The following is a 144,179-nucleotide window of genomic DNA, read 5'->3' as shown; positions in this document are numbered from 1 at the left end:
GGAGCTTAGAGCCGAGAAGGAACTGAAGTAAGCATAATGTTACCAGGGTGCAGCTTGCAAGGAGAGAGTGGGTTATAGAATGGAACGGCAGTTAGGAAGAGGCTGGATCATCATGCAGGTCCTATAGGCCATGTTTAAGACTTTGGTAGCTATCATGAGGATAATGGGTAGCAACTGGACAGCTTTAAACAAAAGAATGGTAAGATAGACATGCATTGTTAAAATGATCACTGTCTAAAGTGCAAAGGCTGTGATAGAAGTGGGTGAGAATGGATGTAAAGAAACCAGACAGGATGTACTGCAGGAACCCAGGCAAAAGCGGACAGCAGCCTGAGCAAAGGATAGTGGTATCAGAAATAGAAAAAGATGGATGGACTCAAGGGATAGTTAGGAAATAAATCAGTAAGTCTTGGCAATTGATTAAGTTAAGTAAGAGTGATGGAGAGAGGGATGTCAAGGATGACTCTAGCGTTTGGCTTATCCAGGTAGGTGGATGGATGGTGGTACCATCCACCAAGACAGGAGAAGCTGAAGGAGTAATGGGCTGTGCGTGCATGTATGGAGTGAGGAGGAGATGGATCATAAGTGTAGTTTTCTCATGTTGAATTTAAAGTGACTTAGAGATATCCAAATGCATTTGTCTCTCCTAGGCACCTAGGTAAATGGGGCTAGAGCTCTGTGGCATGTTGAATTTTTGTTTCCAATTCTTCACTCACTTGCAATAGAATTTTACACTCACAGTCTTTGCCATGTAACTTTGCAGTGCCTCTTACTAGTGGGAGGAGTGTGTTTCCCCACCTGTTGATTTTAAATTTGGCCCTGAAACTTACTTTGGTCAGTAGAAGATCAGTGGCCAAGATGCAAACAGAGACTTTTAACATGCTTTCATGTTTGGCTTGTCCTCTTGTGATCTTTCATGAGAAGAGCATGCTTTAGCAGGCCACTGCCCCTCCAGCCCATGCCTTAGAATTAAGAGGCACTGTTGACCCAAACACAACCTGGAGCTTGGGTCTGGCCTAATCCAGCTGAGCAGTGCCTTGCCTCGCTGATCTGCAGACCTGTGAGCATTGTCATAAACCACTAAGCTTCTGAAGCTATTCATTCCGCAGCAGAAACCAAGGAATATAGCTCAAAGGAAAGGACCAGACAAGGACATACTTTTGTGAGTCACTGATGTGGAAATGGTAACTACAACTTGTGTCGTAAATGAGAACTTTCAGGGATCAGAGCCATTACACAATTTTAAAACAAATCCACTTTGGATAGGGCTGGGCTAATTTTTCTTTGACCATCCCTCTGTCCTCTGAGCCAGGTAGTGCATCTCATCTGAATACCTTTAACCCTGTCTTGCATGGCACTGCAGTCGGGCCTGCTAATCAAAGCCTCAGGCTTCAAACTTGTGTCACTGCCTGCACACCCAAACTCTGTCCTCTACCCATCTTATGGCTTAGACATCTATGGCGCATTCTGATTTGGTATGTCTTTGAGTAGAGATGACTTATGCCTCTTGAACATTTGCTTTTTAAATGTAAATTTCAATGCCCTTGGGCCAAAGCTAGCTAGCTATCAGGCTATGTGGAGTTAACAGCTTTGCCAAAGAAAGCCTCTGTCTACATCACAAGGGTGACTGCCTGCAGCCATCAATGTAGAACATCATTCGACTCTCTCGAAATGCCAGTGAGAGGACTTGAAACAAGATCTTTTTTTTTTTAGTATTTTTATTTTTATAAGTTCTGGGGTACATGTGCAGGATGTGCAGGTTTCTTACATAGGTAAATGTATGCCATGGTGGTTTGCTGCACCTATCAATCCATCATGTAGGTATTAAGCCCAGCATGCATTAGCTATTTTTCCTAATGATCTCCTTCACCCAACACCACCCCAACAGGCCCCAGTGTGTGTTGTTCCCCTCCCAAAACAGGAATCTTTTGAAGACTCCATTTAGATTTCTTGACAGGAAGAAGAAAAGGTGGAAATCTATATTATGTATGTTGATTCCTGGTTCCTCCAATTAAGGAATCCACATGGTCGCTCCAGTTTAGAGTTATCTCCGATTCTCATCCTTTCTTCCTGTCTCCTCATTATTTTTTCTTTCTCTCTTTTTCATTTCTCTCTCTCCACTCAGGCTGCATTCATTAAGCTCTCTTTGCTTAGGTTTGAATAAAATGAGCACATTGAAATATTTAGGTGATTTCCTTTCCCCTTTCCCTGTGCTAATTCCTTAGCCAATTCACTACCATAATAGAAGTTTATTTTCATTTTTCCCATTTCTCTGTTCTGTGTGTTTGAAGAATTCTCTCGCATATTCATTACATCTGGTAATGTAACTCTCTCTATTCCGTAAATGATTCCCTTCATCTTTCAGGGAATATCGAATGAATGTTTTTTCCTTCCCTGTTTGAAATCAATCTGCAGTGATATTTGAGTTCTATGTGGATCTAATGGAAAAGATGAGGAAAAAACCCACAGCATCCACATCCCTTATGGTTACCATTCAGGCCTCTTCACTAAGTGTTTTAAAGAGCACACAGGCAGGAGTTAGAAGGCCTGAATTCCAGCTCCAGCTCTTACACTGGGTAGCTGCATCACGCTAGATTGTATTCTCCTTATCTTTTTTGTTTTATTTTGTTTGGAGATGGGGATCTCACCCTGTAACTCAGCTGGAGGGCAGTGGTGTGATCATAGCTCACTGCAGCCTCCAACTCCTGGGCTCAAGTGATCCTCCCGCCTCAGTCTCCCAAGTAGCTAGGACTACAGGCACAATTTTTAAATTTTTTGTGGAGATGGGTGTCTTTCTATGTTGCCTAGGCTGGTCTTGAACTCCTGGTCTCTAACAATCCTCTCACCTCAGGCCCTGGAGTTGCTGGGATTTACAGATGTGAGCCACCATGCCTGCCCCTTCTTCCCTGCCTTTAAAATGGTGATAATATTATGCTAATTACCTTACCTGACTATTGACCTAATTAATCTGAGTAAGAAATATTTTAAATATGATTAAATATTGAAAGCTGTAGCAGTTAGGAATATATTTGGTAGTAGAAACAAACTAATCAACTCACAGTAACTTTAACAGTTGGGGTTATTTTTCTCTTAGAACAAGAATAAAGTAAGTGATTACTTTGGTGGGTTCAGTGGATCAACAGTCTTTGTCTTCATCAGGAGAGCAAAAATTGCCCCAGAACATACTCCTAACAGATTTGCACTTGTTTTTCATGGCTGGAAGTGAGTCATAGGGCCACACTTAGCTCAAGAGAGACTGGAAAAGTGAGTATTTGGAGGTCAGTGGGTGGTAAAAAGAAGGGTGTTGAAAATATTTTGGGGATAATCATTTAGAATTATCTGCCTCGGGAAGTGTTGAATTAAAATCATATTAATTAATACACCTACAACCTTCCTTTGGAGGGAGATGCAGTGTTTCCAGAGGCCTCAAACTTCATTTTCTCAGAGAAAGCAGAAGCCCAAGAGGAGAGCCAAGTGCCTGCTGTGCCTTTTCCTTGGGGCTGTATCTTCCCTAGCTCTAGATTGCTGGTCCTAGGGAATCAGGCCACTCAGTTGACTCCATCAGTGGAAATTCTCAACACAGAATACTCCTCTTCCACTGGGAGATGTTTCAACCTGCCAATAAAAATGCAGACTCTCAAGTCATGGGGCACAGGTGGAATTCTGACTTCTCTTTCCTAACTGTTGATCTCGGACAAGTTTATGGTTAAAACATTCACATTGCTAATTTGAAAATGAGAATAACAATGCTACTTATCTCTTTTCTATGGCAGGGAGGATTAAATGGAAAGCGGTAAATACAGCGGCTACCATATGTAACCACTCAGTAAATGGTAGCTGCTATTATTAACATTAGTAGTTGCTATGGACTGAATCTCTGTGGCCCCCCAAAAGTGATACGTTGAAACCTAATCCCCAGTGTGATGGTATTTAGAGGTAGGGCTTTTGGAAGTGATTAGGTCATGAAGGTGAGGCCCTCATAAATGGGGTAAGCACAGTTTATAAAAACAGACTCGCCGGGCAGGGTGGCTCACGCCTGTAATTCCAGCACTTTGGGAGGCCGAGGCAGGCAGATCACGAGGTCAGGAGATGGAGACCATCCTGGCTAACACGGTGAAACCCCGTCTCTACTAAAACTACAAAAAATTAGCCGGGCGTGGTGACCGGCGCCTGTAGTTCCAGCTACTCGGGAGGCTGAGGCAGGAGAATGGCGTGAATCCGGGAGGCGGAGCTTGCAGTGAGCTGAGATGGCGCCACTGCACTCCAGCCTGGGCGACAGAGTGAGGCTCTGTCTCAAGAAAAAAAAAGAAAAAAAAAGAGACTCTCGAGAGACCCCTTGCCCTTCAACCCTGTGAGAACCAGTGAGAAGATAGCTGTCTGTGAACCGGAAAGCAGGCCCTCACCATACACAGAATCTGCAGGCACCTCAATCTTGGACCTCTCAGCCTCCAGAACCGTGAAAAATAAATGTTTGTTGTTAAAGCAACCCCGTCCAGGATATTTTTGTTATAACAGTCCAAACAGACTAACGCAGTAACCATAAACAGTAGCACTTTTTAAATGTACAGATTTTCCAACGCTATGTCAACATTACTCCAAAAGGTTAGTTAACAACAAAAATTATATGAATAATGATTTCTTTCTATTTGCATCTAAAATTAAACCACATGAGCTTATTGGAATTCATCCTGGAATCTCTGTAATTGTTAGTATTTGAATGACAAGCTCTCCCATACATTTACTAAAGTTTGTAAAGAAAACTCTGCCATTCCGGAGTATCATGCTCTGTCCCCGTGACCTATCTAGTAAGTTCATTACTTGTCTGTAGTAGTTTCTTGCCAAATTCAATTTGCAAAGACAAAAGCATCATAGCCATTTCTTTTAATCTTGTTTGTAATATTGCTCATTAAATAGAAGATATATTATGCCAGATCTTGCTCATTTCAAAGCAAATTATAGAAGGTGACTAAATTGTGCACCAAGAGAAAGAGTCCAGTGTTTTACCAGCAAGGCCACAAAATCAACATTTGCTTTTTGACAAGCCGAGAGATCCAAAAGAATCTTGATTCTGACTCTTCTGAACCTTAATGCTGTCTGTCATATACCACAATGTTCATCAATTATTTCTTTGTGAAAGAATGACTAATTATTATGCCTATATGGGGATCATTTGCATATTCAAGCTCAAGTGTTTTATGGAAAAAAGAATGTCGACTTGTTGTGAGGGCAAACTCCTTCCCTCCAAATTAAAATACTTCTTTTTACACACGGTTACATTAGGCTTGCTATTGAAACCCAGGGAGAGAGAAAATATAATTCAGGAACTGAGTCCAAATCTATTTTCCCATTTCCAAGAAAAAGGAAAACAGTGTATTTTTCATGTATTTTAGACTAAATTTTTGAAAAATGTGCCATTCTGCTGCCATTGTTCATAGGGGAAAATGATCCGGATACAATTGGCCTAATCAACTCTTAATCTGAGAACATGAGTGGATGATTACACCTAGTGTTACCCACACAAGCAGCTGCTGACATCAGGGTCCTTTTGAAAACGCTGCACCTGAGATTGATGCCAGGTAGATCGCACTGGGGATTTCAGACTCCAGAATTGAAAAGAAGCTGAGCATCTGGTGGATCCATCCGCTGAGCCAAAAGGATGCTCTCTACAGATGAATGAGTGTTAAGACAGCTGTCCTTCCTAGACCATGAGCAGCTGCTGGCCAGGGTTGCTGCCTGCCAAAAGCGTGGAGTTGGGAGAAACCAGGAGTCAACCACAGCTACCACAGTCTAATGAGTTAGTTTGACATCAGGGACATACTAGGAGGACTTGCTGCTGCCACAAGCTTGCACACGACTCTTCTCAACTGCAGGAGAAAACCAATATGATGCCAGGCTAGAAGAAGCAGCATCACCATCAGCCTGGTCACATTCTACTTATAGCCCACTGCCTCTGATAGCATAAAGCTAGATCTGCCCTGGGCTGCTGGTAGGATAAAGCTAGACCTGCCCTGCACTGCCAACAAAGGCTTCCTGAAAGCCATACATGGCATGCAGAGGAGAAATACGGAACATCTAAGCAAATATAGAGGAGAGGGCATTTCTGAAAGACACTCATGAGTCAGGCCCACAGGCTTAAAATACAGTGATACTTGCACTGGTTTCTTACGGCTGTTGTGACTTAGAACAACAGACATTTTTTCTCCCATGGTTCTGGAGGCTGAAAGTCTGAAATCAATGTGTTTTCAGGGCCATGCTCTCTCCGAAGTCTGTAAGGAAGAATCTTTCTTTGCCTCTTCCAGCTTCTGATGGTTTCTGACATTCCTTGGTTTGTGGGAGCCTAAATTCTGTCTCTGCCTCTTTCTTCATTCATATGGCCCCTTCCCTGGGTCTCTGTGTGTTTCTCATAGTCTTCTTATGATGTCACCAGTTATTGGAGGGTGGACCTACCCTACTCCAGTATGACCTCATCTTAATTTGATTAGGTCTGCAAAGTCCGTATCTCCAAATAAGATCACATTTACTGGCACGGGGAGTTAGAACTTTAACATACCTTTTTAGTGAACACAATTCACACCACAACACGGGCACATGAAGAGGGAATAGGAAGTGTCTAGATGAATGTAGGGGAGAGGCATTTTCCTTCTCGATATTCACTTAGACAGAAAGAATGTCATGATTCAAGCCGAAGGGCTTGAAACGCCGCGGTGCTTCTGTAGAAAAACAGCAATGCCTCACTCCTCACTCCCGCAGGATGCTTTATTTCCCCTGTGGTAAGACCAGAAACACTTAATGATTATTTGCTCCTTGTATGGGTAGAAGGGTCTCTTGTGTAAGTATAACACATCAGCCCACCCCTAAAATTTGCAGGGCTCAGGATAAGAACACAAATGGAGACCCAACTAGCATATGTCCAGTTATTTCAAAGTTATATTTCATGCTACAAATTATTAAGCCAAATATGTTCTGTTCTCCTATTTTGACAAATACATCTTCATTGCTACAAATTTTTTATAGGAATTGGAAAGCTGTGGTTTTTATTTAACTGAAAGTTGGCAAATATCAGATGGTCTGTCTGGGTATTCTGTTGAAAGGCTGGTGATGCTAGGATGAGTAATAAAATAAAGACATACAAAGTTCATAAATTATTATATAATTATTTCACAGAATTTACTGTCTTGCCTTTATTTCAGAAAATGTACTAATTATGTTGTTGTTGCCAGGGGCAATGGCTCACGCCTGTAGTCCCAGGACTTTGGGAGGCCGAGACGGGTGCATCATCTGAGGTCAGGAGTTCGAGACCAGCCTGGCCAGCATGGTGAAACCCCCTCTCTACTAAAAATACAAAAAATTTGCCGGGGCTGATGGCACATGCTTGTAGTTCCAGCTACTTGGCAGGATTCGGCAAGAGAATCCCTTGAACCTGGGAGGCAGAGGTTGCAGTGAGTTGAAACTGCGCCATTGCACTCCAGCCTGGGAGTCAAAAGCAAAACTCCATGTTAAAAACAAACAAAAAAAATTGTTATCAAGCTTTTCACATAATTCATATTTTATAGGTAGTATTGCCAAATTAGACCAAATTGTTTGAATTACTATTGTTCTTAGGTAGTTTTTAGAAACTTTAATCTTGAGAAATTTTGCTTTGCCAAGGCAAAAGTAACTGGTATTTTCATCAAAATGCTTAAAGCAATACTTAGATTCAGATATGAACCATGAGTTTTATAGATCATGTTCAAATATTATAATTCATTTATATGTGAAAATTTACCATTATCACAGAAAGAGCTATAATATATTTAATTTTATCATAAAAAATGCTGTCACTTATGTCACAGTTTTGACATTATATAAAAGAGTATAAAAAGCCATTTTACCTTTTTTAAGTTCTTATTTCAATTATTTCAATACTGGGATAATTACTAAAAAACTAAAAATAGTAGCATGTTATAAGATTTGTTTAAATCTCTCTCTAATCAGGACTATATCTTAATCTACACAAGCTAGAAAATAGTCTTCTTAAAAATTAGTTTCAGGATTATTTGCACACATTATTTATTGCTCCTTAGAGTCATTTTTGTTTCCAATTTCTAATTTTCTTTTCTTTTCTTTCTTTTTTTTTTTTGAGACGGAGTCTTGCTCTGTCGCCCGGGCTGGAGTGCGGTGGCCGGGTCTCAGCTCACTGCAAGCTCCGCCTCCCGGGTTTACGCCATTCTCCTGCCTCAGCCTCCCGAGTAGCTGGGACTACAGGCGCCCGCCACCTCGCCCGGCTAGTTTTTTGTATTTTTAGTAGAGACGGGGTTTCACCGTGTTAGCCAGGATGGTCTTGATCTCCTGACCTCGTGATCCGCCCGTCTGGGCCTCCCAAAGTGCTGGGATTACAGGCTTGAGCCACCGCGCCCGGCCCCAACTTCTAATTTTCTTATATTTTATTGATATGTCATTTTTGTTGTGTAACTCACATGTAGTTTCTATTACTTATAAAAATATATTTTATAATTAAAATACTATGATATGTTATATACATATAATATGCATGTGTGTTAAATCTTTTAAAAGTAAAACAAGACTAAATTTGTTTAGGGTTTTGTAAACTTTTTCTAGCATTATTAATGCATCCATCCATTTATACCAAATAACTATGCACAAATTATACCAATTATAAAATTTATACTAATTATAAATTACTTTGATTTTCTGTGACGACTACAATTTTCTTTTCGAGCATCTTTTGCACCACTCTCTTGGTGCAACTTGTATTTCTTTATGTGTCCAAGAGATGCTGTAAGGTTTAATCAAAACATTTCATATTTTAAATGAACCAGAAAATATTACATATAATCTATATACTATTCCCAATAATGTCATGGATAAGGGCACAGTAAAGGCCATGCCTCCTAGTAATGAGCACAAAAGAATTACACAAAAGAGTGCCAAGTACAAAGATAGATTTGGAGCAAATCCTTGGCTTGTGCACCTTTACCTTTATCAGCCATGTTAGCACCATTTTCGGAGGCTTGTCATTGATAACTTTTATTTTGAAAGAGAGATCTGTTAAAGAACACAAAATTATAGCCAGATAGGAGAAATAAGTTCTAGTGTTCTATAGTACTGCAGGATGATTATAGTTAAAAATTATAGTTTCAAATAGCTGAAAGGAAAACATTGAACATTCCCAACATAAAGAAATGACAAATGTTTGGGATGATGAATATGCTAATTACCCTGTTCTGATCACTCTGCATTACATGTATTGAAGCATCACTACATACCCCAGGAATATGTACAATTATTATTTATCCATTAAAAATATAAAACAACATTTAAAAAACAAAGAAAAGCTGTTTTTAATATTTGTGTTTTATTGATTTTTATTACTATTTGTATAAAATTAAAACTTAAGAATTCTAGCTTTCAATGTCCTTTTGTTTGCTAATGTAAAGAGGTGATATCAAATTTCTGGCATTAGATAGATATATAATATGTATTATGCATATTATATATAATGTGTATAATATATGTACTGTATATTATATATTTTATATGTGTGTGTATTTATACACTTATTGAATTATTATATATTACAAAATGTTCCTCAGTTACCATGTGCACTGTAGCACAGTGTTAATTAATGGATTCTGCCTGAATCACAAATTAGAACACGAAGAGAAATAAGAAAATGGATGCCGAACACTACTATGAAAAGAGACTTTGTTAGACAAAAATCTGGAGCACTCATAATATCAGAGAGGGAAGATTGGGTAAATTAACTAAATTGCCTTTTCTCTTATCAAGTGGTCCTGCCACCCAAATCCTCCTCAAACTCCAAATTAGTGTCTGTTTCCAAAATTGGCAGTGACTAAACCCACAAATCTTCAAGTAACTATTCCTTCAAGGATATAGGGTATATAATTTGGCGTCTCAGAGACTTGATGATGTGGGTCCTCTAACATACAGAGCCCAAGGCAGAAGCCCCTCCTACCCAGAGCTTAGGGCAATGCTGCAAAAAGTCAGTTCCCTGGGACTGGGACTTTTTTCAGTATAGCTCATGGCTCACTGACTCAGTATCATAGGAACTTAATGGAAAAAAGTGGCCATTCTAAACATATTCATGAAATAGGACCTCTCCACAGCATATGAGTATGCCTATACATAACTATACTGGTAAAGTGAGTTTTAAAAGTTCATGTGTATGCTTATTAAAATCACTTTGTGATGATGATGGTGATATAAATAATAATTTTTAAAAAGACAAGGGGAAGAACGGCAGCTACTGCTTTTCAGATAATTCCTACGTACCAAATATTGTGCTATATACTTTCTGCAAATTATCTCATTTACATTTATTATCCTTATTGTACAGCTGAAGAAATGGAGAACCAGAGAAGTTGCGTGACTTATACAAAGTCACATAGCTGATAAGTATTAGGAGCAGATTTGGATCACAGGTTAGTCTGACTATATAAAGTTCATGTTCTTAACCATTGTATTCTTGCACAGTATTTAATTTGACAGAGCAAGACAACATGAATCATGACTCTATTTTCCTCTATATTTTAATTATTAAAATGAAAATCATTTACAAGTAATAAAAGACAACATTCTCATGTTAAAAGGTTCAAGTAACACAAAACTATAGAAGTCCAAAAAAAAAAAAACAAAACAAAAAACTAAGGTCTTCTTTTACCTTTCACTAGAATTCTTTTCTTTTTTCCAGGTAACCACTGGATGTAGGTATAGCTTCCTTTACATAAATTAAGCAAAAAAATTATGTATTATTCTGTGACTTGCTTTTTTTTAAATGTAGTAATGTGCCATGAGATATTTTTACATTTGAATCTCTACATGTATTTCATTGGTTTCAGGTGGCCCAGCATTTTAACTATTCCTATAGTTCTGGAATTTAGACCATTTCTGCTTTTTGCTTTTAAAAAGTGCTGCACCAAATAGCCTTATATATATGCCTTGGTGTGTACATTGCCTTTGAATAGGATTTGAATTGCTAGGTTACAAAGTATACTCTTTTTCAACATTTTGGTAGAAATTTTGGTTGCATCTGCCAAATTGCCTTCTAATGCTACTTATTTATACTCACACCAAGAGTATACATAACTTTTTCTGCCATGGGAGATAATTTTATTTAAGGGGGTATATTTGGAACTCCGTAGCTAAACCACCACTAACTGTACCCAAATGGTGACCAAAGTTTATACAAATCTGTTTAAAATCCAGCAATGAGTGGATAAATGAACAATAAACTATTTTTCCATAAGCAGAGGTACACCTCTCTCTGCATAAATCTTTTCTACAACGTACTGTCTGCAACTTTTTCTTCCTCATGAGAAACAAAACCATCAATCAATTGCACATTCAATGTAAATTGGGTTTTTTCAGGTTTTGGGGTGATGACAATAAAACCTGCATTAGTACTGTGCTTTTAATTTTCAAGCTACTTTTATAAATCTCATTTCCTCCATGAAGTCATAGGATTTTTAAATATAAAAAAAATCTGACAAAGTTTTATTGGATTTGGTTGTGTATAAGGGTAGATACTGAACTTTCTCCAGGTTGGAATGTGACCTCAAGAGCAGGGACTCTTGTGTTTTGCTCATCATAGTCTGCTCGTGTCTTTGCACTGTGTTTGACATTTAGGTGACAAGTAAATGAAGTAAAAGAGCCTGGTTCAAGATTTCCCTTGGTAGAATAGGAAACAGTGCTAGAGAGTTTGAGTTTCTTAAGCAAGGACATGAAGTTTATTAATGGTGTAATCGGAGTCTTGGCAGCCACGGTTTGCTGTGCTTTGCTGTGGCACACAGCTTTGGTCACATGTGGCTCTTCACTCACAGCCGAAACGTGCCTTGATCAATTGGTTCTTAAAAGTGAGTGCTCCTCTGAGTATACTTTTTACTGTGTGCTGAATGCAAAGTAGCTATTTGGTCCAATTTTCCTCCCTAATTTACAATCATCTCCCCCACCAAAAACCACCGCCACTGTTTCATCTAGTAAGATAAGTAGAGAAAGTACACACTCTATCTGTCTAGGCATCCAACTGGATTTCCCTGTAGTCTCATTTGGCACACCTCATTGTTTTACAGCTTCTCTCCTCTCCTTTACCACAGTGCTTTCAATTTTCTTTCTGGCATTTCATGCAGATTAGAAAAGACTACATACACAGACCTGAAATTTCTAATTTATTTAGCCAAGGAGTCTGACATTAAGGGAAGCCAGGCAGCAGTATGGAGCAGAATCAGATACAGCCTGTCTAGGAGAGCTTCTCTCTGCAGCTTGGACTCACAGATGGTGCAGAGCTGCTGGTGACACTCTCTGACCTGGTTAGTAATCCTGAGCAGAAAACACCTTGAATATTTGCTTTCTTACTGCCTTTTAAACTTGGGACTTCCATTGCCCAGTCCACAATCCTGGCATTCTTGTTTAAAAGGTTCAGACTGAGCTGGTTCTGGAGCCAAATGCATCATCATATAGGCCACACCCTTCTCTGAGGAAGGAAAGCAGCATCTGTGCTTGACAGCCCTAGCACTGTGTCTCTGACCCTGTCTTCCGGTGATCTAGAGGGCTTAATCTTTTTTTTTTTTTTTTTTTTTTTTTTCTGAGAAGGAATCTCGCTCTGTCACCAGGCTGGAGTGCAGGGGTGGTATCTCAGCTCACTGCAACCTCCACCTCCCAGGTTCAAGTGATTCTCCTACCTCAGCCTCCCAAGTAGGTGGGACTACAGGCACACGCCACCACACTCAGCTAATTTTTGTATTTTTAGTAGAAACGGGGTTTCACTGTGTTGCCAGAATGGTCTTGATCTCCTGACCTCATGATCCGCCCTCCTCTGCCTCCCAAAGTACTGGGATTAAAGGCGTGAGCCACCATGCCCAGCCAAGGGCTTAACCTTTACACCTCCCAAGTGCTAAAGCAGAGGGCCAGGCTCAGTGACACCTACAATTATGATAAAGACATGGCCTCTGGCCTAGAAAGGAACATTTTGGTAGGTAGAGTAGGTCATGTCTTCAAATAATAGGACAAACCAGTACGTGATCAACATCTTAAGAGAGAAGTTCTAAGCATTCTAAGAGAAAATAATTAATTCTATCCAAGGTGGCTGAGGAAAAGACAAGCCCAGAAGCCAGAGAAGGTATTTGTCAGCCCATTACCACATGCCCACACCCAAACAACCAACATGATCTACTCACACCATCTCTTTCATGGGAATAGTGCTTTCTACTGACTGCTAGCTAAGCTCAAAGGGATGCTCCAAGTTAAAAAGAACAAGTTCTTCCAAGGGAACATGTTATAAACTCATTCACAGTTCAATCACAGGAAGACCCCAGCACTCTGACTAGTATTATCTCCAGGAGTTAAGAAAAGATGTCTGCAATTCAAGCCAATTCAAATTACTTATTACAGGTTGAGCATTTATTTAGCAAAATCATGGTTTCTCTAAAATGGCACTGTCCCTGTCATGGATTTCAGAGTGATTTGTTATATAGTTGGGTTGCTGTGGCTTTTAGCATGGCCCTAAACATATCTAGTAATTTTGTAGTTAAAATATATATAAGGTAGAATATATAAAATATGCATATATTTAAACATATATATATGTTTACATTACATATTTTATACATATACATATTATATATACACACACATATATAGATAGATATAATAGGTTAAAATACCATAGAGAAGCAAAGAGGAACTAATGGTGTTCATGAATTATCTATATATAAAATACCTCAAGGGCTGGGTGCGGTGGCTTACACCTGTAATCCCAGTACTTTGGGAGGCTGAGGCAGGTGGATCATGATGTCAGGAGTTCGAGACCAGCCTGGCCAGCATGATGAAACCCCGTCTCTATTAAAAATACAAAAATTAGCCAGGCAAGGTGGTGCATGCTTGTAATATCAGTTACTTGGGAGACTGAGGTAGGAGAATCGCTTGACCCTGGGCGGCAGAGGTTGCAGTGAGCCGAGATCGCGCCACTGCACTCCAGCCTGGGTGACAGAGCTGTCTGAATAAATGAATGAATGAATGAATGAATGAATGAATGAATGAATGAATAAATAAATAAAATATACTTCCAGTAAATTATTGGTAAGACTGGTTGTTTATGGCAGTTCTTAGGTAGTTGTGTATGTGATTCCCAAGAAGTAATATAGAAGTCGAGGACAGTAATGATATGAAAAAGGTGGCATTTCAAATCAACTGTGACAGGTATTAAAACAGGGGGTATATATTTGAAAAAAATTAGATTCCCACCTGTTACCATGTATCGAAATAAATTGTATATGTATTAAGTGTCTAAGGAATAGACCAACTTAACATGTAGGTTTGTTTCTATACTGAACATAGAAATCTATACTCAACAACTGCAGAATGTACATGAAACATTCACCAAGATGAAACATTGTATGCAAGGCCATAAAATAAGGCTCAATTGATTTCACCTTAAGAAGCTACAAAAAGAAGAGAAAGTCAAATCTAAAGTAAGTAAAAGACGATAATAAAGATAGATAAAAGCTAAGGAAATAGAAAACAAACAATATGAAAAGTTACCAAAATAAGAAGTTCACTTTTAGAGAATATTAATAAAATTCATAAACCTTTAGCAAAACTGGATCAAGATGAAAAGAGATAAAACACAAATTACCAATTTTAGGAATAAAGAGGGAATGTTATGACACAGCTTGCCAACACTGAAGAGATAAAAAGAGGATGTTAAGAACAACATAATACCAACTATTGAATAACACATGAACTGGAGAAATATGTTTTAACAACACAACTTATGAAAATGTGCTGAAGAAATAGAAAATTTGAATAACATTAGATTTATTTTTAAAATCATGTGTAATTAGAACATTCTCACAAAGAAAACTCTAGGATTAAATGGCTTCATTCACTGAAAAGTAAAAACTCCCTGAGAAAAGTTAAAGAAGCCTTAAACAATTGTGTGAATATAACATATTCATAGACTCAGAGGCTCAATATTGTTAAGATATCAATACTTCCCAAAGTTTGAATTTATTTATAAATTTAATGCCTTCCGAATCAAAATACTACCAGTTTCTTTTAATAGAAAATGACAAGCTAATTTTAAGATTTATAGAGAAATACAAAGGACTTTGAGTAGCCAAGATAATATTGAAAAATAATAAAGTTGGAAAACTTTTACAATATGATTTCAAGACTTGCTATAAAGCTACAGTGATCAAAAACTTGGTTTGCTGGCATATAACTAGATATATAGGCTAATAGAACAAAATCAAGACCTGAACATATTGATCAGCTCACTGATTTAAAACAAAAAAGTATAAGGGGGAGTGACTACTTAATGGACATGAGGTCTCCTTTGGGAGCAATGGAAGGTTTATGGAGTACATATAGGTGATGGTTGCACAACAACAGGGAGGCACTGACTGTCACTGGACTGTATGTTTTTAAATGGTTAATTTTATGTTATGTGAATTTTACCCTAACAAAGACAGAAGGGTATCAAGCAATTCATGGGGGTATTGTCAACAAAATGGCACTAGGATCAACATAACAGGATATCCATTCTAAATTTAAAAAGAATAAAAGAACTTTGAAACTTTACCCAATGGCATTCATAAAAATCAATTCAAAATGAGTCATAAAGCCATATGTATAATCTAGAATTTGGATGTGTTAAAGGAAAGCAGAAAAAAAATGTCTACATGAATGTAGGGTAGACAAAAATTGTTTTAGACAGGACACAAAAATTACTAACCATGTTTTGAAATAGAAAAATTATATTTTATCAAAATGTAAAACTTCTTGTTCCTCAAAAGTTACCATTAAGAAAATGAAGAGACAAATCACAGACTAAGATTTTCTTAAATGGTCTATTTGGCAAATGATTTATATCTGGAATATAAAAAGAACTACAAATTAATAAAAATTAATCATAAAATAATACAATAAAATAAAAAACATTTAAAGTAGATAAAACTCTTGAACAAGGACTTCACAAAAGAAGATATATGGATAACCAACAGCACTTAAAAATGTTCAATGTCCCTGTATTCCTGTGGATAATAATGTAAACTTAATCATGAGGGGAAAAAAAACAGACCTACTTAAATTAAGGGACATTCTATAAAATAATTAATGGTAATCTTCAAAAATGTCAAGGTCATGAAAGTCAAGGAAAGACTGAAGGAAGGTAAACAGATATCACAACTAATTATGACATGTGACACTGAACTGGATCCTTTTGCCATAAAGAGCATTGAGACAATCGTTGAAATGTGAACGGGGTCTTAGATTAGATGGTGTGATGGTCAATTTTACGTGTCAATTAGAATGGGCCACAGGATGCCCAGATATCCTGTAAAATGTTATTTAAGGGTGTTTCTGGAAGAGATTAGCAATTGAATAGATGGACCAAGTAAAGCACATGACCCTCCCCAATACGGGTGGGTACCATCCAGTTTGCTGAGGGCCTGAATGAACAAAACGTGAAGGAAGGTCAAATTGTTTTTTATTTGACTGCTTGAGCTGGGACGTTGATCTTCTCCTACCCCTGATGCTCCTGGTTCTCAGGCCTTCAGACTCAGACTAGAATCCACATCATCAAACCTCTGGTTCTCAGGTCTTCAAACTATACCAGCTTGTGGACAGAAGACTGTGGGACTTAGCCTTCAAAGTCATGGGAGTGCATACTTTATAATAAATCCCTTTACATACATGCACATATCCTATTTGTTCTGTTTCCCTGACCTAACCAACATATACGGTCTTGATGCACTGATGTGGATTACCTGATTTTGATTATTTTATTGCATAACATCCTTGTATGTTGGAAATTCACACTAAAGTATTCAGAGTTATGGAGGATTGGGTCAGTAGTTAACTTTCAAGTGGTTAGTAAAATAAGTTCTTCATTTTGTGCTTGCAGCTTCTCTGTAGGTTTGTGGTTGTTTCAAAAAATATTTTAAAAGACAACTATGTAAAAGTATAGGATATAAAGTATGTTCCAAATGTGAAAATATAAAACAAAATTATGTATTGTTTTATGTAGATAAAGGAAAAAGAAATAGGTCTGTAGAGCTTTAGATGAAGAGTGGTTACATTTGGGAAAGACAGTTGATTGGGGAAATTAGGAAATATTCTAGTTTGTGATTCCAAATCTTTCTATGTTGTTTGACAAATTTATAGAATGATAATATAGTCATATATTGCTTATATGAAATGAAAAAGAGGAGATAAAACCACCACTGCTTTCTGATTATGTGATTTTAATATTTGGGGAGTTTAAAAATAAACTAGAAAACTACTACAAGCAGTAAGAGAATTCAATAAGGTAGCAGATTATAAAATTAATACACAGAAATCAATAGATTTCATGTATACCATGAAATCAGAAAATGTACAAGTTGGGAAATGTCATAGAAGACAAAAATCTCATTCTAATTGCAATAAAAATGATATAATGCTTAGGAGTGAAAATAACAAGAACTATATAAGTCCTATGTGAGGCAAGCATTTCAGAAGTTTCAGAAGGTCAGGAGACTTAAGCAAATAAAAAGATATTCTTGAATGAAAGACTCATCACAGAAATGTTACTTTTCCCTAAATTAATTTAGAAATGTAATACCAAAAGTACAACAGGATACTTTTAAATAACTTAAAAAAGGTGATTCTAAAACTCTGAAAAAGAAGAGTATTGGAAAGGGCCTAGCACTACCAGATGTTAAAATCGATGATAAATTCTCCATAATGAAAACAGTGTGTTATAGGTGCAAGATTAAGCAGAGTAAGCAATGCACAAAAGAAATACTCAGAGACAGACCTAAATTAAGGTGGCGTCTGAAATGCTACCTGACAAGGCTGACAAGCTGGACTTTTCAATAAACGATGATGGAAAAATTAGCCACATTAAGAAAGAAATAATGTTGATCCAAATCTTACATTCTATAATATGAAAAATTTTAGAGGATTCAAATAATTGAATGTCTTTTTTGAAAACTAAAGATACTAGAAGAAAACTTAGCAAAATCTTTTATAACCTTGGAGTATGGTCTATGACTCAAAATCTAAACTCTATTAAAGTAAAAACAGATAAATATATATGTTCACACCCATAAAAATAAAATCTTGCTCTTGGTAAAACAAAAACAAAAACATAAGCAGAGTCAAAATATAGGTGAATAACTGGGAAAAATAATTACAATTTATATTAGAAACATAGTACTAATTTCCCTAATATACAGAGAGCTCCTAGAAAATAATAAGACTAAGATCCATAATTTAACAGTAAAAGGAGAGAAAAGATGAATAAACTTTTTAGGGGAAAAATATACAAATGATATTTAAATGAAAAAATACTACGCTTTATTCATAATAATAGAAATACAAACTAAAACACTACTTTCCTCTTATTATATTGGCAAAAAGCTCAATCATTTTACAGCACATTTTGTTGATGATGCTGTGGAGAAATGGCATTTTCATTCCATACTCAGTAGGAGCACAAACTGGCTGTGTGGAGGCAATGTGGCAGTAACTATGAAAACTGCAAATATATTTACTATTTGATTCAGCAACTGTGTTTCTGAGAATTTATCTTAATATACAGTCCGCATACATAGACATAATGTCAATGTTATTCACTACAACATTATTTATAATAGCAAAACATTTGTCTTATGTTATCAGTAGTCATCTTACAAAAAATATTATAAACTTGAAAAGTCATCAGTCAGGGTTGGTAAAGTATCTCATGTTACATTCTTACAATGGAACACTTACATTATTAAAAAAAAAAGGGGGGGGTAGGGAGGGTGACAGAAAGCTACTGATATATAAGATACATTTTTTTAAAAGCAAGGCCTATAACGGTGAATAAGAAAAGGAAAAAAATAAAGAATAGATATTTTTACTTGCTTACATTGATGTAAAGATATTCTGGAAGAAGATACAATAAACCATTGAAAGGATCATTAGGTTTAGATGGAGATGGGGTGGGAGAAACTTTTCTCTATATAACTGATCTTTTAAACTCCATGAGATATGGGGTTAACTGACAAGAAATTGGCAATATTTAACTATTTCTGACCTACAAAAATGTCTATTTTTAATAGTTACTATTACAGTAGTCCCTCACCACCAGCTCACTTATCTGCGGTTTTGCTTTCTGTGATTTCAGTTACCTGTGGTCAACCTCAGTCCAAAAATATTAAATGGAAAATTCCAGAAATAAATAATTCATAAGTTTTAAATTGTACACCATTCTGAGCAGTTTAATGAAATCTCACACCATCGCACTCCAGCCTAGCTGGGATGTGAATCTTCTCTTTGTCCACTTTATCTGTGCTGTAGATGCTCCCACCCATTAGTTACATAGAAACCATTTCAGTTATCAGATATGCTGTCCCAGTACTGCAGTTCTTATGTTCAAATAAACCTATTTTACTTAATAACGGCAATGGTAGTGGTGCTGGCATATTGTTATAATTGTCCTATTTTATCATTTGTTATTATTGTTAATCTCTTATTGTGCCTAATTTTTTAAAATTTTATTTATTTTAAGTTCTGGGATACATGGATGTGCCCATTTGTTACATAGGTAAACGTGTGCCATGGGGGTTTGCCGCACCTATCAACACATCACCGAGGTATTAAGCCCCACATGCATTAGCTCTTTATCCTGATGCTCTCCTTCCCTGCCTCTCTCACCCCCGACAGAGCCCAAGTGTGTGTTGTTCCCCTCCCTGTGTCCATGTGTTTTCATTGTTCAGCTCCCCCTTATAAGTGAGAACATGCAGTGTTTGGCTTTCTGTTCCTGTGTTAGTTATCCTCAGCAAACTTACTATGCCTAATTTATAAACTAAACTTTATCACAGGTATGTATGTATAGGAAAAGAAGAGAATATATAGAGTCCAATACTATCTATGGTTTCAAGCATCTACTGGGTGTCTTGGAACATATGACCCTTAAGGATTCTGAAGATATGAGAGAATATTGGAGAACATGGGAAATGCTAGGTTTATTGAAATGTTGTAATCTATCAATTACATTAAGAAATCAAAATTTAGAAAAATGCTATTTGAGGAATCGATACCTTCCTTTGGTAATGTATACTATCCATTAACACTGGATAATGTTAATTCATTAGCTTTCTCTTTTTGCCTTGGCTAACTGGAATCTCCAAAACATCTTATTTAATGATTGTCACATTTTGTCTTGGTTTTTGTTTTAATTTTTCAAGTTTCTATAGTATTGTAAAGTTTATTTGTAAAAGGTGTGGTATAAAAATAATTGTAGTTGGTGTAACTGGTGATCTTCCCTATCTAAGTAAATGGAGGACCTAAATAGTAGTGAGATGTAATTTGATAAATTAAGCCTTGAGTTCAGACAGTAACTTAAGAGGAAGAGAAGGGCACTGAGTGTGTTATCAAAGAGTCAAGAAAAACACAAAATTTTGTTGTCATTTGGACCATTGAAGATATATCCCTGGTTAGAGTAAGTGGAGGAAGACTCAGGAAATGAACTATTAAGGAGAACCCTGGGGATGAAGTGAGGAATATGCATTAAACACAGATAAAAATACAGATTAAATCTCAATTTCAGGTGGCTGGAGAGATATACTATCTCATCCAAGGGTTTTCAAACTTTTCTGCACCATGAATGAATATTTTCTCAAAATGACATTTCAAGCAGGATTACATTGGTACCTCTCCCAGAAGCAGAGAGATAAACTCCAGTTCACTACAAGAGAAACTTAAGAAATACTTCCCTCTTACTCTAAGTTCATGATAATTCACTTCTATTGGTCTGAAATAAGTGACTTGCAAAGTCTTCTCTCCTAGTAAATGTGATGTTCTGATTTCACCATTGGTTGCAACCCATCCTTAGATCCCAGTGGTCTCTAGGCAGAAGCTGTCCTCTTGTTTGATGTTGTCAGCAGTCATTTTGTCAAGGTAGAATGAGTCCCACCTTATCCTCCCAGTAGAGAGGATAAGAATTACCAGGTATCAGGAGGCTGAGGCAGGAGAATGGCATGAACCTGGGGAGCGGAGCTTGCAGTGAGCCGATATCGTGCCACTGCACTCCAGCCTGGGCAACAGAGCGAGACTCTGTCTCAAAAAGAAACAACAACAACAACAACAACAACAAAGAATTACCAGGTAATTTCTCTCTTTCCAGCTTTTCTTGAATGTCAACAAAATGCAGGAGAAGTGTGGCCAGGGAGAAGAATAAAGAACAGGGAAATTGAGGGGAAAAAAGTAAGGATCAGCTAAAAAAAAAAAAAAAAAAAAAAAAAAAAATAGGTTTGAACACTGTAAGCAGAAGGTCACTTAAACCAAGGCAATTTTGGGAGAGGTTCTGAGCATCTTTTTCATAGAACAGACTCAGAATCCTAAGAGGTAAAAGCATTGACCAAGAAGATAGGAAATCACTAAACTTAAATGTAGATGAAATATGGAGGTAAATGTTTTATTATACCAATAGCTCCAAAAGGAATAAAGATAGCCATTACTTAAAGGCCTTTCTACGAAAAATAAAATGAAGAAAAATTTTGGAGAGAAAGGGAAGAAATGAGATGCTGCCCAATTGGAACACACAAACGAGCAGATACCCGATCCAGGCAGGAGGCACAGAGATGCTGTGAGGAACACTGAATTTACCGATCAGCAAAATGCTGCAGCTTCATCTATTTGTTCTTCCGGCATTTCATTCCCCAGCTCAGGAAGTCAACTTCCTGAGAGTTGAGAAACAGAACATAGGTCATCTTATTAAAGGACAGCTTGTTTCAACCACAATGAAAATATAAATAAATAAATAAAATGATGCAAGTCAAAATTGAAATAATTAGCTCTTCTTTAAATTGATTTGAAGTTGTCCACCTTTTTCTTTACTATGTATTGAAAGTCATTTTTCTCCTAGGGAAACATCAAGGGACTTGGCCTTAGAAAGTAAGAGATTGGTAAGTGCAAAACTCTGAAAAAAGATCAGAGGAAACTACCCAATGCAGTATGACAACTGTCCCTTACATGAGAATTAATCCTATGGTAAATCAATCTATTGGGCTGGCTTGCTCTTTAGAATTCCATGAGAAAAAAAAATTACACTGGAAACCTAGTTTACTCCTTACTATTTTCAATGTGTAATTAATGACAAGATCTACAGAAGTTTACCGAGATTCTTGATGGCTAGTAACAGAATAAATTGAACACATTCTTAATAGGAGTTTGCATTTGAAATATTACCTTGTGAATATTTGCAATGTTAATATTGCATTTGTAATCACTGAAACACAGTGCACCTGGTTCTGTTTCAGAAAAAAATTTAAGCCCAACTTCTAATTAGTAAAACTTAAGTGGGATTTCCTTGGTTTACCCTAATTTTTTTTTCAGAGAGAGAGAGAGTGAATTAAGGTAAAGTGTTTCCTTAAAGCAGTAACAGAGAGAACATCACAAACTTTTATTTTGGTGTCTCAAGGTCCTATGTCCTGATTGCCCCATATTGCTAGAAGGAAACAGGAAGGCTTGAGAGGTCTCATGCTCATTTGAAAGAGAAAGTCATTAAGCACAAAGACACCCAAAGGCTTTGGACAACATCTGCTCTAGGATGCAGCTGATCCATTATGCAGAATTAAAGAGTCCATAGCTAGGTACTAAAAGCAAATAAGTCAATTTCTGAGAGTAGTCCCATCTGTGGAATGATTCATTCCAGCTTAGTAATAAACTGGGTGCTCTCAGAGCGTTAGGAGTGAACTGATGTCCCTTTCCAGAAAACCTGTCCTATCTTGCATTTTCTCACTGTCAGGGGCCATTACAGGCATTGTGAGGTTTGAAGTTTACACATTTTTAGGGGGCCTCTATAAAAAAACTAAATAATTATAAAAAATTTGTTAGAAAAGTGAAGATTTCAAATGAGAAAAGGAATTGTAATAAATTACAAACCTCGAAAAGCTGACACAGACATCACAAAATCAGTGTAAACAACACAATATTTTATTAATTGTCTGATATACACTATGTTTCTTCTTTTCCCACAATTTGTTTGGCTGCATAAAACCTTTGAACACTTCCTCATATTGACAATTTCTAATATCTCTAAAAAGGTAATGGAAACAAAATTTAGTCTGAAACACAGCTGATGAAATTTGTGTTATAGATCTGATTTTTTTAAAAAAAATTTTTGCCTTCACAACTTGTTACTGGTAATGAGATGCAGTATGTTAGGATGCATAAAACATTACTTCACATGTCATGAAGCTGTATAGCTGTTAGGAGTACTCATACAGGTTTTGTGCCCTACATACATAGAAATCGTGATAAATTTCACACAAATTCCACAAAAAAGAAAAATATGATTATGCGTTGGTAATTATATATGTGCATTTCTGAATATATTCTTACAGAACACAACTTCCATTTTGTCTAGGTATTAACGAGAACTGAATTTACCTCTTGAAATGTTACATATCTGAGAGTTGGAAGGCTTTCCCACAGGCCATTTGGCTCCATATGTTTCAAACATTGTTTCTCTATTTAATTACCCATATACTTCAATGCCAGGTGCAATAGGACATATTTATATCATGTGGAACATCTAGCTTTTCACCTTTTTTACATGGTTTCAGAGAGTTAGCATGGTGGGCAAGATTATTCCTAGAACCTGTTGTGTGCCCCACATGCACATGCGCAGATCCCACAAAACAGCAGAAATATACGTCCAACTCAGTTTCCTTAGTTGGAACTGTGGCCACTCCATTACCTCCCCAACACTAGGGGAAGAGTGACAGAAAGTTGGGGAGTGAATAGAGGCAAAAGACTTAATTGCAGTCAAAATAGTTTATTTTGTGAATCTTATGAAAATATATGAATATGCAATTGCATTACTAGAATCCCTCCCAGAGCCTTTAAAGGAGTTCATGTGTGCAGTGATGAGCCTTGAAGCTGAAGTTTCATTAGTTTCACTCTAAACCTACACTTTCATGCTAGACACAGCAGCACAGTTGGGCAATATTGGGTCTGCTCCTACCCTCCGTGCTCATGGTCATGAACTTGAGATGGGACCTCAGCACCTATTGCCCTAGAATTGCTTTATCCTCTTCCTATTCCCAATCTCAGCCTCTTTCCCTTTTCTTATGCTAGTGACATCTTCATTTTGTCTTCACACTTCCCACGTCAGAACCTCCAACTGATTGCCAGTAGCCTCAATGAAAGGCAAAAACTCTTGACTCTGAAGAACAATTTCTTGCCTGCCTTCCTTTCCCTCCCTCCCTCCCTCCCTCCCTCTCTCCCTTCCTATCTCCCTCCCTCTTTCTTCCTTTTTCTTTTATCTCTTTATTTCCTTTTCTTTTTTTTGAGACAGAGTCTCGCTCTGTCACCCAGGCTGGAGTGCAGTGCTGTGATCTCAGCTCACCACAACCCCTGCCTCCTGGGTTCAAGCGATTCTCATGCCTCAGCCTCCCGAGTAGCTGGGACTACAGGCGAGTGCCACCATGCCTGGCTAATTTTTGTTTTTACTAGAGATGGGTTTTCGCCATGTTGACCAGGCTGTTGTTTATGTTAACTACCAAGTGTCAGCTGGTGGTGGAGGGCAACTGAGAGCTATTTTCTCCAGTAGTCAGAATGTACCTGTATGTTTGCCGGTTGTGATAGCTGCATTCACAAGCCAGGCGTGGTGGCTCACGCCTGTAATCCTAGCATTTTGGGAGGCTGAGGTGGGGGATCACTTGAGGTCAGGAGTTCGAGACAAGCCTGGCCAACACGGTGAAACCCTGTCTCTACTAAAAATACAAAAATTGGCTGGGTATGGGTGGTGCTTGCCTGTAATCCCAACTACTCGGGAGGATGAGGCAGGAGAATCGCCTGAATCCGGGAGGTGGAGGTTGCAGTGAGCTGAGATGGCGCCATTGCATTCCAGCCGGGGGGACAAGAGAGAAACTCTGTCTAAAAAAAAAAAAAAAAAAAAAAGATAGCTGCCTTCACATCTACTCTATCATTCAATCCTCACAACATTCCTATGAGATAGTAAAGTTATCAACATTTTTAAAGATGAGGCAATAAACTCAGAGGATAAGTAATTCAACCAAGATTACACAGTAAGCAGTGAAGGATTCAATTGCAGACATTGATTCCCAATAGCTTTGATTAAATCAGTATGTGCTGAGAACAGGGAAATACAGCTGATTGGCTGACCCAAGTCCTAATCATCTGACTTAGACTGAGTGTCCCTTCAATATCTATGCAGCTCTCTCTAGTCACTATATGAGATTTACCAAATCCTTCCTCCAGGCACAAAACATATCTATCTGGCTCATTAAGACAGAAAGTTATGCACAGGAGGAGACTTTGCTCTATACCCCCTATTGGATTTTAAGCTTGTTGGAAATCTTGACCATATATCATCCAAAGCTCAGAAGGGGTTCAGAAATTACAGAGATGACATGGACAATTATGATTTTTCCTCAGATGCTAACAGCTCTCAGATAGTCATAAATAAAGCTGATTTGGGTTATTCAGAGAGCAGAAAAAGAACATACAAATGTCTTCTCAGAAAATAAACCTGAGACTAAGTGGAAGAAAAGGAGAAACTCTAAAAGGAAATACAGATAAAATAAACTAAGAAGTAACATATCAGGCTATAAGGATGAACATGACAACAAAAATAGCTAAAAGAAAGTTAATGAAAATTTTGAAAATGAAAAAGAAATCTTATCTTTATCACTGTTAGTTCTCAGGTAAAAAGCATTTTGATTCTGTGTTTTCATTTCGCTCTCATGCTGATTTCTTCATAGAGAAAACAGAACCAGAACACCTGTTTCCTACAACCATATATATATATATATATATATGTATGTATGTATAACTGTTACAGTAGGTAGCTAGTCAGGTAGGAGTGAGGCAGGAGAGGGTTCCCCACCAACCGCCCTACCCCCACCCCCACCCCACCACCAGAAATGTCAGAGGTGATCATCAGATGATGGTCCAGCAGTTATCACACTGGCTTTCTAAAATAACAATTGGTTGCAGCCAGTGCCAGAGGAGGCAGTTTCCTGATGGTCCAGCAGTTGTCATACTAAAATGATAATTGGTCCAGCCAGTGCCAGGGAGAAGCAATCTCCCAATAGATAAAAACACTCGAAATTGGTAATCAGCAGCTTCCAATAAAATATTCAGGAATTGGGTGAGTGGGCACAAACATGCACATTAAGAAGCAAAATGGTGGAGTATAATCTTCCAGGGGCATTTCACTGGAAATGGGAAGAATGCTTTAGGCAAGCATGCATACAACTCCAGTAAACACACTGTACATGCTTACCTCCAAGGTGTTAGCAGGTCACCGTATGGGTGACTCACCCTAAAGGAAGAATCATTGGAAAAGGGATTCAAGACCCTGGAAATAGGCCACCATATAAACTCCAAGTCAAAAGGTCAAATGGCACACTTGACCCTCACAGTGCCCGCTTGGGTCTCTTCCAAGTGTACTTTTCCTTTTTTTCCTGCTTTAAAACTTTTTAATAAACTTCTACTCCTGCTGTGAAACTTGCCTCGGTCTCTTTTTCTACCTTCTGACCCTAAGTAGACCTAATACCATAAAAACCCTAGAAGAAAACCTAGGTAGTACCATTCAGGACATAGGCATGGGCAAGGACGTCATGTCTAAAACACCAAAAGCGACAGCAACAAAAGCCAAAATTGACCAATGGGATATGATTAAACTAAAGAGCTTCTGCACAGTAAAAGAAACTAAAAAGAAACTACCATCAGAGTGAACAGGCAACCTACAGAATGGGAGAAAATTTTTGCAATCTACTCATCTGACAAAGGGCTAATATCCAGAATCTACAAAGAACTCAAACAAATATACAAGAAAAAAACAACCAACCCCATCAAAAAGTGGGCAAAGGATATGAACAGACACTTCTCAAAAGAAGACATTCATACAGCCAACAGACACATGAAAAAATGCTCATCATCACTCGCCATCAGAGAAATGCAAATCAAAACCACAATGAGATACCATCTCACACCAGTTAGAATGACAATCATCAAAAAGTCAGAAAACAACAGGTGTTGGAGAGGATGTGGAGAAATAGGAACACTTTTACACTGTTGGTGGGATTGTAAACTAGTTCAACCATTATGGAAAACAGTATGGCAATTCCTCAAGGATCTAGAACTAGATGTACCATATGACCCAGCCATCCCACTACTGGGTATATACCCAAAGGATTATAAATCATGCTGCTATAAAGACACATGCACACGTATGTTTATTGCGGCACTATTCACAATAGCAAAGACTTGGAATCAACCCAAATGTCCACCTGGGACAGACTGGATTAAGAAAATGTGGCACATATACACCATGGAATACTATGCAGCCATAAAAAAGGATGAGTTTGCATCCTTTGTAGGGACATGGATGCAGCTGGAAACCATCATTCTTAGCAAACTATCACAAGAACAGAAAACCAAACACCGCATGTTCTCACTCATAGGTGGGAACTGAACAATGATATCACTTGGACTTGGGAAGGGGAACATCACACAATGGGGCCTATCATGGGGAGGGGGGAGGAGGGAGGGATTGCATTGGGAGTTATACATGATATAAATGATGAATTGATGGGTGCTGACGAGTTGATGGGTGCAGCACACCAACATGGCACAAGTATATATATGTAACAAACCTGCACGTTATGCACATGTACCCTAGTACTTAAAGTATAATAAAAAATTAAAATAAAATACAATAAAATAAAATAAAATAAAGAATTCTTTCTTTTGAGGAGGAAAGAATTGAGGTTGCTGCAGACTGGTCAGATTCATCGATCATAACCTGGATATTTGCCACCACTAATGAAACCTACCATAACCTACTTTGATCCTACTCTCCTTTCCTCTTGTTAAAATGGACAAAAGTAACTATCCTTTCTCCTATTTACTTTATTGAATACCACCACAATGTGCATGAAACTATACACAACCCATTAGCCTGTTTCCTGTATATTTATGCCCTCCCTCTCACTTGGGTATTCCCATTAGCTTAACAATTTTTGTTTGTTATCAGAGTAGTACATGTACATAATATAAAGAGTCAAACAGTAAAACAAATGGATAGGACTGAAAGGAGAAATAAACAATTCAACAACTATAGTTGGTGAGATCAGCCTCCCTCTCTCAGTAACTGATAGAAAACAGCACACAAAAATTAGTAAAGTATAGAAGATTTGAATAGCATTACCAATCAATTGGACCTAACACACATTTGTGGCTTGCTACAGAAAACAACTGACAGTTACATTCTTTTCAATGCATTTGAAACATTTACCAAGATAAACTACATGCTGAGTACTAAAACAAGCATCAGTAAATATCAATGGCTAGAGTATATCCTCTGGCTGCCAGAGAATTAAGTTAAAAATTAAAAATGAGAGATATAGAAAAATACCAGCTATTTGGAAATCAAGCTAAAACACTTCCAAATGACTCACTGATAAAAGAAAAAAATCACAAGGAAGTTAGAAAATGGTTGAAATGGAACAATAATGAAAACACAATAAAAATAATTTGTAAGATGTCATTAAAAGATTTTCTTAAAGTTATGGCTTTAAATGCTATGTCAGGAAGGAATAAAGGTGTAAAATCTTTCACTTTTTCTTAGAGGAAAGTTATGGCTTTAAATGCTATGCCAGGAAGGAATAAAGGTGTAAAATCCATGATCTAAGCTTCTAACTTAAAAAGCTAGGAAAAAGACGGACAAATTAAACAGCATAATGAAAAAGAGGGAAATAATTAGTCAAGTTGGAAATCAATAAAATAGGTAATACACAACAGGAAAAAAAATCAAGAGATAAAAAAATTGACCTTTGAAAAGATTAAAGCTGATCAACTTTTACCAAGAGCAATCAAGAAAGGGGAAAAAAATACCAAAATTAGAAATGAAGAAGGGCTATTACTTCATGTCATACAAACATTAAAAGGTTAACAAAAAGGGAACATAATGAACAAATAACTTCATGCAAATAAGTCTGACAACATCCATAAAATGGTTACGATAGGAAATAGTAGAAGCAGCAGCTGTGGCCTAGAAATTGAAATTATCAAAGATTTGAAACTATAATAAAAATGTTGAGAATATAGTGGAAAGATGAACAATATGCATGAAAAGAATAAGAAATTTTAGTAGAGGCATTGGAACACTGAAAGAATCAGATGGAAACTCTGGAAGTAAACTCATTAGGTAGGCTTAACAGCAAACTGGACTCGATTTAGGAAATAATGTGTGAACTTGAAAATAGGTCAATAGATAATACCCACATTGAAAAACAAACCAGTTAAAGAATGAAAAAAAGAAAACCAAAACAAAACAGAGCATCTGAGATATATGAGGCAACATCAAATGACTTAATATATGCATAATTGGAGTCACAGATGGAGAGGAAAGAGTATGAAGAAGAAAAAATATTTAAAGAAATAATGACTGGAGATTTTTGAAAATTAATGAAAGACATTAACCTATACATCCAAAAAGCTCAAGAAATCCTAAGGAGGATCAATTCAGAGAAAATCATACCTGCAGTAAAACTGCTGAAAATCAAAGATAAAGAACAAATTTTAAAAGCAAATGAAGCTGGGGAAGAAAACACATATTACACACAGTGGAACAATACAAACCACCGCAAAACAAAACAAGAAACAAAAACAAAAACCACAGAGCAGGACCCAGTGAAAAAACATCTTTAAAGTACACCTATCAATTTAGCATTCAATATCCAGTGAAATGGTCATTTAAAAATGGATTCTTTCTGATCATTTTAGAAAGAAAAAATAAGCTTTAAAAAATGAAGGAGAAATAAAAGCAATTTGAGACACACAAAAGCTTCACTAGAAGAAATGCTAATAGAAATTCTTCAGGCTAAATGGAATTTATGCTAGAAGGAAATAAAGATCTGAAAGAAGGGACAAAGAGCCCTGAAAGGGTAAATATTTGGGTAAATGTAATTGACATTTTTTTGTAAAAAAAAAAAAAAAAAAGGCCAGGCGCGGTGGCACACACCTGTAATCCCAGCACTTTGGGAGGCCAAGGCAGGCAGATCACGAGGCCAGGAAATTGAGACTATCCTGGCTAATACGGTGAAACCCCGTCTCTACGAAAAATACAAAAAATTAGCAGGGCGTGATGGCGGGCGCCTGTATACAGTCCCAGCTACTCGAGAGGCTGAGGCAGGAGAATGGTGTGAACCCGGCAGGCGGAGCTTGCAGTGACCGAGATCGCACCACTGCACTCCAGCCTGGGCGACAGAGCAAGACTCCCTCTCAAAAACAACAACAAAAACAAACACTCTGTATGCATATGTTTTAAATGTACTTTAAAAACTCTTGCCTATTTTAAATTAAAAACATTTATCTTGTGTTTTATATCATGTGTAGAAGTAAAATATAAGCAGATAAAAACACAAAAAGTTGAACAGAATTAGACTGCTGGATGTGAAGTGTCGTATTAGTTGAAATAGACTATGCTAAAGGTACTGTAATCTTTAGGGCAACTTGAAAACAGATGAAAGGAATTGTAGCAAAAGTTTGAATATGCAAGATAAAACAGAAAATGTTAAAGTGCAATTCATTCAGTATAAACCAGGAGAGGAGAGAGAGGGGAATAAAAAATGGATGGAATAAATAAATATTAGATATCAAGATGGAAGAGTTAAACCAAAACTTAAAAATAATCACATTAATTGAAATGGAGTAAACACTCCAAGTGCAGAGATTTTCACACTGGATAAAAGGCAAGATTCAACTATATGCTATTTACATGAAACACACTTTGGAGAGAAGTAAACTGAAGGTAAAAGAATGGGGAAAGATAACTTTTAAAACAGTATAAAAAGCTGATGTGGCAACAGTAATCATTAAAGTAACTCTAAAATGAAGAGTATATTTCCTCAAGTATATTTTTATTAAATATCGGTACATGATAGTATGGCTTATTTTTTCTACTTTATGTAGTATTCATTTATCACTATTGATAAAGATCTTTCGTGAAAATTAAAAAAAATCAACAAATCAAGAAGACATAACAAACTTAAATATGTGTGCCCTTGATAACAAAATTTCAAAATACACACAAAGTTAACAGAACTAAAGGGAGAAGCACACCAATCCATAGATAAAGTTAGAGATTTTAACACCATTGTTCGGTAATTGCTGGAAAAAAGGAAACAAAAATGAGTAAACATATAGATTTAAATAGTACTATCAATCAGCTCTACCTAATTATCATTCATAACACACAACAATTAACTGCAGAAAACAGTTTTTTCAAATGCATATAAAACCTTCACACAGACTATATTCTGTGCCATAAAACAAGTATCAATAAATGTCAACTGATTGAAATCATACCGAGTATATTATCTGACCACCACAGATTTAAGTAAGAGATTAATAAAACTACGATACCTAGGAAAATTCTCCCAGATACAGAAGGTAAACCCATGAGCCACAGAATAAATTCCAAGGCACATTAGAAAATATTTTGAACTTGTAATAATGTACATACAACAAACAAATTATAGAATGTAATTAAGGCAGCAGCTAGAGAAAAATTAAAAACTTTACATGCTTATAAGAAAAGAACTATATAAAAATCAGTGATTTAAGTCTTCACCTTAAGAAGCTAGGAAACAAAGGGTAAGTAATAAAGCTAAATGATGACACACTGATAAAACAGAAAATGGACACCAACAGAGAAAATGAACAAAGTCTGTTTTTTTATAAATATCTAGCAAGATTGATAATTATTAATAACTGTTTTTCTAATTGTCAGCAAGGTGAACTAAAGTAAAGGACACGTCTATTTTTGTATTTTTTTTGGCATCACTGTATCTTATGCCAAATAAGGGCTCAACTGCGTAATTATTACTAACAGGAGACACTTGTCCATTCAGCCTAAAACCTTAAATCCCAAGAAGAACGGATTTGATCAAGATTTTGATGTGCTAAGTTCTTTTATGCTTGAATGTTTAACAGTTCTCACTCCTTCTCTCTCTCTCTCACACACACACACACACACACACACACACACACACACACACACACACTCGGTAAGTGTCTTTTTTTTTTTTTTAATTTTTTTAGACAGGGTCTCAATCTGTCTGGAGTGCAGTAATGTGATCTTGGCTCACTGCAGCCTTAACTTCCTAGGCTCAATCGATCGTCCCCCTTAGCTTCCCGAGTAGCTGGGACTACAGGCCCATGCCATCATACCCCCCAGTACAAAATTTCTGCAGTTTTCGTAGAGACGGGGTTTTTGAACTCCCAGGCTCAAGCGATCTGCCTGCCTCAGCCTCCCAAAGTGCTGGGATTGTAGGCATGAGCCACCTCACCCGGCTGGGAAATGTCTTTTCAAAATAAGAGGAATTTACATTATCCTAGCAATTGCATGCCACATTACTTCCAAATGATTATAAACATCTCATCAGTAATGATGGTCTGCGTAAGAATTAAATACAAACTGCCAAATCAACCACATGACCTGTATTACGTTTCCCAAGCTTGGTGTAGTCAATGATTTCACTGATTTACTGTTCTTGATTTTACCATCTTTGCCATTCTGGATAGCTTTGATATACTGACTTGCCCAGAGTGTACATTTTAAAAATATTTAACCTTTTTTCTTATTAATAATGTAATACATTGTTTTATGAAAAGCTTGGAAAATGCAGTACATTGGAACAAATGACCCCAGTACATCATCTGAAGACAAATATTATCATTATATTCTTGTCTTATATTTTCCTCAAGTATATTTTTATTAAGTATCGGTACATGATAGTATGGCTTATTTTTTCTACTTTATGTAGTATTCATTTTTTTTTTCTCCTATCTTCCAGTAAAATTTTGTGGGATATTTTCTTCCTTGTAGAGTCTGTGAGTCTCAAGAAAATTCCTAGACTTCTTCCATTTTATTTTCTGCCACTGTGTTGAGATTTTATTTCCCATCGATGGTTTCTGTCAGTACATATATCTTGTGGATTATCTCTAGATTTTCCTAGCCATTTTACCAAGCTGGCATGAAATTCTAAATTTGAGTCTCCTAGGAAGACAACTGTATAAAATTTCCAAATATAGGCCTGCTTTCTCCTATACTTGGAGCATCCATTTCCTCACTCAGATTCTACTTCCTTCCTCAAAGATTCCTTTCATTTCTTCTTTGAAAAATCTTTTACATTTTAACTTCCTATTTGGCCACTCAGCAGAACGTGACACTGTTAGACATTTCTTTTCCTGAAACATTCTCCTCTCCAACTTCCTGGAGGGAAACTTTCCTGATTTAATCTTATTATGCATCCTCTTTAGCATAATGATAAAATTTTATGTTTCTGCCCTAAGCTGCCTTCTTTTCAGCCCACATAAGCAGATTATCATTTGTGTATTGATGATTACTTCCTTTATAACTGAGATCACTTTTATGATTCACATATCCAACCCGAATGCACCATAGGAACCCTAAGTTCAACAGCCTCCAAATGATTTTTTTTTTCCCAAAAATATTCCCATTCTTGTGATTACTCAGTGAACAGAACTACACTCCACCCAGTTAGCCAAATGCAAAACCTGGAACCTGGAAGCCACTCAACTCCTCTTTCTCCCTTCTACCATAAGAAATTTATTTTCAGGTTGTTTCAATGTTTCCTCTCAACTCTCCCCCTAATGGAAAAAGCCCCCTCCAAACTATGTAAAGATTGACAGATTGTTGATCAGCATCAAATACCCCCATTTGAAATACTTCTGTCCTCCCAGGTTAAGTCAGGTTCCTTTAATAAGGTCTGTAATAAACTGTAACCCCGCCGTACTGGTTTGTTAGTCCTTTCTTCCCTTTACACAGTAGGATATAGTCATGTTCATTTTCATTTCTATAAATGTTCTATATGAACCTTAGCCTCTAAGACTTCAAATAATGGGCTGGATGACACCCTCACTAAATTGCTTAGTTTCCACTGAATCTCAGTTTAGACATCACTTTCTCAGAAAAGTCATCTGGGACTCCCACCCTCACCCCAGTCTAGGGGCTCTTGTATTCCTATCACAATTATCCCCTACTATTATATGACTGCTCTTTCTTCAAGAAAATAAACTTTATGAACACACAGACCATTTCTACTTTATCACTGTAAACAGCTCTACACAGTGCCAGGCACCCCATTTAATTAACCGCTAACATAAATTAAACTGAATTGTCTTTTTCTTCATCTCTCTATTCTTGTCCTTATAATCTGGAACATTTCTAAACCTTGTCTTCTACTGATTCAAATGTCTGCTTTATCATTTCTGGTGTTGATCAAATTTAATGCATCTAACCTTAGTACCTTTTTTCAATTGCATGTCATTCTCATTTTTCATCTTTGCCTGTTACAATGACTATCACAATTATTTTACGACTTTATAAAAACAGTCTAAAAACCTCTGCTTATGGCAATGTATCTATTTTAGAGCAGAATAGCAGAGTTCTCGGTGCACTTTTTTTTTTTTTTTTTTTTTTTTTGCTGTAATTATTATTTACCAATCCCACCTTTTTTTCTCTTTGCTTGTTATCAATTAAGGCTTGGTTTGAATCTGAGCAAATGGGTAGGATACCATAGAAATTGTTCAGGTGTTATGTCACAGGCTGGCAAAAGACTACACCTGCACCCTTTACAAAAGGAACAAGGGGGTGGGGGAAGAGCCAGGGAGAGGTGGAAAGGAAGCACAAGAGGACAACAGGAATGACAAACCTTTTGCTTGCCACTGTACACTGCAGAGGCATGCAGACCTCTCTGGTATTCCCCAACACCCCCCCCAAAAGCAAAAACATATTATGTGAAAGATTTCTACCAATGTGTCTTCTATTTAAAAACAGTGATCAAAGCAAATGCCACTCTTCATCTTTTCTTAGGAACAAATGATTCTGAGGTGGTAGACCGAGATATCACATCCCAATGTTCTCAAACTATTAAGGGGACTGGCTGCGGCAGAGTAGGAAGCAAAAGGTTACACAAAGTTCATTAGTAACATTTATAATATTATTAACCACTTATCCTACTTTACTATGCTTGCATATATGATGTTCTAAATGTTTCAACCTGCTTTTATTCTATTAGAGAAAATTCAGTGCACGTATGTGTGTCTGAGGTACATGGAAGGTTTTTCACTGTGCCTTTCTACTATCACATTGGCCATAATTTTAAAGCACGAATTGTGTTACTGTTATTAAACTGATTCAGGAATATCCTGTCCCAATTTGCTTTTTGATAGCATCACATGATTAAACTGTCTGGGATAACTGAAATTAATACGGGATAGGAATGACAGGGAAAAGGTGATCTCTAAGTGTTACATTAATCGTACGTAGCATTAGAATAAGTCATCAAGTATTGATGGTTCATACATAATAAATGCATATTAATATTTCACAGTGAAGAATGTCTTCAATTGGTTCCAAAAAATAAGAGCTTACCTATATAGAAAAGACAATTACTATGCATATCAAATACATATCAAATACATGGCTCTTTCACAAAGCATCATACCAATCTAAAAAAGAGTATGCATTTTTCAAATAAACACAAGATAAGCCAATTAATTCTGAATAAGTAGTAACAACTTTATTTTAACTCATGTTGAAATGCAAAAAATATTTTCAGCAACAAGATACAAGTATTATGTATCTTATCATTAACAACAGTTAATTAAAAACGAGCCTGAAAAGTTCAATATAAGTTTTTATACACTTGAATCTTGAAAATCAATTTCCCCAAGAACTAATCTTTAAATAATTTTTGCGGAATTTCATTTTCAAAAATGAGACTCATGTAAGTTACATCTTCATTTTTTAAAACTGAATGCAAAATTTACTGGGTTACAGTATACAATGATAAACTCTGACAACAGAAAGATTTAAATATAATAATTTTTTTTCAAACATAAAGTTCACATACTGCAAACAGAAGACACTGTGTGATTTCATTCCTAGTAAGGAGTTAGTCTTGCATATGGTAGGCACTCAATATTTGTTCAACTGGACCTAAAATTTACATCATTCCATGAACACTTAAATAAAGTAGAGCTCATTAACTTGTATAAAAAAGGTTTGTAAAATATACTTATGTGTGCGGAAAGTGCTGTCTTTATAATCTGAGAACACTAAAACAAACCCACTCACCCACCCACCTTCTTTTGTAAGAATACACTGAATATTTTTATTTTATCCATCAAAGAGCATGCATGTCCAAGTCAGAATAATTCACCTCTTCAAGTATGCTTGGCTCTAAGCCAAGTATATTTAAGTATGTTGAGTTGGATTTTCACAATCCCTGTTCTATTTTAGTAACACTGGATCATATCTATGACCCACATTTTATAAGGAATTCTGATTAAGATTTTAAACTTATGCACAAAATTTAAACGGGTAAATTATTAATTCTAATTTTGGTCATCTAAGCTCTTATTTAGATCCAGTTTTAAAAAAACCAATAATGTTCATGACAACTTTTTGAGATCTTTGTTAATATTTTAAAACAATTTTATTATAACTCATGTCCTAAAAAGGCACTGTTTTCACATTTCATCATGCAGTAAATTGATCACATTTTTGAAAATTATCATTTGCTCTGTTAATCAATTGTCCTCCAAAGTAAAGCACATTTAAATGAAATATTTCTGCTAACCTGAACTTTCAACATTTAACTGATTTCTATTTCCAGAAATTCACTCTTTTTAACATACCACACACAAGCCCCAAGCAAATAAAGGTATTTACACACACACAGACACACGCATACACACATACACACACACACGATCACATATTTCATGCAAGGTTCTCCAATTACCATTTCAAGACAATGACACATGACTATTCAAGGAGGTAACATTGGCAAGCCATATTATGGCACCTTCATTATTTGTGCTCCAAATATCAACACACATTAAAATTAAAAAATGAAAAGGCACAAATATAGTATTTCTAAGTGTTGGTCTAAACAACAGTTACTCAATGATTATTTTTATAGTATGTAACATTTTAAACCATTCACTGCTTTCTCAGAAAAAGCCCTGTTTAAGGTGACAAAGGGAAACAGGAACAGGCTAATAGTTCAAAAAGCTGGACAGAGTATCTATGTCTACTTTGAAAGTAATGTATGTAGTTTGAAATGGGGGGGGCTATTAGAGCACTCATGTCAGAATACATTAAGTGTTTTTATCATTGCCTCAAGAACCCACAATACCAAAAATATACATAATAAATAAAAAAATAAATCAACTACCATATGATTCTGTTAGTATAATGGTAGGCATTATATTATCTGAAAAGTGGACATTTCTACAAACATGGATATTCTTACAGCACAGTGTTTGACATTTTTGGTACAAAATGTGCTACCAAACTAAAAAAAAAAAATCTTTATAATAAAATCCTTAAGATTTGCAAAAAACTCTTGAGTAAGTAGAAGAAGCTGAAATGTTCATGATATGGTATTTTTACTGAAGTCACTGTGGTTAGAAATATAGATTCAAGCGAATTAATTCACAATGTGCCGGTGTGGTATGCATTGGATATAAATGGATACATCAGTACTTTTCTGATATATGACAACATAATTCTATAGCCTGAGGGAATTTTTGTTTTCTTGTAAGAGCCTCGCAAAATCTTAAATTGGAAATGTATACATATGTATGTGTGTACATGGATTTTTAAAATTGTAATATAGCAAACTTAAGAGGCTCAATCTTATGACGGATTTAAGGAAGTGAATTTCTACCTCCCATAATACCCTTACACAGGATGAAGGGTGAAGTCCATCACCAGGTAAGAATCTTTCTTCTATCCCAAGAGATTCTTTCAATTTCAAATTTAAGTTACCATGACAAAGAAAGAAACTTACATAGAAAGTAATGAAGACAGGTGAAAATACGATCTTTTTAAACTCCAGGTTGTTGTGGATAACAAAAGGTTATTTGAGTTTTTTCAATGTAAATATGAATCCAGATGAATCTGGATACATTAAAATTGCTTCAGTTAACACCTAACAAAGAGATAGCAAAAATAAGGTCTATTTGAAAACACCTCACGCTTCATTTTTTCTTTTGTCCTGAATTCAAACATTAAAGAAACAAATTATACAGATTTTTATCTGAAGAATAGTTATGCTTGCAAACATAGGTATATGCATTTTTTTCCAGTGACACACTTTTTCCCTTGTGGTCAAACATAAATCTTGCCCTTAAGAAGCACATTGTCACCACCACAGTAAGTCAGATATGGTGCCCCGACACTGACTACTTCTGCTTCTCCAGGACAATGCACCAGAATAAACCTCCCTTAAGAACACAACTATCAAACACTGAACGTGTATATGCATTTAAAGCTAAAATTCATTTATAATAAAGAACTGGCCCATGAAAAGCAGTTTATAAATAGTTTATCCTGTTCACATTATGCAGAATTTCAGTATCATCCACAATGTTAGTACAGTAACTGAAACACAATGAAGAAAAACGGGGAGTCGGGGGAGGTTCCTAGTGTGACCTGACATAGCCTAAGGGTTTTCTCCTTTTGTATGCATCTCCCACAGGCAAGTATCAGTTCACTATGTGAAGGAGAGTTGACTATCCAGGATTCATTTATTGTTCGGATGTCTTTTCCAAAGTGTGAGAAAATAGGAGTCAATTCAATAATGAATATCTGTAATCCAAACCAATTTAACTACAATCAAGGATACCTTTCTTATCTATTATCACAAACATCCCAGTTGTCTCCATCTAAAAATTTCTTTCAAAAGTTAAGACACAATTAATTATACCTTATTAATTCCCTCAAAAGCAAAAAAATATATGTACCATTCAGCATACAAAAGTTACACAGTAAAAGTGCATATATATCTTTCTTAATTGGCCCACTCATTAAATTTACATTTGGTCATCCTTACTTTTAACATGTACAGAATTCTTCATATAAATGTAGGTCAGTATAAATTAAAAAAAAAATTACTTCCACACAATACATGCTTTCTTCATGAAATCTTAACCTCAATCAGTTCTTACATCATTGTAAACTTAGAATAAACCCACAGTTTGTTGGACAGTTAACACACAAGACAAACATCACAAATGTCACTAAAAATCTGGGCCAACTCATTGCATATTTGCCCCCTGAAATGAAAAATAAATTAGAACTGAAGCAGTGTATTGCCATAACTTACCTTGAAGGTAAGAGGGTTCTCCCATATTTATAGAACTTAGACTGGAGACATTACTGGTAATCTCCAATACAAGTGCTTTTAAAGAGAACTTAGTTTTAAACTTTGAGATAGCATAGGACAAACCCTATAAAATTCATTTTTCTTTTTGCAAAATAATGGAAGATCCTTTTGAAACTTAATATCTTCAGTTATCAATATTACTGCATTATGGAGCTAGTGCAATCCTGCATAGCCTTGGTCAAAATGACAAGGCACAATAAAAAAAAAAAATTAAAGTATTATATGAACAAGAGAAGTCATTGAAGATAATTTAAGGCCTTGAAGTGAATTAATCAGTCTAATTTAAAGCTGAAGAATAAACCATAAATTATCCACCTGAAATGCAAGCAATATGCTTTTTCAGCTTCTGTTCTGTGGACAAAATAACAGAAACAACTCTTGCTTATGGTTTGTGTATTAGAATCCTTCTGGACCTGGAGGAGTAAAAGTCAGTTCCATTTTTCAACTGTTCATGGAAGATTTCAGGACTGTTTTAGCCGTTTTCGTGGAATGCCAAACTGTGGACACTGTGCAGACGCTAGTGCTCGAAAGGCTTCTGCTACTAAATGAGGGTGAGACTGAATCATGGACTTCCACCCCGATGTTTCCATTATGTCGGTTGCTTGGCTGAAAATCAGAATTAAAAAGATGTTTACTAAAGAATACTTTTCAAAATGTACTGTTGCACTGTCAATTTTTTAAAAACTTGCAAATTTCAAAATATTTGGACACTTTTTACCTAGGTATTCGAATCATTTGCTTTTATTAAAATACCATCTTTATCTTACTGGTATTTTCTGTGGCAACTGAAACTATTAAATTTTTCTGGAAGTTCTACTCCCTTAAAGTATGCGACATGGGTCTTCACAGTTCAACTCTCATTGTTACCATTTCTGTACCAGCTCTTTCAAGAGCCCCTTTCTCTTCTTTTATATGCCTCTTATAAGGCAGATTCTCACTTGAGTTACAAATATTGAACTCTACTCTTCTCCCTTAACATGCATTATTCATTCTACCTCATCCACTATTCACAATTTTAACTATGAAATTCAATGATGTTAACTACTGATTTGCTAAATCCTAGGGCTCCACACAAAGTTCATTCCCAACCACTTGGTTTTCTCACTTGGATGTGCCTCAAGACCCATAAATTCAGGATTGTCAGATGAGAGCTCATCATCCCTCTCCCCAACCCCAAATTCTTCCTCCTACCTTTCCAGTCAGCTAAAGCTTCCACCATCATCCAGTGATGCAAGCTAGAAATCTGGGAGTCACCATAGACTCTCCTCTCCAATCATCAAAACCTTATTTTAAGGTCTGAAAGACTTCAGAGATGTCCTGAATCCCAGTTTAAGGCCCACATCATCTCACGTTTGGATTATGACAACAGACTCCTAAGTGGTCTTCTAGTCTCTCAAACCGAGCTTCCATAACGTTACCTTGGTAACACAAATATGACTATAGGAGGCCCTCTTCATTGTTCCCCACTGCCCATATCCAAGTTCTTTAGAAAGAGAAATACAGCATCATATTATGTTTGGTTTCTTACTCTACCCACACGTCCAACCCCCTCTTCCATGATCTGGCATTTTGTACTCTGGTATTGAACTACTTTTGTACCCTATGTACACTATGCTCTCACCAAACAATAACAGTAAATAAATGCTCCAGCAACAAATCTAGTTACCCTTCCTTGCCTCATTTCTCTCCTTTATGCCATCTACCATCCAAGTAATATCTAAATATTAGATTCTCCCTTCAAAATATTTCTTACTTTCTTTTCTCTCTAGCCCCACTGTCACCAATCAAGTCTAATTTCCACCGCTCATCTCTTGCCTGAACTACTCCAATAACTTTCCAACTAGCCTACCTGTATTCAACCTTGTTTCTCAACTATCGCCACTGTAACCTCCCCACAATTCGTTCTCCACCCTGCATGCAGAGATTGTTAAAAACGCAAAGCTAATCATGTCCCACTCTGGGTGAAAACCCTTTACTGGTCACCTACTACTCTGAATATCTAAAAATTCTAATGTTATTTTACATGGCCTTTCAGGAACTGACCTCTGCCTACTTTCTCCTGCTTCTTATTACCTACCTCCCCTCTGCAACACACACACACACACACACACACACACACATATACACACACGTACACAGAGTATACTGCTCTTTCTCATTGTTAAAACTTTGCACATCTCATGCCCTTTTTCTGGGGTGTACTTTTCTTCCTCTCTTCCCTCTTGTTTACCATGGTAACCTCTACAATATTTCTGGTATTTAGTTTCATAACAATTTTTTGAAAAGGCTTTCTCTGATTCCTAGGTTAGGTTAAGTCTCTGCTATATGCTCCTATGGGTATGCTACATATTCCCTATCATCACACTTTATTGCAATTACCTGTTTAAGTAATCTGCTGCTAGACCATAAACTCCATGAAGGCAGGGAAAATTTATGTTATGCTCACCACTGTATTCTCTATACTGTGCACCATAACTTGGGAATTTACTGGATAATAAAAGATAAGTATCTGTCAAATGAATGATCAACTACTACTTTACGCTTCTATACTTTGGTTCATGCTGTCCCTTCTGTCTGCAATGCTTGCTACTTCCTTCTTAGTTCTGCTAACTCCTATTTGTGTTTTAACACTCAGCAATCTCCAGGAAGCCATTTCTAAATTTCCAGGGTTAGTCAAGTGCTTGTACATATTCTTCTATTGTATTACTTACCATATGATAATGAAATGATATATTTATATATCTATCTATATTAGATAACTTTCTCAAGACCAAGAATTTCTCTTGAAATTATTTTTATATGCATTGTACTTGAAACATAGAAGATGCTAATGTTTGCTGAACTAAATAGTAGCTGATACCAACAAAACAATTTTTTAAGTTGGCAAACATCAAATTATTAGGTTGGTGCAAAAGTAATTGTGGTTGTTGCCATTAAAAGTAATGCCAAAATCTGCAATTACTTGTGCATCAGCCTAATACCAGTGTGTCATTGTGTTCAAAATTTCAATTAGTTGTTTAGAATCACATAGATACCTATTATACCTTTTTCATTTATTAATAAATATCTATTTATGAATATGAATACAGCTTCTCCAAGGGGGTACAAAACAAGCTATTTTTTTGACTCTGAAAAAGTTATAAAACGTAAAGTATTTCCTTAAGAGTAAAATTAGAGCTTGAAAATGGCTAAGTACAAAGGAGCCTACACTGACATTTGATGCTAATATATTTTAAACGCAAAACAATTTTTCTCTAGGATCAAATAGCATGATGATATCATACTAGCATACACTGATCAACATATTATACAAGACAATCAATAATTTTAAAGTTGTTATTACTTTTTACTTTCAGAAAACAGAATCTACAAACTAATAGGATGAACTCAGTTAAACAACTTCACATATACCAAAACAGATTAAAGCAATGGAAAATAATTAAGTCAATAAACTAATTCATTTCATTCTTTAAAATATTTGGCTGGGTGCGGTGGCTCACGCCTGTAATCCCAGCACTTTGGGAGGCCAAGACGGGCAGATCATGAGGTCAGGAGATCGAGACCATCCTGGCTAACATGGTGAAACTCTGCCTCTATTAAAAATACAAAAAATTAGCTGGGCGTGGTGGTGGGCTCCTGTAGTCCCAGCTACTCGGGAGGCTGAGGCAGGAGAATGGCGTGAATCCAGGAGGCAGAGCTTGCAGTGAGCCAACATCGTGCCTCTGCACTCTGGCCTGGGCGACAGTGCGAGACTCTGTCTCAAAAAAAAAAAAAAAAAAAAAAAAAAAATTTTCCCAGTTTCTTATATCAACTTTTGATAATTTGAGGAAGTGAAATTTAAGGGTTTATAGGCAAAACTAATCAAAATCAGACACAAACACTTCAACCTATTGACTCCCCATTTTGATTTCAAATAATTACAAAGAATATTAAAGTAATGAAAACTAAGAGAAGGGAAAAAAGTAACAGTATGTTCATGTTCACAAGATCCAGTCTTAGAAGATATAGCAACTATCCAGCCCCTTATAGGTTCACTAGGGAAAAGGGAATATCAAATTGCTACCATTTTTGGAATATTAGGAAGCTAGTCTAATATAGCGTATTACTCAAGGTACCTCACTAACCTAAGAAGCAGTGAGTCAGCCTTCAAAAAGGCTTTCTCAGCAAATCTGGAGGGTAACATTCCTCATAAGAGTAAATGAATTATTTCCCACACTTTTTGGAATGTTTTTTGAAGGGGCATGGACTGGATCTCTAGCAATACCTGGACTCTGCTATATACCACATGGCATTATCCACTTAAGATATTGCAGCATCTATCTGAGGTTGCATTAGAAGCTGACCTACAAGGGAGCATAGCCTCAGGAATCCACTAAGTAGTCTTTGTTTGTTTGTTTTGAATAACTGGCAGTTTGCTTCATATAACATCTGGATTCATACTTATTGTAGATGAACAAAAGGCTATGCAAACACTAATTTCACTTATGCAGAGCAACTTCAAGTCAGAAACTGATGTCATCTTACTTGCTGTTCCAGTTTTTCCCATCTTTACACCCAAGTTGTCGAAGTACACTGCACCTGCATTGAAGATTTAAACATACTTAAAAAAAATTCCGGTGAAAAAATATTGAAGGTGTCATGCCCACTGAAATACAAGCATAGCTTACCTATTAATAAAGTCTATGGCTTGTGCTTTCAACTGTTCTGCACTGTGCAAATCTGCAAGGACAAGGGTATCCGCAACATTCTCTACTGAGAGGTTACTACACAAAGCTTCTTCGCACATGACCTTCAGTCGTTCCAGTGCATACTATCCAAAATGAAAACGTAACCATTAAACATTTACTCCAACTAAGTTCCTGAATACATGACACATTTGTAACTTGGAAAATAAGGTAAAGTAGATTATTCTTCACAATTATTTTAAAATTCTTTAAGTTACTGTTTTAACCTAATATGAAGAAAATATAAATGAATGCACTTAGAAAAAAGACTAATTTTCTTTAGGAAACTGCAATTTGCATAAGTGTATTTTTTAAAGTAGGATTTATTCTAAAAAGCTACCTTATTACTCAGTATTCTTAATAAATATACTTCTCTACTACTTCAAACACTAATGTGTACCACCAAGTATACTGCATGTTGCCACCACTCAGTAATGAAGAATGAATTCACTATAATGTCAAATAAATCATATTTACAACCACTAAACACTCTTGCAGTTATTAGTGTATGTTATGTAACATGTTCAGCAGCTTTACTACGGTATAACTGACACACAATAAAGTACATATAAAGTTCACACTCTGGTAAGTTTATACAGCCATGAAACCATCATTAACTCTGTAGTAAATATACCAATCGTCCCCCAAAGTTTCCCCCTACCTCTTTGTAATCTTTCCCTCTCGCCCCACCCTAGGTAATACCTCTGATATGATTTCTATCACTATAGATTACTTTGCATTTTCTGGAGTTTTCTACAAATGAAATAATATATTACATATTTGTTTTTGTCTGACTCCATTCAGTATAATTATTTTGAGAATCATGAATGTTATTGCCTATCAATAGCTCAATCCTTTTTATTCCATCATACATAGATATACAACAATACGTTTTACACATTCAACTGCTGATGAATATTTGGGTTGTTACCAGTTTTTGGCTGTTACAAATGAAGCTGTTAGTCATATACAAGTGCCTGTATGGGCATATGCTTTCTTTCCTCTTAGGTAAAAACCTAAAATTGGACTCACTAGATCACAGTGTAAGTTTATGTTTAACTTTCTGAGAAACTGTCAAACACTTTTCCAAAGTGGTTGTACCATTTTACATTTCCATCAGCAGCATATCAGAGCCCTACTTTTTCCATGTGTTTAACATATGAGAATCCTATTCTTCCACATCCTTGACAACACTTAGTATGGTCTTTGTACTTTTAGCCATTATAATGATATGTAGGAATATCTCATGATGGTCTGAATTTACATTTCCCTAACGACCTAATGATGTTGAGTATCATTTATTTTTGAGACAGGGTCTTGCTCTATTGCCCAGGCTGAAGTGCAGTGGCACAATTAGGGCTCATTACAGCCTCGACCTCCTGGGCTAAAGGAATTCTCCCATCTCAGCCTTCTGAGTAGCTGAGATTACAGGCACATGCCACCACACCAGGCTAATTAAAAAAAATAATAATAATTGTAGAGATAGGGACTTACTATGTTGCATAGCCTGGTTTCAAACCCCTGGGCTCAAGTGATCCTCCAGCCTAGGCCTCCTAAAGTGTTGGGATTACAGGTGTGAGCCACCATGCTTGACTAGAATATCTTTTAAAGTATTTCAGACATTATTTCAGAAAATGTCTGCTCAAATGTTTTGTCTACTTTTAGAAATAACATTGTTTTCTTATAACTGAGTTTTGAGAATTCTTTATATAGCCTGAATACAAAAGTCAAATATATTCTGAATAAAAGTTGTTCATTAGATATCTGCTGTGCAAAATATTTCCTCCCAGTTTGTAGCTAATCTTTTTATTTTGTCTTCTGAAGAAAAGCAGTTGAAATTTTATTGAAGTCTATTTTATCATTTTTTTCTTTTACAAATTTTTTGGTGCCACAGCTAAGAAATCTCTGCCTAACCTAACATCACAAGGACTTTCTCCTATGTTTTCTTTTAGAAGTTTTAGATTTTTAGGTTTATGATCCATTTTGCATTACTTTCTTTTTGTCCAGGCTGGAGTGCAGTGGCATGATCTTGGCTCACTGAAACCTCTGTCTCCTGGGTTCAAGTAATTCTCCTGCCTCAGCCTCCCAAGAAACTGGGATTACAGGCACACACCACTACGCCCAGCTAATTTTTGTATTTTTAGTAGAGACAAGGTTTCATTCACCATTTCGGCCAGGCCGATCTTGAACTCCTGACCTCTAGTGATCCGTTCACTTTGGCCTTCCAAAATGTTGGGATTACAGGCTTGAGCTACTGCGCCCGGCCCACACTGTCTTAATTTCTAAGGCTTTATAGTAAGTCATGATATCAAGTAGTGTTAGTCCTCTACTTTATTCTTTTTTTCCCCAAAGTTATTACACATAAAATCTTAAATCAGTTTGTCAACTTCTGGAAAAGAAAAAAGAAAAAAGACTGCTAGAATCTTGAGAGGAATATGGTGACTACTATCAATTTTAAAGACAACTGACATTTTAATAATATTGAGACTTTCAGTCTATGGACAAGATTTATGTACTTATTTAAGTCTTCCTGAGTTTCTTTTAGCATATTTTGTAATTCTTTTTTTCTTTTCAATTTTTATTTTAAAATCAGGGAGATACATGTGCAGATCTGTTACAAAGGTATATTGTGTAATGCCACGGACATAAAGATGGGAACAACAGACACTGAGGACTCCTTGAGGGGGTAGAGAGGGAGCGGGGCAAGGAATGAAAACTTACCTATTATTGGGTACTATGATCATTACCTGGGTGATGGGGTCAATCACACCCTAAACCTCAGCATCACACAGTATACCTTTGTAATTTTCAATGTACAGGTTTTAAACCTCTTTTTTCAAATGTGTATCTATGTATTTAGTACTGACAATGCTGCTATTGTAAATGGTGTTTTTAAGTTTTTATTGAGACAGTCACAGATTCATGTGCAGTTGTCAGAAAAAACAGATTCCATATACACTTGGTCCAGTTTCCCCAATAGTAACATTTTTCAAATGATGTGTATATATACACACATACCATCCATCGACACATACACATGCATAAGTACATATATACATACGTACATGCATATGTGAACTTGTACACTGAATGTGCTTTTATGATTGAGAACCATTGGCTTATACATTTTTCTGATGTTTTCTGCAGTTTCTCTGCCTTCAAAAAAATCACCATTACAAAAAAAATTACAAAATCGTTAATATTGTTTTTGCTCTTTCTATGCTGTCATAATGAAAAACCATCTCTACATGGAAAGAATCAAGTTACATAATATCCAATATTTTTTCCTTTTTTAAAAAAAGGTCATGCACTACATCTCAAGACTAAAAATATCTGAAAATTACATATGCCACTGTGTGTGTTCTTTTAAATGGAAGTCCATATACACTTAAAACGACTGAGTTTACAGGTTACTCTCCCATGAAAAAAAAACTTCTTTCTGGTTCAAGATGCTTTTCACATCGTGACTTAAAAAAAAAAAATTCATTTCCAGATTACCCCACTATATGGTATTTCATAAAGCTCTCAAGAGCCATCTACAAATAATACAAGTTATTTGGAGTTTTCATGTGATGACAGTTTTCTATATAAATCAAGCTTGACGGTATATTTTGGTTCCTTAAGACCTAATTACTTACTTTGTCTGCAGCTGCCAACAAGTTGTCAGCCATTTTGTCAAGGTTTGGTGCTCTCCCTGTGTAAATGAATCTCATCATTTCTTTAAAAACTTCAGGGTCTAAATCATTTATTTCCACTCGATTCTGATATCGAAAAACAATACAAAAAAGTTTAAAAAAAACGCACACACAAATGAACCAAAGTGAATCTTTGACAGTAATTTAAAAGCCCTACATCTACACTAAAATAGTGTATAACTCAAATACACATATACAGATATTTCTAAATTCTACTTTAAAATTGAGGTAGGTACATCTTCATTAAGTACTTCGGCAAAGTGAAGTGGACAAGTCCAAGAGGAAAAGCATACACTATTGGAGAGGTGGGAACCATGGCCAGCTGGAGAGCCCACATCCGGATATTCAGACCAAGACAAGCACCACCATGCGGAAAAAGGAGCCCCAAGTTTTCAATTAAAAGCAGTTAAAAAAAAAAAGAAAAAAAAAAATCACAAGTAAACAAACAGAAAACTATAAGCCAAATAAAACACATCTGTATTAAGTTTCTGATCACTATTCTAAAGGACACTGGCTATTAACCCTTTCTTTGTTGAATCCCTAGGTCCTAATACAACACCTAAGACTCTATAACAAACAGTTCTATTTCCAGAATTAATCAAAAGTAGGGCAAGGTACCAGAGAGGTAACAACAAAGCCCACTACCTCAGAATTCTCCCATTTGCAAAAATAGCATGTATTATCAAATACTGGCACTTCCTTGCTTACCTGAAAAACGGTCAAGTCCAAAGAGGACTAGTGCTTTTTTACTGCATGTTTTTGTATTTAGTTTCTTTGCTGAGATCAATAAGGCTAAATATCTAGCTAAATGCCAGCAAATTTTTTGGACCCCTTGATGTCAACAGTATATGATATCATTGATGTCTCCCAACTTGAAAGTGATCAGAAGGCTGATCACAGCCTCTCCCCAAACCAAAATGTGGAGAAAGAAAGCAGTTATTTTATTGCAGCATCTAGTTCTGCAGAAAGAATAAAATTGAGCCACATGAATAAACTCTGGAGTTGTCCAGCTGGAGCCCTACGGTCCACAAGTTATGCAAACAGCAAAGAATTAACCTTTGATCTCTAACATAACTACATTTCACGATGACAAGTGAAAGAGAAACATCTGGGGGAGTCAAGTAGATAACATCCTGATTTTACAGTTGGTATACAATAATACTGATGTCATCTATATTATTTTTGTTGCTAGAAAACAGATTCCAAAAATCAATCCATAAAGTCTACAAAGGGAGAACATATACCTTGAACAGAGACTTCTCAAATAGCTATGGACCAGAAGAGTCCTTTGGATAACTATCCTTTTGGATAACAACTATCCAATTTACCTACCAGATGGGCATAAAAAATAGCTGTTCCCTGGAATATTCACTGCACATCCACATTGAGCTACATCTATTGTTCTATTATAGAACACATTTTTTCTTATTTGTAAAAATTTTCCCTGCTTATCACACAGTATGACAATGAGAACATTGCACTACTACTTTTAAAACATACAGCCAACTACTTTACAGGCATGAACTACTGCGCCTGGCCCAGATTCCTTTCTTTATGGCTGTTTGTGCAATAGTTTTTTGATATTTTTAAAAATTAGCAACATTAACACAATTATGATCAAAAAGCATTTATTACAACAATCTTGTGAGATGTTTCTCTAAGTATGGGAGCCACAAGATATTGTATAAATAAATAAATCTGCCAATAAAAGTTCTCCTATCTTATCAAGTTTTTAATCAAATTATGTCTAAAATTTTAATAACTGTAAAAGAGAAAAAAAGTTTCACTAATCTTTACCCAACTGCCCTATTCTACTACACTTATAACCTAATGATATAGACACAAAAAATGTTGGTGTTAATATTCAAGGTTTTGTAAGGGATCAGCTCTTTAGACCCTAACAGCATTTATTTGTTCATATCAAGCACTGCTCTTTGTATAAATTAAATATTAGCCTTTAAGCCATGTTTACCTTTTTGCTTTCTTCCATTTCATGTTCAAACATGGCGTTAAAAACTGGGGATCGAGCTGTAACAAGATTATGCATCATTATTTTATGCATAAATGTATTTTTTAAATGTACTATATTATCCCGTAAGTAGAAAGTACCTGCAAGCACAGATTTATGAGCTTTAAATTCTTGTCCTCTCACGAAAAAACTGCAGTCTGTAAATCTTGTGTTTTCCCAGAGATTACCTAAATCTTCTGCTAGACGACACTCAGGCACCTTCAAAGTATTTGTATTAGTATGTCCTGATATGTTTACTGAATCTTGGACCACACTCACCTAATAAAAAAGGAACAGTAAGAAAAACACTTTCACAAAGTAATATCAATAATTAGTTTAAGTCTATACTTCAATTTTTTTATGTTTAAGATTATTTGGATAATTCAATGTACTCCTAATCAAAATTTATAATATCTAGAAACTGAAATTAAAAACACAATTTAAAGGAGAGAAATGAAAAAATTAGAAATAATATAGATCTTTTTCAATTTATTTTATGTAAATAAATGGCTTACCAATTGGTCAGAATGCTTGATTATTAAAGTAATTACAAAAATACTTCTCAATAGAAAAGCCACAACATGATATAAACTCAAACAAGAATACATCTTTGTGAGGTGGAGAAATAAATTTCTTTTTTATTTTCTTACACTTCAAACCTATCTAATTTAAATTTTACTATATGTACATAAACATAGTATTTTGTTTAGAAGTCAAAATGACTTTTTACAGTATAAAAAAGGTGATAAAATTACAGTCTATGATATGCAAATTGAGAAGTGTTTAAAGTGTTATTCCTAATGTTTCACTTCTAGTAAAACTAATTTAAATACATATTAAACTGATTTAAATGTTAAGGTACAAAAACTTCCACAAAAGCAACGTAATTATTAAAGTTCATGAAAATCTTTTATGGAAGATCAACAGCAAGAGCAATATAATTTAGTTCAATTTGCAGACCCTTATTTACTTAATAATCAATAAAAGTGGGTATGATTACAGTATTATTTTTATAGAGATTCCAATATAATATAGATTATTTCCCATAAAAGATGACTACATACTGAATAATATCCTAAAACACTACTAAGTCTTGCACACAACTTTTTAAAAATTTTTATTTATTTATTTTTTATTTTTGAGACAAAGTCTGGCTCTGTTGCCCAGGCTGGAGTGCAGTGGTGTGATCTCGGCTCACTGCAACCACTGCCTCCTGGGTTCAAGTGATTCTCCTGCCTCAGATCTCCCGAGTAGCTGGGATTACAGGTGTGCACCACCATACCCGGCTAATTTTTGTAGTTTTTAGTAGAGAAGGGGTTTCACCATGTTGGTCGGGCTGGTCTTCAACCCCTGACCTTAAGTGATCCACCTGCCTTGACCTCCCAAAGAGTTGGGATTACAGGCATGAGCCACTGCACCTGGCTGCACACCACTTTTTTAAAAAACAAATTCTACTATGCTATTAACAATTTCACATTACATTTAACACATGTAAAAAATACATTTAAAGAAAACACTACCTTAACTACGAAGGAAATGTTTCAAAGTAAATGACTTTAAAACAAACAAACAAAAAGTGCTACATTATTCATCTATTGCTGTTTTCAACTTCTAAGTTTTGGGATCATTTGTTATGCAGCAATAGATAGCTGTATTAATTTAACAATATTTCATCAGGCTTTTATTAAGTAAAATATAAATAAGGACACATATATATATATATACAATAAACTATGCAGAAAACAGAATCAGAAATAAATAAATTTGCTAAACTACCAACATGCTAACAAACACAAAGTCTAATAATGTAAAATGTTTGGAGAAGATTATGTCTCAGAAGTCCCAATACATCCAAACATACAAACATGTATCTCATGTGAATGAACACACACTTCTAAAGAAAAATCAGAAAATTTTTATTTTTCTGAGGATATTTTTATTAACCACTTTTGCCCTAAATTTACATATTAACCTTTTGAAATCATGTGTGTCATAGAAATCATCCAATCTATTCACCTTATTTGATAAATAGATGTCAAACCGTGCTAAAGACAAGGTAAACAAAGTGTTCCAAACCACATTGTGCTGGCTAGTACGAAAGGAAGACTACACCTAAATCTCCAGATTCCTTTCTTTTCTTTTTTCTTTTTCAGACGGAGTCTTGCTCTGTTGCCCAGGCTGGAGTGTAGTGGCGCGATCTAGGCTCCCTGCAAGCTCTGCCTCCCGGGTTCACGTCATTCTCCTGCCTCAGCCTCCCAAGTAGCTGGGACTACAGGCGCCCGCCACCATGCCTGGCTAATCTTTTGTATTTTTAGAGACGGGTTTTTAACCGTGTTAGCCATGATGGTCTCAGTCTCCCGACCTCGTGATTCACCTGCCTCAGCCTCCCAAAGTGCTGGGATTACAGGCATGAACTACTGCGCCTGGCCCAGATTCCTTTCTTTATGGCTGTTTGTGCAATAGTTTTTTGATATTTTTAAAAATTAGCAACATTAACACAATTATGATCAAAAAGCATTTATTACAACAATCTTGTGAGATGTTTCTCTAAGTATGGGAGCCACAAGATATTGTATAAATAAATAAATAAATCTGTCAATAAAAGTTCTCCTATCTTATCAAGTTTTTAATCAAATTATGTCTAAAATTTTAATAACTGTAAAAGAGAAAAAAAGTTTCACTAATCTTTACCCAACTGCCCTATTCTACTACACTTATAACCTAATGATATAGACACAAAAAATGTTGGTGTTAATATTCAAGGTTTCGTAAGGGATCAGCTCTTTAGACCCTAACAGCATTTATTTGTTCATATCAAGCACTGCTCTTGAAATTTCTAGAGAGAAAAACTGGATCTGTTCAATGTCTTGCATGATATATACAGCAGAGTTACAAAATGTGATGATGTATTTAATTTCAGAAATGATTTCTTGAATTCTATTTACTGTCTCTTAACGAATTCAAAATAACGTATTTAATTAAAAATTTGGCAAAAAATCAGGTAATAAAAGGATTAAAAAATAAAGACAATATTATCAGACACAGATATTGATATTATATTTGTATCCTGTATAAGCAAGAACAATTCAGAAGATTTGTATTATTGATATACCTATCTACATAGTATTATCACAGCAACCACAAATTTTAACTAAGATACATAATTAACACTTCATACTCCAAAGAGTATTCAAGAGACTACTTATAGAGCAGAAATTAATGATCTAATTAAAAACTGACACATGCAATGGATTCTGATTTTCTTGATACCTATATTTAAGAAAATGTTAAAAATTTGGTTTTATCTATTACACACTCAAATGCAGGTAATGAATACTCTTACTGAATGGAACCTAGAATAAAAAATTCAGGAAAAAGGCTGAGATTCTTTTCTGAGGTCAAATTTATGCTTCTTTCACACACACACACACAAAAAGGCAAATGTGCAATCCTCAAAATTGTTACATGTTGCAAAGCAAAGCCTCAAAGTCATTTGACAGTCCTTTTTCAAATTTGCTTTTGGCTCAACTCAAAGAATATAGTTTAGAGTGACAAGGAGCATTTGAGGGCTCTAATCTGTGACTATCCTGAAAAATGTGGGTCTCTTACAATGCAGAGCTAACTATTGGTTCCAGTTTTTGAAATCTGAATTTTCCAACTAATTCTAAAAGCCAGGAATTTCCAATGCTGCATAGTACTACAATTTTGCCATTTTAATCAACTAGCCAAACACCCACCACACTGGCTCCAAAGTGAGAAACTTTTAACAGTCGAATTTCACATGAATATCTTCCAGAATAGTGAGTTTTAGACTTTTTGACTTTCATAGACTGGTGTCATTTTTTTAAAAATCTGGTGACAGAAATAGGGTAGTCAACTTTTCATTTTGCCAAGAAAGGGCTTTTTAGAAAATAAATCCCAACTTCCACCCACTATCATATATAATTATTTTAAAACAGAAAGGCTATCTGCTATGATTTGAATGTATTCCACAAAGATCATATGTTGGAAATTTAATACCCAATACAACACTCTTGAGAGGTGAGACCTTTCAGAGGCAACGAGGTCATGAGGACTCTAACCTCATGAATGGATTAATGTGTTTACTGAGACAATGGGTTTATTAAAGCGAGTCTGGCCTGCTCTCACACACATACACCCTCCTACCCTCCATCAACCCCCACTCTTTCCCTCACCTCTTCTCTGTCTTTCTCACCATGTGATGACTTCCACCATGTTATGATGTGAGAAAAAGGACCTCACCAGATGTAGCCTTAATCTTGGACTTCAAAGCCTCCAGAACCATGAGCCAATAAAAATTCTGTTCTTTTAAAATTACCTAATCTCAGGTATTCTGTTAATGGCAACATGAAATGGACTAAGACACTATCTTAGCAAAAGATAAACAGGATGGGAAAAAAGATGTGTCCTTAAAAATGAGCTAGTTAAACCTCATGAAATACTTGTTTATATATATTTTATCTGTACATATATTTTTCCTGTATATCATGAAATGGCATGGATCTGTAGACTATCAGAGTATTTAAAATCTGTTGGATTTCAAAAGATAAATTAAACTAACCAGTTTTCTAGTTTTCCTACTTATTTCTCAATTCCTGTTTTCTGCATCACTTTGGGAAAGAGGGCAGAGCTGCTTACACTGCTACCAATCTCTCTCTCTGGCTACTTTAACCACTGTAGGGAACTTGCAAGATTAAGTTATGTTTTGTGCAAAAAAGGGTAGCACCCAACTGCCTTACCTGTCTACAGCACCACTTGCAGGGGAGGGGGAGGAGGCAGTTCTTTAGGAAGGGTAGTGCAATGCTTCCTCCTCTTCTGCAAGCAGTGCTGGAGATTCTGTAGAAGGAAGGGCATCCGTGAGCGGGGTGGAAGAAATAATGGAGGGCATGAAGAATGTTAGTTAAAAGTACCTTTTGCCCACCTATGCTAAATACGGTGCCCAGGGTATAATTATCTATATCAGCAAAAAGATGTATATTTCAGGATCCAAAAATGAATCTGGTCGATGCCAAATTTAAAATATATGTCATGCTGGGTTTTGTTTTTGGGGGTCACTAAGCAGGTGGCATATGGATACCAAGCATACAAAAAAAAAAAAAAAAAAAATCTTAAACTTAATTTCAGCCTTATTTCTGAATTTCTTGGTTGTCTAGGTTCCAGCACAGTGTACTTAGGAGAATATCTGTAAATACGATTTCAATTCTAAAAAAAAAAAAAGGTATTTTCTAAAAAGGTTCATTTCTAAAACTATTTTAGCTGGTCATTTTTTGTTTTTGTTAAAATTGGATCAAACAGCCTTTAAGATCCTTTCTGTTCTAAATTAACATTTTAAAAATTTACATGTTGAAATTTAGGATAACTGCTAAAATTCTGGAAGACTCTACAGTAAGTATGCTAAAAATTTTATATAGCATAACCTATATTTATTTAGAATACTAGTTAGAATATCTGCCGATTAGCAACAAATACTGTTTTCTTCCCAATTACTTAATAAGACTTGTGCTATGTGTTTTGTCAACCAAATAATTGTATTCATAATAAACTCATCATACAGTTAACGGGTCTAAGTAAAAAATAAGATGCAATTATATAGTCCCTGGCGGCATATTTCAATTATTCTTCTGACATAATGTCATACAATTAGTTTGTAATCTTGTCAAGAAATCTTATACACTTACTGTAAAAAGATTACAGCTAACTTAAGTTATTATATTCCTAACACACTCATCTGTCCATGATAATCTGTTGAAATATATCTATTGTTGAATACTTGATAAAAATCTTTTCAACTATCTTTCTTATGAAAATTATCAACTGCCTTAAACATTTTGATAAAACTGTTACTGATGTATATTCTCTATAAACTGTACTGGTTAAAAATATAATCCTTGAATTCAGTCCAAAGGTGAATCTCAAAAATTCATATAGATAAAACTACCTAATGATAACATGACAAAAGCAAATCCAAACATCAAATTAGGACAAATCGTAAGTGTACGTTATTGGCAGAGGCAATGCTAGTAACTTTCAAAATATGCCATTCCATGCACATAATTACACCTTATAAGTTTGTCAACAGACACAGGCATATCTTAAAAATTTGAGAACTATTTCTTAGAATGCTATTTGATTAGATTAATCCAACTGCCTGAACAACCAGAAAGCTTCTCAATGTTTTCCAGGTACTTCTGGGTTCAAACTGATAAACTCTCAGTAATAATGTTGAATACAATCAATCTGAATTTTTTTTTAAAAAGTGACAATCTATGTCAGTTATTCAGAATGAAGAAAATATTTAGGAATGTTCACATATTCACATTCACAGTCTTTTCAAGAGAAGAAGGATGCAGTGTTGTAGTATAAGTGTACACATAAATTATAGCTAGAAATATGACATGTTTCCAGACTGGGTCATTACATTGATTTGTAGTCAAGAATTTTCTACAGCTTTTTCTAGTCAAGAATTTACAAATGAAACTTGATGAACTATACCAATTAATTTTTAAAGGGTTATTAATCCAGTTTATACTTTAGCCATATCACTAAATAAACCATGGGGTTCCTTAGAATAAAAGATGTACCCACCTCACAAAATAATGTAAGCTTGTCATCTGGTAAAAGACCATTAGCTTCGTCAAGCAAAAAGTCCCTTCTAATGAATTTTTTAAAACCCCAGTCCTTCCCTTGCACAAATCGATATGCTCTTTGGCTTTCTGGTGGAAAACAGAATAGAGTTTAAATAAAATAAATATCCAAGAGACTTTTTAAACATGGTAACACAGTTAAATGTGTGAAAACAGGACTTGCCAATACATCCATCATAAAAATTGCAGATATTTGTGTTTATAAATCAAATGTCGTAAGAGTTTTAAGTCAGGTAGAAACAGTAACTTCACATGCCTACTCAATTTTGGCCATTGTCAATGAGCTCAATTTCAGACTTCTGGATCTCAAATAGAAAAGTCAGATCAAATGTTATGGAGAAGGAAGAGACCTTTTGAACAATCTAGGCCCTAAAAGACAATGAAATAGGATCAAAATATGTTGGTACAGGCACACTACTCATCATCTAATACCAGAATCTGGTAAGAAACATACATCTTATTTCCTGCTTCTCCCTTTAAAAATGGATGTTCTAAATATCAAGGCACGTTTAAGCTTTCCTAGCATAACCATCCCACTGATTTAAGTTTTATCCAACTATAGAAAAATCCACGAACCTGTGAAAAAGCTAAATAAAGTCCTTTATCATTCCTAAGTCTCCAGACATAACCTCCTCTCCCCTAAAAAGAATTTTTCATAAAAGTCCAAAAGATGCTTTTCATGTAATTTGTAATAGATTTAATAAATATCTGAAGTAAATATTTCAAATGCCTAAGGTACTCACTCTATAACAACTATATACTAGGCAGTAAACAAGAACCTCTACAGAAAGTAATCATCATCTATTATACAAAGAATAAAATGGAAGTGGAAAATCAGTAATCAATCTGCCTGAAATACTCCACTATCTTAAGGTAAGACAATGTGAAAATATGTATTATGTTAGCAATATATTATTTAAAAATGTATGTGAATGTGAATTTTCTGTAATCAAAAGTTATTTGATTCTGTGATTCATTTCTAGAAAATATTATTCTCCTGCCATACACAATGTACATTTCCTACATCACTCTTCTATTATGAAGCTCAAGGCTACTACTACATTTTAGCTGGCTATATATGTGAATTTTGGACTGAAATTAATAGGCCCTGAAACTAAGAAAAACAGCTCCTTTCAGTCAGTGTTCAATCCACTGCTCAAAAAATTCTAGTGATGAAATATCAGGGCACTCTATCTCTTTCTCATTGTTCTTCAGATTTTATTACCTGGCAAAAAAGGCAAGAGAGAAATGTTTCCTGAGCACCTATTATATATACCAAGCACTGAACCAGGCACCTTACCCTAACAGCAACTATTTTTCATACCAAGCACTGAACCAGGCACCTTACCCTAACAGTAACTATTTTTCTAAGTGACAACTGGGATGTCATTTTAGGACACGCAGAAGTAATATTATTAATCATTTTTACATGTTTTACGAAGTCTAAGACTCAGTAAAATAATTATAGCTCTCTGCTGGATTTAAATAATGGTCAAATTAAAAGTTTCAGGTTAAGCAGATTTTAGTGGAAAAAAGTCCCAGACTTTTCTAGGTAAAGGTGCAGAAGAAGTCACAATATGTAGTTACATAGGAATGTCTTCACTCAGTTTGCAAATCACTTACCCATTGCTTTTGTTTCTTCCCTTTTAGCATTCAGAAGGGAAAATTTGAATTTTGCTCGAACTTCACTTTTGGGACAGCTGACTAAAAGCAAATACAAGGACAAGTAGTCTTTACTTTCATCATCTAATCCCTTTGGGTTTACCCTCAGGCACCTAAAATAAAACAATAAGCTCACATGGAGGAATATAATACTTGAAAAGCATGAGAGAGAGAGAGAGAATACTGAAATCATATGTTAATGTCACAAACAGCACTCCTGTCAACATCCTCACAGTTCTTTGTTCTTTATAATTCCCCACACAATTAGGAACATATTACCAATCTAATATGAAATTATAGTAATACTCATTCAGGAACAATAACAACAAAATCATGAGCAGATGATGATCACATCAAAAACAAAAAACAAAAATCCAAAGCAAACAAAAATCTTACCATTTCATTTTGTCACTTGGGCCAGATGAAAATGTTGAACTTTTTAACACTTCACCCATTTCCTCTCGACAAAAACTGAAGTTATTAATGGTCCACATGTAGGAAAATTTTACTACTTTAACCTAAGAGATTCAGAAAACCACTTTTATAATGATGACGCTAATACTTTTAACTTGTTACATGTTCAACATCCTATGATCCAGTCTTCTAACACTTCTAATAACTATGGCAAAGTGTTTCACAATAATATTCTCAACATACTGTAAAATTTATAAGTGACATAAAGTGAGGGATTTTTAAGAGCATATACCTGTGTGTAACACCAGCTTTCTGCTATGGGACCAGTAGACATATCTCCAGGTAGAGGTGGGGTAGGTTCCCGAGACATTGCCACTTTATTGTAGTCTTTTAGGATTTACGTAGTACCCCACACAGTTGACTACCTTACCTACAAAGGAAAGAAGTCTGATGTACTGATGAAAAAATTTAAATGACAGAATCAAGAGGGAAGACATATTTAAACAGACATGAAACAATTACTGTCCCAAACTAGGTTATGAAGGAACATGTGAGAATTTTAAATAGATTTAATGATTTTAAGAAATATAAAATAAGTTTTTGTAACATATAACACTTGAAATCTAAACAAACATAGTATTTACAGATAAGATTATTTTGTAAAGACATGTTCTCCGAAAAATCACAAATTTTAAAATAACATATAGTTTAAGAGCAAGAGCATATACACAAAATCACAAAATACCTTGGAAACATAATGACATCAGTTAATATCTCGTTTAACTTCCTTCACCCTTTTATTGACATAGTCATGAAAACAAAAAGGTTTGCAAAGTTAGAACTATAAATACTAGTTACCCATCTGTCAGACTACAGAAGTTTTCATCAAGCAAAACATAGAATGGAATGTAACAGGCAATGAATGCTCTGTAAGAAGAAATACAGACTTTCTACGAAAGTTTACGTCTATCTCAGACAACAGGTTCTCTGATAAGACTTCATCCCTAACAGAGTGCTTCTTACCGAGACGTACTATGTCATAAAATTTCCTCCCAGTTAGTTGTACTATACTTGTACTATATACAATGGGATGCATAATTACCTCTTCATAACCTAACCAGGATATTAGTGACCAGATGCTGCTGCTTTGTAACTTACTAAAAGAAAGAGGCACAATCAGAATAAGCTACATAAGCAGTGCACTCTTGAGGTGCAAGACGGTTTCAAGATTACATGACAATATATGTACTGAAGTCTGGAGAACCCTATGCTACCACAGATAAAACAGACTTTAAGTCAAAAATTGTTATGAGAGACAAAGGATATTATATATTGATAAAAGGGTCAATCCATCAAGAAGGTATGACAAGTACAAACATATATACACCACATAATAGAGTCCCAAACTATATCAAGCAAAAACTAACAGAATTAAAGAGAGAATAGACAATTCTACAATAATAGTTGGAGACAGCAATACCCAACATTCAATAATGCATAGAACCAGGAAGATGGATAAAGAAATAGCAGACTTGAATAGCAGTATAAAATAGCTAGACCTAATAGCCATTTCACCCATCAACAGTAGAACACACATTCTTTTCAAGAGCATGCGGAACATTCTCCAAGACAGACCACTATTGTTTTCTACAGAGTTGGGAGTAGAAACAGAAGCAGAAACAAAAGTTGAATATTTATTTTACGCAAATTCATAGTTAATTAAATAAATGTACTGAAAGAGTAATGATTATTAGACTTATCTGTTAGAAAAATCTCTAGTAATATAAGAGAAGGATGTGTCCTGGTCAATACTTTTGCCAGTGACTGTAAACAAACCTGATAAAATAAGCCATCATGACCAATTTCAAAAACAATAAACCAAGAAAAAATATCTGAAATGCATATAGCACATTAAACTAATTTCCTTAATATATAAATAATTTGTACAAATAAAACAATAAGTGAATACCTCACAGGAAAGAAACTTATAATTAGAAAAATAAAAGTCAAAACTAAATTAAAAAGCCACTTTTTCCCTATCAAATGAGGAACAATCCAAAAGATGAGTGAGAGTATAAGGAGAGGTGCTCTCATACTTTTCTTGTGGGAATACAAATAATATAATAATCTCCCTTATTATTTCCTGGTGAGATTTCTGGCAAGAAGGGAATGATGCTAAAATACAAGCTACCAATTTCTAAAAGTATAAAAATGCAGAGGGTGTTATTTGATGTCCATGAAAGCATTTATATGATTTCTGGCAACCTGCATTGATTTCAAAAACATTCACACACACACAAAAATGATGAGATGAGCAAGCATTTCACAGAAGAATGATTACCAAAAAAAGAAAAGAAAAAAAAAGTTTACCCTCACTTGTAATCAATGAAATAGAAAAAGAACTCATAACATTTTCTACCTATTGCATTGTCCAAGATTATTTTAAACTGTCAAGCCCTACAGCCAGCAACGTTGCAGAGAAGCAGATGTCACTATACTGGGAATAAGGCTTTGCTATAGAGCAATTTTATAATTAGTATCAAAAGAAATTTTGTCAGATTCATCCTATAAATACATCCTAGGAAAATGATTACAACTGTGAAAAAGATAATTCTGAGCACAGTATATTTCTGTAATATTAACACATGGAAAATGTGCAACCATTAAGAGTGTATTAAATTTTCTTAATGACAGGGAAAAGTGTTCAGGATATGTTATATATCTAAAAAAAATCAAACAGAATGCCTAACAGGACATCGCTTTTATAAATATAAATAGTATATGGAGGTACTGGTGCATAAAGAAAAACAGACTGTAAGGTGGAGGCCCTGAGTTGCACTTTGGCATTTCAGTGATAATGTCAAATACATCTAAATATTAAAGGCTATCTCTGAGTGATGAGCTTTTTTCCTTATTTTTATTTATTTATATTTCATCAATGTGTTATATTTTAATTAATACAGAAATACAAGTAATTATTTTTAAAAGCAGTGGGAAACATGGTTATTTTCAAACTCATACGGACCACAACAAATATGTAATATCTTGTGTCTATGTTATTATTTAACTAATAGAACCTGGGGTAGAAGGTAAAAAGAAAGAAATCAAAGAAAACGTTAACCTGAATCTTTAAGCTTTTATAAAAAGATACTATTATAATTTAACACTAACAAAATACATAAATAAAAAAGTTTTAGAAACCCCAGAGGGTAAAGAGAAAGTTCTTCAATATCTCTAGAAGAGTTATTATCTTCCTGAAGTATAATTCACAACATACCTCATATATAAAAATATACTTCATATACACTTCAAGTGTAATTCATATATAAAAGCAAACCATGGCCAGGCATGGTGGCTCATGCCTATAATCCCAGCACTTTGGGAGGCTGAGGCAAGCAGATCACTTGAGCCCAGGAGTTCAAGACCAGCCTGGCAAACATGATGAAACCCTGTCTCTACTAAAAATACAAAAATAAGCCAGGCATGGGGGCAGGCGCCTATAATCTCAGCTACTCTGGAGGCTGAGGCAGGAGGATTGTTTGAACCTGGGAGGTGGAGGTTGCAGTGAGCCAAGATCGCACTACTGCACTCCAGCCTGGGCAACAGAGCGAGACTCCATCTCAAAAAAAAAAAAAAAAAGGCAAGCTACATAAAAGGTTACAAGGATTTTTTGTCATTGTTGTTGTTTTCTCTCCAGCTACTCCTTCAAACCTTCAAAGGATGTAGTTACAAGATGAGGGTATGGAGAATCTGAGTGAACAGACTGTATGTGTGAGCACTTTATAAGATATCAGACATGTTGTTTATTCTTCAGTAGCTCTGTGAGATGGGTGTTAATACCCCATCCTAATGATGAGTAAAGAGAGTTTGGAAAGCTTACTTTAGAGTTTAAGTAATTAGAAAATAGTTGAACATAAATTTGCCTGGCTCCAAAGTCAATGCTCTTTCCATAGAATCATAGTGCCCTTCCAGATTTTACAAAGCTGAAACAGGCCTTACCGATCTGTTCCAATTCTTATTTTACAAATGAGGACCAAGACGAGAGAAACGGACTGGCACAGAAAATAAGAACTGTCCAAGTTTACACTGTTAGATGAATACCAGAACAAAGAGCAAAGACAAAGATCTCCCAAAGTCCACTTTAATGCTATTTCCAGGATTCTACTTTTTTCCTCCTCTTCATAAGAAGAAAAATGAAAATAAAAACAGCAGACTATCAACTACCTATTAACATTCAGGCCTTCCTATTCTCATTCTTACAGAAAAAGCTTGCAGAGAGGGTACAATGAAACTAAGACCTAGAGAAAAACACAAGACAATCAATCCATATACTTCAACAAATAAGTAAAAGATTCTTCCCTATCCCATCGTATAGTCTTCAGCATTTCAAGTGTGATATTTCCTACTTTTACTTATTAAAGGGAAAGCAAGATTTGTTATTTGAATAAACATATACAAGACTTTCTACTTCAACAAAATGCTTGAGTGTCACAATGTTTTATATATGTCATATAGACACATACAACTATCTAACTTTATATAAAAATTTCAAGTATTCAGAAAACATAAAAAGAATCACATGTCAAACAATCATGTACCCACCATCCTGGTGCGTCCCTACCACCATCATATTTCCTCTCTTTACCAGAAGTAACCTATATCCTGAATTGCTGATTATCATACCAATAAATTTATTGACATTCTTTAAAAATATCTATGAATCCCTAAACTATATAGGTAGAAATTCATAGATATGTAATAATGTATACACATGTAGATGTCACAAAATAGTAGAGAGCTTCAAAACTCTATCACTCCACAAAAGAAATGAATAGCTGGTGAAATGGTCAGAATCAGCTTGTTTGAAACTCTGGAACTGAATCAAAAACTTAACAGCTAAGGGAATGCTTAGTGAAGAAAGAAGGTACTGAATTTCAGTGAGAAAGGGCTGTGGCATTTTAACACATCTGCTTACTATGGCCCCCTCCCCCAGTTTGGTGGTCCACCCAAGTCATCAACCCTCATTCCTGATACAGGATGCTGGTATAAAGTCATTTGCCCTCATTCCTGGTATAGGGTGCTGGTACCAAAGGGAGCAATAGGGACCTTATTCTAAAACGTATTGTCATTATGTACTTTGACTAGTCTGGCAATTCCCTGAAGGACTGACTGAAGGGCCAGTGTCACCTGCCTTGGAGCTTCCCCGAGGTAGGGGACAGCATTCTGGGATCTGGCATTTATCAAAAACACTAAGAGGCAAATGTATTAGTTATAGCCACCTAAAGAAGGAATCAGTTGGCACAAGCAATGGCCAAGCAAAAAAGCGTGGGAAGGAAGAAGCTGGGGAATAAAAGCTTTGGAAAGCTCCCACATATACCAGGAAATCTACAAAGCCATGGTATGGCCAGGGGCAAACACATCTTGAAAACAGGTAAGAAGGTCCTAAGCTGGCTCACAGTGCTGAGCCAACAGGAAGTGAAGACTAAGGCAGAGTTGTAAATGGCCTGGCTAAGCAATAAAGAAGTGATCCAACAGATAGGCAATCAGCAAAGACTGGAAGAGTATCTTTAAGGGTTCTTATGTTTATGGAAATCAAAAACAGGCTGAAAGTGAAACGATGAAAAAAGATATTTCATGCAGAAGAGAGTTGGGGGGTTATGCTACCATAAGACAAAACAGACTTTAAGTCAAAAATTGTTACAAGAGACAAAGGATATTATATATTGATAAAAGGGTCAATTCATCAAGAAGGTATGACAAGTACAAACATATATACACCACATAATAGAGTTCCAAACTATATCAAGCAAAAACTAACAGAATTAAAGAGAGAATAGACAATTCTACAATAATAGTTGGAGACAGCAATACCCAACATTCAATAATGCATAGAACCAGGAAGATCAATAAAGAGATAGCAGACTTCAACAGTAGTGTAAAATAACTAGACCTAATAGCCATTTCACCCATCGACAGTGGAACACACATTCTTCTCAAGTGCATATGAAATGTTCTCAAGGATAGAACATATGCTCGCTAGGCCACAAAACAAGTCTCAACAAAGTTTTTAAAAATTAAATTATACAAAGTATCTTCTCTGATTGCAGTTGAATGAAACTATAAATCAGTAACAGAAGAAAAAAAATTAAAATTTACAAATGTGCAACTACCAGAAAACTGACTCAAGAAGAAACAGAAAATGTGAACAGACCCCCATAACCAGCAAAGACTGAACCATTAATGAAAAAAGCTTTCAGCATGACAACTTAAGGAGTTACATGGACACACTCCCCAGCAAATTTGGTGAAAAATATAAAAACACTGCTGGAAGCAAAGAACAAATGAAGAAACATTTATTCAAGAAAATTTAGTAGAGACTATGAGAAAAGTGAGAGTCTGTAGTGTTTGAACCAGGACCTGCTCTGTCCCAACTCAAGGAGTCAGAAACTCCACTCCAGACTGGTGTAGCAACAAGCACTGTGTTCCCTCTTCCAAGAGGTCCAGTCAAAGTCTTTCTGTGACAGGAAGGATGTCAACATTTCTTATCCTGCCTCTAAGGGAGGAGACCACCCCTCATACTGTCTTACGCCCAATTTCTGCCTCCAAAGAAGTAAGAAGTAAAAACTAAAAGGCAGGCTGGGTGCGGTGGCTCATGCCTGTAATCCCAGCACTTTGGGAGGCCGAAGTGGGTGGATCATGAGGTCAGGAGATTGAGACCATCCTGGCTAACATGGTGAAACCCTGTCTCTACTAAAAATACAAAAAAAAATATGGTGGCGGGCGCCTGTAGTCCCAGCTACTGGGGAGGCTGAGGCAGGAGAATGGTGTGGACCCGGAAGTGGAGCATGCAGTGAGCCAAGATCACGCCACTGCATTCCAGCCTGGACGATAAAGCGAGACTCCTTCTCAAAAAAAAAAAAAAAACAAACTAAAAGGCAGAAATGAAATCCACAGGCAGACAGCCCGGTGCTACACCCTGGGCCTAGTAGTTAAAAATCAACCCATGACTTAAATGATTGTGTTATCTATAGATTCCAGACACTATATGGAGAAGTATCATGAAAATCCCCATCCTGTTCTGTTCCATCCTGATTACTGGTGCGTGCAGCCCCCAGTCACGTACCCCCTGCTTGCTCAATCAATCACGATCCTCTCATGTGGACCCCTTTAAGAGTTGTAAGCCCTTAAAAGGGACAGGAATTGCTCGTTTGGGGAGCTCGGTTATTTGAGGCGTTAAGTCTGCTGATGCTCCCGGCTGAAAAAAGCCCTTTCCTTTCTCAACTTGGTGTCTGAGGGGTTTTGTTTGTTTGGTTGGCTCATCCTACTACACCTCTAGCTACCTAAAGCTGATATTCCACGTGAATGTAGCCAAGAGGTAAGGGGCTGGCTCCCTTCTTCAAATCAGTCACTGCTGGAAAGGTGGAGGCTCTACTTTGGGCATGGTGCTGTGGGGGTAACAATCACTGTTGTCTTGACTTCTAAGCTGTGGGTTCCATACCAGGAGCATGAAGATAAGAAGAACTGAGGTTACTGCCTCTCTCCAGCTCAGCTCCTACAGTAGACATATCACTGGGAAAGAAATACCATTGTTTCTTACTCCTTACTCCAGAGCCTGGGCTTGGAGATGTTTGCCTGTGGAAAGAGGTGGACCATAAAGCAGACTGCTTTTAATCTCTTCCCACAGAAACAAAGTTCATTTGCAAAGAAACATGCAAGCATGATCTGAAAAATAGTAGAGACTGTGAGAGGCAAATGAGAAGAGACTGGAGGAATCAATGGACACAAAAGCTAAACTGGACAGTTGATTTGCCCGAAAAAAAAAAAAACAGGAAAATAGACGGCTGAGAGGAGTCCATCTGGGTTCAGAAGAAATTTCAAGCACTGACTTAGGGAAATATTTCTTCAAAGGAAACCAAATTTGATGAGTCTGTAGAACAACATAATGCCCCAGGGCATTGTTGAAAACAGTGCAATTAGCACTAGATTAATGGACCTTAACAGATGTGTGTAGTCAGGCAAAAAGAGAGCCCTGCCAAACCACTATCACCCAGGGTAACTGGGAATACCCAAGGCTGCTTCCCCAGAGGTGCAACATCAGAGGCTTAAATTAACAGTGTGTGTGTGCACGGGGTGGGGGAGCAGGGCACTAAATAGACTCCACTAAAACAGTCCATAAACAAAATAAGCAAGAAGCAACAGCATGCACTGGAAGGAAGACACCAGTTCCAAGAATTTCTCAAAATACTCCATAAAATGTCTAGCTTTGAATAGAAAATTACAAGGCATGAAAAAACAGAAAAGATGACCCATATGCTGGGGAAAAAAGCAGATAACAGAAACCGTGATTACACTTACATGTTGGATTTAACAGACAAAGCATTCCAAATCGTCATTAACAAATATGTTTCAAGAACTAAAGGAAACCATAATCAAGGTAGAGGAAGGTATGACGACAATGTAAAAAAATAAAACAAACAAAAAGAATGTCAACAAAAAGGTAAAGGTTATTTTTTTTTTAAAGAACCAAATAAAAATTCTGGAGCTGAACAATACAACTGAAATGAAAATTCACTAGAGGAGGTCAACAGTAGATGTGAACTAATAGAAGAATTAGTGAACTTACAGACAAATCAATAGAGTTTATACAATCCAGATAGAAAAATATGAAGAAAAATGAACATCTTCAGAGAACTGTAGGACATTATTTTAGGCACACTGATGTACACATAACACGAGTACCAGAAGGGGAAGAAAGACAAAAGAAGCAGAAAAAAATTGCTAAAACAATAATGGCTGAAAACTTCCTAAATTTATTGAAAAGCAATAACATATACATTTAAGGAGCTCAATCAAGTCCAAGTAGGTTAAATGCAAAGAAATCCGGAAACATATGGATCACAGTAAAAATGTTGAAAAAGACAAAAAAAAAAAAAACAAAAAAACAAAAAAACAAAAAACAATCACTAGAATGGCTATAATTAAAAAGAAAAAAAACAAACAAAACGGAGTGGGGAATCACCTGCATTGATGAGGATGTAGAGACACTGAAATCCGTGCACATTGCTTGTGGAGATGTATAACGGTTTAACCGCTGTGGAAAACAGTTTAAGGATTCCTCAAAATATTAAACACAGAATTACCCTATGATCCAGCAATTCTACCCCTAGGTATGTATCCAAAAGAACTGGAAACAGGTGTTCAAATGACTGAGACAAAAATGTTCATTGCTGCAGTATTCACTATAGCCAAAAGGTTACTAGCTAATAATCTATCCATTGATGGACAGTCTAAATGTTCACCAAAGAATAAATGAATTTTTAAAAAGTGGTACATATACACAATGAATTTTCCTTTTTTTCAACAGTGTCTTGCTCTGCCACTCAGGCTGAAATACAGTGATGCAATCACAGCTCACTGCTATGCTTAGGTAATTTTATTTTTTATAGAGACGAGGTCTCACTGTTGCTCAGTTTGGTCCTGAACTCATGGGCTCAAGGGATCCTTCCACCTCAGCCTCCCAAAGTGCTGAGATTACAGGTGTGAGCCATTAAGCCTGGTCACACAATGAAATAATATGTAGTCATAAAAAGAAATAAAGTATTGATGCATGCTACAACATGAATGAATCTTCAAAACATTATGCTAAATGAAAGAAGATAGGCACAAAAGGCCACACTGTATCATTTCACTTGTATTAAATACTGGGCAGATCCATACATACAAAAAGCAGATTAGTAGTTGTTAGGGCCTGTTGGGAGGGGGAAATGGTAATTGGTTATGGAGTTTCCTCTGGGACTGCTAAAAGTGTTCTGGAACTAGACAGAGATGCTATGCTAGTTGCACAACACTGTCAATGTACTAAGCCACTACTGAACTGTACTTTTTATTTTAAAAAAATGATAAATTTTGTATGAATTTTACCTCATTTTTAGAAAGTACCTGCACATACATGTCCATATGCAAATATATACACATTTCTTTTGTGATTGAAAAGTAATCAAAGTTGTCTCTTTGTTTCCATGGGAGACTGATTCCAGGACTCCCATGGATACCAAAATTCACAGAGGTCAAGTTCCTTATATAAAATGGCATAATAGCTGCATTTGATGTACACATATCCTCTGGTATCTTTAAATCATCTCTAGATTACTTAACACCCAATACAATGTAAATGCTATGTAAATAGTTGTTATACTGTGCTGTTTTATTTAAATTTTTAAAATTATTTTATTGTTAATTTTTTTCGCCAAATATTTTTGATCTACAGTTAGTTGAATCCTCAGATGTGGAATCGGTGGATACAGAGGGTCAACTCTACAAAACATCTTCTGTACTACTGAGTCTAAATTAGCCACTATTAAAGTACTAATTGTTATTTTTAATCAGCCAAAGGAAAAACTATTAAGTTTCTTTAACAAATGTCTTCAACTGTGCAGTATATCAAGTGTGTTAGCTATCAGGCTTCTAGACTAATAAAATATATAAATTCCCCAGGAAAGTAGGGTTAAAAAAAAATCATGCTGTCTAAAGAGTATTATCAAAATTTTATACAGTTATAAAATGAGATTGATGTTTATGAGCTACGTCTTTCATTGTTATCTGCAATCAGCTCATTCATCTTCTAGGAGGTAGCTTAATCAATTGTGATTTAATTATACACATAGCATTTTTGTTTATTAATTCTACAATTAACAAATGGTAAATTACTTAACAATTTTGAAACACCACCATATTTATGCTAAAAGTCCTCTGAACTGCTTCAGGATGTTATAACAAAATACTGCCTGAGGTCAAAACAACTTTATATATATGATGAAAAAGAGTTAATATAACATGTAATTTAACATATAGTTCAACAGTTTTGCTAAGACTGTACCAGGGAGTATAATTAGATTCTAATAAGTGTTTAAGGTGATAAAATAGTAATACACACATACATTTCTTAAATCCATTCAAATTAAGTATACACTGACTTTAGGGAAATACAATAAACATTTATTATATGCTTAGATATATCATGCACTCTAATGAACCCTGGGGTACAAAGACAAAACACATTCCCTACTCTTGGCAAAAACTATAACACAGTAGAGGATACAGACACTGAGATATTTTGAATATGATAATATGAGACAGAACTGTACAGAGTGATAATGAAGCACTTCAGGACAGCAAGAATGTCCTGAAGATATTCCCTGAGCTGTATTCTATAGGAAGCAAACAAGATTATAGGAAGACCACAAATAATAGCATAGATTTTAATAGCAAGAGTTATATACTGAGATTAATGTGAATCAGTGCTTTGCCATGAATTCTGTGATCTTATAGATACTGGGCCTCTCCTTTATTAAATTATTATAGCACCTCATTGCTCTATGGTTCCTGAGTGGATAATAGGAAATTTTATACATATACACACTCTTACCACAACGTCAGTACTGAATAGAAACAGTAAGTAAAACTTTACTGGTGACAGTTGACGGTAAAGATGGGCATGAGAGATAAGGCTGGTAATGATCAAAACAACGTATACAAAAAGTACTTAGAGGCTATCATGAGATCTTCTGCTTCTGGGGATAATGGAAAACTCGAATAAAAATAAGTATGTTTAAAGGTATCTAGAGCTGGTCAAGCCATCAGGACAAAAGGTCACAAGATTCCAGAGAAGGGAGAACAACCTAAAGATGGGCTGACATTTCAAGTCATCACAGAAGTAAAAAACGAAAACAAGGCCAGGCATGGTGGCTCATGCCGCACTCTGGGAGGCGAGGCAGGCGGATCACGAGGTCAGGAGATCGAGACCATCCTGGCTAACACTGTGAAACCCCATCTCTGCTAAAAACAAAAAAACAAAAACAAAAACAAAAAATTAGCTGGGCGTGGTGGCGGGCGCCTGTAGTCCCAGCTACTTGGGAGGCTGAGGCAGAAGAATGGTGTGAACCCGGGAGGCAGAGCTTGCAGTGAGCCGAGATCGTGCCACTGCACTACAGCCTGGGCAACAGAGCGAGACTCCATCTCAAAAAAAAAAAAAAAAAAAGCAAACAAAAATAAAAATAAATAAATTGGGCTGATAGACTACCACTTTTCTCCCCAAGAATATTTGTGGATTGTAACCATAATGCAAGAGCGAGAATCCATACTTTACCCAGACAGAGCCACTGCCATAGGATGAAACTATCAACAAAGATTCTGTTGGCCTCATGGCGCTGGAGATAAAATACGATACCCAAGGGGTTAAGATCCTGGTGAGGTGCTCTTTAAGACTTCTGCCAAATGCTGACTTTGCATGAAGCAGTAATTCAAGCAGCAAAGTTTTCAGACATCTTACACTGCAAACGAGACAAGGATTAGAGTTCAGATTTGCCAGAGAATGTCTCAAGAATTTAAGACTCTAAATTGAAACACCTGTAAAGTAAAGTTAGACTGTATGAAGACAAATCAAATGTACAAATAGCCTTAAAACAGTCTTGATTCACTTTAGTCCCTGACTGGATAAAAGCTATCAGCTCCCACACTAACATGTCTAAGAAAAGAAATAATAAATCCTGTCTAAAAGAAGATTATCATCTGGAGCCTTCACAATTTTTACAATGACAATTATTCAATAAAAAATTATCAGGCTGCCAAAAAACAGATGCTTATGAATAAAAGCTAGGAGGAAAAAAAAAAAAAAAAAAAAAAACAGGCAACGGAATTTTACCAATAATTTAATTTAAAAATAATCAAATGGAAATTCTAGAACTGGAAAATAACTGAAATTACTTAATATAAGTTGAATAGACTAAACAGCAAAAGGTAAGACTAGAAAACTTTTTAAAAGATCAATGAAGATATTTTCACTAAACCAGAGAAAAAAATATAGGTATTACAAAGAGCCTAAGGCAAACGTGAGACACAGTGCAAGAGTCTAACACCTACTTAGTGGAGTCACAGAAGCAAAAGGGAGAAGCAATATTTGAAGAGGTAAGTAAGAATTTTCCAAAACTGGCCAACGAAAAATTGTAATGCTTGGGGCTTAAATATAAGTAGAATTAAAATGCATGCCAACAGTAATGTAAAAACCAGGAGGGATAAATGGAGTAAAAAGTGTTCTTCATAGGGAAAAAGGTATTCTAAGTAAGGTTTTAGCATTCTTGGGGAAGTGGGGTAAAAATAATGCTTGGTAGTAGCTCAAGTTACTCCATTAAGTACATCGTAATCTCTACAGTAACCACTACAAGAAAAGATAGCATAACTAAAAATAAAATAGATTTTAAAAAGGAGAGAAAAAAGATTATAAATAAGTTTATAATTATATTATTTATAATTACATTTTTATACGTAAGCCAAAATATTCCAACTGTTAGACTAGATTAAAAATTAGAATTTATTAATGTAATTTATTCCATTAACAGAAAAAGAAGGGAAAAAGATCACTTTGATAGTTGCAGAAAAAGCATTTGATAAAATTCAATATCCATTCAGGATGAAAACGCTACACACTAGGAATAAATCCTTAATTTTAAAAGTGTCTTAAAACACACACACACACCCTACAGTAAGGTTTTCCTGAGAAATGGGAATGAGACAAGAAGACTACTATTACCACTTCCATTCAACATGTACTAGAGGTCCTATCCAGTACCTTAAGGTAAAAATAAATAAACGAAAGCATAAGAATTAGAAAGGCATAAAGAAAATGGTCACGATTCACAGATAACATGCTTGAGTCAGACAAACAAACAGGATTAACAATGAAGTTTGTCAAGGATGCTGTATACAAAGTTAGCATATAAAAATCCATTATATTTTTATGTTAGCAACAATCGGAAAACAAAAATTTTAAAAGATACCAAAGTATAATTTAAAAGTCTATTTCCTAGAAGTAAATCTAATGAAGGATGCAATCTTTACACTGAAAACTACAAAAGATATTAAGAGAAAGTACAGATAAGGTAAAGTAATGAAGGGATATATAGTATTCATGAATTAGAAAATTATTGTAAAGACATCAATTTTAATATATTCAGACTGACTTCAACCATTGTAGAAAACAGTGTTGCGATTCCTCAAAGACCTGAAAACATAACTACTATTTGACCCAGTAATCCCATTATTGGGATATAGCCAAAAGAATATAAATCATTCTGTCATAAAGACACATGCACACACATGTTCACTGCAGCACTATTCACAATAAAGGCACAGAATCAACCTAAATGCCATCAGTGGTAGACTGGATTAAAAAAAGGTGGTACACCACAGAATACCACACAGCCATATAAAAGAACAAGATCATATCCTTTGCAGGAACATGGATGGAGCTGGAGGTCATTATCCTTAGCAAACTAACACATGAACAGAAAACAAAATACCACAGGTTCTCACTTATAAGTGGCAGCTAAAAGATGGAAACACATGGACACATAGCAAGAAACAACACACTGGGGCCTATTAGAGGGTAAAGGGTGGGAGGAGGGAGAGGATTAGGAAAAATAACTAATGGGTACTAGACTAACTAATACCTGGGTAACGAAATAATCTGTACAACAAACCCTCATGACAGGAGTTTACTCATATAACACACCTGCACATGTACCCCTGAACTTGTTTAAAAAAAGTATATATTTTCAGACTAACATATAAATTCAGTGTAATAACAATAAAAATCCCAATGCTGCTTTTTGTGGAAACTGACAAGCTGATTCTAAAACTTACATGAAAATGCAAATGGGTCAAGAATACCAAAGCAATTATGAACAACAAAGTTGAAAGACTTAGAAGTAGAAAACATAAACCTAAAATACAGCAACTGTAATTAAGACAGAGTGGTACTGGTGGAAAAACAGAGAAGTTGACTAAAGAAAAAAAAGAGTCCAGAAACACACACACACACACACACACACATACGCAAACAGTTCATTTATGACCAAGGTAACAATGAAGAACAGTATGGAAATGGGGTGGTCAAAAACATATTCAAAAGGGCCATAAAGAATACATCATATTCATTATAACTTCATAGAAGTACACACAGAAAAATGATACAAGATGGGTATTACTTATTGGCTTCCTATGAGCCCAATTATGCAAAGGGCTCTACTATTTCAGCAGGTGCTTCCTAAGAGGGACAACCATTTCTAGTAGCTAACTTCTCTCTGCAAGTATACTTGCTACTCATTCCAGCAAGCCACTAACAAACTTCTTCACCAAGACCTTTCAACTCATAATTTTTCTCCCCAGATATTATAAAGAGAACTATTTTGAAATTTGTTTTATAATAATCTGCTTCACAGTCAACTTTGCAAAAACTTATCTGTCCTATAAGGAAGGGGCTATCTAAAATGTATAAATAACATTTTCCTGAAAAGAGGCAATTTAAAAACAATGAGAACAGATTTTTTTTCTCAAGGTTTTCAATATGCCAGACTTAAGTATTTATCTAATTGATTCTCAAATTAACTCTAAGAGGAAGATAATAACTGCCTCTGCCAATATTACAGACCAGTAAACGAGGTTGCAAAAATGCAAAGTAACCTACTCAAAGTCCTAGCACTAAAATTTGGCAGCACTTGACTGGATTTGAGTCCAAGCTTACACTAAATTCCTTAAGACATGTCCTTTCCAGAATGTAAGTAACAGACAATGCTTGGTTTTAAAAATCCAGAACAAAAGGGAGTCATACCGTCTTGTCAATTCATATGTGACAATAGTATATAGTTTTTCTATTAATTTTCTGATTTCTAGATACCTGAGTCATATATTGCACCCAAGATGGAACTTTGAGAAAAATGTATATGGTTCAAGGCAGTGAAATGAACACATTTATCAATCTCTTGTATTTCCCAACACCATACTCAATGAGATGACAACAAATTTTTACAAAAAATAAATAAATAAATAAACCAATAACAACGTTAGAAAATAAGAAAGGGTGTGACACTGGTAGATCAGACATTTTTAAAAATTCAAGTCAGAGGAATGGCAATAAATTAGCAGAGATATAAAGGGAGATAAATCACAATCCAGGGTACTGTAAGTATCCATGTTTCTTTCAAGGAGGCCCAAAGAAAAATTAACCTTTCATCACGTACACAAAGAACAGGAAAAGGTCAAGAGGCAAGCCTCAGATAAATTATTTTAGAAACAGTATTTAGGCTAGATGAGACAGCTGGGGCTCTACCCTTCCCCAAGGGTGGCAGTTGTAGCTTTTACCATCACCGCAAAGCCAACAATTGCCCTCTAAAGGAAGAGGGCCACCTGTTTGGGTATGTTTCTTGTGAGAGTGCCAATTCCTGAGAGACAAACAGGATACAGCGTGGACTAACTCTCAATACTGTAGCAGACATTAGGAATGAGATGTGAAGAAAAAGAAGGAGAAAAGATAACTTCTAACAGAAATTAAATAGTATTAGAGCACTCTCCCACACAAAATAAAGCCCTTCTTAGTCTGACATGTGTGACAGTTCCCAACTTAGGCATGCAACTTCAGGGGAGTCATCATGTTGAGACACCTTGCCCACTTATACCAAATATGCCCATAACCTTTCCATTCAAGAAAGAGGATGCTGGGGAAACAGATCTACACAACTGCACTGAAGACCATGACAGCCAGATACCGTCTTTAAGCAACACAGTCCCTCATCCTAACATATGAACGGAAAGCCAAGGATAACAGACATTTGGGGAAAACTAATAGATAAAAGAGAAGGTACAAAATGGGAAGAAAAAAATTAACAAAGAACTCTCACAGAAATGGAGACAATTCAGGGGACTGAATGGTATACTTTTAAAAAATTTCTCATAAAGTACAATTGAATAAAACAAGAACAAGCTGCTTTGAAAAAGTGGTCAGAAACAAAGACTTCTTGATTAAAAATAAATGACAAAATAAGTTTAACGTGCAAGATAAATAATAATATGGTCATAAATGATGCATGAGTAGAAAATAAAAGATAAAGGCGACTTCTGAGGAGACAGATTAAAAACACAAATGTAGGAAATATGAGAAATCAGGGAACTGCGGGTCAGAATGGGGAGGTCCAGTATTGATCTGACAGGTGCTTTTAAAGAACGTACGACTAGGAGCAACAGAGATATGTAAAGAGAAAAACACAAGATTATTTCCATAATCTGAAGGGAGACACAAGTTCATAGACAGGCCTCATCAACTGCCAAGAATGATTACTGAAGAAAGATCTATACCTAGACACATCTGGATAAAACTCCAAAATTCCATTAAAAAAAGAAAATCCTAAAACTTCTATGTTATCTACAAAGGAACAAGTCAGACTAAAATCTGAATACTATATTAAGGCACAGGGTAAATGCTGTTAAGAAAAAAAAGCTGAACTTAGAATTCCATACTCAGGTTGGGTGCCATGGCTGCTGCCTGTAATCCCTGCACTTTGGGAAGTCGAGACAGGTGGATCACTTGAGGTCAGGTGTTAGAGATCAGCCTGGTCGACATGGCGAAACCCTGTCTCTACTAAAAACACAAACATTAGCCAGGTGTGGTGGCAGGTGCTGTAATCCCAGCTACTTGGTAGGCTGAGATAGAAGAGCTGTTTGAACCCAGGAAGCGGAGGTTGCAGTGAGCCAAGATTGTGCCACTGCACCCCAGCCTGGGTCACAGAGTGAGACTCCATCTCCAAAAAAAAAAAAAAATCCATACTCAAATTTATTCAAGAATGAGGACCAAATAAAGGGCATTTTCAGATAACATGTACTTGAAAAGTCTGACATCCTATATTTAAAATGTATTCTGAACCCAATTAAACTCTAAATTTTTTTGTATGGCACACCCTTATGAGTAAAAAAAAATCTGAATATACTCTCAGTATAGTTTTATAAAATATATACATCACTATATTAATATATGTATTGTAAAACATACCAAAATAAAAATTAAAAATTATAGCTAAAAATTAACACATAATTTAATTTCTAATAAATCCTGATACTCCTCTAAATTATTTTGTGTGCCTCCTTTTACATTAACGTCTAATTTTAAATACCACAGATCTAATCAAATGAAGAAGAAAACACGGAAGTGAAGACACAACAGAGCTGAATAACTTCAGAGGAAGAGTAGGAAACAACAATCAGATGAGAATCCACAAGAATTTTCCACTTGGAAAATTTTCAATTGATGAAATTTTCATGTACAGAGGATTACATTTCATACTGTAGAGATATTCCACTTTGTTCCATAGTAAGTATTCATATAATCATCTATTTCTAGATTTAAAAATCATTAGAATTGATTTAAAAAGTAAAAAAAGTTATAGTCAGAACAAAATGCAAATACCTTGATGATGCAAAATTAACAACTAATTAAAACTGTGAGACTGAAGGAGTAAGGAAAGGAATAAGACTATGATTCAGAAACATGGGTAATACTATCTAGAGCTAATAAAGAACATATAGAACACTACAGAAACCACTTATATAAGTAAAAGCAAGCACAATAAAACTGAGAAGTGAAGGTGAGAATGGATGATATCCTATTCTCTCTACTCTCTTATGTAATGCAAAAATTGATACAGTTACAACTTTTTTTTGAGACAGGTTCTCATTCTAACTCAGGCTGGAGGGCAGTGGCACAATCCAGGCTCACCGCAGCCTTAACTTCCCAGGCTCAAGTGATTCTCCTGCCTCAGCCTCCTGAGTAGCTGGGACTACAGCCATGTGCCACCATACTTTGCTAGTTGTTTTTTTGTTCTTTTCTTTTGTTTATTTTTTCTACTTTTAGTACTGATGCAGGTCTTGCTGTTACCCAGGCTGGTTTCAAAGTTCTGGCCCTGAGCAATCATCCTGGCTCACAAAGTGATGGGATTACAGGTGTGAGCCACTATGCCCAGCCAAAATTTCTCTTTTTAAAAAAGCACTATTAAGTAGGAAAAAAGCAGTATGTAACACAGTATGTCAATCATCTGGAAAACTGAAATCAGTTACTGCCTGCCAGTCAGCTCACGTGAAACACTTCTACCACCCTGACACAGTTTGGCTCTGTGTTCCCACCCAAATCTGATCTTGCAGCTCCCACAGTTCCTTTGTGCTGTGGGAGGAACCCGGTGGGGGATGACTGAGTCATGGGGGCGGGTCTTTCTCACGCTGTTCTCATGATAGTGAATGAGTCTCATGAGATCTGATGGTTTTTAAAACAGGAATTTCCCTGCACAAGCTCTCTTCTCTTGTCTGCCACCATGCGAGACATGTGTTTTGCCTTCTCCCATGATTGTGAGGCTTCCCCAGCCATATGGAACTGTAAGTCCAAGTAAATCTTTCTTTTGCAAATTGCCCGGTCTCAGGTATGTCTTTATCAGCAGTGTGAAAAGGGATTAATATAGTAAATTGGTGCCAGTAGAGTGGGGCGCTGCTGAAAAGACACGTGAAAAATGTGGAAGCAGCTTTGGAACTGGGTAACAGGCAGAGACTGGAACAGTCTGGAGGGTTCAGAAGGAGACAGGAAAATGTGGGAAAGTTTGGAATGTTGAATAGCTTTGATCAAAATGCTAATAATGATATGGACAATGAAATCCAGGCTGAGGTGGTCTCAGATGGAGATGAGGAACATGTTAGGAACTACAGCAAAGGTGGGTCTTGTCACTTTTTAGCAAAGATATTGGTGGCATTCTGCCCCTGCCCTAGAGATCTGTGGAACTTTGAAGTTGAGAGAGATGACTTAGGGTATCTGGCGGAAAAAATTTCTAAGTAGCAAACCATTCAAGAGGTGACCTGGGTGCTGTTAAAGGCATTCAGTTTTATAAGGGAAACAGTGCATAAATGTTTGGAATATTTGCAGCCTGACAATGTGATAGGAAAGAAAATCCCATTTTCTGAGGAGAAGTTCAAGTCAGCTGCATAAATTTACATAAGTAATGAGGAGTCGAATGTTAATTCCAACACAATGGGGAAAATGTCTCCAGGGCATGTCAGAGACCTTTGCAGCAGCCCCTCCCATCTCAGGCCTAGAGGTTTAGAAGGAAAAAACGATTTAATGGGCTGGGCCCAGGGTCCCTCTGCCCTATGCAGTCTAGGGACTTGGTGCCCTGGGTCCCAGCCACTCCAGCTGTGACTAAAGGGGGTCAAGGTACAGCTCAGGCTGTGACCTCAGAGGGTGGAAGCCCCAAGCCTTGGCAGCTTCCATGTGGTGTTGAGCCTGCAGGTGCACAGAAGTCAAGAATTGAAGTTTGGGAACCTCTGCTTAGATTTCAGAAGATGTATAGAAACACCCAAACGCCCAGGCAAAAGTGTGCTGCAGGGGTCGGGCTCTCATGGAGAACCTCTGCTAGGGCGGTGAGGAAGGAAAATGTGGAGTCAGAGTCCCGCCCCTGCCCCCCACAGAACCCTACTGGGTCACCTCTTAGTGAAGCTGTGAGAAGAGGGCCACCACTCTCCAGACCCCAGAATGGTAGATCCACTGACAGTTTGTACCTTGTGCCTGGAAAAGCTGCAGACACTCAACACCAGCCTTTGAAAGCAGTCAGGAGGGAGGCTGTACCCTGCAAAACTACAGGGGCAGAACTGCTTGAGACCATAGGATGCTGCATCAGCATGGCCCGGATTCAAGACATGGAGTCAAAGGAAATCATTTTGAAGCTTTAAGATTTGACTGTCCTGCTGGATTTTGAACTTGCATGGGGGCCTGTAGCCCCTTTGTTTTGGCCAATTTCTCCCATTTGGAACAGCTATATTTACCCAATGCTTGTACCCCACTGTATCTAGGAGATAACTAACTTGCTTTTGATTTTACAGGCTCATAGGTAGAAGGGACTTGTCTCAGATGAGACTTTGGACTGTGGACTTCTGAGTTGAGACTTTGGGGGTTAACTACTCAAAACCAGTTGGAAAGGTATGATTGGTTTTGAAATGTGAAGAAGATATGAGATTTAGGAGGGGCCAGGGGCAGAATAGTATGGTTTGGCTCTGGGTCCCCACACAAATCTTATCTTGTAGCTCCCATAATTCCCATGTGTTGTGGGAGGGACCTGGTGGGAGATGACTAAATCATGGGGGTGGGTGTTTTGCGTGATGTTCTTGTGACAGTCTCATGAGATGGTTTTAAAAACGGAAACTTCCCTGCACAAGCTCTCTTGTTTGCTGTCACGTGAGACGTGCCTTCTGCCACGATTGTGAGGCTTCCCCAGACATGTGGAACTGTAAGTCCAATTAAATCTTTCTTTTGTAAATTGCCCTGTCTCGGGTATGTCTTTATTGGCAGCATGAAAACGGACTAATATACACCCCCACTAGCCTACCTCATTTATTGTCTTTTACTATAAAGTTTATGTGCATGGCTGTGGTATTACCTAAGTATATCATCTCTATTGTATTCATTTCTGTAAGGCAAAGCCTAGCACAACACTTAGTGTTGGTTTAAAAATAAAATGAAAAAGGAAGGGGGTTAGTTACACGTTTTGAGATAATTAATGGAATAGCTAATTTTGACCTACACATGAAAACAGAAAGTCCATCTTGTAGTTTTAATTATTCAAAACCAGTTTACTTAAAGTTGACTAAAATTTGTACTAAATTTTAGTCAATTTAGGCTTCTCTCTGAAATAGAAACAGCTGTGTCTTTCAGCAGACTGATTAGACTAAGTGGCAGAGCTGGACACCATTGCTATTGAAAAGAATGTTGCAGGGGCAAGAAGAGTGGGTGGTTAAAGATGCAATAATGGCAACAGCTGAACCCTCAGGAAAAAAAATTGGCTAAGGACATGAAAAAATATTCCTTCTTCTTATATATATTTCTATTTAAGGGGGAAGCCAACAGAGCTGGGGGAAAGGAAGGAGAGGATGGGTACACTGAAGTAATTGGCACTGGTAATATATTTACACAGGACCCCAGTTTTTTAAAAAAAGGGTGGGGATGAACAAATACCTTCATGTACCTTATAGTCTACTTACCTGGGTCCCTGAGTCATAAGAGAAATAGCTATTCTATAGTGTTTTTTCAGTCAATTGTATCAGGTTGAATTACATGACACTGACATTTTTGTATGTCAAAAGCAGAATATTGGTAATTTCATGTGGTCCTAAAGCAACAGTCCCCCACTCTAAGTGATTACAATGGTAGACCTTAAGGCTTTATGTTTTTCTAGGGTAGTAAGTCTCCAAGTTAAGTGTGCAGTAGAATCACCTTGGAGGGCTTGTTAAACAAAATGCTGGGCCTGGGCTTCAGTCTGGGTGTTAAGGGTTCAATGGGTCTGGGTCAAGTTCCCAAATTTGCATTTCTAACAAAGTCTCAGGTGGTCCTGGGATCTCACATTAAGAACCTTGGTTCTAGTCTGAAAGCTGAACCAGGAAGCTATCAATATCACTAACACACACACAAAAAACTCATCACCATCTCCCCAGCTGCTCATTTGTTCTCCATCTCGGAATAAGTCTTCCATTTTACTTGGGTACTATCCTGAGGAACCGGACGACTTTCAACTTCTTTTTTGGGAGGTCTTATTGCAATGTTAGGGAATCTCTTTTGAAATCCACAACATCCTCCAACACTGAAAGCAAGTAGGTAGTTTTAATTACATTTTATAGATATATGAAAAGTTTACAAGGGTAGGCAAAAGACTTCCAGATATTTTTGGAACAATTCTTTTTCTGCTTGATAATTCCTAAAAGCTAATAACACATGCTGTTATAAAAGAGGAGATTTAGAGCTCTTACTGCTGCCTTGTCACTTACTGCCAGGGTTCTCCCACAAAAAATAAACAACTGAAAATTAAACTAAGAGTGAACCCCTGTGTACCACAATATAACCCCACAAAATCACTTCATTTCTGTTGCTTTAATGTATTTTCAAAGAAAATACTAAAAGCAAGAAATCATCTAACAATATTTCTCAATATAGGCATAATGTCGTTTTCCATGGCAATAGTAAAAATGGAGAAAAAAAAAAAAAAAAAAAAGCTCTAGGGTCCATGTGCTGAGATACCTGGATTCTACTTCTACCCATTTCATGGTCCAGGCTATGTACTCTTTGGCACATCACTGAGCTTCTGGCTATAGACAGAATTGGAGGCAAGAATTACTAAGTTCTGTCCAGTTCTACCATAAGTTAATACAGATTCATAAACTGTAGTGTAAAATTTACTCAACATCACCAAATAATTTCCTCACACTGCAATTACCTTCTTTTAAAATACAAACTATAGGTCACTGCAGAACCTGACTACTTTTGCTATAGCATAACGTATTAAAGATTTTCTGGATCTCTGGAAACCATTTTTTAAAATCATCATTTGCAAACAACTACATTTATATGGCATGCTAGTTGTGACAAGTACAATTTTTTCTATTATTTATTAATAATATTGTATAAACAAGGCATATAAGAAAAAAAGAAGCCCAGTGTACCTATGTTAACAGTCTTATACAGTATTAGGATTTTTAAAAATCAACTGTATTCAGTTAGCATCACAGTTTATAACTACAGTTATAAGAGATAAGATTTTAAATTATAGTAATACATAAACAGGGTAGTAAACTACAATGGGCCAGACTAGCAGTCAGGTGACTACTCACAAAGGAAACCTGCACAGCCTCTTCTTTTTTAAAAAAAATCATTCATTCATTTCACTCTCTTTCTTATTCATTGATCCATTTGAGTATTTTCGGGGAACCTACACTAATGTAGGCCATGTGGAAATAAGGAAAGACAACACAAAGACAGTCTCTGACTTCATAATTTGAACTAGCTCTCAGAGGTCCTCCAGAAAAAAATCTTCTACAACTTCCAATGTGCTTAAGTGAATAAACGAAATAGCAAAACTTGGCCATACCTTTTTTGGTACAAATTACAAATAGCTGAAACCAAATGTTGTGACCAAATGTATGTCTGTGTACATGTATGTATGCAGGTATGTATGTATTTTTAAGCAATGCAAACATGATAAAAGGAACAGGATTATCCAGATACTCTTAATGCCAAAGCAGTACCTCCAAGTTCACTATAGTCTCTAAAAATAAATTTACTTGAGCACTGGTCTACAAAGTTTTGCAAATTTCAGCAATGGCTTAAAGTTCTTAAAAGACAGAAGGAATCAGAAATTACCTATGCATAATCTTTTATAAAACATTACGGAATACAAAAATATACATTTTTAATATAATAAAATTCTTAGTCAATTTAATTCAAGCTCTATTTTATAAACTATAGTAACACACTTCTTTTTTTTTATTTTTTTTTTAATTTTTTATTATTATACTTTAAGTTCTAGGGTACATGTGCATCCAGCATATAAACAGAACCAAAGACAAGAACCACATGATTATCTCAATAGATGCAGAAAAGGCTTCTGACAAAATTCAACAGCCTTCATGCTAAAAACGCTCAATAAATTCGGTATTGATGGGGGAGGGGGGAGTAACACACTTCTTTTATTCAGTTCATAGAGGAGTAGGTTATTTCAACTAATAAGTGACAGATAATTTAACCTTATCTCTTTAAGCACCAACATTGCATTTTAATCTTAAATATCACCTCTGTAAAACTTTCACTAACCACCCTTTGGCCCTACACCATTTTTCTGGGTAAAAATTACTCCCTAGCTACCTGGGACTTTCAGAAAAAATGCTACCCACACAGAATTAATCAAATGTATTGTAGTTAATAGTACAATAATCTGTAAGAGTTTGCTTTACACATTAAAACTTTACTTTTTTAAAAAAATTTATTTTTTATTTTATTTTTCTGACAGAGTCTCACTCTGTCACTCAGGCTGGAGTGTAGTGGCATGATCATGGCTCACTTCAGCTTTGACCTCCCAGGCAAGCAATCCTCTTGCCTTAGCCTCCCAAGTAGCTGGGACTACAGGCACATGCCATACCTGCATAATTTTATGTCTGTTTTGAGACGGGCTCACACTATGTTGCCCACGCCAGTCCTGAACTCCTGGGCTCAAGTGATCCTCCCACCTAAACTTTATTCTTCACACACATTATTTCATTTGATCCTCTAGACAAACCTGTTAAGTATTTACTTCTGTTCTACATATAGGGAAACCGAAACACAGAAAAGCAACACTACTTAAGGTCACAGAGTTTTTTTTTTTTTTAAGCCCAAGAAATCAGAAATTGAATCCAGAATTTTTAAGTGAAAACACTATGACTTTTCCAATTCATCAAATACGCTAAGCTCCTTGAGATCACTGTATTTCCATCTTTATGCAACCACTGCCTAGTATAGAATGTGACAGACAGTAAGCAAAGACATGCTGACTGGATAAGAAGTCAACCACTAGTAAAGAATTAGATGTTGCCGGGCGCGGTGGCTCAAGCCTGTAATCCCAGCACTTTGGGAGGCCGAGACGGGCGGATCACGAGGTCAGGAGATCGAGACCATCCTGGCTAACACGGTGAAACCCCGTCTCTACTAAAAATACAAAAAATTAGCCGGGCGAGGTGGCGGGCGCCTGTGGTCCCAGCTACTCGGGAGGCTGAGGCAGGAGAATGGCGTGAACCCGGGAGGCGGAGCTTGCAGTGAGCTGAGATCCGGCCACTGCACTCCAGCCTGGGCGACAGAGCAAGACTCCGTCTCAAAAAAAAAAAAAAAAAAAAAAAAAAAAAGAGTTAGATGTTTACAAAACAGTACATAATTTAATGCCTTGTAAAATAAAGCATCAAAAATAATTTAGTATTACAGAATGATCCAGAGAACACCATCACAGTTAAAAGTTCAGTTTCTGATATCAGACTTGAGTTTGATCCCAAAGCAGTGTAAGGTCTCTGGGTCTCAGTTTTCTTGTATATAATATGGGAATAATAAATAGTAATTCTCGCAAATGACTGGTATATTGAATGGGAATGTACAGAAGACACCTAGTACAGTGTCTGGTAGACAGAAAGCACTCAATAAATTATTCATGAGTATCAATATAAAACTCAAAGATAGAACTTGTTTACAAAGTAGTAATAATCTTGGAAACTATGAAGGACAGCAGAGTTAAATTTATCCAAATATAGTTTTTGAGGTTTTAGTCTTGCTGTTTAAACTTTTATTGCTTAACTCTCCATCAGGTATATACCAGCTATTAACTCTGCTGTTCTCACACTGATTATCTCCAGCAGCTCCCATCTGTCTTTTAATATGAGCAATGTGGAGGTGCAGCTGGAAGAAGACAGACTGATGTCTAACATGTCTCTTACGAATTGGGTAACCTTTGAGGGAACTTTCTGGAGTAATGGAAATGATCTATATCTTGATTTGGCTGTTGTCACACTGGTGAATACCTCCTTTGAAACTCACTGAAATATATCTGTAAAGTCTGCGTATAAAACTTTGTAAATTAAACAAAAACTTAGGTTTTATACCCTTGAACAAGTTACTTTTCCGGCCCTTAGTTTTCTCATTTTCAGAAAGGGAATAATTCTTTACTCAGAAAGGTCATATTGAGTATTACAGGAGATAAGGTCTATAAAGTACTTAGGGTAGTTCCTGCACAGTTAGTTGCCATTTCTGGACCTACTAATATTAACCCTAGGCATTTTTCAAATTTACCTTAGTTCTAAAACATTCATCTATAATAAAAGCTATGTTCTCTCCCTCTCCCTTCTCTCATTCTTCCCCAACCTCTTCTGTTTCAGAATAATTTGGCTAAACATTTCATTAAAGTTTCCCCAACTTCCAAAGTTTTCTGTCTTTGTTTTCTTTTTTGCCTTCATTATTTCTCTTCCTTCCTCATTTAGCAATTCAGAATTTTTTTTTTTTTTTTGAGACAGAATTTCGCTCTTGTAGCCTTGGCTGGAGTGCAATAGCTCGATCTCAGCTCACTGCCACCTCCACCTCCCAGGTTCAAGTGATTGTCCTGCCTCAGCTCCCCAAGTAGCTGAGATTACAGGCATGTGCCACCATACCCAGCTAATTTTTGCATTTTTAGTAGAGACCACCACATGCTGGCCAGGCTGGTCTTGAATTCCTGACCTCAGGTGATCCGCCTGCCTCAGCCTCCCAAAGTGCTGGGATTATAGGCATGAGCCACTGCGCCCCGGCCTAGGTCAGAATTTTTTTTTTTTTTTTGAGACAGAGTCTCCCTCTGTTGTCCAGGCTGGAGTGCAGTGGCGCGATCTTGGCTCACTGCAAGCTCGCTTCCTGGGTACACGCCATTCTCCTGCCTCAGCCTCCCGAGTAGCTGGGACTACAGGCAGGACTACAGGCGCTCGCCACCACACCCAGCTAATCTTTTGTATTTTTAGTAGAGACGGGTTTCACCGCGTTAGCCAGGATGGTCTCGCCCTCCTCACCTCGTGATCCTCCCGCCTCAGTCTCCCAAAGTGCTGGGATTACAGGCGTGAGCCACTGTGCCCGGCCAGAAATTTTTTACTTTAAATTACTGAAGATTTCTTTACCCATCTTGCCCCAAAATTAATCTGCTACAATTCAGTCCTCAAAAGTCTAATGCTCCAATGAAAGGAAACAACAAAGAAAGAAGCAGCTAGAGATCAGAGGTGTAGTAATTGTCGAAAGTTCTAAAAAATATGCATTAATTTCACAATATCCTCCTCCTGCCAACCTCTAAAAATCAAGAATGTTCTCCCAAACATCCCAACTACCCTTTATAATCCATCAAAAAACTGTCATCCACCTATTTATGTAAAAAATTATGTAATTTATTTCCTGTATTATGCCTGTAAACACAAACATGTCTCATTATAGTTATGGTACTTAATTCCACACTTTGAAAATATAATTGTGTTAAAGTAACAGTTCTTTTACTAGTTTTCAAATCACTTTTTTAAATGTCTAAGCAATGTTCTTTGTTCTAGAATTCCAGGACACTGGCACAATTTCACATTTGTCTAGCATTTACAGAACAAACATTTTTAAGTACCTAAATAGGTCAGGCATTGGTGAAACAAAGATTATGAAGATAAGGTCAAAGAGGTAAATACCTAATTAAAGCAGATAAACCAGAACTGCTCAAATAATACTCTTTTCTTACACCCGTGAAGGATCTAGACAAAAGAAGTATGGAGCAATTAGAGTTCTTTCAACTCCCTGATGTTGTTTCTAGACAACTTTTCCAGCCTTCTTGCAAAACTGGCAACTGTGTGAGTCAAATGCAATACCCTCTTCCCCTCTTTTCCCTGGCTATCATGGGCTCACCTCTTCTGTTAATAGTTAGGTTCCCTTATTGAGGACTTCAGCACTTGTCTCCCTCCATAGTTTTCTTCACTATTTCTATCATCACCTTGGATGAGTGCACCCTGTGGACTTTCAACCTACCAGCATCAAATTCCTTGACATTCCTGAATGATCTCACCCACATAATATTATAGCAATCTTTTCCAAACAAACTTATTACCTAGAATAGCCTGACCAACTCTGAAAATAAACCTCAGTATATCTTTTAAAACAGACCTTAGTCCTGTTTTGTCACCAATTTAATCCCTCAATATCTCTTATTACCAATACTTCCTTAGCCCCTTTCCATTTTTTTTAAGTCATTATTCCCATTATGGCTTCACTTCCTTCCTTATCAAATCTCAAACCCACAATGCATCACTTCAAACACCCTCTAGCAAGCATTTCACTCCTTTGTTCTTTTACCGCAACCATCCTGTAAACCCTCCACCCCTTATCAATCTAACCACCCACTGTCTGCTTATTTAAGCTGATGAACAATGCTGTAGAAAATTTTAAAAAGCAGAATAGCAGCTTCATAAGCGCATGCTTTCATTAAACATGTACTTGTTTTTTTTTTCTGTTTTTTAGCTAATTGTTGTCAAACAGGTTTATTTCAAAATAAAAATCTTACAAATAATGAATGACATCTTAGCTCTTCTGATGATGAGCTAATAATTCCAAGAGTTCTGTGACTAGCAATAATCAGTAAATACTTGAATATGTAGAGCAAAAGCATTTATCAAATGGATGCTCTACCTTAAAACAGTAGTTTGCAGCAGTAAGAAATGAATCCAGTTATAAAAATAATAGCTATAAAAAGTTAGGCATATAAAATGTAGAAAGGGAAAACTATGGGCGTATCTGGAGTTAAGAGTTTATGTGCATATCTTAAAAGAAATCAACAAATATTATCCCCAAAAGGTACAGGAATGACACTTCCCTACACACGATTCTAACACAATCTACAATGATTAAGGATTGAGAAAAGATTAACTACAATCCTAACACTGAAAAGGATACAAGGGAAAAATATTTTTTGCACTCTTAGGCTTTCACTACAAAGTGACAAAAAATACAGCTTAGCAACACTTCTGTGAAACTTAAAAGAAAAACACAAATAACAAGAAATTAAATATAAAACAACACACAGGATGCTGTGAGGAAATGGTTATTTTGTCAACTTTTTTCAAGTTCTGAAAATTGAGAAACATCTGCTCGTATAGTGTTTCCCTTCTTTAAACTGTAGCAAAACCCCACAGAATAATGAATGAACACAACCTGCAATCTGGGTAGATGGTCAAGTAAGAACAAGCGCATTCCAGCATTGTGTAATTAGAGCTTTGGGCCAACGTTGCAAACTCACTCAGTAAAATAAAAAAGCCTATAAAACTTTTTGCCAGCCTGCAAAATCTTAAAACTCAACCATGTTTAGCAAGTCAGAAGTGCACTATTTGTCAGAAAATCAATAAACTACACTGTGGCGCTATAATTTTCATGACCATCTCATTTTCCTTAAATTATACTTAAATTTGTTGTATATTCTGCCTCTTACCAACTGGCAAGGCGATCAGAATCATCTGATGGGTTTTATGAAAATACACAGGTCTCTGTTCCACTTTCCCCTGGTGTGCACAAAGGAAGGGACCAAGGGTAGGAGTAGGGAAAGGAATCATGTTTACTTTGAAAAACAGTCTACCCACAACTTAATACCATGTTACACCCACCAGAATGGCTAAACATATGAGAGAGAATATCAAGTCAATGTTCCAGAGAATATGGGACAACTAGAACTCTCATCTGCTGCTGATGAGGTTATTATATACATTGGTACAACTTTGGAAATCACTGGGTTATACTAAAATTGAACAAAGCACACATATGACCCAATGATTATATCACAAGGTACATTCCCCAGGGAAAAGTCAAGCTGGGAACTGCTCAGGGCAAACTTGCTTCCCATTCTATTCAAAGTCACCCCTCTGCTCACTGAGATAAGTGTATATCTGATTGCCTCCTTTGGAGAGGCTAATCAGAAATTCAAAGGAATGCAACTATTTGTCTCTTACCTACCTATGACCTGGAAGCCCTATCCCAGCTTTGAGTTGTCCCACCTTTCTGGACCAAACCAATATTCATTCTACATATGCTGGCTGATGTCTCATGTCTCCCTAAAATGTATAAAACCAAACCATGCTCTGCCCACCTTGGGTACATGTCATTAGGACCTCCTGAGGCTGTTACCCCAGCGCAGGTCCTCGACCTTGGCAAAATAAACTTCCTAAATTAACTGAGACCTGTCTCAGATATTCGGGTTCACAGATCACATAACCATATATGTACGTTTAGAGTAAGAAGCCAGGATAAAAGACCATACATGATGTATTATGGTATGTGCATGTTTACTTAAAAAAAAATAATAATAAAATAACAAATAAATAAGCACCCTTGATGCCCTGAAGTGTGTAATAAAATCCTGCTCCCAGTATCATACTCCCTCTACCCTAAAATGGGAACAGGATACTTTTTTGAATCTTCCCTCACGCTAATTAAAATTTTTTTACATTAAAGATTTGTTTATATCAAAACAAAGAAAGGTATGTTAACAGAATGCAAAAGCCAATTTTTTTTTTTTATTTTGAATTAGGGTCTAGCTCTATTTCCTAGGCTGAAGTACAGTGACAAGACCATAGCTCACTGCCTCCTCAAATGCCTGAGCTCAAGTGATCTTCCTGCCTCAGCCTCCTGAGTAGCTGGGACTACAGGCGTGCACCGCAACACCAACATGTGGCTAATTTTTTAATTTAATTTTAATTTTTATTTTTAAGATGGAGTCTCACTCTGTCGCCTACGCTGGAGTGCAGTGGTGCAATCTCAACTCACAGCAACCTCTGCCTTCCAGGTTCAAGCGCTCCTGCTTCAGCCTCCTGAGTAGCTGGGATTACAGGCATGTGCCACCACACCTGGCTGATTTTTGTATTTTTAGTAGAGATGGGGTTTCCCCATGTTGGCCAGGCTAATCTCAAATTCCTTACCTCAGGTGATACAACCGCCTTGGCCTCCCAAAGTGCTGGGATTACAGGCGTGAGTTACCATGTCCAGTCTAACTTTTTAATTTTTTATAGAGACAATGTCTTGTTATGTTGTCCAGGCTAGTCTAGAACTCCTGGCCTCGGGTAATCCTCCTGCCTTGGCCTCCCAAAGTGTTGGGATTAAAGGTGACAGCCACCAAGGCCTCAAATCATTTGTAAGAGAAAACACTAAATTGAAAAGAATTTTAACATCAAAGCTCTCCCCCTTCACCACCACCATTATCACACTCAGATTGTCACCTTCCTTTGATTCCCCAAGAGTTCCCTCTTCTCTGCCATCTATTAATAGAAACATTTGAGAAGCACTGACCTATCTTAGCAGTGTAGTTACGAGGATTAAATCAAAAGATGTATATATAAAGTCCTCGGCACCATGCCTAAATACTCAATGACTAGACATTTAATAAATAGTGAGTTCTTTCAGGTCAAGGGCTATTTCCAATTCATCACTGTAAACATAGGACCTGGCATTTAACAGTCGGTCAATAACTATTTGTGAAGTAAATGAATAATGTGAGTCCAAAAAAAAACAAAACAAAACAATGAAAACAAAGCAAAAGTGGGAATAAGGGAAAAAGCAAGAAGTTCAAAGGAAGGTCTTAATCCATTTTTGTTACCAGGGTATATGAAAAGATTTTATTTTATTTGTACAGAACTGTGGCTCAGAAAGATGATAAGATTTTAAATCTCAAAGTGAACCAACAAAATCATCCACATATAAAGTTATTACAAAAACGGTCTCGGTATTATCTTTACTCTATACATCGTGCAATGAAAAGGCAGTGTATTTTAACTGAAATTAAAACATGTGTCAATAATACTGAAACTCTTTTAAAAAATTTCTGAATCAGTTTCTTGTGAGGTTGACAGGAATCTCAACTGTATCACAGGTTATTTTCAAGATATCCATCATAGCACATCAATATTCTGACTAAATATGTCATAACAGAGATGAAAGGAAAGCAGATTTCAGCTAAACCTTTATACAGTATTATTTTTACGAAAATAAAAATATAACTTAGATGTCAAAATTGTCAAGACTGCAATCTTACATTAATTTTTAAAGGACAAATCAATAAATTACTTTAATATTTATTATGTGCACAAAATATCAACGAACCATTTGATAAGGCTCTTTTCCTCTCCCTTTTAAGCTTAAAGCATCTACTTAGATCAGAAACAACAATACTGTTTTAATTAACCAATCTATGTGCAGAGCATTTAACCTCATGGAAAGCACATTATAAATGTATATACAACTCATTCAGTTCTCATAACTACATGGTTTTACCATTGTCATTTCTATTTCCATTTTATGGAAAAGAAAACTAAGACTTTCAGTAACTTCCCTGAAGTCATACAGCTATTAAATGGCAGGCTGGCTGTATGCTCCTAGTCTCTATGCTCTGATGCCTGGAGAGCTCTGTAGTAAAGCAGACCTACATTTGTCTTGACTTCACATCATTTTGGGAGGTGATTGTCTGGAGAACCCTAAGTGATAACCACAAAACAAAGTAGCACTAATTCCACCTTTCACTAATTCTAAGACAGCTATTTTGTCACACTTTAACATTTCTGAAATTGATAGCATCTTACAATTAAAATCCGCAGTGCTCTCTCTCTGGAGTACATAAAATAATAATCCATATGGTAATTGATAGCTACTGTGATTCAAAAAATTATGATATTATCTATACCTCATGGGTTACTGATAAGAAGCAGATGAGATAAAATGTCTTAAGTACTCGACACAGTGTCTGCCTGGCACAAGGGCTTTACAAAGGGTACTTCTTCTCTTTTAATAAAACAATCTATGAAGAAATTTGATGTAAAGGTTATATTTACCACTGTAGAAAGCTGTCAGTTTCTCAGGCCCATGTGTGAATACACCTGGTACACTCTCATAAGAAAAAATACTGGTTTCATTAAACTAACTTCAAGTTTAATGAAACTTTTTTTAATAAAAAACTGAACATGCTAGTCATCAATCATGGTCCTTGGTATTTACCAAGAGCTGAAAACTTATGTCTACACAAAAACCTGCACAAGGTTGTTCATAGCAGCTTTATTCATAATCTGCAAAACTTGTAAATAACAAAGATGTCCTTTAGTAGGTCAATGGATAAACTGTGGTACATCCAGACAATGAAATATTATTCAGCATTAAAAAGAAATGAGCTATTGAGCCATGAAAAGACACAGAGGAAACTTAAAATGCATAATACTAAGTGAAAGAAACTAATCTGAAAAGGCTACACTCTTTGGAAATGGCAAAACAGTAAAAAGATCAATGGCTGTCAGGGGATGCAGGAAGGAAGAATGAATAGGCCTAGGTCAGAGGAGTTTTAGGCTGTGAAAGTACCCTGCAAAAGACATCATAACGGTAGACTGATGTCATAAAAATTGTCCAAATCCATAGAATATACTATACAATACCAACCGTGAATCTAATGTAAACCATGTACTCTGGATGATAATGATGGGTCAATGTAGATTCATCAGTTTAAAAAATGGGTCACTCTGGTGGGGAATGGCGATAATGGAGGAGGCTATGTCTGTATGGGTGCAGGGGATATATGGAAAATCTTTGTAGATTCTGCTCAACTTCTTCAGTGAACCTAAAACAGCTTCAAAAACATAAAATCTATTTAAAAAAAAATCATTTAACTGGGGGGTTTGAGGAGGGGAGATACAAATGTATTTTACACAAGAAAAAAACTGTTAAATTTGCTTCAGAAAACATACCCAAACAGGAAATAATAGTATTTTGTCAATAAATAAAACATTATATTTTATTTGTTATTCTGTTCAACTTCTTCAGTGAACCTAAAACAGCTTCAAAAACATAAAATATATATATATATTTTTTTGAGACGGAGTCTCGCTCTGTCGTCCGGGCTGGAGTGCAGTGGCCGGATCTCAGCTCACTGCAAGCTCCGCCTCCCGGGTTTACGCCATTCTCCTGCCTCAGCCTCCCGAGTAGCTGGGACTACAGGTGCCCGCCACCTCGCCCGGCTAGCTTTTTGTATTTTTTAGTAGAGATGGGGTTTCACCGTGTTATCCAGGATGGTCTCGAACTCCTGACCTCGTGATCCGCCCGTCTCGGCCTCCCAAAGTGCTGGGATTACAGGCTTGAGCCATAAAATATATTTTTTTTAAAAAATCACTTAACTGGGGAGTTCGAGGAGGGGAGATACAAACAAAAAAATTGTTAAATTTGCTTCGGAAAACATACCCAAACAGGAAACAATGGTATTTTCTTTGTCAATAAATGTAACATATTTTATTTGCTATTTTTGTTTAATTTATTCTCAGCTCACATCTATAAAATAATACTTCAAAAGCATAATACTACTTTTTAGGTATACTATTAACCATACAGTTCTGCAGAAAATAAAAACACCTCTTTGTTTTTAATTGTTAACTCTAAATATTTATATTTGTTTATCTAATATAGGATGAAAGCAAACACACCAACTCCAAAGAAGTGTGTGTACTGGGGGAAGGGGAGTATTTTCTAAATATATTCATATTGCAGAGATGAGTATCTTCATCATATTTTCACTTCAGGTATATCTAACCTGTCTCAATGATGCTCTGAGGTGCAAAAATTTTATACTTGAGAATAAAAAGATCATTTTAATCTGCTAGCTTTTACCTATGTAAACTTTAGTCTCATGTATTACACAATTCAGAATATAATGCTAATAATTATTCTGACCTCTTTTAGAACATATAAGCAGGTATAAAGAATACCAAACAGGAGCTATAGTTATGTTCAACATAAAGATAAAAGGCCTCTAAAAGGGTACCTGTAAGAGCCATAATAAATACATGAAAAGCACACAGTTGTTATATAAGACATACAAAACTTAAAACCAAGAAGAAGGCAAGAACAAAAGATTTTAAAGCCAGTATGAACTAGGAAAAAGAAATGCTTAAAGTTATAATTTTCTTAACATAAAATTTCAGGAAGACCACCCTAGCAGATCAGAATAACACAATGATGGTTCCACAATAACTCAAGAAGGTATTTCAGAAACAGGTTTTGAAAAAGTTGACCCCCTTTTAAAGTATGTTCCTTCTATGGCTGCGTTGGGTAGCTCACACCTGTAATCTAGCACTTTGGGAAGCCCAGGTGGGAGGACTGCTTGAGGCCAGGAGTTTGAGACAAACCTGGGAGATACAGCGAGATCTCTGTCTCTGCCAAAAATAAAACAAAGTACATGTCTTCTAGAACTTTTCATTTACTGTGTTTTTAAAATTCACTTTGGCCAGGCCCAGTGGCTCACGCCTATAATCCCAGCACTTTGGGAGGCTGAGGCGGGCAGATTACTTGAGGTCAGGAGTTTGAGACCAGCCTGGCCAATATGGTGAAACCTCGTCTCTACTAAAAATACAAAAGTTAGCCAGGCATGGTGGCTATGCCTGTAGTTCCAACTACTGGAGAGGGTGAGGCAGGATAATTGTTTGAACCCGGGAGACAGAGGTTGCAGTGAGCTGAGATCATGTCACTGTCACTGCACTCCAGCCTGGGCGACAGGGGCAAGACTCCATCTCAAAAAAATAAAATAAAACAAAATAAAATAAAATAAAGAATAAAATTAATTTTAACATAATTTCCCTTTCTATCCCATTATTTCCTATGAGACACTGCCCTTGTCAATTAAGCTTTTACCAACTACAGTATTCTTCAAAAAGTTTACCCGTGTCTATAAACTGTATTCTACCCATGGTTCAAGAGAGAAGTCCAGGGATTTGTAGACTCTTTGATGTAATACAACCACCTAAAATAACATTTAAGCTATCAGGGGACGGCTGTCATTCTACTGAGGCCAAAAACACCATCACTGACCATATACCCAAGGTTTAATAGTATATCTTCACCAATCCTTAGCAAGGCTTTCCTTAACTTCCTAAAATTGAGAGAAAAAGTTACATGTATAAAATTTCTTCCATACTAAGTCACTGGAATATAACTAAACTATTTAAGTATGCTATCAGTTATTGAATGAATCTGTAAGTATGGGTTTAATACATATAATGTAAAGCTAACTAGCAAAAATAAAACACTATCTTGAGCAATAAATACTCAAACAAAGAAATATTTCATTCTTAAAGATAGTAAAAAGATACCTCCACAATTATTGACTGTATGGGTGGTAAGGATATTAATCAAAAAAACAAATCCAAAAAAGATACAAGTTCAAGTAAGAAACTTTTAAATGGTACGGCCAACCTCTCCAACCTACTACCCATGTACTCTAGCCCCAATTTCTGCTTTTGCAGACTTTCAAATTACTTAAAGTATCATTTCTTTAAACTCCTCTGCCACCTATGTTTAACTCGCCCTCTCCACCTATGTAACTTGGCTTTCAGAAACACTCTGCTCAAGGGTCACTTTCCTTAGAAAGCCTCCCTTGATGCCCCTGCTCTGTGCTTCCAAGGCAACCTGAATAAACTGCCATGACAGCACTCACTACACAAGAAAAACAAATATTTGTTTAATCATCCATGGTCCCTAATCTCTGAATTCTAATCCCATACCTAGAAGTCTAGTATTCAGTGTCTGAGAAATAGTGACTATTTAAAAAATACATACTATGAATGAATAAGCTGTGAAAAGTTTTAGATATTTATAGAACAGCCAAATGATAAACAAAAACATGTCTGAACTCAGAAAGACAGATATGGCTCATGTTATAAATTTAATATTTTAATTTAGGATTGTAGCTTTAGCAGATTAATACAAAATTCACTGTCAAACAGTTTATGGGTGGATTGACTACCAGAAATATAAAATTTTCTTCCTGTTGCTGAATTCAGCATGTGCTCCTTAGTCTGCCACTTGATTGATTTCCCAGTTGCACTCAAAATATTCAACTGGCCACTCCCTTCTTTTTCAGTCTATTGCCTTGGCTTCAGTGATACCAACAAAATTTTCCTCCAATCTCTAGCTTCTTCCTTCTCAGCCTCTTTAGTTCCATTTCTTTCTACTAAAGTTCAAATGCAAAAGATTCACAGGGCTTACTCATAAGCCCCCTTATCTTCTCTATACTCTCTCCTTAAACAATCTCATCCCTCACTCCAAGACATCAATTACAAACTGTACGCTGACTATTTCCAATTTATTTCCAGTCCAAACCTCTTTGCTGAGCTCCAGACCTATACATCCAATTGCTACTAGACATCTCTACTTCTGTGTCTTAGTCTCAAGTTAAACAAGCATCAAATTGAAAAATGACCAATACCTCCCCCTTCCCTGAAACTACAAAATAAAAAACTGCTCCTCCCCCAGTACTCCCACCTTAAGCACAAGAACTACTGGCCCTGGAAGTCAGCCTTTTCCTCTCCCCAGGATCCCCAAATCTCATCCACCTCTGTATCTATTATATCTATATAATTTTTCCTCCCAAATATTTGTCAAATCAGGCAGTTTATCTCTATCACTGCCATCCCGAACCAAGGTTCCACCAACTCTTGACTACATTATTATAACAGTTAATCTCAATACTATTCAAATTGTGATCTGTGCACTGACACTGATCCACAAACTTTTGTTATTGGTTTGAAGTGAAATAAATATAGAAACCTTGAGAAAGGATTTAGGAACTTTCACAGCAATTTGACACTGCCACAACAAACATCTTATTGTGTGTTACTAAATACCAGTATGAACTGAAAATTAAAACAAAATTGGTCCTTCAACACAGACAAGTTTGAGAGGCAATGACTTAACTAGTCTCCCTGTATTTACACTTGCCTCCTTCCAACCTATTCTCTACAGAGCAGCCAAGTGATTTTTTTAAAGCAAAAATTTGGGTAACTTATTCAGCTGTTTTCTCTGGTGGCTTCCTATTGCTCTTAGGATTAAGTACAAAATGCTTAGCATGGATTTTGGCCATTGTGATCTGCTCCAGTCTATTCCGCATCAACCAACTTCATGTGCTAAGGTTCAGTTCTTACTGGGCCTGTCAGTTCTAGAAAGTTGAAACTGCCAACATCACTTGGGTCACTAAAGTTCATCCTTTAGGTTTCTGTCTAAAAGTCATTTCTTCAGAGAAGCAGTCCCTGATGGATTGGTGGGCCTTCATTCTTTACAATGATTTTCCTTTGTAGCAGTAATGGTAACTAATTACTCTTTATAATTTTTTTCTTTTTTTTTTTTTTTTTTTCTTTTTTGAGACAGTCTCACTCTGTTGCTCAGGCTGGAGTGCAGCTCACTGCAAGCTCTGTCTCCAGCGTTCAAGAGATTCTCCTGCCTCACCCTCCCAAGTAGCTGGGACTACAGGCATGTGCCACCACACCCAACTGTTTTTTTTGTTTGTTTGTTTATTTTTTAAGAAGAGACGGGGTTTCACCATGTTCTCCAGGCTGGTCTGGAACTCCTGACCTTAAGTGATAAGCCCACCTCAACCTCCCAAAGTGCTGGGATTATAGGTAGGAGCCACTGCACCTGGCCTGTAATTGTTTTTCTTTATTTTATTCCCCAAACAGACTTCTGCCTCCATGAATACAAGTAATATCTTTCCATTACCACATGTCACCAGAGACTAGCACAGTGCTTGGCACAGATGAGTTGTTAATAAACTTTCGTTAAGTGAACAAATCCAAGTAAGCAAACAAAACAGTGAGCATGACTACTAAATGTAAATGCCTTCTATATCTAGTCATACATAAGGCTTGACATAAGACTTTTGACGAGGTGCTTAACAAGAGTTACATCTCCTTTACTTTCTTTACTAAACAACATGAAAAGAGAAGGAAACTCTGCTATGAAGCTTACATTTATAAAAATAAGTAAATAAGATATTCAGAAAGGTGAAGAATTTTCTCTGATCAACAAGGAAGTGAGTCTTCTCTAAAGTAAATCAACAAGGAAGTGAAAGGTGTGAGAGTCAAAAGAGTAATCGATGAGAACTATGTTGCCTGGCTGCAACACTTTCTCAACTGTCTGATTTTACGGAAGTTAAGTCATCTGTTTCTCAAGTTCCTCATTTGTAAAATAGGAATAAAAAAGTCTTCTTAAATAATGATTATGGGGTTTAAAAAAGTTAATATATATAAACTGCCTGTCAGTGCCACATTAGAATATAAATTACAAAAAAAGCAGAGACTGCATATTACTCTTCTCTGTACAGGAGCTTTTCTCAATTAGGGCTTTGCAGAAATTAAGCCCTACAAAAACTGACTGGAGTAACTACTTCCTCAGTTCTCTCAAGAATGGTACATAGCTAGTACCATCCTAGGTGCACAGCAGATGAGATAATTCATTACATAGCTTAGATGCCTCAGAGCATTAGGGTTTGATTTTCACCCAGAAACATGGTACAGAAGGGCCACTCTCATGTATCCCCAATGCCTGGCACATGGTAGATGCTCATTAAATATTTTTGGAAAGAATAGTTACAAAACCAAAGAAATAGTGCTAGGCATAGAGTAGATGCTAAATGTCAATTTTATTCCAGCCTTTCAAAGTTCAATAAGCTTTAAAAGTCTGATTCTAGGGGAGTTTTCTTCAATCTGCACTGCTTATAAAAATTCATGGCCAAAAACGCAGATACAGATATTAGGAAAGCCAAGAAACGAAATGTTGGAAGGAACTAGGTGGAAGCAGTCAGAGGTGGAATACAGGTAGAACGTGGATATGCAGGAGAAAGAGCAAAGGTTATTCTAGGTCAGGGAACAGGATTACCAAAAACAGTGTCACCCCAAGTATGGAATATTCTCCATGGTGGCACAAGAATGATTTTAAACTATAAACGAAAAAACATTTTTATTTTGATAGTTACATATGCACATATTTTTACATGTAATTAGGACAGCAAATAGTGATTTCTAACTTTTACTATTTAAAACAACACTAAAGTAATATCTATTCAGATCCTTTAATGTGAGTCCTTTAAAAATGTAATAAGCAAGCAATAGCGCACAAGAGGTAAGCAAATGCGGCAAAAACTGTCAGTTTTTTAAGTGAGTAAAATTCTGTAAACACCAAGCCAAGAAGACATGTGAATATGAATGAACGTAACACATGAAGAGAAAACGGCCACCAGTCTTCTGAATGAAGCCAAGCCAAAGCTCTATCTGAGTAGTGACTGAAGATAAAGGTCAGATGAGTACGAAGAATACCACCAGTTTTGAGTATTTAACTTACAGTACTAACATTTTTACCTGTAAAATCTCAGTTTCCAGTAGATGAATCTATTATATACAGTACTTTCACTTTGTTTATTCTCAAAACAAAGGTAAAATTGTAGAAGTTCCAAATAGACATCTGAAATAAAGACTGACCTATCTGTAGCGTGGCAGTCAGTTGACTAGCAACTGGTGGGCTACAATCCTGTAGTTTTCAAATCAGAAGGAATTAACTTATACAATAACAAATTATAAATGCTATCTATGCCAAAAAAAGGATGTTAAATGTCAAAAAATAAGATGGTAGCTTTCCATTCCCACCTTCCTGTCTTGGAATTAACCTACCCACAAGTCGGATCAAGTAAAACCAAGAAGTGATGATAAAGATAACATTTATCAGATATTTGTCCTGTGCCAGGTACTGTTTTAAGTACTTTACTTGTATTTACTTGTGCAATTACTAGCACCATTCTATGAGGTAATATCATAACCCCATTTTACAGCTGTAAGAATACTGAGGCCAAGAAATATTAAATAACTTCTCCAAAGCCAAAGCTGGTAGATGCCAGAGCAAGGATTTACACCCTGGCAACTATACTAGTTTGAGCTCTAGAGAAGAGTTCTTAACCACAAGGCAGTATTTCTCACAAGAATGATGAAATGGTAATCTGACATATTTCACCAATCCCATTGTGGCAGGAGAGAAGTAATTTTCCAGGTATGAACCTTTTACCTCGTCAGTTTCCAGTCCAAGAAACAGTGAATTCAACTGCAAGTAGGAAAGTGAGTACTACAATGGGTCAAACTAGGCCCAAGATTATTCAAATATAGACAAAGCATCGGAAGCCTGGAAAGAATCACTGAATGACAGAGTTCAGTCAGGAAAGAGAAGCGAAAGTTAGGATAAGCAGACGGTGAATCTTATTTCTACTGGATTCTGTGACTGTTTTGAGAGAGAAAATGCTACCATACCTTTTCTTTTATGTTGAATCAGTATACAAATACATCGACTCAAAAAGAATTAGGAAAAAGGAGAGCAGTAGGAATAAAAGTGGACTCTCTAAAGACTTGGACCCCGAACTGCTCGGTTAGCTTGATGTACTCTGGTATAAGTGAGCAAAAATGTATTAGAAAGCAGGTGGCGAGGTTCAAAGGCATGACCATGGGAGTGGAGGTACTGAGCGGTCTGCGGAGCTGAGAACTCTGCCTAAAATGGGCTACCAGGGATGAGAGTTTCAAGTGTCTGTATTTGGGATGAGGAGGTATGAAAGTGGACGCTGCGCGGTGGGAGAGGAGGCAGTTTCTGGCTTTGGGCAGCACTCAGGTAAAAAGGGGCAGGCGTGGAGGTATACAGGTATACAGGAGGAGAGAGACCAGAGGAAAAGAAGGGGCGAGGCCCGGGTGTAAAACGAAAGGGGATCCTGGAAGGCGGAGGCTAGGCAATCAAGGAGGGATTGGGGGCATCCCCGGGGAAAGCGGCGCCGCGGCGCGAGAGAAGGGCGGTCCGGCGGCTTGGGAGGTAGACCCCAGAGCAGGCCGGAGCTCGCCGCCCGAGCGGGGGTCCCGGAGCCAGAGAGAAGAGGGCGCAGTGAGGCGCGAGCCGGAGGCCGCCGGTCTTCGGCGAGCCGGGGGAGGGGAGCAAGCGCCCGGGGCTGCTGCGGGACCAGGAGGAGGGGGAGGGGCGCCTACCTGGACGTGCAGGGCGGCAGCGGTCAGTCCCGGCGGAGACTCTTCTCCTGCAGAGGCAGCGACGGCGTCGGCCCCGGGAGCCCGAGGCTGGGGTGGCAGCGGCAGGGGTGATGGCGGCAAGTCCCTGTGGTGGCCGCCTCCGCCGAACGGCATCCCTCCTCCCCGACCCGCCCTCCTTCCCTATCTGCCGCTCCTAAACTTCTTCCCCGGGATAAACAAACCCGCCGCCAGGGGCGGCCACCTCCGCCGCTCCCGCCCCCGCGCAGCCCCCACCCCCGCGCCGCGGGCCCGTCTGGGCTCCGGCTTCCGAGTTACGACTCCTGCCCCGGCCCCAGCCCGCGAGGGCGCGTGCGCGCGGCGGCGGCGGCTCGCGGGCTCTTGCGGGCTCTTGCTCCCTCCTCCAGCGCCGGGCACTTCCGGGCGGGCCCGGATCTGCCGCCGCGCTTGGGAAGCCACCGCCGCCTGGCACTGGGCTCCCGGCTGGGCAGGCTCCGCAGCCCGCACCGCTCTGGCTAGGCGCGCGGAGGCGCCTTGCTTAGCCTGACCCTTATTTGGCCAAGTGTAAAACGTGTCCTGCTTAAAGCCTACTGAGACCTCCTAACTGGTCTAATCCGCGGGAGACGCCAAAGGCGGCGGCCGTATGTGCACACAGGATTTTCTTGGGTCCGGGAAACCAGGGTAGAACTTTTGCTAAACTCCCGTTGTGAGCCCAGATCTGTAAGCACTGCTGAGACACAACCAGCAGTATACAGGCTCCAGTTGGAAATCGAGAACTTTCCAGGTAGATGTAGTGCCCCATGGAGCAGTTTTCGGGTGGAGGGGATGAGGCTTAGCTGGAAGTCTCAGCCCAGAAGGAGAGCCTGCCGAGGGGCGGCCAGGGATGCCTAGGAAGTGAATGCAGAAGAGCAGGCAGCCTCCTGTGACTGCACGGTGGGAAATAAAGCTACACCTGCACAAATGTGTGAAGAGAGGATGGGACTGCCTTGTCTCTGCGGCCATTTAGTTTAAAAAGGGGGTTACAACTGAACTCTTTATTCCCCACGGTCATGGGACAAAGATACTTAATCGAGCTACTCCTGAGCAACAGGAGTAAACTTCTTTAAAGAAGTTTGGGGGACCAACAACTCGGGCTTTGCCTGAACAGGCATGGACGTCATTCAAGGATCCCAACTCTACTTTAACTGCTTATGTCGGCAATTTTTTTTTTTTTTTTTTTTTTTTTTTTTTTTTTTAAGACAGGGCTCTCTGTCACCCAGGCTGGAGTGCAGAGGTGCCATCACAGCTCACTGCAGCCTCGACCTCCTAGACCCAAGTGATCCTCCCAACTCAGCCTCCCAAGTAGCTGGGACTACAGGTGTGCGCCTTGCCCAGGTAATCTTAATTTTTGGTAGAGATGAGGTCTTGCTATGTGGCCCAAGCAGATCTTGAACTCCAGAGCTGAAGGGATCTTCCCACCTTTGTCTCTCAAAGTGCTGGGATTTACAGGCGTGAACCACCACACCCGGCCATAAGTCAATTTCTCATTGCTTACCTGGCTTTCCAAGAAAAGAGGTGGGGGAGGGAAAATATTATTTTGCTATGTGCTGAGTATTCTAAGCATAGACTTGTATCATCACTATTCTCTCAACAACCTCTCTACAACTTCAAGGTAGAAATTATTTCCATCTTAAAATTAAGCAACCAAAACTAGAAATGGCAAGTAATTCATCCAAAGTTTACTGGGATTTGAATACTGGACAGTCAGATCCCCTCATTTCAATCTTTTTTTTTTTTTTCTTTTTTCTTTTTGTTTGTTTGAGACAGGGTCTCGCTCTGTACCCCAGGCTGGAGTACAGTGGCGTGAGCTTGGGTCACTGCAACCTGCACCTCCCAGATTCAAGCAACTCTGTGCCTCAGCCACCAGGTATCTGGGACTACAGGCGTGAGTCTGACTAAATTTTATATTTTTAGTAGAAACAGAGTCTCACCATATTGCCCAGGCTGGGCTGAAACTCCTGGACGCAAGTGATCCTCCCGCTTCTGCCTCCCAAAGTGCTGGGATTACAGATGTGAGCCACCGCATCTGGCCTTACAGTAGCAATCTTATTGACTTATTTACAAAACGTGCTTTAAAACAAAATCTGTGCCAAAAGTTTTCAGATAAAGATAAAATTAGCAGTGTAACCATAAAATTCAAAGTTGCTTTGGGCTGAGTTCGTAGAATGTTTATGCAGATCAAGGGACTCCAAAAGTTAAAAAACAGAAGTGGAAGTGAGTATAGGGAGTGGGGAAGAGTTGGTGGAGAGAGGAAATATTAGTGCAAACATTTCACCATCTCCAAACACCAGCAAAGAACAGTTAAAACTATTTGCTCTACTCACTGTGCACCCATTTTAACTTTATAGTATGTGACATACAGCAAAAATTACGTGTAATTTTTGACTAAGGCTTTTAGCTCTTTCAACCCCTTCATAGCATGTCACCCCCTTCTCTTCCACTAATTAAAAAATTTAAGACACCTAGTAAATATAATACACTCAAAGAATTAAATTATAAGTCCATCAAGTACATTTCCAATTGGAAGTTAAGAGTAATGCTGACCCTTCACAGTTGACTGGGCTAAAGTTGGGAACTGATTCAATAAACTTCCACCACAAGGATGTCAAATTGCTCCTCAGGGTATTCTCATAGAGTCTTTTCCCTAGGCTTGATCTCCTTACCGTCCGTAAGTGTTAGGACACACCATTCCTCTCTTGCTTGCAGTATTCAATGACTTTACCCACCAATAAAATGATAGTAAGAGTGAATATGGCTTGTAAGTAATGCTAACAAAACTGTAACGGCTTAGCAAAGTAGAAGATGGTTTTATGGTCAATAAGCTTGGATTAAAGCTTATTAAAGCTTGATGCTTTATTACCAATCTGCTAAAGAACTACCTTCTTAATTTGATTTCCTACTTACTAGATACCTATTGGAAAACTAGAGCGATATGATAGGCTTTCATTTACTGCTGCCATAAGGAAATTTTTAAAATAGATAAATAACAGCTGTATCATTAGTGTAGAGCGCAGTGTGCCTCTGCTAGGCCAGTATCGGGCTTGATTTGTTTAAGACATTAACCATTAGGATCACCCAACCTGTCCTGCCTAAACGCCTACTGAATAAATATGCATATAACTTTTGCATATTTATTTTGCTACTTATTGTTGATTTTCTATAGGAAACTATATATACTCTTCAGTGTATATGGCCAGCTTGGAAGTTCTACTTCCTATTATTATGTCAACAGTTAGTGAAGATGATCAGAACAACGTTCTGAGTTTAATATACACAGATGAGCCTCAGACTCTGGATCTCCATGACCCAACCCTGTGAGGCTCTGCCTAAAGAACCAATCAAGCTTCCCACTTTGATGTTTTAGTGACTGTAGCATCTTGTTCCTCTTCTAAATTAAACACCACGGATGCTCCCATTTCATGGCTGTGTAGGCACGATCGACTCATCACTGCCTTCTCTACCACCACCACCTGCTTTATGCAATAATTTTCCAATTCTAGTTGTCAAAAACTAAGCTATACAAAACTCACAAATCCATTATTGTCTTCCATGTAGAGATAAAAAAGCAAGGAATATGCTTGTTAGCAAACTTGCAATACTTTATGAATCCTTGGTGATGTACTTGTTGGGCTCGCTGCTTCTGGGGATTTTGCTAATGCCCCTACAAGTTTGAGTGCAGTCTACCAAGCTCTTTGCTAGTAAGCTGATTTCCACTATTTTTCTTTTTCCTTTTTCTTTTTTTCAAAAAAAAAAAAGAAAGAAAGAAAGAAACAGACAGGGTCTCCCTTTGTTGCCCAGGCTGGAGTGCGGTGGTTATTCATAGGCATGATGATGGCTCACTGCAGTTTCAAACTCCTGGACTTAAACAATGCTGTCTCAGCCTCCTGAGTAGCTGGACCTTACAGATGCACACCACCATGCCTGGCATCCCATGTATTTTTCTAAGTATCATTCCCTTCTTTCCTAAATTTTCTTCAAGGAAACCAAACTCAGTCCCAACTTCCACAAGCTAACACTTATACAATTAGAATGACATTTAGTTTCTGGAGTCAATGTGGAAAGAAATGACAACTCATTTGCTGATTATTTTTCACTGTAATAAATATGAGGCCTTTTACTTGGAAGGAAACACCAAACCCTTGTTTAATATTAATAGCTTGTAAATTTTTGTACACGTAATTTCATTCTCTCTTCTCATGTCTTCATTTTTCTGCCTCTGGCTTTTCACCTTGCTTGTGAATTCCTAGTTTTGTAGTACTTTTATATTATATGATATTGACTTCTTAAGGTTGCAAAAAACTTCAGAACTCAAACAATTATACCTGTAACCCTTGTCTAGTGATGCCTATGGCAAAAAAGGACCCATACATTTGATGTACTTACTCAAAAATCATTCCCAGAGAATTTTCAGAAGACTCAGAACAGGGCCTACCCTGAATTCCGAGAACAGGACCATTTTTAAGTCCTTTAAGTCCTTCATTGACACCCTTCCTCTTACTTTCTTTTCTTTCTCACCTTTCTCTTTTTCTTTCTTTTCTTTTCCTTTTTTCTTTTCTTTTTCCTTTTCTTTTTCTTTTCTCCCTTCCCTTTCCTTCTTCCTTTCTTCCCTTCCCCCCTTCCCTTCCCTTCCCTTTCTTCTTTCCCCCTTCCCCCTTCCCCCTTCCCCCTTCCCCCTTCCCTTCCCTTCCCTTCCCTTCCTGTGTCTTGCTGTGTTACCCAGGCTGGAGGGCAGTGGTTCCATCATAACTCAGTGCAGTCTTGACCTCCTGGGCCCAAGGAGGATCCTCCCATCTCAGCCTCCTGCAGGCATACACTATCAAGTCCAGCTAATTTTTTTTTTTTTTTTTTTCATTTTATTTTTTATAGAGACAGGATTTCACAATGTTGCCCAGGCTGGTCTGGAACTCCTGGCTTCAAGTGATCTTCCTGCCTTGGCCTCCCAAAGTGTTGAGATTACAGGCATGAGCCACAGTGCCCGGCCAACACCCTTACCTTTATGTCCCCAGTCACATTATGTCAAATATTTCAGAATTCTTCTGTGTTCCAAATTAAATACACGTTCATAAATTTACTGCTTTAATTCTTTGGATAATCTGTCAGGTCTACTATAGGAGAGATGATTTTTGTTGTTTTTCTTGTGAAAAATTTAAAGAATAAGTTGAATGGTTGGCATACTGCTACATCTTATAGCCATTCAGTTAAATATTCATTTGAATTAGGTTTTAAACGTGGTGGAGGCTCTTAAAATGCTAGTAATTCCTAGATTCTGTATCATTAGTGTCTCACACATTAGAAATAGCAGTACTTCTGCTGGGGAATATATCATCTGGGAAAAGTCTTGGCTACCCTACCTGCAGGTCTTCTATTCATATGTAATAAAAGAAAAACAATAAAAATGATCTCTTCTACAAGATTATCCAAAACTCCTACAGCGTCCCTCCAGGCATTAGCTGAGGGCTCTTATCCAAAGTCGCTTACTGTTGCTGGAATTCTTTTATTCTGCCAGGATCCAGGCAGTTGCTGCTGCCATGATCTAGTCCCTAATGACCTCTCTCTTCAGCTTGGTCAGCTAAGCTCTCTCCTGCTGGCGCCCTGGCCCTGCCCCTTCTCTGCTCTCAGGTAACAGAGAAAGAGGAGTTGTGGTTGGCCCTGGACCCTGGATACAGACCCAGGGGAAGTCTAAAGCTCTCCACTCTGTTCTTCAGCCAGAGGCCACCAGCATCTGCATCAGCCCTAATTGGCTCTAGAGGTGCAACTGATTGGTCTCCTCCTCTTTTATCTCTGCTCAGTCATCACAGTGTCTCCCTGTCAGGGTCTGTGGTCTCCTCAGAGAGACACACCCTCCTCCCTATCAGGGCCGTACCTGGGTAGAAGAGTTTGTTTAAACATCTGCCACTGCAGTGCCTACTGGGTGGTTTCTTGTCTTTGTGTCCTTCTCCTAAATTGGAGCCACTTCACCCCAGTCATCTTGGAACCTGACTCAAGAAATGGCAGTTCCATGCCTATTTCTCTGGACACACAAAGGGGTCCTGTCTCCAGGGTAATCTCTGATTGGATCACTCCCTGTTTCACTTAGACTCTGGTGGCCCTTCTCCCAACGAGGATGCATATAGAATAGAATTAGGCCCTGATCCCAGACAAGCAATCTAGAAGTCCATTCTCATTGGTTGACCTTCTGTGGTGTTCCTGAAATTGCCTTGTAGCCAATCAGACACTAAGTAAACCCAGGAGCCTTGGAACCTCTGGACCTCAGTGTTCATTGACTCACTGATTTTCCACTGGTCTGGTGCCTCAGAAGAACCAGATTCTCCTGTTCAGTTGTCACTTCCCTTCTGCTGCCTCCCTGCTTTAGAAACTAAGCCCTGTCTTACTTTGTCAATTCTGTATTTATACCCCCACACAACACTGAATGGCCACTGTCCTCTAGATGGTTCTCCTAAACTTCAGTCTTTTACTGCTAGCCTGCCTGCTGAATTGGAAACCCTGGTATGACCATTTCCAAAATTAGAAACCAGACTGCACCATCTCCGGGGCACTGTGCCTGCATCTCTCAGAACTCAGTCAAGCCAACCTCTGCAACTGTCCCAGACACCCTTCCTTCCAGTCTCTTCTCTTCCCCTCCCCCACATTTCTGGCTATGTGTGATTTGGACTTTTGCCTTCCAGTCTTTGCCCAACCTTGCTGAAGTCTTAGCAAACTGAACCTCCCCTGCCCGAACTATGCCAAGCAGAAGAAAGACCAATTCAAGGGTTACATAAACCCTGCATATTCTTTTAGAGGCCTCATCCCACACACTATCAAACACTGGAAAATGTAGTCCTATCCTACATGAAAAGTACAATGTTTTGTTATGAAAAATTAAAGGAATTCATATAACTTTTCTCTTGAAGTATTTATTAATTTCATTTTACAGTCTGCTTTTTATTTTAGAGCCAGGGCATTTTCTTGTCCAGCTCTCAAACAATTTGATAAGACTGGGAAAGGCTTATGAGCTCTGGGCACTGCACCTACCATGAGAACTTGAGCCTCAAAGGATTAGAAAAATGCCACTGGGAGGGAAGCAAACACTTACACACATCTCTATGACACAATTCAGACCCCTCACCCCCATCATCACTTAAATCTCTCTCTTGCCCAGTTTCTATATCCTAATGGGCTTCTTTGCCTGATCCTCTTTCTTGGCTCCTCACCTTCTGCCAGTAGCTGTCAGAAAAACACTCCCCTTATTCCCAAAGCGAGCTGGCCTGCCTGGATTTCAAGAGTTTCACCAGACCCTAGATTCCCTTTCAAGCTCTTGTTCCATCTCTGAGGACCCTGCCCCTAGGCAACTGCTGCTTTGGACTATGGCATTTGTTTGCTTGACCCTGTAGAAATGATAACTGGACTCTCTTAAGGCTGCAGCTTCATCTGGCTCTCTGGAGCCCCCTTCAAAGCCCTGGTCTGGGACTGCATATTGGGTCTTTCAGTCTTGCCCTGCCTGCTGGGACGGACCAGCAAAGGCCACTTGTGTCCCAAGTAGGACAGCTACCAGAAATCACACTTCACATTTTCCTACTTAAGGTGCCTGCTTACATTTCCCTGTGCTTTGTGTCTCCTTTTCTAAAGGAGCCTTTTATGACTCAGTTACTTGTGGCATCCCTGCTATACTTCTCTGTGGCTTTTCTGATCATTTATGCAGATTAAGAACATATACAAGAAAGTCAAAGTATCCCCAGCAATTACCCCAGATTACATCTCTTCTAAATGTTAACCATTACTGAGTAGAAATAGCCATTAATAGTTGGCTTTTATGTTCCAGGATTTCTGAGGTCTCTATACTAGTGATTCTGCAATTTCAATATATTTCTTAGAATTGAATTACACGTATTTTGGGTACACAGTGGTCTAGTTAAGAAGGAGAGTCTGCAATTATATATTTTTGTCTCTTTAGTCTCCTTTCTCATTTTTTTCCCCCAAAAAGGAAATTAGACTAGCTTTTTAAAAATGGTGTTCTGCTACAGTCTGCAATTTTGAGAGGAAAGGTGATGAATGCCTTTATTTTCATGTCGTCAAAAGCTCAGCAAGAATTTGCCTCTATTTTGACTGTGGAGCCTACTGTGTGCAAAACAGGTGTGACAAAATCCCACCTATTAGAGCTGTTTTCTTTCTGTCTTCTATTTTTAAAAAAACTTTTCTCTCTGTGATAATCACTTAACCCTACGAGGCCTGGATATTTATACAAAAAGGTACAGTGCTTCATTTGTCAAATACTCTTTCTCTTCTGAGCTTGATTTTTATTTTAGTTATTTAATTGTTTGGTCCAGGATAGACTTAAAACATCTTATTTTGAAAGAAAACATGATTAAGCTCCTGGAATATTTACTTGATCACTTGAACCAATCCATGGTGTTCCTCCATTGGCGTTCCTCTGCGGGACATGTGATGACTAGCCTACTAATCTTGGAAGATACTCCTTCCCTGCCCTTCTCTCTCCTTATTTCAGCTGGCTTCTGCAGGCTGTTTTCCAGACCCCTGTGTCAGCTGGCTTCCTACTGGGCTAGGCTAACAGGGAGCACTGTCAGGTGACTGGAGGGTGTGAGAAACCAATGTATCTCCCCATCTCTTTCTGCCTTAGGCACCATCCCCTGCAGCAGCTCTCTCCCCAAAGGCTCCCTCTCTTGCTGGACAGGCCTACCATGAAATCAGCGCTGGGATCTGACAATACCACCTCTTCCTGCCACCTACTAAAAAGTGTAATAGTTTCCTGTGGTTGCTTCTCTAGAGAAGAATTTCCCCTGGATTCTCAGTTTTTTCATCACCTGTGCAACAGATTCCTTGTATCACATTCTTTGTTCGAAGAAATAAGTGTGGTTTCTGTTTTTCTAGTTGAATTCAGCAGATTCATGCATTTTGTGTTTTCATAAGGGTGTTGCCCTGCTTAGGGGAGAAGGAATGATTTTCACAGGAAAGCAGTTACATTCAGTTTAGGAATCTGCCTGTGCTTCTCCAGGTGGCTTTAGTAATGTCATTGTTTTTTCCGCCTCTTACTCCCCATACTTGCTCCTCACCTCCCATATCCAACCTATGTCTCTCCTGCTTCCTCCATTCTTAGAGCATATGACAGCTATCTTCTGGGGTCATATTCCCAGAGGTGCACAATGATTTGTTTTTGTTTATTTTTACATTTATTTTCATATATTGTCCTTAACAAGAATGTCACCACTGTAGGATAGGATAGCAAAAGAGCACTGGGTTTTTCATTTAGAATGTGAATCAGTAATGCTTGTTTGAATCCTATAGCCTTGTCCTGCACAACAGTGCCCTGGACAGCAGAACAGAAAAAAAGATAATTTCACCACAAATCTATGAGGAGAAAATGAGATGAAACATATGAAAAGATTGTGCAAAAGATAAAAGGCTAGGTATGGTGTTTCGTGTCTATAATCCCAGCACTGTGGGAGCCCGAGGCAGGAGGATCACTTGAGCCCAGGAGTTCAGTACCAACCTTGGCAGCATAGAGAGGTCCTGTCTCTATTAAAAAAAATTTTTTTAAAGATAAAATGCTAAGCAAATAAGTTATTGTTTTGAAATAGTAAATAAGCCTAAATTAGTTGTTTTTCTAGAAACAATTGTAATTTTAAAAGTTACCACAAATGTATTTCTCAACTAGAATTTATACGGAAGCTTAACATCACAGAGTCTTGATCTAACATGATTTCTCAATTTCAGTTCTACTGATATGTGAGGTTGGATAATTCTTTGTTGTTGGGAGCTGTCTTGTGCGTTGTAAGATTTTTGGTGGCATCTCTACCAGTAGCACCCACATGTCTAGTTGTAACAATCAAAACATTTCTCAACATTGCCAAAAGTCCCCTGGGGGAAAAATATGAGAGAGACAAATGCGCCCCAAATTGAAAACCACTGATCCAACAAAACCTACTTGGAAAAATGTCATTTCTTTTTAATATAAGTTGTTACAACAAACAATAATTAAAAGAAGTCTGGTTTTTCATACATTATTTGGGAAAAGTCTTTTAAAAATGCAGTTCAGTCATGAAATATAATCTTAAAGATCCATAAACTCTACAGTGAAAGTCAGTGGTGATTGTCACAGCAGTGGTGTGTGTAACTAAGTAGTTATGTTGGAGAAGCTAATCTTCCTGTTAAGTATTGTGGTTGGACTACCTGACCAAGATGGCCTTTCTTCTTCATACAATTAATACCATTGTTATTTTTACTAGGTGTTAAAAAAATACACTAACACTTTATATCTGACTTTTGTATGTTGAAATCCTTTGATGTCCTTTAAAAGGCAAGGTGACTCTGATTGAATATTAGTAGGAACATATATTTCACTCATAACATGACTCAGATGTTCTGGGTTTGTACTTGTATGGACTACCTTGAGTAGCTGCAGGACTTAGAATTTTATGAGCATCACAGCTAAGTCACAGTCTATAGAATCATTCATATTTCATTCCCTAATATGATAGTCTTAGCTACCATTTAATTTCTAGAAAACTGTAAATCACAGTATAACTATTTAAAGTCTAGAAATTATTGTATTTCAAATGTTGATTCCAGCTCTCCAAATATGTCTCTTCTAACTTACATCAATAGGTTTCTAAAACCAGTTTTCCATCTCCACTGTGTCAGTTAGCTTTCTTCCCAGCTAAAGAAAATATTGACCAAAGCAAGTTACAAAACAGGTGAAACTGGTTGTAGTAAAAGAGTTACTTTTTGCTGGGAAGATAAAAGAGATGTCATGAGTATATTGCTAAGTTTTGTGGACACACATTCTGAGATTGGTAAAATACTTACTGCTTCAGGAAAATTACATGTATTTCCTCATCTGTCATTTTGCATTCTCCTAGTTAATCTTCTTTTGGGGGACAATGAGCCTTCTTTGAAGGACTTATGGGCATTAATAATAATATCACTATACAAAAATTAATATGTATTGCTCTTCTTTTAAAGATATTTTTGTATGAGATATTTTAATAAAACAATCTTATTCAGTGCTGTTTTTTGTAGTTGGTGAAAAATAAATAAATAAAAACTATCTTATAACCAAGGCAGGTGGTCAGAGTTTTGGATGCAGACACTGGGATTAAGTTCAGTCAGAAAGTTAGGGCATTTTCATTTGCTGTCATCGTTTTGAATTTGAAGGACTTTGGACCAAGCCTGCCTCTCCAGTTCACTGTTATGTTCTCAGTTCATCACATTTTACATCTGGCCTACACTTCACATCTGTCAGGCCTCTGTGCAGACATTTGGATCTGTAAACTCTGCCAGGACAAAGCTTGGGCTAGCTTCCCATACTATAAATGACTATTCCCCAGTGGAATATTTTGTTTCCAAAAAAGAAATCTATTTGAGGTATCAGTGCTTACCCCATCTGTTTTTTAAGATCTGAGAAATAGCTATGTAAACATACATAGAAATGATTTGAGTCAAAGCCCTCATTCTCATCATAAATAAGGAAAGAAAGGCATTGATGATGGGCATTTCACAGTCCTCCCTGCTATCTCTGATTTAGAAAAAAATACATGGTCAAGATGGAGTAATAGAACTAGATTTACCCTCCTACCTGTAACAACTAAACAATAACAAAAACAGACAAAGGACATGCAGCAATGGTTTTCATGACACTAGACATCAAGCAATGGACATTGTGATTCTTGAAATACAGGAAATAAAAGGAATGAGAACTACTATTGCCCCAGCTTACTAATTTGAGAGTTTTCAGGTCATGACATGTGGTAGGAGAACAGAGGTGAATCCCTATGATTCTGAATTGAGGCAACGTTGCTGAGAGTCCAGGAAGATCAATGCAGTGAGATTTCTTAGGAGAGAGTGACAGAGGAGAGAGAGAGAGAACTGTGCAAAGTGAAGCCTGGGGGTCCACAGAAGGATTTCCGTCAAGTATTCAGAAGACTTTTGATCATGACTATGAAGAAACTACATGAGGCCTAGAAAAGGACCATCTGGAGGAAGTAGACAGAACCTGTGGCCATAACATACATAGGGCCAGGAGGGCCAGAAATATTGTCTGTTCCCACTACCAGCCAGATTGGAAAAACTCATAACTCATAGGCACTGGATAAAGTACTCAAGAAGGTCTTGCCTCAGTGGTGGGAAATAATTAGCCCTACCCTGAGAACTGCTTTCAACCTGCCAAACAAATCATAAAAGCAACACCTGAAAAGATCAAACTGTTTCCAAGTAACTTAACATCGTACCTGTAGGAAGCTCAAGAAGATTTATGAGAGTTCAAAAGTATCTAGCACCCAACAACTTCACAAAGTATGCATGCAATCAAAGATTACCAGGCATACAAAGAAACAGAAAAACACAACTCATAATGGGGAGAGCAACCAATCAATCAAAACGGTCCCAAGATGATATAATTAGCAGAGACAGACACTAAAACAATTATTGTGACTATGTTCCAAATGTCCAAAAAGCTAAGTAGAGATGGAATATATTTTTAAAAGACCCAAATCTGGTTGGAATTTCTGGTGGGAATATAAAATGGTGCAGCCACTTTAGAAAAGTCTGGCAGTTCCTCAAATTTCTAAACGTATAGTTACTACATGACATAGCAGTTCTACTCCTAGGATGTACCCAAGAGAAATGAAAATATTTTCGCACAAAAACTCATACATGAATGCTTCTAGCAGCCTTATCTTTAACAGCCAAAAGGTGGAAACAACCCAAATGTCTATCATCTGATGAACAGATAAACAAAATATGGGATATACATAAAATAATCGAATATATTTAGTCATAGAAAGGAATAAATCATGGACACACACCGCAACCTTGCAAACATGCTAAGTGAAAGAACCAGACACAAAGGCCCATGTGTTGTATGACTTCACTTGCATGAAATGTCCAGAATAGGCAAATTCATAGAGACAGAAAGAAGACAGTGGTTGGCAGGGATTGGGAGATTGGAAGGTGACTGCTAATGAATGTGAGGTTTCTTTGGGAAGTATTGAAAATATTCTGGAATTAGATAGTAGTGATAGTTGTACAATCTTTTCAATACACTGGATACCACTGAATTGTATACTTTATATGGGTAAATTTGTGGTATGTTAATTATATCATAACAATGATGGTTAAAAATGGATTTAATCAGAATCAATATAACTTTCTACTACCATATTAGTTGTATAAACTCTCTTCCATTTCACTCCTCCTATTCTGTCCCTAACCCATCCCATCTTTTCACTAGTACGGTTTCAAAAGGTTACCAATGACCTGAATGTATCTGATTCATTGTCAACCTCTGTTCAATTTTTCCTCAATCTCTCAGCAGCATCAAAATCCCTCAACATTGCATCCTTTTAGTAACAGCATCATCTTCTATAGATTTCATGAAATACACTCACCTGGTTTTTTCTTTTACTGGACTTTATAGCTGCATACTCATAATCTTCACTTAAATGTCCAGTAGGTACCTAAAACCTAACATGTATATGACAGAATTCTTATCTACTTGCTATAACCACATCCTGCAAATGCACTTTAGGTAGGCCCATACCTACTCTTCCCCTAATCTTTCCCATGAGAGTTAACACACAATCATTTATCCAGTTGCTCAGGCCAAAAACTCAGGAGTTGTTTACCATGTTTTATTGCTGTCTTTCCCTAACCCTACCACATCGAATCCACTGGCAGGTCTTAGTAGTTCTACCTCCAAAAATCTATGTGGAACCTGTCTCCATTCTCCAGTTATTTATTCAGAGGTTAAAGAGGTGGCATGTGGAATGGTGCCTGAGGGATTAGAATCTATCTGGTCTTGTGAGCAACTGTATGAACATTCACCTTTATTCCAAATGAGATACAGAGTTTTGATCAAAGTAATAACATGATCTGACTTAAGTCTTAAAAAGGATCACTCTGACTTCTATACTGAAATTAGACTGTGGGGGAAAATGAAAATAAGAAACCCAATCAGGAGGGTATTGAAATTTTAAAAAAGGATTATGGTTCGTACTAGAATGTTGGGAGCAATGGAGGTGTAAGTGGTGATCGAGTTCTATTTATACTTTTAATATAGAGCCAAAAAGATTTGTTGATAAAGTAGATGTGGAGTGTGAAAGAAGGAGAAATTAAATGATGCCAGGACTTTGGTGTGAGCAATTGGAATGATGAGTATGCCATTTCCTGAGTAGAGGATCATTGAGTGAGCACGTTTGGATAAGAGGATATAAATTTGGTTTTTAAAATTTCCAGTTGGAACTATTTATCAGGTACCAGATAGAGCTATCAAAAAGGATAGTGGATATATAAGTCTGGAATTCAGAGGTGAGATCAAGCTGGATAAATACATTCTGGAATTTTCAGTTTATATGTGATATTGAAAGCCACAGAGATTTAACAAAATCACAGTGTAACGAGCACAGATAGAGAAAAGTTCATGGGCTTAGCCCTGGGGGCACTCCAATAGTTAGAATCAAAGAGACAAGGCAAAACTAGCAAAGTGGGTTGTGACAAAGTAGCCAGTGATGTAGAATAAAAACCAGTTGAGCATATTATCATTTTCAGATGGTCAGAATTGCAGCATATTTGACTGCTGTGAAGAGGGAAAATTTAGGATGCAGATAGAGCAAGATGAATTGCTAGAATTATGTCCCTCAGTGGGCAGGAAAGTATGGGATTAGAACACTAGAAGACGTGTTGGTCTGGATAGGCACAGGGTGTTCATTTATAATAACAGAAAAGGCAGTAGGTGGGCATAGATGCAGAGCCATAGGTAGGTTTTGGTAGGAGATTCTGGAGGTTCCCTTAGGAAGGACAGATAAGATCACTGAAGAAGAGAGAAAGTCAAGGAACTGAGAGGCCATAGGCTTGAAAGAATCATCCACATGAATATTACAATCACCAAGAATTATTATAGGAATAGCATTTGATAAAATGTCAGTCAACTAAAAGCTAAATCTTTAAGGAATAAGGAGGAGTGGTCAAGGGAAACACAGTGAATCATAGCAATATTGTGGTGGGAAGATATGATATTAAAAACTGGAGTTTTAGGGGAAGAAGAAGAGAAAATGATCTGGAAGCAGTATGGAGCCCCCGACTGGCATAGTGGTATGTGGCATCTGAGAGAAGATATTGTCACTACTTGAGAGGGCTATAGGAAAAGCTCTGTTTCCAGGGGAGAGAGAAAGACACGTGGAAATATGGAAATACATGTATTAAGTTTTTGGCTGTCACAGTATCTAGTGGAATTTTGTGTCCAAAGAAGAGACAAGCTAAACATCCTGAAAGGTAGTGGCAGGATTGTATGACATAGACATATGCTACCCAAATGCCAGGAGCACCCCTGTCAGGAATCTAAAAGTAGAAAGAACATTCAGAGAAAAGGCTCGGATTGATTGTCTTAGTTGAATTTCTCCAGAAACAAATCTTGATTTTAAGTAATTTATTCATAAGTACTGGAAAAACCAGTAAAGGAAGAGGGAAGTGATCCAGGGAAAAGAAGGCAGTCATCCAATGGCGCGGTATCGTGCCAAGGTACTGCCATGGGCAACTGGAGTTTAACCTTATGGGAAGCTCAAATGAGGAAATCTGAGGAAGAAGAAAAACACACTCCTCACAATTATTTAACCTTAAGAGTGAGATAGCTGAAGTGGATACACACCAACTTCTGAGAGTCATTGATAGGAGGCTGCAGATCTGATGAACATGAGCAGAGCACCGACAGCATCTGTTACAGGATGTAGAATAAAGTTTATCTCTAGGATAAATTACAATGAGAAAAATCTTCTGGGTCTAAGAATAAGTACATGTGTAATATTGATAGATACCTCCAAATTGTCCATCACAGAGAGTATACTAATTTATATGCACCCCAGAAATGTATGAGAATATTTCTTTCTACCCTCCCCAAGTTTATATTCTATTAAACTCTCTTCTTTTTGCTAATCTTTAGTAAATATACATTTCAATGTAATTTTCATTTTCATTTATCTTATTAGGAGTGAAATTGAACAGCTTAATATATATTTAGAAGCATTTTTTATTTCCTTTTCTGCAAATTGCCTGTTAACATTCCTTGTTCATTTTACTTTTAGTTTTCAGTCTTTTTCTTACTGATCTGTAGAAAAGCAATATGAGGTTTAAATATTTACCTAGTCCATTATGTTTTTGGAATTTCTTTCTGTCTTTCTTTTTTTGGGGGGATAGAGTCTGGCTCTGTCGCCCACGCTGGAGTGCAGTGGCACGATCTTGGCTCACCACAACCTCCGCCTCCTGGGTTCAGGCGATTCTCCTACCTCAGCCTCCTGAGTAGCTGGGACTAGAGGTGTGCACCACCATGCTCAGCTAATTCTTGTATTTTAGTAGAGTTGGGGTTTCACCATGTTAGCCAGGCTGGTCTCGAACTCCTGACCTCAAGTGGTCTGCCCACCTTAGCCTCCCAAAGTGCTGGGAGCCACCGCACCCGACCTGTCTTTAGAATTTCTTTATGGAATTCTGTCCATTTCTTTTCATCTCCTCTACTGATCCAAGCCTCCTTCTCTCAGCTCCCACTTACACTAAACCCTCGCCTCCTACTAAATCTCTCCTTCCACTCTGCCACCAAGACACTATTATTTTCTATGTACAAGACAGGGTGCAATATGAAAAATATGGATCAGATCATACTACATCCCTACTAAAAATACCCCAAGAACTGCTTCTTAGCACACATAAATCTAGACCCCATGCTATGACCATTATGGCCTGGTATGATTCACACCTTGCCTACCCATGTCCTACCCCCAAAATTCCATGTTGTTCACTTTCTTCTTCATTTAGCAGTCAGCATGATGTCACCCTTTGAGAGAAGCCAACCCTTGCCTTCTGAGTCAAAATGGCATGCACACCGCAGTGTGTATGAGATACCAGTGAGATACCCACATCTCCAGCTTTCTGATCTCTTTCTGCCTCTTTATATTATATTTCTCTTATTATTTGGTATAATGCCAAGCATATAATAGACTCTTAATACTTTGTCCAAAAGTATGCCTTAGAATAAAAGGATGTTGTCTTACATTCAAGTTCTTGTAAGTCTTTCACATTTTAGAGCATTTTCTAAATTACTTTATTTTGAACAAATATTATTTGGAGAACACAATCTGAGATAACCCAAATCAATACTAGATTTATTTATTTATTTATTTTTCATTCAACTTTTGTTTTAAGTTCCGGGGTACATGTGCAGGATGTGCAGGTTTGATACACAGGTAAACATGTGCCATTGTGGCTTGCTGCACACATCAACCCATCACCTAGGTGTTAAGCTCAGTGTTCATTAACTGGTCTTCCTGATGGCCTCACTCCCCCTACCTCCCCCATGAAAGGCCCAGTTTTTGTTGTTCCCCTCCCAGTGTCCATGTGTTCTCATCATTTAGCTCCCACTTATAAGTGAGAGCCTGTGGTGAGACCAGCCTGACCAACGGGTGAAACACTGTCTCTACTAAAAATACAAAAATTAGACAGGTGTGGTGGCATGTGCCTGTAGTCCTAGCTACTCAGGAGGCTGAGGCATGAGAATCACTTGAACCTGGATGGCAGGAGCTGCAGTGAGTCGAGATCGCACCACTGCACTCCAGCCTGGGTGACAGAGCGAGGCTCAGTCTCAATAAATAAATAAACAAATAAATAAATAAATAAATAATAAAGATATATGCACCCCTGTGTTCATTGCAGCACTGTTCACAATAGTAAAGGCATGGAATCAACTCAAATGCCCATCAGTGTTAGATTGGATAAAGAAAATATACACCATGGAATACCATGCAGCCATAAAAAGGAGTGAGATCATTTCCCCTGCAAGGATATGGAGGGAGCTGGAATCCATTATCTTCAGCAGACTAACGCAGAAACTCCTAACTTCAAGTGATCCCCCCACCTCGGCCTCTCAAAGTGCTGGGATTACAGATGTGAGCCACTGCACCTGGCCTATAACAGAATGATTTATATTCCTTTGGGTGTATACCCAATAATGAGATTGTTGGGTTAAATGGTATTTCTGCCTCTAGATCTTTGAGAAATCACAACACTGCCTTCCACAATTGAACTAATTTACACTCCCACTAACAGTGTAAAACTGTTCCTTTTTCTTTGCATCCTCGACAACATCTGTTGTTTCTGGACTTTTTAATAATCACCATTCTGACTAGTGTGAGACGGTATCACTTTAAATCCCTATCAAGGTCATTTAAGTGCTTATAGAACTGGTTTAAGGTGGGTGAGGGGGAGCGGGAATAAGGCATGATAATGTAAATGATTCAGTTTTTCTGGGAGGATTTTAAAATTGCAAGAATACCATGTAAACATACTTTTCAAATCTCACTTAGAAAGCAATGTGGCAAATATGAATATTGTGAAGATACGGTGAAGGAAAACAAATCAAGGGAGAGACAAACCTGTCTTGCAAAATATAAAATAGGAGAGAATATTTGCAAGCCATAGGTCTGTATAAAGAATTAGTATCCAAAATATATAAAGAACTCTTACAGCTCCATACCAAAACCCCCCCAAAAGCCTGACAACAAATAATCTGGTTAAAAATGGGCAAAGGATCACAATAGATACTTCTCCAAAGAAGACATGCAAATGCCCAACACTTATATCGAAAGTGCTCAACATCACTAATCAGGGAAATGCAAATCAAAACCACAATGAGATCATTTCCTCATACATATTAGGAGGACTATTAATAATGGAAAAAAGCTAACAAGTATTGGCCAGGATGCGGAAAAAAAAGGAGCACTTGTATACTGTTGGTAAGAATGTAAATTGGTGAAGCAGCTATGGAAAACAATAAGGAGATTGCTCAAAAAATTATAAATAACCCTGCCATATGATCCAATAATCCTACTTCTTGGTATTTATCCAAAGGAATTAATGTTAGGATCTTGAAGAGATATCTGTATTACTAGATTCATGACAATAGCCAAAAAATGGAAACAACCTAAAAGCCTGCTGATGGATGAATAGATAAAGAAAATGTGGTATATGTTTACAGTGAAATATTATTCAGCCTTGAAAAAGTAAGAAATCCTGCCATTTGCAACACCATGGTGAACCCAGAAGGTATTATTCTAAGTGAAGTAAACCGGACACAGAAAGACAAATACTGCATTATCTTGGCTATATGATGAATCTAAAATAGTCAAATTCATAGAAGCAGAGAGTGGAATGATGGTTGGCAGGGGCTGTGGGGGAGGTATTAATGGGAAAGTATTAAAGTGTACAAAGCTTCAATTATACAAGATGAATAAATTCTAGAGATCTACTGTACAGTATAATGCCTACAGTTAACAATACTGTAATGTATAAGGTAGACTTTTTGTTACATATTCTTATCATACACACATACAATAATAGTAAGGTCAGGAGAAAACTTTGGAGGTGATGTGTAGATTTATGGCATAGATTATGGTGATGGTTTCATGGGTGTATGCCTACTACCAAACCCATCATATTGTGTACATTTAATATTTATGACCTTTCATATATCTACCATACTTCAATAAAGTGGTTTAACAAAAAAATTACACAAAAATTTAGTAAGTATTGACATGAACTTATTTGTTATTCTGGAAACAATTTCAATGTGCAAATATACATAGGCATCATCTTCCCTAAAACATAAAAACAGAAAACAAAAAATATATATCCTAACATTATATCAATACATGCTTGTGGCTTAGAACAAAATTTAGACTTGATAGCATCATATACCATTTAAATAATTCTTTTTTTTTATTTTTTTATTATACTTTAAGTTCTAGGGTACATGTGCATAACGTGCAGGTTTGTTACATATGTATACTTGTGCCATGTTGGTGTGCTGCACCCATCAACTCGTCAGCACCCATCAATTCGTCATTTATATCAGGTATAACTCCCAATGCAATCCCTCCCACCTCGCCCCTCCTGATGATAGGCCCCAGTGTGTGATGTTCCCCTTCCCAAGTCCAAGTGATCTCATTGTTCAGTTCCCACCTATGAGTGCGAACACACGGTGTTTGATTTTCTGTTCTTGTGATAGTTTGCTAAGAATGATGGTTTCCAGCTGCATCCATGTCCCTACAAAGGATGCAAACTCATCCTTTTTTATGGCCGCATAGTATTCCATGGTGTATATGTGCCACATTTTCTTAATCGAGTCTGTCACTGATGGACATTTGGGTTGATTCCAAGTCTTTGCTATTGTGAATAGTGCCGCAATAAACATACGTGTGCATGTGTCTTTATAGCAGCATGATTTATAATCCTTTGGGTATATACCCAGTAGTGGGATGGCTGGGTCATATGGTACATCTAGTTCTAGAGCCTTGAGGAATTGCCATACTGTTTTCCACAATGGTTGAACTAGTTTACAATCCCACCAACAGTGTAAAAGTGTTCCTATTTCTCCACATCCTCTCCAGCACCTGTTGTTTCCTGACTTTTTAATGATTACCATTCTAACTGGTGTGAGATGGTATCTCATTGTGGATTTGATTTGCATTTCTCTGATGATGAGTGGTGATGAGCATTTTTTCATGTGTCTGTTGGCTGTATGAATATCTTCTTTTGAGAAATGTCTGTTCATATCCTTTCCCCACTTTTTGATGGGGTTTTTTGTTTTTTTCTTGTAAATTTGTTTAAGTTCTTTGTAGGTTCTGGATATCAGCCCTTTGTCAGATGGGTAGATTGCAAAAATTTTCTCCCATTCTGTAAGTTGCCTGTTCATGCTGATGGTAGTTTCTTTTGCTGTGCAGAAACTCTTTAGTTTAATGAGATCCCATTTGTCAATTTTGGCTTTTGCTGCCGTTGCTTTTGGTGTTTTAGACATGAAGTACTTGCCCATGCCTATGTCCTGAATGGTACTACCTAGATTTTCTTCTAGGGTTTTTATGGTAATAGGTCTAACATTTAAGTCTCTAATCCATCTTGAATTAATCTTCGTATAAGGAGTAAGGAAAGGATCCAGTTTCAGCTTTCTACTTATGGCTAGCCAATTTTCCCAGCACCATTTATTAAATAGGGAATCCTTTCCCCATTTCTTGTTTCTCTCAGGTTTGTCAAAGATCAGATGGCTGTAGATGTGTGGTATTATTTCTGAGGACTCTGTTCTGTTCCATTGGTCTATATCTCTGTTTAGGTACCAGTACCATGCTGTTTTGGTTACTGTAGCCTTGTAGTATAGTTTGAAGTCAGGTAGCGTGATGCCTCCAGCTTTATCCTTTTGACTTAGGATTGTCTTGGCAATGCGGGCTCTTTTTTGGTTCCATATGAACTTTAAAGCAGTTTTTTCCAATTCGGTGAAGAAACTCATTGGTAGCTTGATGGGGATGGCATTGAATCTATAAATAACCTTGGGCAGTATGGCCATTTTCACGATATTGATTCTTCCTATCCATGAGCATGTATGTTCTTCCATTTGTTAGTGTCCTCTTTTATTTCACTGAGCAGTGGTTTGTAGTTCTCCTTGAAGAGGTCCTTTACAGCCCTTGTAAGTTGGATTCCTAGGTATTTTATTCTCTTTGAAGCAATTGTGAATGGAAGTTCATTCATGATTTGGCTCTCTGTTTGTCTGTTACTGGTGTATAAGAATGCTTGTGATTTTTGCACATTAATTTTGTATCCTGAGACTTTGCTGAAGTTGCTTATCAGCTTAAGGAGATTTTGGGCTGAGACAATGGGGTTTTCTAAATATACAATCATGTCATCTGCAAACAGGGACAATTTGACTTCTTCTTTTCCTAATTGAATGCCCTTTATTGCTTTCTCTTGCCTGATTGCCCTAGCCAGAACTTCCAACACTATGTTGAATAGGAGTGGTGAGAGAGGGCATCCCTGTCTTGTGCCAGTTTTCAAAGGGAATTTTTCCAGTTTTTGCCCATTCAGTATGATATTAGCTGTGGGTTTGTCATAAATAGCTCTTATTATTTTGAGGTACGTTCCATCAATACCGAATTTGTTGAGTGTTTTTAGCATGAAGGGCTGTTGAATTTTGTCAAAAGCCTTTTCTGCATCTATTGAGATAATCATGTAGTTCTTGTCTTTGGTTCTGTTTATATGCTGGATTACGTTTATTGATTTGCGAATGTTGAACCAGCCTTGCATCCCAGGGATGAAGCCCACTTGATCATGGTGGATAGGCTTTTTGATGTGCTGCTGAATCCGTTTTGCCAGTATTTTATTGAGGATTTTTGCATCGATGTTCATCACGGATATTGGTCTAAAATTTTCTTTTTTTGTTGTGTCTCAGCCAGGCTTTGGTATCAGGATGATGTTGGCCTCATAAAATGAGTCAGGGAGGATTCCCTCTTTTTCTATTGATTGGAATAGTTTCAGAAGGAATGGTACCAGCTCCTCCTTGTACCTCTGGTAGAATTCAGCTGTGAATCCATCTGGTCCTGGACTTTTTTTGGTTGGTAGGCTATTAATTATTGCCTCAATTTCAGAGCCTGCTCTTGGTCTATTTAGGGATTCAACTTCTTCCTGGTTTAGTCTTGGAAGAGTGTAAATGTCCAGGAAATTATCCATTTCTTCTAGATTTTCTAGGTGATTTGCGTAGAGGTGTTTATAGTATTCTCTGATGGTAGTTTGTATTTCTGTGGGGTCGGTGGTGATATCCCTTTTATCATTATTTATTGTGTCTATTTGATTCTTCTCTCTTTTCTTCTTTATTAGTCTTGCTAGCAGTCTGTCAATTTTGTTGATCTTTTCAAAAAACCAACTCCTGGATTCATTGATTTTTTGGAGGGTTTTTTGTGTCTCTATCTCCTTCAATTCTGCTCTGATCTTAGTTATTTCTTGCCTTCTGCTAGCTTTTGAATGTGTTTGCTCTTGCCTCTCTAGTTCTTTTAATTGTGATGTTAGAGTGTCAATTTTAGATCTTTCCAGCTTTCTCTTGTGGGCATTTAGTGCTATAAATTTCCCTCTACACACTGCTTTAAATGTGTCCCAGAGATTCTGGTATGTTGTATCTTTGTTCTCATTGGATTCAAAGAACATCTTTATTTCTGCTTTCATTTCGTTATATACCCAGTAGTCATTCAGGAGCAGGTTGTTCAGTTTCCATGTAGTTGAGCACTTTTGATTGAGTTTCTTAGTCCTGAGTTCTAGTTTGATTGCACTGTGGTCTGAGAGACAGTTTGTTATAATTTCTGTTCTTTTACATTTGCTAAGGAGTGCTTTACTTCCAATTATGTGGTCAATTTTGGAATAAGTGCGATGTGGTGCTGAGAAGAATGTATATTCTGTTGATTTGGGGTGGAGAGTTCTATAGATGTCTATTAGGTCTGCTTGGTGCAGAGATGAGTTCAATTCCTGGTTATCCTTGTTAACTTTCTGTCTCGTTGATCTGTCTAATGTTGACAGTGGAGTGTTGAAGTCTCCCATTATTATTGTATGGGAGTCTAAGTCTCTTTGTAAGTCTCTAAGGACTTGCTTTATGAATCTGGGTGCTCCTGTATTGGGTGCATATATATTTAGGATAGTTAGCTCTTCCTGTTGAATTGATCCTTTTACCATTATGTAATGGCCTTCTTTGTCTCTTTTGATCTTTGATGGTTTAAAGTCTGTTTTATCAGAGACTAGGATTGCAACCCCTGATTTTTTTTTGCTCTCCATTTGCTTGGTAGATCTTCCTCCATCCCTTTATTTTGAGCCTATGTATGTCTCTGCATGTGAGATGGGTCTCCTGAAGACAGCAGACTGATGGGTCTTGACTCTTTATCCAGTTTGCCAGTCTGTGTCTTTTAATTGGAGCATTTAGTCCATTTACATTTAAGGTTAATATTGTTATATGTGAACTTGATCCTGCCATTATAATATTAACTGGTTATTTTGTTCGTTAGTTGATGCAGTTTCTTCCTAGCCTCGGTGGTCTTTACATTTTGGCATATTTTTGCAATGGCTGGTACCGGTTGTTCCTTTCCATGTTTAGGGCTTCCTTCAGGGTCTCTTGTAAGGCAGGCCTGGTGGTGACAAAATCTCTAAGCATTTGCTTATCTGTAAAGGATTTTATTTCTCCTTCACTGATGAAACTTAGTTTGGCTGGATATGAAATTCTGGGTTTAAAATTCTTTTCTTTAAGAATGTTGAATATTGGCCCCCACTCTCTTCTGGCTTGTGGAGTTTCTGCCGAGAGACCTGCTGTTAGTCTGATGGGCTTCCCTTTGTGGGTAACCCGACCTTTCTCTCTGGCTGCCCTTAAGATTTTTTCCTTCATTTCAACTTTGGTGAATCTGGCAATTATGTGTCTTGGAGTTGCTCTTCTCGAGGAGTATCTTTGTGGCATTCTCTGTATTTCTTGAGTTTGAATGTTGGCCTGCCCTGCTAAGTTGGGGAAGTTCTCCTGGATGATATCCTGAAGATTGTTTTCCAACTTGGTTCCATTTTCCCCCTCACTTTCAGGCACCCCAATCAGACGTAGATTTGGTCTTTTTACATAATCCCATACTTCTTGCAGGCTTTGTTCATTTCTTTTTCTTCTTTTTCCTTTTGGTTTCTCTTCTCGCTTCATTTTCATTTGATCCTCAATCGCTGATACTCTTTCTTCCAGTTGATCGAGTCGGTTACTGAAGCTTGTGGATTTGTCACGCATTTCTCGTGTCATGGTTTTCATCTCTGTCATTTCGTTTATGACCTTCTCTGCATTAATTATTCTAGCTGTCAATTCTTCCACTCTTTTTTCAAGATTTTTAGTTTCTTTGCGCTGGGTACGTAATTCCTCCTTTAGCTGTGAGAAGTTTGATGGACTGAAGCCTTCTTCTCTCATCTCGTCAAAGTCCTTCTCTGACCAGCTTTGATCCGTTGCTGGCAATGAGCTGTGCTCCTTTGCAGGGGGAGATGCGCTCTTATTTTTTGAATTTCCAGCTTTTCTGCCCTGCTTTTACCCCATCTTTGTGATTTTATCTGCCTCTGGTCTTTGATGATGTTGACGTACTGATGGGGTTTTGGTATAGGTGTCCTTCCTGTTTCATAGTTTTCCTTCTAGAAGTCAGGACCCTCAGCTGCAGGTCTTTTGGAGATTGCTTGAGGTCCACTCCAGACCCTGTTTGCCTGGGTATCAGCAGCAGAGGTTGCAGAAGATAGAATATTGCTGAACAGCGAGTGTACCTGTCTGATTCTTACTTTGGAAGCTTCCTCTCGGGGGTGTACTCCACCCTGTGAGGTTTGGGGATGCCACACTGCCCCTAGTGGGGGATGTCTCCCAGTTAGGCTACTCAGGGGTCAGGGACCCACTTGAGCAGGCGGTCTGTCCCTTCTCAGATCTCAACCTCCGTGTTGGGAGATCCACTGCTCTCTTCAAAGCTGTCAGAGTCGTTTGCATCTGCAGACGTTCCTGCAGCTTTTGTTGTTGTTGTTGTTTAGCTGTGCCCTGTCCCCAGAGGTGGAGTCTACAGAGACAGGCAGGTTTCCTTGAGCTGCTGTGAGCTCCACCCTGTTCGAGCTTCCCAGTGGCGTTGTTTACCTACTTAAGCCTCAGCAATGGCGGGTGCCCCTCCCCCAGCCTCGCTGCTACCTTACAGTTAGATTGCAGACTGCTGTGCTAGCAATGAGGGAGGCTCTGTGGGCGTGGGACCCTCCCGGCCAGGTGTGGTATACAATCTCCTGGTGTGCCCCTTTGCTCAAAGTGCAGTATTGGGGTGGGAGTCACCCGATTTTCCAGGTGTTGTGTGTCTCAGTTCCTCTGGCTAGGAAAAGGGACTCCCTTCCCCCTTGTGCTTCCCAGGTGAGGCGATGCCTCGCCCTGCTTCAGCTCTCACTGTTCGGACTGCAGCAGCTGACCAGCACCGATTGTCCAGCACTCCCTAGTGAGATGACCCCAGTACCTCAGTTGAGAATGCAGAAATCACCGGTCTTCTGTGTCGCTCGTGCTGGGAGTTGGAGACTGGAGCTATTCCTATTCGGCCATCTTTCTCCGCCCCAAAAGACAAATGTAGTAATTCTTTAACTAAAAAAATTTTGACAAAACTAAAAATGATGTTCTCTGAAACCCACTGGAATGTGATAAATGCAGCATCAATTTTTTTAGTCTTTGGATGAAAGACATTAGCCTTAAGAGTCACCTTGCCCTACAACAGACTTACAGTAAGTAAGTTACAAAATTCTGTTTCATTAATCTAAGATATGTTTTTCAAGCAAAGTATAACCTAGCCTATACTGACAAATACAACTGTCTACAATATTGCCTTGAGTTAACCTAGCCATCTGAACATAGATTCATACTGTTTGTATCTTTGTAATGTCCTTTACTTTCTTTTAGGGAAAAAACCAGTGTATAAAATAACACTTATATAAATAAGTCACTCCAGAAATATTCTTACCTACAAGTGTAAAATTTAAAAGACTACCACTTTTGAAAAATAAAAATCTTTTTAAGTATCATCAATCATATGTTTACATTAATTTACCTTTAAATATTGTTACCACAGTGTCTGAAAAATCAATTTGTACATCTTTTTTTAAAATATCTGCATTTCTGGCCTGGCGTGGTGGCTCGTGACTGTAATCCCAGTACTTTGGGAGGCCGAGGTGGGTGGATTGCCTGAGGTCAGGAGTTTGAGACCAGCCTGGTCAAAATGGTGAAACCCCGTCTCTACTAAAAATACAAAAATTATCTGGGTGTGGTAACAGGTGCCTATAATCCCACCCAGCTACTCGGGAGGCTGAGGCAGGAAAATTGCTAGAACCAGGGCGGTGGAGGTTGCAGTGAGCCATTGTGTCACTTCACTCCAGCCTGAGCAAGAGCAAAACTCCACCTAAAGAAAACAAACAGAAAAAAAAAAAAAAAAAAACTGCAGTTTTACAAGCAATATAAAAACCAAACAACTTTATTCTAAAATAAGGTAGGAATATGTATGGTCACACACTTGGAATTAGAAATGATAATTTACCAGATAGAGGTCTTTGTCTACATTGTCAATGTAAAGAAACAAATGTCTAGTTTCATAAAATGTGTGTTAAAAACATTTCACAGGAATATATGCTTCAATAACTTTAATAACATTTTATAACAAGATGTATTTTGTTTGTTTGTTTGAAATGGAGTCTTGCTGCAATACCCAGACTAGGGTGTGGTGATGCGATCTTGGCTCACTGCATCCTCCGCTTCCCGGGTTCAAGCAATTCTTGTGCCTTAGCCTCCCGAGTAGCTGGGACTACAGGGGCCTGCCACCATGCCCAGCTAATTTTTGTATTTTTAGTAGAGACGGGGTTTCACCATATTGGCCAGGCTGGTCTCGAACTCCTGACCTCAAGTGATCCTCCTGCCTTGGCTTCCCAAAGTATTGGGATTACAAGTGTGAGCCACTGGGCCCAGCCCATAGCAATATATATTTTTGATAGTAAACTGTATTTTCTATATCCCCATTTTTTCCATTGGAAATAAGGATTTCTCAAAGACTAGCTTGAGCCACCGACCCAACCATCTTGAGACTATCTGCAGAAACACCACTTCTCACTTCTTAGTGCATACCCTGTGGTAATCTGCTACCTCGGAAAACCAGGGTTTTGGTTTACTTGTGCTTGGTGGAGAATGATGGCTTTCTCTGGAATAAGGGTAGCATAGTAGAAAGCCCATTATTCCAATTTAGAAATATCCCATTTTAGGTTTCCTATATCCTTCTTTATCATGTCTTTTAGTCTCATCCAGCAAGAGACACAGGGAATACATGCAAATTTTTTTACCACACTTCACCAGCATGTGCTACCGTATCTTTCTGTATAGTGATTTCATTTTTTTGTTTGTTTCTTTGATTACAGTCTTAACTTGAACTTTATCACCAGCCAGAAGATATTCATTGTGATATGAAAAAATTGTATGATTATAAGCATTGGTATGAGAATATTAGAAATTATAAACAATGATTCTCCTATTATTTACTGCTTCCTTTCCTGTCCTGTCCTGTCCTGTCCTGTCCTGTCCTTTCCTTTCCAGATGAAGTCTTGCTTTGTCACCCAGGCTGGAGTATAGTGGCCGAATCTGGGCTCACTGCAAGCTCCGCCTCCTGGGTTCACGCCATTCTCCTGCCTCAGCCTCCCAAGGAGCTGGGACTACAGGCGCCCGTCATCATGCCCGGCTAATTTTTTTGTATTTTTAGTAGACACGGGGTTTCACTGTGTTAGCCAGTATGGTCTAGATCTCCTGACCCCATGATCCGCCTGCCTCGCCCTCCCAAAGTGCTGGGATTACAGGCGTGAGCCACCGCGCCCAGCCATACTGCTTTATTAAGAGTAAAAAAAGCTGTATTATTACCAACACTTACTCTACAAGATCTATTTAAATTTTGATAATAAAGTTGTTTTTGAGAAGACACTCTTTAATCATCTTAATCTAGCTTGGAAATTTCACAGAACTCAGTTACTGAATTAATGTCTATGGCCTGGTTTATAATAACATAGCTTAAATCAGCCACAGATCTGGAAGAGAAGCAGCATGGTATGGTAGATCAAGGCTCTCCACAAGAGGTACACATGTCCTGGATTCTCTACCCTCTTATTTGCTGTGAGACCTGAGCATAGCATTGAACTCCGTAAAATGAAGGCATGTGTCTACTTATCGTTTATTGGTTAGAATATAGGGGATAGGGCAAGATAATCTTTTCAGACCTCTTATAGCACCAAAACCATTGGCTGCTATATTAGAGTTAAATTAAAAATTGAAAGTTACAGAAATTACTTGACTCTTTGAAGGAGATCTATTTATCCGGAAATGATGTGCCTATTTATCCCCAAACCATTAACTAGATAGAAAAAATTACCTATCCTCTTTAAAAAAAGTATCCCAACTACTAAAGGATATTTTAATTTTAATTTTTGTTTTTAAATAGTGGAACTTGGGGAAATGAAATAAAGAAAAATCACTGAATGAATTTTCTGTGAATCAGGACAGCCTTTATAAGGGGTGACTTCACAATTTTTTCCTTGCAAATGTAACAGACGGACAGATGAAGATGTATTCCAAGTTTTCCAGGTCCAGGTTTACTGTATCTGTGGACTAAGGGGAAAATAGTTGGATTGGGTTGCTGAATAAAGCTCTTTTGGTAGGCCAAGACATGTTTCCATCCACTTTAAGTCTTCTCTTACCAGAGAAAGTAGAATGACAGCCTATTCAGACTTGGAAAAGTGCTGATTGATACCCTGCCGTTCAACATCCTGCAGCCAACACTGTGGGATTGGTTGGAATGAAACAAGAAAAAACAAAACAACAACAAAAACACCTTCAGCCACTTCATTAAAGATATAGCTATTTAAAATCTCTTTTTGACTAGTTGCTTTTCTTGATGACTTCTTCAGACATCTGTTTTTTTTTTTTGGTTTGTTTGTTTTTGTTTATTTGTTTTGGTTTTTGAGACAGAGTCTCACTCTGTCACCCAGGCCAGAGTGCAATGGTGTGCTCTCAGTTAACTGCAACCCCCACCTCCCGGATTCAAGTGATTCTCCTGCCTCAGCCTCCACAGTAGCTGGGATTACAGGTGTGCACCATCATGCCCGGCTAAATTTTGTATTTTTAATAGAGACAGGGTTTTGCCATGTTGGCCATGCTGGTCTCGAACTCCTGATCTCAGGTGATCCGCCTGCCTCAGCCTCCCAAAGTGCTGGGATTACAGACATGAGCCACTGCACCTGGCCCCAGACATCTGCTTTTATTTCCCAAGTTTTTTTCAAAGGCTAATGAGATTTTTTTTCATACTCTAGTGGAAAAACAAAGTATAGATTATGTATGTCCTTGCTTTGATCATCATTTCCATGACTGTCCAGTAGGCTTCATGAACTATTACTGAGCTCAAAACATAACAATTCCTATTACCACACTGAACAAATATCTCCCTAAGTAAATGTGCAGAAGTTTCTTTTCATTCACCTGCTCAGGAGCACAGTTCCTGGAAATGTATAGTGTAGAACTCCCATAACCCTTTTCATTAAAAACTCTGATTCCTTTTTCATTAAAAAGGATTCCTTGGAAACAACATATATAATAGCTTTGAAATAGGACTTGTGTTGCTTCTTTTTATGTAGTTACAAATATGTGCCTGTTGTCCTTAATGAATTCATTTTCTTTACTTTTGTGTTCTCCAGGTCCATCCAGCTGAAGTCAAAAATGCCCCTCTTAGGCTGCCTCCAGTGACTCCAGTTTCCTGGCAGAGCCTAACCAGGTCAGGTGGTAAAAGCAGTTTTCTTAGCACCACCTATAGACAGAGTCTAGAACTATTCTTCCTAATTTGTAATTGGCATGGCCCTGCCAAGCTCCTGGAGCATATAAACCTTTTGTTGCAGGATTTTTGTTTCTCCCCTGTTACCCACCAAATTAATTCAAATCATCAATTTGCTACGCTTTCCTTGCTGGGCTTGAGATACTCCTCAAGCTGCAATTCACTTGGCTGTGACTCCAACTCCCTATATGGCTTGTACCAAGCCCCTCTCCTTTGGATCCTGGCTCCCGTCAAGAAGCTTGCTGTGACAAGAGTTATAATCAACATCAGATGGATTTCTGATGCTTTCCCTACCTTACTGATGGGGACCCTTACTGATGGGGACTCAGCATTGGGCTTCCATATTTTTTTATTTTTGGGCATTGGAATTCCTGGTTAGTCCCTCAGAAGCTAGCTGTTCAAGATTGGCATGTCTTATATTCTTCAAAGTCTCAGCTTCTGCTCCTTTCTTGTTGATACAAATTGCTAAGGTACCAGGATGTCTCATGTCTCAGTCTGCCTAATTTATAATACTGTAGTGCTTTTCCCTATATACACATATAAATGCATTTGTTTTTATTACTGTAAGACAAAATATACTAAAGAATAGGGCATTGTATCTCCAACTTTCATTAGAATCCTCAGATCATGATGTGGGAGAAATATCTTGAAGGCTCTGAAGCCACTGCTTGTTTGATTCTTGAGAGCCATAACTACTATCTGTAACTTGTTCATGTACTTCTACATCTATGACTCACCTAAATGAAATTTCATAAACCTACCTGAGGTCTAATAGAATGCACTGCTCTTAATTCCTTGCTTAATTTCATTACTTGATGGTTTCTGGACTACCCAGAACTTCAGAAGTCATTCCTTTCCCTAACAATCTAATTTACATCTAAAGCTGCATTAAATTTAGTACTTGACTAAGTTGAGCCAAAAACATGATGCTGATATCTAAATAACATAATTTTACTTTATAGACTCTGATAGTTGAGAGATATCAAAGGTGTCACTCTGGTGACAAAGTTTTATCTCCCACAGCACAACTTTAATAGTTCTGAATTTCTTTCTATCAACTAAACACATTTTTCTATCAACACATGTTTTAATTCCCCTTTGCCTCCTGGAAACCTTTTCTTTCTTGGCACATTACCATGATCATATTTTAAATGCTATTCAGAAACTTTCATTTTCTCTAATACAATAAAGCATGGTGAAGCATTCGTTGCTCAGACTTTCTTTACCTTGGCTTTTGTAATGGAGAGCAGATTCTTCTTCAGAACGTGAAGTTTATATTAATAATAATCTCAGGTAAAACCATAATTATGGCACGTCAAGGCTCCAGAACAGTCTCATTGATGTCCCTGCTTCCTGGGCTTACAGTGAACTCCAGACAGCCTTCTATGGTTCCACCAATGAACTACCAGGCAACTTTTGTCTTAGTCACTAAGAATTACTGTCAATATTGTTTTTGAATCTTTCTGACTTTTGTCTTCCTCTCAAGCTAACTTCCACTAATCTGACACGTGTGAGTAAACTTTACCTTATAAGTATCTGTTCCTGTTTCCCTTATGGACGTTAGACGTCCTATTGTATATGGTTCACAAGTGTTGTCCCAGGGATTCTTAGTCAGTTACCATCATCGAGGGATTCACTTTGTCACTCTTCTAAATTTAATGCTCTGTTTGCTTGACACTAGTCTTCCTCTTTCTTTATTTACTTTCTTTTTGATGAAGACTTTGCCTTTGTCAGGCAACTAATGGAGAAGTTCAGTCAGAGTTCAACCAGAAAAACAGAACTAATAGACAATATGTACTAAGGTTTTTTGTTTTTTTTTTTTTTTGTTTTGTTTTGTTTTTTTTTTGAGTCAGGCTCTCACTCTGTCACCCAGGCTGCAGTTGTGGAAACTGGCTAGACAAGTCCAAAATGTGTCAAGCTGAAGCTGATAGGTAGAATTTCTTCTTCCAGGAAAACTCATTCTGCTGTAAAGCTTTTCAACTGATTGAATTAGGGCCACTCAGATGATATAGGATTATCTCTTTTACTTAAAGTCAACTGACTATAGATGTCTATTTTATCTATTCTTTCTTGAGATCTGAAAGATTGTCTCCAGTCTGTAAGGCTTGAGATCTGGAATATTGTCTCACCAGGCTGTAAGCTTGGTGAACCACCCTTATTTATTGATAGAATTTACCTCAGGTGACCTATAGTCCCCCTCTTCTTGGATAGTCCAAATTTTTATAAATCTTTATTTTTCATACCACCTTTTCTAGCTTCGGTTTAAATTACTGGGCTTCTGTAAACACATCCCATCCTTTCTACAGATGGATTTGATTAAGTTACATATTTTTTATTTACATTTGATTATTTGACTGCATTGAGATCTCAGGAAAAAGAAAATATCTCTTGAATATGAAACTTCTACAGTCGGTGACTTTCAACTTCTGTATTTTAATTCTCAATGGTTTTATTCTCATATTTTGGCCTTTTTGTGATCTGGCCTAAGCTTCTGAGAGTCTCCAGTTGTAGCCATCCAGATAATATAAGCTACATATAAATTTGAACTTCTAGTATGACGATTCTAAGAATCTGGACATTCTGTTCTTTAATCACTGGAAAGCAACTTACAAAGTTTAGCATCCAATTTCCTGCTACTATGACAAATTCCACTCTAAACATCATGGGAAAAATACATTCCAGCTTCATCCACATTAGCAATGAATTTCAATTCATAACCTTACACAGTTGGCTTTAGAAGTACTAGCATTCCCTTCCCACATTCTTATCTATAGCTGCAGCCTCCAACCCATTTCTCGAGACATATGGTTCTGTATTTCTTGGAAGGTTCGCAGCAATTCATTACTACATTCAAAATCCCTTGAGTCCAGCTACAATGCAGGGTAATTACTCCAGTGTGGAGAAGAGTCAAACTGCATGTGAACGTGCTTCTCCAATAATTATAAACCATATCTTCAAAATAGTGACAAGCATTTTTGCTTAGCTTTTAGAATCATAGGGTGGAAGCTCAGTTAAGTGCTTTGCATAATGCTACTTTGTACAGTAATCATTGGGAGTCCATAGACTTTATTCAGTATTGAACCATTGGTAAGCATTTAAAAATATTTGTACACCAAAAAAAAAAAAAAAAAAAAAAAAGGACTTTACAATGTCACTGCCCCTGCTTAATAGTAGCTTTGTCAACAAGCAAGTAAAGTCACCGAAGTGAAATATTCACTGTCAATTAGCAGTTGGGTCAATGTTACTAATTGTCAAACTATTTTTATGCTATAAAACACATTTACACACAATCTTGTGTAGAAGCCCACTGTATCAAACAGACAAGGGCCAGGTGCTGTGGCTCTTGCCCATAACCCCAGCACTTTGGGAGGCTGAGGCAGGAGGATTGCTTGAAACTAGATGTTTGAGGCTAGCCCTGGGCAACATAGGGAGACCCCACTTCTAAAATCATACAAAAATTAGCTGGGTGTGGGGCACATGCCTGTAGTTCCAGCTACTCAGGAGGCTGAGGCAGGAGGATTGTTTGATCCCAGGAGGTCGAGGCTGCAGTGAACCGTGATAGAGCCATTGCACTCCAGTCTGGATGACAGAGTGAGACCCTGTCTCAATAAATAAAAAGGATTAGGACGGAGTACCTCAGCTTGAAGGATATGGGATGTGCAGAGTGACGTGAGTTTAGCCTCCTCTTCATATCACAGTGGTCAGTGAAGCACATCTAGAGAATCCCAGAGCTCTGCAGAGTATTCAAGGAAAAACATTTTGGTTATTCACTTAGCACATTGGCTATTTTTGCCATATAAAGTTGTCAAAAGACAAAATTACAACAAATTTAGTTATAGATAGAATTGGCTTTTATCTGTGACTCATGAATTGGAGTAGCTTCTATTCTTCAAGATAGAGTCAAGTTCCCACTGGGCAATGGCAGAACAGTGGGTGTTTTAAAGTGGGGACAAGGAAAACAGCAATATAAAGACTGAAGCTGGGCACGGTGGTTCACGCCTGTAATCCCAACACTTTGGGAGGCCAAGGCGGGCAGATCATGAGGCCAGGAGCTCGAGACCAGCCTGGCCAACATGGTGAAACCCCATCTCTAATAAAAATACAAAAATTAGCCAGGTATGGTGGTGCGTGTCTGTAGTCCTAGCTACTCAGGAGACTGAGGCAGGAGAATCGCTTGAACCTGGGAGGCGAAGGTTGCAGTGAGCCAAGATCATGCCACTGCACTCCAGCCTGGGTGACAGAGCAAGACTCTGTCTGAAAAATAAAATAAAATAATAAAATAAAATAACTGAGTGGGGCTGGGCCCAGTGGTTCATGCCTATAATTTCAGCACTTTGGGAGGATGAGGCAGGAGAATTGCTTGATGTCCAGAGTGTTAGAGCAGCCTGGGTAATGAAGCGAGACCTCATCTCTACAAAAAGCAAAATAAGAAATTGGCTGGGCATGGTAATGTGTGTCTGTAATTAGTCCCAGCTACTTGGGAGGGTAAGGGGAGAGGATCTCTTGAATCTTTATAGGCTGCAATGAGCCATGATTGCATGTGTGCACCCCAGCTTGGGTGACAGAGTGAGAGAGTGAGACCCCACCTAAAAAAAAAAAGAATAAAAATAACTGATTATTTAATATCAGGTTACTTTTTTTGTGCAGGTTCAAGGAGAGAGGACTTCCTTTTTACTCTGACACAGGTAGACTGGAGTCTCCCGTTTTCAGGAAAAGTTGGTCAATTTGGGATCTGTCCGATTTCTTAAAGCTTTAGTTTGATTATGTGCCATTTAGCATGAGTGTCCCTGTTTTGATTTGGTCTAGTTTGTTAGGGACTAGTGCAGGAGCTCCATCCTAAATCAATGGCCTCCCATAATTTTTGTTTCACAAAATGTAGCTGGTAAGTACCAGTTAGTGGCTAGCTTTTGAAGAACTCATTGTGCATAGCATTAAAATAAGCATTGAGGGGAAGAAATTGCTATGAAAAAATAAAATCTTGGAGCTTGGAGACAATCTGAAATGAAAACAAAAGGAGTGTATTATGAGGAAAAGCTTGAAACGAATACAATCACAGGAAGACATTAAACAATACACTAAATAGAGCACAACTGATCTTGTTTGATCTGGGAAACTAAGTAGAGCTGATCTTGTTATGTTGATAGTAAATGCCTAGGGTTACCAAGAGCTATCTAGATACCAGGTAGTTTCAGGGCAAAGATGTTCTCGAGTTTAGCAGGAATCTATTCAATATAATGCTTCACTCACCAGCACTTTGGCATAGTTGTTTTGCTTTTGTGAGCATCAATAAAACAGACAAACCATGATCCTAAAGTACTTGATGAGTCACCAGGAGAAGATTATACTACATTCAGCAGAAGTACCCATATATGATTATAATATGATTTAATATAATATGATGTAATAGAATATCATGTGTTATTATTGTTGGAAACCTGTTGGAAATGTTATATGGTATGTCAAAAGCATATCTTTCCAGTAGCCAGAATATTGTAGAGCTTGGATATTGCATTCCCTGACTGTATCATGTAAGAGAAGTTTCTCTGTACAAGTACTAAAGAGTAGCTAAAGTCATTGAAGGGACTGGAATCAAGGACATGAAACCAAAAGGTTTCGAGAATTTTAAATGTAGAAAGAAGATTTGGCAGAGAAACTTAGAAGAGAACATTTCTGTTAAAGAATCTCCTCATACTTACATAGCTTAAATTCACTTTACTTATTTTTCAGTTGGTGTATTTGTATTTTTCAGTTGGTGTATTTGTTGGTGTGCTTGTCTTCCAAAAGTAGATTTGTATTTCAATGATAATGGCAATAATGCTTTCTTTGTAGAACCTATCTGTGTGATCTTGGCCAAATCAGTCTGGGTGAAACATAGAGCACACATTTGCTTCTTCTGAATGGTGCTTCATCTCAGTGGCTGAGCCACGTGGATGGCATTCGGAAGTAACAGTTGTGCTTCCACACAGCAGTGAGCCAATCCCCAGTGATTCTAAAGGCTGAATGTTCTGGTTCTGTAACCAAATGAATATAATTATAGATACTTAGCCAACCCTGACTAGGTTTCATTCTTTCATTAATTAACACATGTATTTAGTTTTTTATAGGCACTTATTTGGGCACTGCAGGGATGCTGTAGATCATCTAAAGTTTAATTCAATATGACTTTCCCCCTTAGAATCTTGTGATGATTATTCTTATATCTTCCCTTCTGCCCATCTCTGAAAATTTCTCACTTCCCCTCTTGGAACACCATACTATGATTAGATTCGCTTCCAGGGACTGGCCATGGCTTAGAAAAATGATTTTCTTACTTGCCAGGATCCCTGTACAGACGCTGCCGAGTCAAATTTAGTGCCAGAGGGAATGTGTGCTTTATTTGATCAGGCTTGATTTCTGAGTTAGGCCCTGGAAAAAGAAAACATGGATTTTTTCAGTATCTATGGAGCCAGAAAAAAGTATCCTGATCGCAATCTGTCCTGATTACAGCTGTGCTGGTACCAAGTGTGGCACTCAGAATACCCAGTATGCTCTCATGGCAACCAAGCTTAATTTCTGTATGCAGCAAATGTTAGGGCCTGTTAAATGGATGAACTGTACAGCTTGTAAAATATCTGCTTCTTAAGTCGGAAGTGACTTTGTCTTTGATAACTTTGCCTCTCCAAAGAAAATCTTCTACCACCCACTCAGAATGTCAGGTTCCTCCTGGTCCCCATGATGATCCATAAATATCTACCCTGAACTTATGACGATGATTGGATTCAACATTGTAATTGCATATGCCTGACTTTTCCACTCTGTCAACCACCTCTTTTCTGGAATATCTCCCAGTGATCATGTCATATCCTGTTAGGTAAATTGTGAACCTATAGGATTGTATCTCCTAGTTTTATGAGTGAAGATCACATTTAATTCTCTGTCATTTTCAGAACATAATATATCGTTAGTGCTTTTAAAGGATGAAACATGCATTTGTAAACTTTAAAAGTACTTTTTAATCTGTTATTTTATGCAATCCCGACAATTATCCTCTGAGGGCTGGCAAATCCTGGTTTGACAAATGAGAAAACTGAGGCATAAAGGCTAAGTGACTTCTCTGAAGTCACACAGTGACAGAACCAGATTTAGGATCCAGTTCCCTTGACTCCTAGACTCAGACTGTTTTTGTTAAATATTGTCTAGTCATATTACTACTCTCTGAAAGCTATTCCCACCAGAAGTCTCGTTTTAATTAGATATTTCATACCTTTAAACTCTGTAGTGTGGCTAGCATTTAAAAAATCATGCTGAGTAGAGGCAGTGAACACTACTTGGGTTGCCCAAAGCAGAAAAAAGATATAAAGATGAAATAATCAGACAGATTTTATTTATGACTGTTTTAGAGAGGGTAGTGCAACCTCAGATTCTCCTTGACACCAAGTTATGTTGAAACTCAGTCTTTATCACAGGAACCGCTGGGTGCCTTTCTCATGGCCACAGCAGCTTGGTTTACAATAATCTTCAAACAGCCAAGCTGTGCCCCAGAACTTCACTGGGCTTTCTTCCATAACTATGGATCTGTGAGCCTCACTTTAATTTCAGAAAGTGAAAGAGACCTTAATAAGGATCATGAATCACATTTTACAAATGAGGATTCACAAGATGTAAGGTTAAGCGACCTGTCCTATCAGGGCAACAAAGCCAGCTAAACTTACTTATTTATTAACTGAGTCACTCAAAAAACATTTATTTAAAAACCTATTTTGTTCCAGGAACTATTCTGGGTACTGGAAATACAACAGTGGAGACAGAGAGAGGGAAAATAAAAAAAACAAGACAAAAATGATTGCTTTGGTGGAGTTTATATATTCCACTGGAAGAAGGTAGATAATACATGTGAAAAAGTAAATTATAAGGTGGGAGGAAGGCTTGAGCCTAGGAGGTTGAGATTGCAGTGGGACGAGATTGTGCCACTGCACTCCAGCCTGGGCAACAGGGCAAGACATTGTCTCAAAAAAAAAAAAAAAAAAAAAAAAAAAAAAAAAAATTAGAAAGTGACATTACATGAAATAAAAACAATGCAGAAAAAAAGGGTCAGTAGTTCTGGGCACTAAGTACATTTTAAACAGGGTTTAAACAGGGTAGTCAGGGGGTTATTGACTGAGAAAGTGACATTTTTTAGCAATAACTTAAAATGGCAAAGAAGTAAGCAATGAGAATATCTGAGGAAAGCCTGTGCAAAGCCCCTAAGGCCGGAACATGATGAATTCATTGGGAGACCAGAGCTAGGAATACTGGGGCAGCATGAGCCAGATGCAGAATAGTTTGATAAGAAATCTTAGAAGTCATGGGGATCCAGATTTATGTACGGTCTTGTAGGCCATAGTAAAGATTTTGGTTTTTAACCTGAGTGAGTAAGATGAGGAAACATTGAAGAATTTTGAGCAGTGGAATGATATCTTTGAGCTTAGTTTTAAATGAATTATTCTGGGTTTTGTGGTAAAGAACGATTTGGAGTGAGGACAGCATAGAACTAGGGAAACCAGTTAGAAATCTATCACAATAACCCAGTCAAGAGAAGATGGTGGCTCAGATCAAGTGGTAGAGGTTGAAATGTGAGAAGAAGTCAGATTCTAGATGTATTTTGAAGAAGGAGCCAAGAAGATGTGTTGAAAAATCAAATTTGGGGTGAAAAAGAAAATGAAAAATTAAAGATGACTTGAAGTTATAGCCTGAGCAATTGAAAAGATACATTTGCAGTTAGCTAAGATGGCAAAGCCTTCAAAAGGACCAGGTTTGGAAAGTGATGAACCATTCAGTTTTAGAAATATTTAGTTTGAGATGTATATTGGATATCTAAGCAATAATGTCAAATAGGCATTGAGTATGAATTTAGAGTTCAGTAAGAGAATTGAACTAGAGAATTAATTGTCGGCAGAGTATAGGTGATATTGAAAGCCATGAGAAAACCAGAGCAGTGAATGTAGATAGAGAAAAGAAGAGTCATCTAAGAATTAAATCCTGGGATACATTTGGTATGTCAGTCTAGAACTCAATCATAGGTTCTTTAACAAAGTGCACCCTGGAATATTGGTTTAAGGCTCATAGAATTGGATTAACCCTACTTTGTGCTACTAAAGACAAAATTTCATAAAAAACCTCTCAAGAATCCAAAGTTTATTATAAAACAAGCTTTCCTTAAATGTCAAGTATGTTGAAGTATTGCTCATATTCATGGAGTAAAATGAGAGCAACATTTCTTAGGGCTGCCCCCACCCCCAGCCTTTTGGGTCTGGTGCTAGTTTGTTCTTCACTGTTTCTGTGTACTTTCTCCATGTAGACTGCAACTCCTTGAACAATTAGCCCCCGAGAGACTAAGTACTAGCCAAGCACTGGATTCCTACAGTCATGTCAATGTGTTGCTTTGGGGACTGTGGAGCTTTCAGATAACGATGCTCTTTTTTTCTTGCAGAATGAGAACATTTTTCTAGGAGTTAGTTTTAAGATGGGCGAATCTGTGTTAGCTTTGTATCCCTATCCGTTAGGCGTTCAAGTATTTAAGTGTATGCAAGAATCAGAATATGCTTATTTAAAATGCAGATTCTCTGGTCTTTTTAAATCATAATTTTTAAAAATTTATATTTTAAATTTTTTTATTGGGATGTAAATAGTTGTAGATTCTCTGGTCTTATGTCTTCAGAGATTCCAATACTTTAGGTCTGGAATGGAGCCTATGAATTGGTACAGCAAGTGATTCTGATGCTGATTCAGAATCAGAAGAGGCAACTTACTTTTGACAGTGGACAAGTGATTCTGTTAGGCCATTTCTTTGATATAGGAAGAAAAATTTCTAGGGTTGCTAGGAAGATTGTGGACAGATTATGATCTTGAAAGAAGTCCTAAAAGTGGACTATATTAAATAAAGTGTACATTCTAGGAAAGAGGATGTAAATCCATATAGGGGAGATTTCTTTTTCTAATAATCAGCTTTATCAAGGGAAAGATACTTGTGAATGTGTTTCATCTTTGAAGAATAAAAGAAAATATCAATTTGAGATGTCGCAGAGGAGGTTCCTCTGTGGGAAATAAGGTTTTACTAGTTGACTTCTAAAGCTGCCATAAATTATTTTTTAGAACAAAATGTAGAATGTATAAAGAAGTAGCCTCTTGGGTTCCTGCCAGCTCACAGATTCTTTGAGTGTTTTTAAGGCATTCAAAAGACAAAGGACTAGCTCATATTTTTATCATAATTTTTGCCTACTTCCTTCAACATGTGGACATCCTGGTAGAGAAAAAAATTTTAAAACTGTTTCCAGATATTTTGGTAAAAGTTTCCACTCTACTCTGGGTAAGTAGTGAATCAGAATTGGCATGACTAGGATTGCTACTATCTTTTGATAAACCACATGAATGATAAGAAAGAAACTCTTATATGAAGAGTTTGGCCTGGATGATTTCTAAGAGCTCTTTACTTCTAGGTTCTCTAAGTTCTAAAACTCTAGGAGTTCATATGAGTTCTTATCCACCCTTATGAAAAACTGCAAGAGAAATCACAGAATCTCATCTCTCTACCTCATTGCCTGACTTCATTCAGGCAAACAAAGTGGCGAGATGATTCCAACAGCCCCAGCTCCTTATTCCATCTTTTAAATGATTTTTTTTTTATCAATTTCAGTTGGTTTTTGGGGAACAGGTGGTGTTTGGTTACATGGATAAGTTCTTTAGTGGTGATTTCTAAGATTTGGTGCAACCACCACCCAAGCAGTGTACACTGTATCCAGTGTATAGTCTTTTATCCCTCACTCCCCTCCCACCCTTCCCACTGAATCTGCAAAATCCATTGTATCATTTTTATGTTTTTGCGTCCTTAGAGCTTAGCTCTCTCTTATGAGTGAGAACATACAATGCACCATTTTCCATTCCTGGGTAACTTAACTTAGAATAATGGTTTCCAAATCCATCCAGGTTGCTTCGAATTCCAATATTTCATGTTTTTTATGGCTGAGTAGTATTTCATGGTGCATATATATATATATATATATACCTCATTTATTATTATTATTATTATTATTATTATTTTTATACTTTAAGTTCTATGGTACATGTGCACAATGTGCAGGTTTGTTACATATGTATACATGTGTCATGTTTGCTGCACCCATTAACTCGTCATTTACATTAGGTATATCTCCTAATGCTATCCCTCCCACCGCCCCCCACCCCACACATCTACAACCATCTGATCTTTGACAAACCTGAAAAAAACATGAAATAGGGAAAGGATTCCCTCTTTAATAAATGGTGCTGGGAAAACTGGCTAGCCATATGTAGAAAGCTGAAACTGGACCCTTTCCTTTTCCTTTATACAAAAATTAATTCAAGGTGGATTAAAGACTTAAATGTTAGACCTAAAACCATAAAAGCCCTAGAAGAAAACCTAGACAATACCATTCAGGCTATAGGCATGGGCAAGGACTTCATGACTAAAACACCAAAAGCAATGGCAACAAAAGCCAAAATTGACAAATGGGATCTAATTAAACTAAAGAGCGTCTGCACAGCAAAAGAAACTACCATCAGAGTGAACAGGCAACCTACAGAATGGGAGAAAATTTTTACAATCTATCCTTATGACAAAGAGCTAATATCCACAATCTACAAATAACTTAAACAAATTTACAAGAAAAAAACAACCCCATCAAAAAGTGGGCAAAGGATATGAACAGACACCTCTCAAAAGAAGACATTTATGCAGCCAACAGATGCATGAAAAAATACTCATCATCACTGACCATCAGAGAAATGCAAATCAAAACCACAATGAGATAATCTCACACCAGTTAGAATGATGATCATTAAAAAGTCAGGAAACAACAGGTGCTGGAGAGGATGTGGAGAAATGGGAATGCTTGTACACTGTTGATGGGACTGTAAACTAGTTCAACCATTGTGGAAGACAGTGTGGTGATGCCTCGAGGATCTAGAACTAGAAATACCATTTGACCCAGCCATCCCATTACTGGGCTTATACCCAAAGGACTATAAATCATGCTGCTATAAAGACACATGCACACATATGTTTTTTGCGGCACTATTCACAATAGCAAAGACTTGGAATCAACCCAAATGTCCATCAATGATAGACTGGATTAAGAAAATGTGGCACATATACACCATGGAATACTATGCAGCCATAAAAAAGAATGAGTTCATGTCCTTTGTAGGGACATGGATGAAGCTGGAAACCATCATTCTGAGCAAACTATCACAAGGACAGAAAACCAGACACTGCATGTTCTCACTTAAAAGTGGGAATTGAACAATGAGAACACTTGGACACAGGGTGGGGACATTATACCACATTTTCTTTATCCACTCATTGATTGATGGGCATTTGAGCTGATTCCATATTTTTGCAATTGCGAATTGTGCTGCTATAAACATGTGTGTGCAAGTGTCTTTTTATATTATGACTTCTTTTCTTCTGGGTAGATATCCAGTAGTGGGATTGCTGGATCAAATGGCAAATCTACTTTTAGATCTTTAAGGAATCTCCATATTATTTTCCACAGTAGTTGTACTGGTTTACATTTCCACCAGCAGGCTGAAAGTGTTCCCTTTTCACCACAGCCATGATAACATCTATTATTTTTTGATTTTTTAATTATGACCATTCTTGCAGAAGTAAGGTGGTATTGCACTGTGGTTTTGATTTGCATTTCCCTGATAATTAGTGATACTGAGCATTTAAAAAATATGTTTGTTGGCCATGTGTATATCTTCTTTTGAGAATTGTCTATTTATGTCCTTAGCCCACTTTGTGGTGGGATTATTTCTATTTGTTTTTATTTATTTATTTATTTATTTATTTTTTTTCCTGGTGATTTGTTTGATTGCTTTGTAGATTCTGGATATTATTCCTTTGTTGAATGCTTCGTTTGTGAAGATGTTCTCCAACTCTGAGGGTTCTGTTTACTATACTAATTATTTATTTTGCTATGTATAAACTTTTTAGTTTAATTAAGTTCCACCATTTTGTCTTTGTTCTTGTTGCATTTGGTTTTGGGTTCTTGGTCATGAAGTCTTTGCCTAAGCCAATGTTTAGAAGGGTTTTTCTGATGTTACCTTCTAGAATGTTTATGGTTTCAGGTCTCAGATTTAAATCTTTGATCCATATTGAATTGATTTTTGTATAAAGTGAGAGATTAGGATCTAGTTTCATTCTCCTACATGTGGCTTGCCAGTTATCCCAGCACCATTTGTTAAAAAGGGTGTACTTTCTCTACTTTATGTTTTTGTTTGCTTTGTTGAAGATCAGTTGGCTGTAAGTATTTGGTTTTATTTCTGGGTTCTCTATTCTGTTCCATTGGTCTACATGCCTATTTTTATGCCAGAACCATGCTGTTTTGGTGATTATAGCCTTGTAGTATAGTTTGAAGCCAGGTAATGTGATGCCTCCAGATTTGTTTTTATTTTTTT

The 144,179-nt window shown here is 37.4% G+C and overlaps 1 protein-coding gene and 1 long non-coding RNA gene across 9 annotated transcripts; both read right to left on the bottom strand.

The window, feature by feature from the left end:
* Positions 1–34,384: 34,384 nt before the first annotated feature.
* Positions 34,385–100,856, bottom strand: SPOPL (speckle type BTB/POZ protein like). Of its 8 annotated transcripts, XM_026453880.2 has the most exons (14): positions 100,489–100,852; positions 70,604–70,787; positions 67,478–67,549; positions 58,751–58,888; positions 58,441–58,562; positions 58,006–58,157; positions 56,324–56,451; positions 54,478–54,574; positions 49,819–49,996; positions 49,682–49,737; positions 47,653–47,775; positions 43,958–44,100; positions 43,815–43,868; positions 39,373–39,896 (listed from the first exon to the last, which is right to left on the bottom strand). In XM_026453880.2, exons 6-14 carry the CDS (start codon positions 58,033–58,035, stop codon positions 39,752–39,754), a joined length of 954 nt encoding a protein of 317 aa, XP_026309665.1. In that variant the 5' UTR covers positions 58,036–58,157; positions 58,441–58,562; positions 58,751–58,888; positions 67,478–67,549; positions 70,604–70,787; positions 100,489–100,852; the 3' UTR covers positions 39,373–39,751. The 8 variants fall into 8 exon arrangements, with proteins under 8 accessions (XP_026309663.1, XP_026309665.1, XP_026309662.1 ...); XM_026453877.2 differs by lacking the exon at positions 54,478–54,574 and having other exon boundaries at positions 100,489–100,844; XM_026453883.2 differs by lacking the exons at positions 67,478–67,549; positions 70,604–70,787 and having other exon boundaries at positions 58,006–58,086; positions 100,489–100,856.
* A 28,533-nt stretch (positions 100,857–129,389) lies between these two features.
* On the bottom strand, positions 129,390–132,157 carry LOC111525084. The gene is made up of 3 exons (XR_002725944.2): positions 131,951–132,157; positions 129,598–129,678; positions 129,390–129,508 (listed from the first exon to the last, which is right to left on the bottom strand). It is a non-coding gene; the product is annotated as an uncharacterized LOC111525084 (long non-coding RNA).
* Between the last annotated feature and the right edge of the window lie 12,022 nt (positions 132,158–144,179).

The sequence above is a fragment of the Piliocolobus tephrosceles genome, chromosome 11 (assembly GCF_002776525.5).
Source record: "Piliocolobus tephrosceles isolate RC106 chromosome 11, ASM277652v3, whole genome shotgun sequence".
NCBI classification, from domain to species: domain Eukaryota; kingdom Metazoa; phylum Chordata; class Mammalia; order Primates; family Cercopithecidae; genus Piliocolobus; species Piliocolobus tephrosceles.
This window is presented reverse-complemented; position numbering and strand designations above follow the sequence as displayed.

Excerpts from the sequence above, each read along its gene's own strand:
- SPOPL (XM_026453877.2), bottom strand. The coding sequence starts at position 58,828 with ATGTCTCGGGAACCTACCCCACCTCTACCTGGAGATATGTCTACTGGT. Across the intron at positions 58,158-58,440 it reads CCAAGTGACAAAATGAAATG|GTGCCTGAGGGTAAACCCAA; the intron begins GTAAGATTTTTG and ends GTTTTATTTTAG. Across the intron at positions 49,997-56,323 it reads AGCTTACATTATTTTGTGAG|GTGAGTGTGGTCCAAGATTC; the intron begins GTGGGTACATCT and ends CTTTTTTATTAG.